This window comes from Tenrec ecaudatus, chromosome 11 (genome assembly GCF_050624435.1).
Source record: "Tenrec ecaudatus isolate mTenEca1 chromosome 11, mTenEca1.hap1, whole genome shotgun sequence".
Lineage (NCBI taxonomy): Eukaryota > Metazoa > Chordata > Mammalia > Afrosoricida > Tenrecidae > Tenrec > Tenrec ecaudatus.
In genome coordinates this window covers 86545746-86678844 of record NC_134540.1, presented here as the reverse complement: position 1 = coordinate 86678844, position 133099 = coordinate 86545746, and the positions used below count along the sequence as shown (strand labels likewise).

At 46.3% G+C, this 133099-nt stretch overlaps 2 protein-coding genes across 2 annotated transcripts; one reads left to right on the top strand and one right to left on the bottom strand.

Moving 5' to 3' along the window:
- Window positions 1–16843: 16843 nt before the first annotated feature.
- On the top strand, window positions 16844–35580 carry LAMP1 (lysosomal associated membrane protein 1). The gene is made up of 9 exons (XM_075563399.1): window positions 16844–17150; window positions 24347–24468; window positions 27094–27313; window positions 27444–27602; window positions 30165–30355; window positions 31494–31619; window positions 32705–32771; window positions 32853–33023; window positions 34566–35580. Exons 1-9 carry the CDS (start codon window positions 17096–17098, stop codon window positions 34703–34705), a joined length of 1251 nt encoding a protein of 416 aa, XP_075419514.1. The 5' UTR covers window positions 16844–17095; the 3' UTR covers window positions 34706–35580.
- A 3929-nt stretch (window positions 35581–39509) lies between these two features.
- Window positions 39510–125750, bottom strand: GRTP1 (growth hormone regulated TBC protein 1). The gene is made up of 8 exons (XM_075563400.1): window positions 125633–125750; window positions 124911–125062; window positions 92207–92365; window positions 86136–86260; window positions 83024–83120; window positions 58799–58971; window positions 58510–58695; window positions 39510–39599 (listed from the first exon to the last, which is right to left on the bottom strand). Exons 1-8 carry the CDS (start codon window positions 125704–125706, stop codon window positions 39510–39512), a joined length of 1056 nt encoding a protein of 351 aa, XP_075419515.1. The 5' UTR covers window positions 125707–125750.
- Between the last annotated feature and the right edge of the window lie 7349 nt (window positions 125751–133099).

The window sequence follows — 133099 nt, the reverse complement described above, 5'->3', positions numbered from 1 at the left end:
CTGCTGTCGTAAGCAGGGTCGCCATGATTTTACAGCGCCTACCAACAACAACAATTTCAGAAGTTTCTGGGGTTTTTTTAATTAGGTAATTTTGCGTGGTGCCACCAAGATAAAGGAAAAGATTAGATCTTTTTGTTAAAAAAGTTGGAATGATAGCTGTATTATCATGTAGTGTTCATAAATGAATATCAATTTGATGCTATTTCCTAATTTAAGTTCCCATTTTAAAGATCTTAACTTTTGTGACAGTCTTCTCAATGGTAATTTGAATGAGGTTTTGCTACATCTGTCTATTGCCGATAAATTCTATATTGTGTTGCTCACCCAGAAATAGGTTGTCATCCATGCCTGCCGCCAGCCCTGCTCCCATCCCTTTGAGTGATAAACAGGAGTTGCAAATGGAGAAGGGGTTTCGTGTGGATTTCAGCTCCTGTTCTGTGTCTTCCATTATTACTACCCCATCCTAATCAATGACAGTACATTTCCTAAATAAGAATAGGCCCTGGGAAGGGAGACTCCGGATAGGGCAAGATATGACAAAACAACGATGTATAAATTACCAAGGGCATATGAGGGAGGGGGGAATGGGGAGGGGGGGGGGGAAAGAGGACCTGATGCAAGGGGCTTAAGTGGAGAGCAAATGCCTTGAGAATGATTGGGGCAGGGAATGTATGGATGTGCTTTATACAATTGATGTATGTATATGTATGGATTGTGGTAAGAGTTGTATGAGTCCCTAATAAAATGTAAAAGAAGAAAAGAGAAAAAAATGATTAGGGCAAAGACTGTACAGATGTGCTTTATACAATTGATGTATGTATATGTATGAACTGTGAAAAGAATTGTATGAGCCCCAATAAATTGTTAAAAAAAAGAATAGGCCCTAAAGTTAGCAAATTTCTAGGCTTCTCAGACAACAGCAATCAATTGGGTGTGTAATTGGAAATAGGAGCACTATTGAAAAGTATAATTTCTTACATAGCAAGTAATTTGGTCTTAATTTCTTTCTTTTTTTTTTTCTTTCTTGAAATTGCTTCCCAAGAAGGTAAGTTTTGGTTCTGTTTTGTGAAAGGGTTCCTTTTTCATAGCCTGTGATTTTTTTGTTGAAGCTAGTATGGTTTTGGTGCTTCAAGGAAACTTGTGAAACACGTCTATTTTAAGACTCTGGGAGGAAGGGCAAAAAGAGAAGCCGATACCAAGGACTCAATAGAAAGCAAATGTCTAGAAAAGAGTGATGGCCACATATGTACGAATATGCTTGATAGAATTGATGTATGAATTATTATGAGTTGTAAGAACCCCAATAAAATGATCTTTTAAAAAGATAGGATGCTAAGTTAAAAACATCTAAATGAAAATACTTAACAGTGCACTTGAGACTGTAAGACAGTCATGCACCACTCTTGGGAAGCAATTTACAACAAGTAGTAAACTGTTCATGCCCTTTGACCCAGACTCTTCTCTAAGGAGTCTATCATGTGAAAAACACCAGAGACGGACACAAGACATACAAAGAAAAGATGTTTTAATTTTTTAAAAATTTCCCAGAAAACCCTACTGTTTTGTTAGGTTTCTGGAGTGGGTAACACATCGGCTCTTTGCTTCGCACGCTGCAAGAATTCACGCCGAGGCACGTTGTATGATCCAAGTGGGTTTTTATGAAGGACAGGATAAGTTTCAGGTTTTACAGTCTCAAAAGGGTACACGCTATTTCTGTGAAGCATGCCGAGCTTCGTGGAAGTCGTGTTAGGTTCAAAACCGGGCACCAACAACCACGTAGAAAAGAGCACCCACGCATACAGAACTTGGTGGGGTGGGGGTGGGGCATCCCAGGCGGCCTGGAGCCCAAGAACCCTAGAGACTGAGAGCATGTGGGCTGAGAAGGCCCGGAGCAGGCACATGTGCACCTGCACAGAGTAGGGGGACCCTCACCCTCTACCTACCTCTGACCAGGAGCAAGTAAGAGAGAGCGATGCCTTCCCACAGCCAGGAGATTTCAAACCTCTGGCTGGGAAGGTGTCGTTGATGGTATTGGTTGACCCCATTGGCTGACTTAGGCCCACCTGTGTGATGTACCTAAGGTAGGTGTGTCTAAGACATTGGTTTTACCTGAGTCTAGGGTGCTTGTGTCTGCGCATGCTCAGTTTGGGGTCTGCATAGGTGTTCTTGGTTGCCTGATGTCTTTCCAACCTCCTCTATGGGGACCTTTGCAGGCATGGGAGGGACAACCCCCTGTCCCTAAGCTAGCTACCTAACAGTTCCTTTATTCAGTGGAAGGTCCCCTTTCACACTGTGTGGAATCAGACACCAAAAAATGTCTCGAGAGATTTCTACAGGTAAACCAGTGAAGAGAATTCTGCACCTCACACATCATTTTTAACATCACCTGTCTGAGAAGAAGGAAGGGACTGGGGCAGAACCACAGACAAGGGGCTCAAGCCCCTAGACACTGCAAAACACTCAGATATTTGGGAGAGAAAAAAAAAGAAAGGAAGTCTTCTGGGAAAGAGAGGAACAGATAGGCTCTGAGCTAGCTCAGGTGGCAGGGGACAGGAGGACGCCATGAGGTGGCAGTTGAGCCCCATGCAGCTGCCATACTTGCCTTAAGCAGGGATGCCAGGCTGGACTTGGACCTGAGATCTTGGAGAACAACCCCATTTACAAGACCGTCCATTAAAAGTGGCAGAGGTAGAACCCCAAACTTACCCAAAAAATCTCTGGGGCTGTGTCATTGGCACCCTAAAGAGTGAAGAACCAAAAGGACCCCACCATCACTAGAGCCTGAGCCTAAAACCATTGGTAGCACTGTTTTAAATAGCAATCATCATCATCATAATTGTCACTACCCTAATTATAATTAATAAAACAATGTCAAGATTCTATAGCAGAGGACTAATTTTTTTTAATTTGGAGATTTTCTTTTTCCATTTATGATGGATTCTGCTTGGAATTTTACCATTTTATGTTTTTTTGACATGCATTTATTAATATCACTTCTCAGCCATAGCTATATCACTAATAGACCAAAGAGATATTTGTAAGTGGGGAAGAGAATTAGAAATGAAAAGTCAAGGTCACTAGGTAGTATATGATGTTAGTATGATTCAAATCCAGTTCTACCTGACACCAAAGCCCACGCTCTGTATAACCTCTATAAAGTTAATTGACCAGAGTTCTACTCATTAAAGCTCACTAATGACTTCCCTCTCTCACAGGAAAATAGCAAGCAAGCCGGCCGCCATAGCACAAGAACCCTGCAGTGACCCAGTTCCAAGGTCTTACCTTTTAACCACCATACACAGGAGCACCCCTTCCAGTAAGGACCTAGCATATAAAGGACAACTTTAGTGAAACAGAAATATATGCAAACGAAGTTAAGTACCTATCAGTGGATGAATCGCTAAATTGTGGTATATAATGCAATTGAATTTGTCATAACTATAAATAATGAGAAGTTTGCAAACTAGCTTGCAACACTAATGAATTTGGAGAAGATGCTGAGCAATATAATCCAACCACAAAACATTGTATGAGACAGCCTTTATGAATATGGACTAGAATTTATGCATTTGAATTTAGGGTGATATCCAAGAGTACAAAATAGTCTATGGACTTCCAGAAGAAAGAATAAATCTACCTTGGAAGAATAGCAGGAGTGAGCAAGCTGGGGACCGTTTGGCTACCCGACCAGAGCTATGCCTAGAGCAAAGGAACTTGTGTATACATATCTGTATGTCATATATGAGGAGCTCTGGTAATGCAGTGGTTATGCACTGGGATGCTAACATCAAGGTCCACAGTTTCAAATCACCAGCCACCCCTAGGGAAAAGATGAGGCTTTCTACTCCTATAAAGTGTTCGTGTTTTAGAAACTCACAGGAGCCGTTCTACCCTGTCCTACAGGGCTTTTATGAGTCAGCATAGACTCAACAGCAGTGAGAGTTGGATAGAGATGCCATCATGTGGGGGGATCCCCCACCCCGTCCACCCCACAAAGAAGGAAAAACGCTCCTCCAGGAGTAGTACACATTTTCTCTCCTAGGCGCTGAGCATCCAGCAACTCATGCTGAGTTAGTGCACCCAGTGGGGTCACCTGGAAAGGTTCTCTCTGGTCACAGTGAATTTTATTGTGAAAGCAGTTTTGCTCGAACCTTGTTTTTTGTGATGGCAAATTTGTGTGTGTGTGTGATTGTTGGTTTAAGAGAACAGCACACAGCTGTGAAATTTTGTTTCCTGCTCAGGAAAAACAGTTGTGATTTGAACACAGCTGTTCCCCACAAGACAGCACTATGGGGAAAACTCAAGTATATGAGTGGTTTTCTCATTTCCAAATACATGAAATGTCTACTGATGAGAAACTTCATGGTGGACGTCTGTCAACTTCCTGAACAGGCGAAAATGTGACAAAATTTGTGTCCTTTTGCTCAAAGACCAAGAACGGACCATTGAGGAGATGGGGAACTTATCTGGACTACCTATCTTGGAGCTCAGTTCAGTGAATTTTAATAGAAGATTTGGGAATGAGAAGAGTCACTGCAAAATTTGTGCCTTGGGTTCTGACTGACCAGGAAAAAGAGCATCCTGTGGAAACATGCCGTACTTTGAAAGAACAGCTCCAAAGTGACCAATACTTCTTTTCCAAGGTCATTACTGGTGAGGAGACATGGTACTATTCTTACAACCCAAAAGCAAACATCAGTCAAGTCAGTGCAAGACTCCATTGTCATCTCGCCCAAAAAAAGCTTGTCAAGTGAAAAGTCAAAGGTCAAGAGGAAGCTCATTTGTTGTTTGGATGTGAGGGGGATAGTGCATTTGGAGTTCGTTCCACCAGGTCAGACTATTATTCAAGCTTTGTTTTGAGAGGTTCTGAAAAGATTGCATAGCAGTGTGTGACAAAAGGCCTGATTTGTGGCAGACGGGGGACTGGTTCTGCCACCACGACAATGTACCTGCTCACAAAGTCATCTCAGTGCGCCAGTTTTGGGCAAAAAACAGCATGCCTCTCTTGCCCACCCACTTGACTCACCTGACCTTGTTCTGTGGGACTTCTTTTTGTTTCCGTGAATGAAGAGGGCATGGAAGGACAAAGATTTGACAAAGTAGAAAAGGTGAAGGGGAAAAAAACGAAGGAGGTGCTGTCCACCATCCAAGCAGTTGAGTTTGAAAAATGTTTCCAAGAACAGAATCGCAGATTTGACAACTGTATTAACTGTAATGGAGAGTACTTTGAAGGTGATAAGGTTGCTTTGTAAAAAAATGTAAATGCATAGCTTTGAAAACAAATTCTGTTTTGGGGGGTCCGCCTTGCATAATCTAAAAGGGAGGGAGCCTTGGTGGCAGAACTGGTTACTCACGGAGTGGCTAACAGCAAGGCCCACGCGGCAGATCTAACCCCCACCTCTCTGAGGGCGAAAGAGGGGGCTTTCTGCTCCAGGCAAGATTTCCAGCTTCAGAAACCCGAGGGAAACGTTCTGCCGTGCTCTGTGCCCTGTGTGGTCACAATGAGTCTGACTTTACTTGATGGTAGTGGGTATTGATAGTCGAGGGAAAAAACAGGAGGGGAAGTTAATGGTACTACCATTAAGGAAATGTGATAGTCAGATGATATAGAACTATGGCATATATTATATAACTTTTATATCACATACACATTCCAGTGTAGATTACACAGTTTTTATATAACTATAAACATTTCATTTTAAAGGAATTTACTATGGCATGAAAAATACTTGTAAGTCAAAAACAAAATCATTAAGTTATAGAATAACAATACTTAAAACTATACATGGAAAAGAAACTTGAAAATTCATTAAAATGCCTAAGGATTTTGAAGCATGGTAGTAGGGCAGGAGGAAGGTCAAGGGAGATGGAGGAAAGAGCTAGGAGTCAAAGGGCATTCATGGAGGTCTAGACAAAGACATGTACATGCAAATATATATAGGAGGATGGGGAAATAGATCTATGTGTCTATATTTATAGGTCAAGTACTAAGGTGGCGGAAGGACCTTGGGCCTCTACTCAAACACTCCCTCAATGCATGAATACCTTCTTTTATTAAATTGGAACTCTATGATGCTCACTCTCCCAACACAACGGCTGGAGCCAAAGTGGGTGAACAAGTAAATGTGGTGAAGAAAGCTGATGGTGCCCGGCTATCAAAAGAGATAGTGACTGGGGTCTTAAAGGCTTGAAGAGAAACAAGCGGCCATCTAGCTCAGAAGCAACAAAGTCCACATGGAAGAACACACCAGCCTGTGTGATCGAGTGGTCCCAAAGGGATCAGTTACCAGGCATCAAAGAACAAAAAATCATATCATTGACTGCACACCTCCATGATAGGATCGCTGAAGACAAATGGGTGCATAAGCAAATGTGGTGAAGAAAGCTGATGGTGCCCGGCTATCAAAAGAGATAGTGTCTGGGGTCTTAAAGGCTTGAAGGTGAACAAGCGGCCATCTAGCTCAGAAGCAAATAAGCCCACATGGAAGAAGTACACCGGCCAGTGCGATCACGAGGTGCCCAAGGGACCAGGTATAAGGCATCATGCAAAAAAAAAAGATATAAGTGTGTGTATGTATGTGTATATATGTGTATATATATCATATTAAATGAAGGGGGAAGTGCAGAGTGGAGACCCAAGGCCCAAGTGTCGGCCAATGGAGATCCCCTCATAGAGGGGTTTAGGAGAGGAGATGGGTTAATTAGGGTGTGAGGTAGTATCGATGAAGAACACAGCTTTCCCCCAGATCCTGGATTCTTCCTCCCCCCAACTACCATGATCCGAATTCTACCTTGCAGGGCTGGATAGGACAGAGGCTGTACACTGGTACATATGAGGGTTGGAGGTACAGGGAATCCAGGGTGGATGATACCTTCAGGACCAAGGGTGTGAGGGATGATGCTGGGAGAGTGGAGGGTGAGTGGGTTGGAAAGGGGGAACTGATTACAAGGATCCACATGTGACCTCTTCCCTGGGAGAGGGACAGCAGAGAAGGGGGGAAGGGAGACTCCGGATAGGGCAAGATATGACAAAATAACGATGTATAAATTACCAAGGGCATATGAGGGTGGGGGGAATGGGGAGGGAGGTGGGGAAAAAAAGAGGACCTGATGCAAGGGGCTTAAGTGGAGAGCAAATGCTTTGAGAATGATTGGGGCAGGGAATGTATGGATGTGCTTTATACAATTGATGTATGTATATGTATGGATTGTGGTAAGAGTTGTTTGAGTCCCTAATAAAATGTAAAAGAAGAAAAGAGAAAAAAATGATTAGGGCAAAGACTGTACAGATGTGCTTTATACAATTGATGTATGTATATGTATGAACTGTGAAAAGAATTGTATCAGCCCCAGTAAATTGTTAAAATAAAAAAAAATTTTTTAAAAATGCCTAAGGAGTTGTTGGTAAGTAGTGAAATTTTCCTTTTCCCAATTTTCTACATTTTTCAAGGTACAAAGATATAGTGTATAAACATAATTTTCACACTGAAACTCAACGAACTATTTTAAAAAAATAGTTTGTTAGGCTTTAACAAATTACAGTGGTCTTTGATAGAAAGATTTAACACCAGAAAAGTGTCGATCCTCCCTCAGGTAAGCCAGGAGGCACTGTACAAATTGAGGTCTCTAAATACTGTTGAGGGAGCCCTGGTGGTCTAGTGGTTACGCATTGGGCTGCTAACTGAAAGTTAGCAATATCAAACCACCAGCTACTCCATGGGAGAAAGATGAGGCTTTCTACTCCCCTAAAGAGTTAGTCTGGGAAACCCTTAGGGGCAGTTCTACCCTGTCTTATAGGGTTGCTGTGAGTGGCAATGAGTTTTTACTGGTTTGTTTTCGGTGGTGGCAGTGGTTAAGCACTGGGCTGCTAACCAGAAGTCAGGTGTTCAGAACCCATCCAGAGGCTCTGTAGGAGAGTTGTGGTCATGGGTTTCCTTAAAGAAACCCTACGTGGCAGCTTGATTCTATCCATACGGTTGCTATGAATCACATTCGACTCAACGGTAACAGACTCACTGAAAGGAACCAAGCAAACTCCAGGTCTGGGGCAAAAGATGTTCAAGAAGAGCGAGTTTGGGAGTGGACAAAGAGGAGCTCGGTACGGCTTTTGACAGAAAGTCAGGCAGCTTTAAGTGCTGAGGGATGAGAATGCCCAAAGGGGGTAGGAGCCAGCTTGAAAGAATTGCCACAGAGTGAAAACTATCAATCTTGTTATCACATAACAATCCACGGTACTTTTTAAGAAATCCTCATGTTTCTGAAAGTAAAAGAATCAAGAATTGAACCTGCTTATTCCACATCCACTGTGTTTTAGAGTAACAAAGGATCGATGATAGAGCATTTTTCTTTATAAAGCTGTGTCAGATCATACATGCGATAGGAGTGTAGGAGAATGTGCCTCTGTGTCAGTCCATTCAGATGTATGCGGACCACATGTGCCACAGAAGCAAACGCCGCAATGTCTTGCATCATCTTGACAGTCGTTGCTGTGTTTGAACTCATTGTCGTACCCACTGTGTGGGATCCATCTCACGGGGGCTTCTTTTCTTTTTAAAAAAGAATTTTATTGGGGGCTCTCATACAACTCATCACAATCCACACATACACCCATTGTGTCAGGCACATTTGTTGCCATTATCATTCTCAAAACATTTGCTTTTTACTTGAGCCCTTGGTATCAGCTCATTTCCCTGCTCCTTTCCTGCCCCCACCATGAGCCCTTGATAATTTATAAATTATTATTGTCATGTCTTATACTGTCTGATGTGTCCCTTCACCCAATTTTTTTGTTGTCCATCCCCCAGGGAGAGGGTTATATGTAGAGCATTGTGATCAATTCCCCCTTTCTACCCCACCTTCCCCTTCCTCTCCTGTTATCCCTGCTCTCATTATTGGTCCTGAGGGGTTTACCTGTCCTGGAGTCCCTGTGTTTCTAGTTCTTATCTGTACCAGTGTACATGCTCTGGCCTAGCCAGATTTGTAAAGTAGAATTGGGATCATGATAGTGGGGGGATGAAGCATTTAAGAACTAGAGGAAAGTTGTATGTTTCATTGTTGCTATACTACATCTTGACTGGTTCATCTCCTCCGTGTGACCCTTCCATAAGGAGATGTCCAGTTGCCTACAGATGGGCTTTGGGTCCCCACGCTTTACTCCCCGTCATTCACAATTATAGGATCTTGTTCTTTGATGCCTGATACCTGATCCCATCGACACCTCGTGATCACACAGGTTGGTGTACTTCTTCCATGTAGGCTTTGTTGCTTCTGAGCTAGATGGCCACTTGTTTATCTTCAAGTTTTTAAGACCCCAGATGGTATACCTTTTGTTAGCCAGGCACCATCATCTTCTTTCACCACATTTGCTTATGCACCCGCTTTGTCTTCAGCGATAGTGTCAGGAAGGTGAGCATCATGGAATGCCACTTTAATAGAACAAAGTGTTCTTGCATTGAGGGTGTACTTGAGTGGAGGTCATCTGCTGCCTTAATACTAAACCTATAAATATATACAATAGATCTATTTCCCATCATCATATATATTTACATATATATATATATATGCCTGTTTTTAGACCTCTATAAATGCCCTTTGCCTCCTAGTTCTTTCCTCTATTTCCTTTACTTTCCTCTTGTACCACTATCATGCTCAGCCTTTATTTGAGTTTCAGTAATTCTTCTCAGTTACATTGGCCTTGATCAAGCCCTACCAGGCCTCCCACACCCTCCTCGCCACGGATTGTCCCTGGGTTTGTTAACACCCACTTCCTTTCCCCTGCCTTCCCCTCTTCCATGTCCTCCCAGGAACCATGGGGTCCCATTGTTTTCTCCTCCAGCTTGTTTATCCTGTCTATCTTATCTAGATAGACCTGCAGAGATAATAATATGCACAAACAACATGACAGAGCAAAACCAAGCAACAAAAGAAAACAAAACAACAACAAACCAATGACAAACAAAAAGAAAAGCCTGTAAATAGTTCAAGGTCTGTTTTTGACCTTTAGGAGTGTTTTCTGGTGGAGTCTGATGGGGTGCCACGCCCTGGCCCCACAGTCTATTTTTGGTATTCCCTGGGTATTTCCTTGCTCCTTTCCCCTTGCTGTTCTGTGGCACACCCTTAGTGTTTTGCCTCGGTGTGGTGAAATTCCTGCACTGTGTCTCCAGTGTTGTCCGCTGTAGGGCTATGGATCAGTAAGGGATATGTGTCTCATAGTGAAGGCAGCCATATAGTTCTCTCTGTGCATTGGCTGCTCTGAGCAGGGATATTATCTTCAAGGTTTGGTGGGTCAGAATGTGATCCACTCTCTCTTCTTCTCCCTTCATTTGCTTTACAAACCAGTTTATTTTCTCCTGGTGGCTCAGGTCCTCTCTTGCATATCTCTGCTTCTGTGTTCAATTTCTTTGATATCTCAAAAGACATTGGCGGAAGGGCATCCAACACTAAGCCTGTCTTATGAACATAATAAAGCTAACCCATTTCCAAATGGTAAAACCACAGGCAAGAAGGTTAAGATGAACAACACCTCTTTTGAGGGGACACCATTCAACCTGTAACAGCCTCAGAGTCTCTGCTTGAGTTGATGAAAACATTTTCAAAAGAGATAGTGTGATGGTTGTAACACATAGTTATTAATGTCACTGAGCTATACACTTAAAAATGGTTAATGCGGCAAATTTTATTGTGCTGCAATAAAAATATTTTTAGATAACCTGGGAAATGTGACCATAGATTGCATTTATTGAGGAGTTACTGGGCTTCTGTAGACATTTGAACATTCCTTCACAAAAGGGTCACAAGGAAGGAACAAGTCAGCCAGAGTGCAGCATAGCACCAGCAGAACACATAACATTCATCTAGTTCTTTAATGCTTCCTCCCCAACTATCATGAGCCCAGTTCTACTTTACATATTTGGCTAGACTGGAGCACATACACTGGTACAATAAGAGCTCTTGACACTTGGAATCCAAGACAGATAAACTCCTCAGGAACAATCATGGAAGTAGTGATACCATGAGGGTAAGGGAAATGTGGGGAAAGACGGGGGAGAAATGGGGAACCGATTGCAATGATCAATGTATGACACACACACACACACACACACCAGGGGGACAAACAACAGAAATGTGGGGGAAGGAAGACAGCAGATGGTGTAAGGTTTGAAAATAATAATTTGTAATTTATCAGGGGTTTATGAGGGTGGGAGGGGAAAAAGGGGAGTTGATACTAAAGGCTGGAGTAGAAAGAAAATGTTTTGAAAATGATGATGGCAACATATGTGCAAATGTGTTTGATACAATTGATATATGGATTGTTATAAGATCTATAAGAGCCCCAAATAAAACTATTTATTAAAAAAAGAATTACTGGGGCAGGAGGAGAGAGTGGAACACAGCCTGGCCCACCAGGCCGTGGGGATGATGTTCCTGAGTAGAGCAGCCAGTCCACAGAGAGAACAACATGGCTGGCCCCACTTTGAGAAATGATGCCAATCAGTGACTAAGGGTGATACAGGGGACAGCACTGGAGACACAGTGTGGGAATTGCACCTGACCTGATCCCACCACACCGAGGCAAATCACTGGGGGAGTGCAGCGCAACAGCAAGGGAATGGAGTGGCAAGGTCCCCAGGGAATGCTGAAAGTGGACTTTGGGGCCAGGGCGTGGTGCCCCAACAGACTAGACTGAAAAACGCTCCTAAGGGCCAGCAAACGATCCCTGAACTAACTACAAGCTTTTCTTTTGTGAAGTGTTTTGTTCTTTGTCAGTGGTTTGTTTTTGTTGTTTTGTTGTCTGGTTGTATACTGTTGCTTTGTTTTCCTCTGTCTTGTTTTCGTGCATGTTAGTGTCTCCACAGGTCTGTCTGAATAGGACAGGCTGGATGAACTATCTGGAGGAAAAACAACTGGATCGACAGTTCCGGGGGGGCTTGGGGTGGGGGGGTAGGGGGTTAAGGAAGTGGTGTTAACAAACCCAGGGACAAGGGAACAACATGGGACCCAAAATGGTAGAGAAGGGGGAGTGGCAGGCCTGGTGGGAAATGATCAAGGGTAAGGTTGCTTAGAGAAGAGGTATACTCTAGCCCAGGTGGCGACGAAGCATGGTAGTAGGGCAGGAGGAAAGTCAAGGGAGATGGAGGAAAGAGCTAGGAGTCAAAGGGCATTTATGGAGGTCTAGACAAAGACATGTACATGCAAATATATAGGAGGATGGGGAAATAGATCTATGTGTCTATATATATAGGTTAAGTATTAAGGTGGCGGAAGGACCTTGGGCCTCTACTCAAACACTCCCTCAATGCATGAATACTTTCTTTTATTAAATTGGAACTCTATGATGCTCACTCTCCCAACACAACTGCTGGAGCCAAAGTGGGTGAACAAGCAAATGTGGTGAAGAAAGCTGATGGTGCCCGGCTATCAAAAGAGATAGTGACTGGGGTCTTAAAGGCTTGAAGGTGAACAAGCGGCCATCTAGCTCAGAAGCAAAAAAGCCCACATGGAAGAAGCACACCGGCCAGTGCGATCACGAGGTGCCAAAGGGACCAGGTATAAGGCATCATGCAAAAAAAAAAAAGATATATATAAGAGTTGTATGAGTCCCTAATAAAATGTAAAAAAAGAAAAGAGGAGAAAAAAAAATGATTAGGGAAAAGAATGTACAGATGTGCTTTATACAATTGATGTCTGTATATGTATGGACTGTGATAAGAGTTGTATGAGCCCCTAATAAATTGTTTTTAAAAAACCAACCCAAATAACAACAACAACAAAAAAAGAATTACTGGGCTATGTGCTTATAATAGATAAGATAATGTTATTTGTTAGGTACAAAACACCAACCAAACAAACAAACAAAAAAAACTATTTACAGGCTGCAGCATAAGAATCTGGAGTTTGCAACACAACAAAACTAAACAAAAAAACAGTGTGGAGGAAGGAACAGATGTAAAATGATTGGCCCTGATGCCGATAATGTATAGAGCTGAGTAACGAAGCAAAGATATTATTCATTTGATTAGAGTAGTATTTGAAAATTTCAATAATATTAAAGGCATTTTTGAAAACATTAAAGTGTTATTAATTACTGATTTTTCTTACCAACTCTCAAGAAAAATGCCAATTTAGAGCAAAAGGGAAAAGGACACCCTGCTCATTCCTCTGTCGATCATGGTCTACCTACCACCAATCCTCACGGCCCCTCACTCAGGTATTGTACCCATGTAAGTTACCCAGCTCTCCCTCCACGTCAGATGCCCCAAGGAAATACACATGCCTTGAGTTTGGTTTTTGGCTTAGGATCTGAAAAGGCTTTCGCAGTTAAACCATTAACTAGTAACTTATCATTATTACCAAATCGGTGTCCTAAATTCCATTTCTCAACTCTACTAAGCAACTCTGAAGCAGATAAGGCTATCTGCTCCTTTTGCAGTATGAAAAACCTCTCTTGCCTACTACACTAATGGTTTGATTAAAAAAAAAAGTCGGAGTTGGGGTATAAATACAAAGCAATCATCGCTCACAAAGCACGGGGTCATCGGTGGTGTTCCTTTCCTCCTGAACCAGAACGAGAGATTGCTTCGCTCATAACCAGGGAGTTCGAATAAGAGTGCGAACAATAACACCCCACTACTAAAGCACAGCTGCGGCGAGAAACAGCTCGGCAGTTCGTCAGAGAGTGGACGTCAGTCCCAACCTAGGCATGTGCCCCTGAAAGGTGGACTCAGAACGCCCAAGAGAACGCGCCGCAGCTGCACACCGCTGTTCATTGCCACTCTTTTCAATGGCCCAAATGTGGAAACAGCCTATGTCTGTTACAGATGAAAGCATAAACCAAGTGTGTACACACGTGAGGGAATACTTTGTGGGCACTAAGAGAACGGAAGCCCTTGCTGAGAGATGCCACACCAGGAATGAGCCGTGAAAACAGGCTTAGCGAAATAAGTCCGTCAAAAAAAGACAAAGGTCGCCTGATCTCATTTGTCATAAAATATGCAACTATATAGAGACTGCTGCGTAGTTGGGCTGTGATCCACAAGGTTGAAGCAAAGACGGGTCACGTCGGGCACTGGCAGGGGCAGCTCTGCCCTGTCCTCTAGCGTGGCAGTGAGTGCGTGCCTGGATCCTTAGTGGTAACTGGGCGGGGAAGGGCAGGGAAAGGGCCGAGTCCCGCAGGCAGGGGTGCTGCAGTTCTGTTAAGGATATTGCAGTCATTGGGGAAAGGGTAATGAAATGGGCTTCGGAACTTGAATGCAATCACTACCCCTCAATTGTACACGTAAACATCGCTTTTTAAAGAACAGCTTCCTAATTAAAGACAACGACAAACAACGAACTGAAAATATTCATGAAAGATGGCAATATTCTGAATGCAGATAGTTAATAATCCTTACAAATCACTAAGGGAAATATGATAATCCCAGGACAAAGACTATGAACTGTAGTTGACGAAAAACAATGCAATATTTTACTTTCAAGGAAATCTTCAGGCAAGGCACAGAAATTAATGTACAAGATATTCATCACAGCTCTGTACATAATAGCAAAAAATGAACTTTTGTTCAGATAAAGGGGAGTTCTTATAGAAATTAAGATAAATTTGAATGTGTAAAAGACAAAACAGCTAACCCCCCTCCATTAATATTCTCTACTTCAGCATGTAGTATCACAGAAGTTTTGCTGTCTCATATATATACATATTTATGTATATATATTGTTCTCTTGCTGACAGAAACTATAATTAGTCTCTAACAAGGTTGCAACATCTACAAAAAAGACAAAAATCGAAGTGTAGCACACATTAGGTAAGGGCTCTTAGTTGTGCATGTTAGAAACTGGCTAGCAAAAAAATAAGTTACTGAAAGAACTTTGTACAGTTTACATAATTTCCCAAAAAGGAGGCAGAATAACTTTAGAAAAACAGGAAGTACAGGGAAGAAGTCGGACAGCTATAAAACCACTTCGAGACCAAATTGGTGAAGACCTGGCCAATGCCCGCACATAAAGACGACAAAAAGCCACAAAAACCAAGGCGCCCTGGTGGGAGAGTGGGTTAAACATTGGTGCTAACCACAAGGTTGATGGTTCAAACCTATCAGCCCCTGCCCTCCAAGAGCTTCCATACCGATTTACAGCTTCAGGAACCCTATGGAGTGCTACTCTGTCCTCAAGAGCCTTCGCAAATCAGAATGAACTGGGAAATCGGAATGAACTGGGAGAGTGGCTTACAAAGCATAGTGACAGGTAATAAAAAAACACTGAACTGAAGGGACTCAAGCACCATTTCATGGAGAGGTGGGGAGCAGGATAGGTTAATTGTACCAGAGGAACCCAAAGGTTTGGCAAGAGCTCGGTGCTCTAAAAGTAAAAATGGGAGGAGAATCCCCCCTCCCGTCAGACTGGCCAACGAAGGAATGTGACCTTTATTCTGCAGACAATAAAAAACATGAAGTAAGCAAGATTCTAGAAGCAGTGACTTTGATTTCTTTTAAGGTGGAATATATGGATTGGACTACAAGCGTTTCTAGAGGTGGTTTTTCTTGAACACCCATTTTTTATTTACACACATACGCTCATGTTGATATACTTTTCTCCTCTCTGATATGTTCTTTAGGAAAAAGTCACAGCCAGGAATCATGCACCTCTGAATGTGCTTCACTCAAGATTCTGTCCTTTGTAATTTTTTTTTTTTTTAACGCTTGCTTAGTTTGGAAACACAAGAACGCAGTACTCGTGACAGAAACCTCTTCCCCGGCTTCTTGAATGCTGATGGGGTCTTCTCCCTCGTCCGCATTGCTGTTATTTTTGTCTTTATACTAATACGACCTTATCCTTACCATCTTAAAGAAATGTAATATTTAATAAACTTGTTCAAATATCTTCGGGCCATCTTACCCCCACCTCTATTCTCGACCATTAGAGGACAAAATGAGTTCTAAAACGAAACATTTCCAGTATGTCAAGAATTACTTCATTTCAGAGAACAAAAAAATGTTTTAGTATCTGGTGCTTCGCGGGAATCCTCCACACACCAGGAGTGCCCACGAGATCCCTGGATAGCGGTACCACCTTCTGATTTCAAATCCAAGCTTTTCCTTCGCAAGAGCATCGGCGGGTTGAGAAACAGCTGTCTTTCGGTGTTGTAACTCAGGAACGAAACTGCCTTCCTCTTTAGCACGGGAAGCGAATCATTTCCCTCCCCAACCATTTACTCCGGAGAATAAAGCACCGTCACTCACGCTTCCACCTCCAACCCCCCTCCGTGCCGACGCTAATTCCGTATTTACATCAGGAACAAAATAATTCGCCGCCACTCTTATAACCGGATGGGCTTTCGTTGCGTCGATGAAAACGAAAGGGGCTAAAAAAGCGAAGTGCCCCGGGTTTTGCTCGGGGTTTCCAGCTTCTCACCCCCTGCGCCGCTCCTTTCTCCGTTTCCGGCCTTCCTCTTTTCCTTCCTTCCCTTCCCCTTTACTTTCCATTTCCACTTCCCTTTTCCGTGTCACACTTGGTCAGGAAAAAGCCAGGGCGCGAGCGAAACCCAGGCGCTCGCAGAGCACCGAGAACCCCTCAGCGGCCAGCGAGGCCGGCCCTCGGCGTCCCCCTCGGACGCCGCCGGCCTGCCGGCCGCCTCACGCGCCGACGCTCGGCTCCCAACGCACAAGGCCACGCGAGAACCGGTCCCCGGCACCGTGACGCAACGGCCCGCAGAGCTCCCGCCGGGCCGGCGTTCCCCCTCCCCCCGCCCGCGCGCGGTCTCGCGAGAGGGCCGCCTGCCTGGCCCCGCCCCCGGCCCCCCGGGGGCTCACGTGACTGCGTGGGGGCTGGCGGCGCTGCGGGGGTCACATGATAGGCCGAGCCGTCGGCCGGGGGCTCCTTCCTGGCCTGCGAGAGCCGCGCGACGGGAGCATCTCCAGTGCGCCGGGACGCCGCCGTCTCCGCCCCGCCCCGACCCCGGGCCGCCGGGCGCTTAGGTTCAGCCCCTGCCTCCCGACTAAAGACAGGTTGCAGGGGTCCGGCCGCCAACCGCCAACCGCCTCGAGACCCTCGCGCGCCGCGCGGCTCCCTCCTGCACCGGCCTTCCCGGCCCCTCGCGCCCATGGCAGCCCCCGGCGGAGCTCCGAGGTGGCAGCTGCTCTTGCTGCTGCTGCTCGGTAAGGCGGGGGCGGCGGGGCAGCCACTGCGGAGCGCCGCCGGCCCGCTCTCAGGGGTCGCGGCCTACGGGAGGAGGGGCAAGTCCAGAGGCGGCAGGGCCCCCGGGGCCCCCGGAGTGGTTCTCGGGGCTGCACTTGTTCGTTGCCCTCGGTGAAGTTCGACCCACGGCCGCGTTGGGCTCTCCCGGGACGGCGATCCTGTGGGGCGGCGGCTGGGCTCGCAGTGGAGGGGAGTGGGGTTTGGAGGCTGAATCTCCCCGACAGGTGGTTTGGGAGGTAGAAGCCCAGGCACCCCGAATTGGAGGAAGAAGGGGTGTCCACGACTTCATTGCATGAGATCGTAGTTTTAGGGTGGAGCGTTCCGCGCCTAGTCACCGATTCTTTTCTCCTTCTTCTGGGGTTTTAAGTTCGAAGCGAAACTAATAAGTGGTTGGTCTGTGGTTTGGTAGTTTCAGAATAGCTGTAGTTGTTGGTTTAATTTACTGGCAAGTTTTGCTGAGGAGCCCGGGGTGAGGCCGTGCAACCCAAGATGGCAGGAACTTTGTGTGATGTCTCAATCTGCCTGGATGGGTGACCTGAATCCAGCTCCTTCACAACGGGGCTTTCACTCAGAAGGAAACACCCAGGGTGGTGCAGCGATTCTCAGCTTCTGAGAGGGAAATGTACTTCCCCCCTTTCAGGACTATGTAGATGGGACTGCATTTAAATTGATTATCATATTTTAAAATCGTCTTGGGAGGAAGACTCTCTAAAGAGTTACCGGCTCGGAAACTCACAGAAATGCTGCCCTACGTTCCCAAGAGTCGCTGTGAGTTGGAATTGACTGGAGAACTGTGAGTTTGGCTTGGCAAAATCGTCTTTAAAAAATTGCGTGCCGTTCCCAGGCAAACACATGGAGAGGTAAAACGAGGCTTGGGAAACACAAAGACCGTGTTTATTTTAGTTAAATAGAGTTAAAGAGCATTGTTCTCGCTGCCCAGTGGTTGTGTGCTGCCTCTGGTAAGCCAGAATAAGGAGACTCCATTAGCACGTTGAGCATCTATAGCAAGTGTAGGACATTAGTAGGTGCTCAGCCAATATTTTATTGAGGAATTTTGCCCTCTTTTTCTGCACTAAAATAGAGGAATGTATGCTGCCTTAAACCAGTTAACTGTCGACTCATGGTTTCAGTCGTTTCGTGTGCCCTAGGCGAATCTCTCCTTAATAATAAGATTTTCTCAAGTGCCAGCATCTGAAAGATGATACTGAAGAAAGCAGGATAGGGCTTCATGTGTTAAATATGCAGAGGTATCAGAGTCACATAGGCAAGGTAAACCCACTTATTGTGCCTGCTTACTATTTAGTGAACAACTTAACATGGGTCTGTAGTGAAACCCATGTGGAATTTTTCACTGCAGTATAGTAAATAAGCATGGGGAGCCCATGCCTACCGTGCTTCCTGGGTACTCGGCCCAGAGCAGGAAATCTAAATTTGAAGAGGTGATCACTCTCTAAGATGCTTTGGGTTTGGGAGACAGAAATGCCTGCCATACCTTGAAGCTGGATTTTTGATGTGAAAAAAATTGTGAAATGGCTCACTACAGACTAACAAGCATAAGTAAGCATACTTACCCTATTGGGTAACCCAACAATGCCTACTTGGGATCATGTGATCCCCTTGTGCTTCTGCTTCTGAGGTACACTGGCTGAACCCAGCAGAAATTGATGGAGTGTACATTCCGCAATTCAAGCCCTATGGTCAGTTGACCCCATTATTCAAAGGCAGTCCTTTTAGAATTCAGCTGCAAATGTAAGTTGGACTTACTCTCTTTGGCTGTTTATTATAGAGGGAATGCTGTCATTGGATTATCTGGGGTACAAATTCCCACGCATGATTACAATGTACTATCTAGTACAGGACCATGTTCTGTACACTGACCTAAAAGTTGGCCACTATCACTGACCTCAAAGTGTGTATAGATATAGAGTTGCCTTTTCTTTTGAAGAAGTACTTCCCTAATCCATTCTAAAGATTGTCTTGGTTCCTATGGGTTACCTGAGAGGTGAGCTGGGCAAATGATTCATTCAAACTATAAGTCAGATATGTTCATTTCTCTGAGGGTGAATTTTGTTTATAATACATTCCATCATAAGGGAAGGAAACACTGTTTCTATGCCCTCCCCACCCACCCCCTTTTTTCCCTCCCTTTTTTTGGCTTTGGCTTTAACCAAGAAGATGCCATTAGAAAAAATACGACTTGTCATTTAAACAAAGCAATTTATATTCTGGATTTTTAAACAATATGTAAATATTTTAGCCAAACTTTTTGCTTTTTTTTTTTTTTTTTTTACTTTTTGCTTTTTAATTGAATATTTTTCTCTTGTGAAATGTGTGTGGCCAATATAGGAATGAACATAATTGGCAGGAGGGGAAAATTGTTCTTCACTTTAAGAAAAAAATTACTAACAAGCATAAATGTTATGGAAATCTTTGGTATTGCCTGGCTTACATCTTGAATATTTCACTTTTAATGTTGAGATGTATTTAATTGCCATGCCATTTCCTACTGGGTGAGACAGGAGTAAATTGGTGCTGACCCATAAGCAAAGTTTCTTTGTACCTTTTTTAGTTTTTCTCTGGTTGCGTGAATAGCTGTTCATAAACTTAGCTTTTAACTCCAGTTGCAGTATATCTGTTAAAGGTTACATTAAAAAAAAAAGGTTACATTCAAGTAAAAACTTAACATTTAAAAAGGTCTTTCAAAAATTTGGATTTAGGTCTATTTAAAGTAACAGTAGTTTGCTGTATAAGTTTTCCCTAAAATGCATCTTAAAAAAAAATTAAAACTTAAAAAAATACTCTTTTCTCCTACACTAATAATTAGGAATTAAAGATTCTTTTGCTTTAGCTACTTTGTTGACTGCACAGACAAACTTGATGTTAACCAGGTCATCTCCATCCCCTTTTTTTTTTTCTGATTGAAACATTTATTTTAAGTAGTATTTTCTAAATTACTAACTTTATTTGAAAGTCATAGATAAGGTTATTCAGTTATTACTTATGTGTTTTGATTTAAACTTTTAAACTATTTTTTTTAACAATTTATTAGGGGCTCATACAACTCTTATTCCATCCCCTTTCAAAAGGAAGACTGTCACTTGGGAAGTTTGAAAGGTTTTATGTTAAATGATGCTGCCCTTGATTGAAGACCAAATTCTTCATTAGATTTTGAGCTAAAAATGTTTTTGACGCCTATAATTATGTATATAGTTAAATCATATATATATGATTTATAATACATGCTTTTACTCTAGCATTAATTCAATTGGCTTGTGATTTTTTTAAATATGTGTGTATTCCATTCTTCAATTTACAGCCTAACTTGTACATTGTTCCAGGACTCAGTAGTAAATAATAAAGAAATGTTCAATTTTGGTTACATCTCTTAACCAAACATATATAACTCTTTGGGAATATACATACTTTGGACACCCCCCCTCCCCGCCTATTCCCCCTTTAAATCATAGGTGATTGTTTTTCTTCCTTAGTTAAGAAGGAAAATATGGATTAAAAAATAAACTAAACAAACTAGGGTGTGATTTCCTATAAAAGTTATTATTTCTATAAAGAATATTATTGGCTAGTTCATTCAAGTGGCAAACTCCTTTCAAAAGCAAATGTCTCATCATTCAAAGCTTATTCATCCATCCATCCATCCATTCACATACTGGAGAGGCAGTAGTTCAGAGACTTTATTCTGGAGCTAATAACCCTAAGGGCTTTGAATCCCAAGAGCATGTGCCGCTGAGTCAGAAGGCATAGTTCCCAGTTTTGGCTCTGCCATCACTTATCAAGCTGTGCAGTCTGAGCAAGTTACACAACTTTCCTGTTTCTTAGTTCCCACATCTGTGAAAAGAATTCAAAGTCGTGTGAACCCTTTAGGGTGGTTATTTTAATCCAATGAATTGCCAAGTGCTTAGAGCAGCACCTGGTAGGCACACAGTAAGCACATTACTCTCAAAAACTTAATTAACTGCCATCGCCTCGGTTGCAACTCAATAGGACAGGGTAGAAATGCCCTTAGGGTTTCCAAGACTTTCTGAAAACTCTTCATGGGAATAGAAAGCCTTGTCTTTTCCTGGGAGAGCTGCTGGTAGTTTCAAACCGTTGACCTTGCAGTTAACAACCCACTATCCTCCAGGACTCCTCAGCACATTTGTAGTGCTTGTTAAATAAGAGACTTACTCATGTATTGAAGGTTAAATGAGCCTGATAGATACTATGTATCTGTACAGAAATTAAAGCTTTAGTAATACTCCAAACCAAACGCACTGCCATCCAGTCTGCTTTCCCAGACTGTAGCTGTTTACGGGAGTAGAAAGCCCAGGCGTTCTCCCTCAGAACTGCTGGTGGTTTCGAACTGCTGACTGGGAAGATTACAGCCCAAGGTGTAACCACTATAATGAAGAAATGTCCATTTTTGGTTAAATCTCTTAACCAAACATATAACAAGCATATATAACTCGGGGAATATACATACATACACCAGAGCTACCAATATTGTAATACTTTAGTCATACTAGCTATTATTAAAATGTCATCTTCTACTAAATGCCTTCCACTCACTGGCTCATCTAAAACACTGAGCTACTCTCAGGTGGCTACACCCTTATCTCCATTCGACAGGCCCCTGTGCTGAAGGTTTGAAGATGACTGCGTGCTGTAGGTCAAGTGGTGGGAGACGCTGGTCTGGACCTAGGTCTTCAGCTGAGAAGCACAGTTCTTCCTACAGCTGCACTTGTTTTAAATTGCTAAGGAGGAATGTTTTGACAGAATAAGCAAAAGCTTCTTTATTTGACCTTCACTTCCAAGTGAAAAAGTACAAGACCATAGCAGTCTTATACAGGCCAGGGAGTTGATGTACTCTGGTGGGGATAGCCAGAAGGTCAGAAGGTGCTTGCTTGTGTTGAGGTTGTAATACCTAGGAATTCAATTAAATCGCCCTAGACATTTTAACTACGTTGAGAAGAAAACTTTTTTTACTGATTACCACTTTCATGAAATAAGTAAAATAAAGATAACACATATCAATATCATTAACATAAATACTGTAGACATTTTTCTCATTGACCCAAACTGGTTTTTAGTGATAAATTTCTTAATTTAATAATTCAAAACTCCTGAGCCTTGGGTGGGGGAGAGAGGAGGAAAAAAGAGGAGGTGATAGCAAGGGCTCAAATAGAAAGAAAATGTTTTGGGAATGTTGATGGCAACATATGTGCAAATGTGCTTAATACAATTGAATGATGGATTGTTATAAGATTTGTAAGAGGGCCCCCCCCCAATAAAATGGTTAATAAAAAAACAAACAAAACTACTGGGCCTTGCAGGATAAACATGGGCCCACCTAGTGCTGCTAATACTTATCTTTTTTTTTAAATCGTTTTAATATGGGCTCATATAACTTTTATCACAAGCTAATGCTTATCTTAAATGTGCTTTGGCGATACTCTTTGCTTTCCTTTTCCACTTCAGCCTATGTACAAAGTGACCAAAATTGTGATTGAAAAGTTAATGTGTATTTCTAATGTACTGCTTTGGGATCATTAAAAAATTTTTATGATTTAGAAAATTATTCCAGTAATTCAGTGTCATCTCATTTTCTTTTTTTAAAAAATAATTTTGAGGGTTCATACAACTATTACAATCCATCCATCATTCTCAAAACATTTGCTCTCCACTTACCTCATTTTCATTTATTGCCCTCAATGTATGCTTAAGTCATGTTCACACTTACAATGCAAACTAGAACCAATCACAACGTGCACATGTCCCTGAGAAGGGCCAGCACTAACTTGCAGCCATCAAGACAAGTCATGGCACATGCTTTCTGCACCAGTTAGGCTGTGCAATGTGGCTGGAACTGTGGTTTTATAACAAGTGAAAAAAAATAGATGCTGGGAATCCAGGACAGATGACTCCTTCAGGACCAGTGGTGAGAGTGGCAATGGCTGGAGGGTGGAGGGAATGTAGGGTGGAAAGGGGGAACCGATTACAAAAATCTACATATAGCTTACTCCGTGGGGGATGGACAGCAGAGAAGAGGGCGTGGGGAGACGTTGGACAGTGTAATATGACAAAATAATAATTTACAAATTATGAAGGGTTCATGAGGGAGAGGGAACTGGGGAAGGAGGGGGGAAATGAGCTGATACTAAGGGCTCAACTAGAAGGCAAATGTTTTGAGAATGATGAGGGCAACAAATGTACAAATGTTCTTGGCACAATGGATGGATTGTGATAAGAATTGTACGCGCCCCCAATATGATTTTTTTTAAAGGAAAAAATAGATGTCAATAAAATAAGCAACTTAGACAATTAACTTCCCTACTATAGTGGTGAGATTACATCTCAACCACAGGGCTTTGGGGATCGGAAGAAGCCAGAGATGGCCCTCAAAGAATTTACTCCAAGATAAAGTACTTGGAGAAGTGATCACTATGAAGTTTACCAGCTCCTGCGACTTGGTCTTTCTCTCCTGTCCCTTCATCTTCTGGCTGTGGCCGCTGAGCCTAGAGAGGTTGAGTGTGCCTAAGGTCACACAGATGTACTTCAGGTCAAAAATAAGCAATCAGTAATTTTGAGGACCTTTTGACGTTGAGAAAAAAGCCCAGGTGTTGAGACTATTACCTTTTTCACCACGTTACTATTCCAATAATAGTAAAAACATCAAACTTTTATGTAAAATCTTTTAAAGACTACAGTGAAAGATATCACAAGCTCTTCTGAAGACCCAGGGCTTTCTGTAGAAGATAAGATACTCATTTCAATTGTGATGGGTAGGGTTAAGTTATTTTTTAAAGGGTTCCCCCCCCCCCCACCACCACCACTAGGTTTTGGAGTAGAATCCTGTGAGGACCACAAAGGATAGATGCCTACCATTGACCCAGAAATCTGATAGGAGCTTTCCAGACCAGCCTTTGGAAGGAAAACATTCAATAGCCCCCCAGCAGTTTAGCAAGCTGATCGGGTGGATAGGTGACGTTTTCGGAATCTTGCCCTGGATCGGGTAGAAGACAAATAAACGGGCCTGTGTCTAGCGTGGTGGGATCTTCCAGTAAACTTGATGACTGCTGCACGCTATGGAAGGCAGCCAGGCCCAGTGCCTTGTCACAAAGGTGTTTATTGGATGCTCTGTCTTTCTCGGAAATGCCAGGCCTCGTGCATGCTGCATCAGCATCCGTGTTTGTGGTGAGGAATGGCAACGGGACGGCTTGTATCATGGCCAACTTCTCAGCTTCCTTCTTAGTGAGCTATGAAACTAAGACTGGCTCCAAGGTAAGAAACCCAGCGTCTTTGCTTTGAGAACAAGAGAGAATGTGGTGTGAGTGCGATTCTATTATTTAAAGATTAAGCCTTTGATAAGAAATCTCTTAACATGGTTCTTTTTATGAATGCATATCTCTTTCTAGACTCATCAATAACATGCAGTATTCCATGTAATGTAGCTGCAGTCATAATGAACAAACCAACTATGTTCTATTTTTTTTCACTATTCTATCACGGACATTTTTATAGATATCTTTGTGATTGTTTTTTATAATCACCATGTGATCTATAATTAACCATATCTGTGAGATCTGATAGTTCACCATCAGTTAACCTAATCTCCTTTTGTTGGTCAAATTTTAAAATAATTGTTTTCAATGCTCGGTGAACTCTGAATGTAAGGGACGTATGTGTGAGAGAATTGCGTGAAAGTTCACAGAGCAAATTAATGTTTATTCAGCAATTCACACATTTTGTTTCATGGCATTGATTGTGATCTCTACAGTGTGATATCGCTTATCCCACTTCCTCCCAGTTTTCATCCTTTGCTTTTGCCTGGTATGCATATCTCTCATATGCTTAAGGTATACAGCCGTGGGGGTGAGTTCATTTCCAGACTTGTGGCTGACGAAGGGCCATAGTCTCTTCCACTGGTTTTTATCTGACCAGTAAGTCTGGTCTTTTTTATGACTTGGGACTTTCAGCTCACACTTTTCTCCCACTCTATGCCAGACCATCTAATGCAATCCCTTAGCAGGTGGTAATGGTAATAGGAGACCAACTAGTTCTGGTCTCAGGGTTGTGAAGGATGTTTGTGTGGTCTATTCGTCCATTGGACTATTTCCTTATGAGGCTGATGTTCATCACCCTTTTCCTCTGGACACAGAGAGACCATAGTTGCACATTCAAGGACCCACCACTCACAAACTTTTGACTCCTCATTTGCTACTCACCAGTGAGATACAGAACATTGTCTTTATGGACTATGTTAAGACAGTTGACCTTGGTGCCAGTGCCCCAGATCCAGGGCCTCATTCCCTTAAGGTATTTATTTGGTTATGTCTAAGAAGTTTCCCTAACATTACTCCCTGTATGCTACACCACATTCATGGATATAGTTGCAGCGTAGGTTAATATGCATGTAGAAATGTCCTTGGTCAAACCTATGTATATAGAGATATGCATATTCTCCCTCACATACCCATTCAGCTATTCTGTTTGTCTGTGCATCTATTAGTAGATCATTGTTTGTTGCAGGATTGGGTGTAAAACATTAGCAACCATTGTTGTCTGTACTCTTCCATTCCTTCCAAGGTCTTCTGCCTCCATCTTTTCTTTCTTTACAACCTCTTCCTTACAGTGTACTGTCTTCTTTTTCACCCAAGCTCACACCATCTACCCTTCGGCTCAGTGATTTGTCTTCCTTCTTCCTGCCTTTTTTTTTTCTTCCTGACTTTTTATAGGAGTGGGCTCATATAATATTTATCCTTTGGTGATTGACTTATTTCTGTCAGTAAAATAACTTCTAGGTTCATCCATGTTAACTCAGCGTTTTGCAGATTGGTTATTGCTATTTAGCATTCATAGGATTCCATTGTGTGTGCGTAATGCAGGTAACCTGTTCTTCCATTGATGGGCATTTAGGTTGTTTCTGTCTTCTTGCTATGGAATGTAGCGTTCTTGATCTGTTGAAAAAGTTACTGACCGGTTGCTGTCAATCTCACTCCAACCCCTGGCGATCCCCTGGGTATCCCAGTAGAATTGAACTTCATGGGGCTTTCCCTGGCTGATTTTGGAGGAGGAGGCTGTCTCCCAAGGTGCTTCTGGATGGACTTGAGCGGCTGGGCTAGCCAGCTGAGTGCACTAACCCTTTGCACCAGGAAGGACTGCTGGATGAAGAAGTCCACTCTAGGAATGTATAGAAGCAGCCACTTGAGGCAGGGACACATACTATGCTCCTTTGTTCTTGGCCTAGTTGCTTTGCTTAAACTTTGTGGAGATAACTTCAGTAAGGGTTTTTGCATCTTCTAGATTTCTATTAAATGGCATATATTTGTTTGCATTTTTTCCCATGGGCATTTAATATATTCTAGTTAATGCATACACTTTCAAATATATTGTGCATCGCATTTTACTTCCTTTGTTGAAGTGATCATTTTTCGGTACTTGCCATATTCCGTACTCACCTGCTCGTTCTCTGACAGCAGGTGTGGAGGCCAGGCTTGCTGGACTGATAAGACCATCCTGCAAAACACTGGATCTTGTGCTAGCCACTCAGGCCTTACTAATGCTATGTGTAGAGTGTGCACTCTATTAAGATAGAAGAAAACTGGATGGATTCTGTTTTCATGAAATTTTTTCAAATTTGAGACACTTGGCTAAGCAGTTCTTAAATTTCTGCTTCACTCATTTGATGTTTGGATCACAAGTGTGATCATACTTACATTGTTAAATGCTTTACTGTTTCACAAAAACATGTTTTTGTCAACCCACACAATTCTCTTTCTTTTTCAGGACTGCATTAGTATGTGGCTCATAACCTTTTAAAAAATTCAAATATGCAGTGATCTAAATTAGCAAGAAAACTTTCGAGGTTCTGTAGGAATTGAGTGATTGTAATTATGTTTGCTCCAGGTTGCGCACTTTGACCTGCCATCAGGTGCAGAAGTACTCAGTAGCAGCAGCTCCTGTGGTAAAGAGAATGCTTCTGAGCCCAGTCTAATGATTGCTTTTGGAAGAGGATATACATTGGCACTCAATTTCACACGGGATAAAGCCCATTACAGCGTCCAGAGGCTCAGTTTTACTTACAACTTGTCAGACACACATACTTTCTCCGATGCAAGCATTGAGGGTAAGAACCAAATTAACTAAGTTGATAGTTCTAAGGTGCTGGAAAATCAAGTTGAGGAGACTTGTCTAAAATTACTCTTCACTAAGCACTGCAAGTAGTTCATAATTCTGTTGTTGCTCTTAATATATAGGTGCCCGGACTGTGGACTTCTCTACTGACATCAGAGCAGACATAGATACAAAATACAGATGCATGAGCCGTAACCCGATGCACAAGAATAATGTGACGGTCACATTCCACGATGCCACCATCCAGGCATACCTTTCACACGGCAACTTCAGCAAGGAGGGTAAGACCCGGCCCCCGGGAGCCATTTGTCTGACTGCAGCAAATAAAAACACTCTGTGTCCCAATAGCTGTGTGCAGATACGTCCATACAGCCAGGGACTATGTCAGTGGCTTAAATCTTTGAAGAACAGTCCAGCGGCTCGTCTTTTCTTCCTCGTTTTGAGAGGGTGACCTCTGTAGCAGAGGGGGTGCATCTCGATTGCAAAGGGTGAAAGGGCTAAGCAGTGGAAACCACCTCTGCAGCTTGCCTTGCTACAGAGCACTGAGGTCACGGTCACAGGATCTCTTTCACGTCCAGATAGTGAGCTTTACACAAAGACACAATTCTCATCTCAGTCTCAGCTCAGACTGGCTTAGGGATAGGTGGTGAGGAAGCACCAGTTAGTGACCCAGTACAGGATGTGTCTTCTAAGTCAGTTGGTGAGGCAGTTAGTTCCTTATTTGTCCTAGGTTCAGGTTCATGTAGTGGCTGAGAACAGGGATTCTGCGATCAGGGGTCCCAGCAACTTACCAGCTCTGTGATCTTGGAGAAGTTAACTCACCCTTACCAAACAGTTTGCTACCCTTGTGATATAAGAATAATAACCCATTTTAGAAGGTGAGTAATTAGTACAGAGGCCACCTCTGACGCCTAGCTGTGCGAGGGAGGAGGAGAATCCCACTCCACACAAACCCAAGGCTGATGCTGTAAGGCAGAGGGCAGGCAGGCTCCACCCTCCCTCTTTCTTTTCCTGTCTCCCCAGCAGCCATTTCTCCCTCTACTTCTCTGCTCCTTTGGATACTTCATTGCAATGGCCACATGGGACTCACAGACAAAACCATAATTATGGAGGCTTATTAGGGAGGGTAACAGGTTACCGCATGTCAGGACGAGGATCAGTAAAAAGTAAGGATGTCATCATTGGTCTCTAGCATCACCTCTCACTCAGCCAGCAAGCCAGCTTGAGCTTCCTTCCAGGACAAGGCTGGTAAGGTTCTCCCCGCTTGGTATAAGGTTATACTGAAATAAAAGTTCATTCTTAGTGTTGAATGGAAAAGAAAAGTGTGGTCAGTATTTACACAGAGCAAGTAGCCTGAGGGGGTTTCCTTGCACCCAGGACCCATTGGACGCACCCAGGACCGGTTGGACTTGCTTCCCATTGCCCAGCTTAGGGGACTGGGTGAAAGGGCAGACTAAATGTGAACAAGGTGTCGAGAGCATAGCTTTATCTTACTTCATTTTTATTAATCATTTTATGAGGGGAGGCTCTTACAGATCTGCGATAATCCATCATTCAGTTATATTAAGTGCACTTGTACATACATTGCCATCAATATTTTCAGAACATTTTCTTTCTACCTGAGCCCTTGGCATCTCCCCTCTCCCCCCCCCTGTGAATTCTTGATCAATTATATATTGTTATTTTGTGTCTTATATTGTCCGTTGTCTCCTTTCACCCACATTTTTGTAATGTGTCCCCCTGGGGGGCTGGGCTATATCTCGAACCTTGTGATGGGTTCCCCCCTTTCCCCCTGCCCCCACTCCTACTTCTACCATCCCCCTACCCTTATGATACTGCTACTCCACTAATGTTTCTGAGCATTTTATCTATCCTGAATTCCATGTGTCCAGAGCTCTTACCTGCACCAATGTGTGTCCTCCGATCTAGTGGGGTTTGTAAGGTAGAACTGGGTCATGGTTGTTGAGGGGTGGGGGAGCATTCAGGAACCAGAGGAACAAGGTGTGTTTCGTGGGTACTACACTGCAACCTGGAAGAACCTAGTGTTGAGGTTGCTGGTGCCATGTGTCTTGCTTTTTGGACTCTTCGTGGTCATTTGCTATAGTAGGCCTGCCTGTCTGCCGCTGTAGAAGATACTGCACCCTTTTATTTATAGCAGGATGCTTTGTACTTATGTGCTTGTATAGTTAATATGTTTCTTTTCCTAGACTCAGGCCCATGGGCTCAGGGCCTTTTGTCACTGTTTTCTTTTCCTCACGGATCCTTTCTAGCACAGAACATGACACACAGTCAGAGCTGATAATAGCAGGTGCCATTTTCCCATCATTTTAAGTGATTGGCTAAATAACGTGGCCCTCCTGAGCGGGCTCAAGGCTTCCTTCTTGACCTCTGACATGCAAGGTTGGCCATGCAGAAGCAGCAGGCCCGGATGTGGACGCAGGTGATGCTCTGGGCCAGAGGCAGCATCCCCAATTGGAGTGGTCGGCTCACGGAGAGCAGTACATGAACCAGGCTTGGAAACTTCTCTCTGCAGCTCTTGTCAGTTCTGTGGGACGGTCACATCTTGATGCCCTGGGGTGTCTATTTATTGTAGGTAAAAGTGTTCTTTCTGTCCTCATCATTGAGGAAACTCTTGGTGACGCTTTGTCTTTGAGAGAATTGAGCAAATAGGCCATTTCCTGTAGGCCTTCTTTAGAGCCTGCCAGCATCTGCATTGAATTCAGAGTGATGTCAGTATTCAGGTCGGAGCTTGGCTCTTGCTATAAGTATTGATCGCTATAAGAAAGCTAGGTTTCAAAGTTCCTTCCTGTGAACCCAGGGATTCACTTCCAATGTTCCTCCAGAGACTCGCTGCAAGGAAGATGAACCTTCCCCAACAATAGCGCCAAGTCCAAAGCCCACCACCCCTTCGCCTTCTCCAGCGCCAGAAAACCCATCCGTGTTTAAGTACAACGTGAGTGGCAGCAATGGAACTTGTCTGCTCGCCAGCATGGCCTTACAGCTGAACATCACCTATGAGAAAAAGGATAACACGGTAGGTAGAGACTCCGTCTGGGCGCAGCATCTTGTCTTTGTGTGCATCACGGAGTAGCCTGTTAGTGCAAATCAGAATCGTGGAAGCAGTAAGACTGCAGAGATTACTGTCATACTAGGATGGATATTGCTGATCCTGGGGTCGGGCTGTCTGGCTGAGGGGAGTTGGGTGGAGACCAAATTGGATCGATTTTCCTGTTGCTGCTAATAGAGGCTTAGAAGTGGGAGAATATTATTTGTGCCCATTATAAAGATAGGTTGAAGTTCTCATGAGTTGGCGTTTATAAGGAACAATGCTATAGTTAGTACAAAGCCTTTATCATCAATGTGGTTATGAAGAACGTCTTACGTAGCTGCTGGGCTAGCATCTGTCTACACGATTGGGTCATCAGCCGGTTGGTAAGAATGATGTAATGCCAATACTTTCTCATCTGATAAAATATTGCAACAGGTTATTAGCAGTGGCTAAAAGTGCTCATGGTAACTGAAAAAAGAAGATATTTTAAAAATCACTTGATGGATGGGTGCCCAACTTTGTTGTTGTGCGCACCTTTGTGGAACTGCATTGTTTAGAAAAAGAACCAGGGTTTTGATTTTGTAACTAACTTGATTGGAACCCAGCCCTCACCTCTGTTTTGATGGATCCTCTAAGGCGGGCTTCCTCCGGAACACTGGGCTCTGAGTAGTTGGCCCACCAGTCCAGCGTAGTTATCATTTGGCACTTCTCTGAAAAACTGGACTGACACCATGGTCTGGAATGTTAAAGTGGATTAAACTCACAAGTGTGTAAGTATCGTCTGTAGACTTTCATTTGGAATCATCCTTCCTCCTTGATTGGCTTGTTTGCCATGTTTGTTTGTTTGTTTTAACTGGGCTTTTAAATGTGTGCCTCTGAAGGGCTGAGAAGGAGACGGGCACCTGGGCTGCTCACACAGTTGCACATCTTCCTGGAAGCAGTGGGGAGGAGAGGTTTTGGAACCAGAAACACTCGGCAGCAGTGTAAACATGCAGTGCTTTCCTCTGGTCCAGTTACAGTTCACAGGGTCACGAAGTTACTAGAGTGTAGGGTGTTTTTATTACTTTCTGTTGTGTGGAGGCATCGAAACAGGATGGTTAACCTGTTTGAGTTTTGCATTCAGACAGTGACAAAAGTGTTCAACATCAACCCAAACAAGACGAGCGTCAGTGGGAGCTGCTCCCCGCAGGTGGTGACACTGGAGCTCCAAGGAGGAGATGTCCGTCAGCTGGTCTTCAGTTTTGGAATGGTGAGGGGCTTTGCGCTTTTGCACTCAGAGGATTTGGGTATCAGACCTGCCTGGATGCCTTAACGTGGAATTCACTTTCTACTCTTCCCCCCTCCCTTCCCGCTGCGTGCTTGATAAAGCAAGAGACGCTGATGGCGTATTGGGTTACACTTTGAGCTGCAAGGTCAGCAGTTTGAAACCAGCTGCTCTGTGGGAGAGCGATGAGGCTTCCCACTCCCATAAAAATGACCGTCTCGGAAACCACGGGGGCAGGTCTGCTCTGACCTGTCTGGTCGTGGTGAGTCGGCATGGACTCAGTGGCAGTGAGCGGGTGCTTTGTGATGCAGCACCCAGCAAGCATTACTATGTTTTTCCTTCAGAAAGTCGAGGCTGCATGTGGGGTAGGGGTGCTGGCTGAGTCTGCGTACAGCGTGCCTGAAGAAAAAGAAGTCTTCCCTTTTTTCCCCCTCTGTCCTTATTTGAAGATTTTTTTGGTCCCCGGCTCCCCACTTTCCCTTTGTTAGCTAGCCCGTGCTGTTAATGCCCTTAGGGAGCCGTCAGTGCGTCCTCGGCACCCCGCGCTGCAGCTGCTGTCCACATTGACCTGGCGGCGGTCTGCATGGGCTGCCGAGGGAAAGGGCTGTGCTTGCAGACAGTGCACCACACAGGGCAGCTCTCAAGCTGCTTGATGACAGCAGGAGCCTCCTGCGACTTAACATTGTCACTCCCTCCCCAGACAGTGCCCTTACTTAGCCGTGTGTTTCCATGCTAAATGCCACCTGTTCTCTTTACCTGCCTAGGAAGAATCTGTAATGTTAGCTGACGACATGTGAGGAACATACATGTCACTCTGTGTAAATACTTAGAATGTGCTGGTCATGCAGTGAGTAGCAGTTGTTTTCTTGTACTTTTAACTTCTCTAGTAATGGTTTTCTGTGCCATTCAGAGACACTAGGACTTTGCTCCTTTGGCATACTTGTGAGCAGATTAAAAAAAAATTTTTTTGTGGGGGGAAGGTCATATTTACCATCAAATAGTTTTTCAGTCTGAGCAAAACCCAAAAAATCTGGCCCCCTGGATTCAGGATTATCTCCTTTCTCTTTAAGAATGCAAGTTCCAGCCGTTTCTTCTTACAAGGAATCCAGTTAAATACCACCCTTCCTGATGCCAAAGGTAAGACTCGCGCAGTTCAAGTGAATGCCCCACCCGTCCAAGATTTCCCAGAATAACCAGACCGCTCTGATGCGTTTGCAGAGCCCACTTTTAAAGCTGCCAACAACTCACTGAGAGCACTTCAAGCCGCCGTTGGGAATTCCTACAAGTGTAATGCTGAGGAAAACATTCACGTCACAAAGGCATTTTCAGTCAACGTTTTCAAAGTGTGGGTCCAGGCTTTCAAGGTTACAGGCGATGAGTTTGGATCTGGTAGGTAGCACTGAGTGTGGTGGTCAGAATTGAACTGTTGAAAACTTGTCCACAGCCCAGACATTTGGTGGTTCTATGTTGGATATTTAATAGCTTCTATACTTCTAGGAGACAGACGGGAGCAGGCGGGTGGGCGTGGAGAACACCCCTTTTCTCTACAAAGGACTGCTTGCCTTTTCCTAATCAGAACATTTCTGGAGAAAATTCCTGTTCCTGTGTTTCCTGTTTTAGAAAGATCCAACATTGCATAACAAAGATAGGACACATGACACTATTTAAGAGTACCGCTATTTTAAGAAATAGTTGCGGCTCTTCCCTTTGTGAAAGTTGAATATAAAAATGTACCAGGGTGAGTCAAAAAGTATTGCTACTGGGGGTTCCATTTATCCATGTTGTGGTTTATTCCAAGCAGAATATGTTTGGATAAGTCTCTGATTGTGGAGACCTGCTCCCTCGGTAATTCCCTTGCCTTCATGACTTTTTTCAGGGTGCCTTCCAAAAAAGTTTTTTGTGCAACAAGAAAAAATGATTTCCAGAGTCAGAGCTCATACTAAGTCTGCAACGAAAATCAAATAAGCATCTTTCCAAATCTTTGATTGTTTCCACCGAGTGTGCAGCAATGTTGCCCTCACATAAATAAAAAAAAACAGCTTCTTTTACAGGGATCCAGTGTTTTCAGGAAGGTCGAGAAGACTTCGAAGATGACCTTAAGACAGAGGGGTCAGCTTAGCTGGTTAAGGCAACTCTGAAGGAGCAGGGGGGTATCCAAGGGATAATCTAGATAAAGTTTCTGAAAGATGATCACGGGGCCTAATTATGAAGACATTCAAAATTGAAAACTGTCTTCGTGAGAAAGAGGCCAGAAAAGCCTCCCGCATGCAATTTCCCTGTCATGATACTGCCACCTGCTCGCTCTTCCAGGGGGCAAGGGCTGCGCTGGGGTAGATGTCATTGGGGACTGCCCCTCATCCCCCCACTCTGTCAGACAGCTCTAGGCCTCCTGAGCTTTACGCGCTGGGGCTTCTGTGTGAGGCCGCTTTCTGTGGTTATAGACCAGTCCTGTCTGAGTCTGTGTCTGTCTGACGTGCTGACAGGCCTGGTGAGTGGGGGGCACAACTGACTGGCTGCACTGACCACCGAGTGGCAGGTGTTAGGTTCTGACTGTGGGCCCAGGTTGCAGTCAAGTTGATGGGGAGTAGTACTTCCCATAGGGTCTCCTGGGCAGGAATCGTGACAGATCCCATGGCCAGGTCTGTCCTTCCAGGAGTGGCTGGTGGGTTCCAGCTGCAGCCCTTGGGCTCCTTCCTGGGACCCTCACTTCCTCCATCTCACAGCCAGGCAGAAAGCCCCAGCCACCCTCTTCGGGGAGACTGTTCATTAGAACCTGGACTCTGCTACCTCGGCTTCATGTTCTTTCCTGGGGTGGGGGATGGGCAGAGGGCTGGGGAGGGACGGAGGCACAGGCCCTAGGGTTGGTCCGATCTGTTTGGTGAACACAAACGTGACCCTCCTTCCTGCGATGCCTCTTGTTTGTCTTTTCAGTGGAGGAGTGTCAGCTGGATGAGAACAACATGCTGATCCCCATCGCCGTTGGAGGCGCCCTGGCAGGACTTGTCCTCATCGTGCTCATCGCTTACCTCATTGGCAGGAAGAGGAGCCATGCTGGCTATCAGACAATTTAGCGCTGCCCTTGTGCTCCGCCACCGTAGACCAGCGGCACTTGCCAGAGGTCGATATTCATTGTCCCCGAGCTTAAATTGGTATTGAGAGGGAGGCCTATTTTCTTGCAAACTGTTTTCCAAGTCTGCTTTATCAAATGTGAAGTTCATCTTGCAACATTTACTATGCACAAAAAAGTAACTATTGAAATGACGGTGTTAATTTCGCTAACTTGGTTAAATATTTTGCTAACTGGTTAAATATTAATATTTACCAAAGTAGAACTCTAAGGTTAAGGGTAAGAGTGCTTTTCTATGCCGGCACTGACTCCACTCTCATGGACTCCCTGAGATTCTGGTGTTTGGTTTCTTGGTTCTTTCATTTGTGTTCAGATTTAAGCCGTACAAAGGGAAAATCTGGGGGCTCCACGCTTAGAACTCATGACGGTTAGCTAGCTGTTGGACTGACACGGGCAAGAAATTCAAAATCGTAGAGAAAGAGACTCACATATTCCAAAAGCTGAAAATAAGAAAAAGCTTAAATTAAGCTTTTGATGGCCAGGCCTGGCCCGTTTGGGACCGAACAGTTCTGCGTTCAGGCCTCACAGCATTAATTGGGGGTCTCCTTGGATGTTTTTGATGCTCCGCCACTTAAGAGCTGGCACTTTTTTAAATTAAAGGGGGGGAGGGGGTGTTGTTTTTATTTGCTTTTTTTGTAAAGTGATTTTGGTCTTCTGTTGGAGGTTCAGGGTGATCCTATTTCTGCACTTGTGTACAATATAGATTTCACTCTACTGATTGCTCTGCTTTTGGCTTGGTTGGGGTTGTACACTTAAAGGGTCGGTTCACATGTAACGCATTGCCTGTAACAATGCTAATAAAAATCCTTTTTCTTTCTTTGTCTTGGATCCGATCCTTTTGTCAGCGGAAAATGAGCGTTCAATGCAAAACAGTATTAAGTATATTCTTTAGTTTTGTTTTTCCCACAAACTTTTTGAAGCCCCTCATAATAAGTATATGGTAGGGAAGGGGTAGGGCTGGTGTGGGCAGAGGGATGCCTGGGTGTAGAAGGGTGGACGTGGACATTCTTTTCGGCGGTAGTGGGAGGAGAACATTAGCTGTCTCTCAGCATCAGTCTGAAATTGGCATTCGGGCCCAGTCGTTTTCCGTGGCCCGCACTCCTCCATACCCTGAGTAGTGTACAGGAAACGGTGGAGAGGGCCGGCCAGAGCATGGGTTTCTGTATTAGACATTACAAGCTAATCTCGGAGACCATCCAGATCTGCTTTATTGTTCTCCGGGGCCAGTGATGGAGTGGATAGATGTGTCTGTAGGGTCTTATTCTGTATGACCTCCTCCACTGGTCTTTATGAGAAGCTTAATGGGCCTTGCTGTGCTTCATGAATTGAGCCTATTAGTCACCCGATTGGACAGATGGGCATGCTGCCCCGCAGGCTTTTCTAAGCTGCCTCATCTTGCTGCTAAGCTGCTGCTGGTGGGTTCAAACGGCCGACCTTACAGTTGTGCTTTCAGCTGAGTGCTTAACCAGCGTTTCACCAGAACTCCTTTTTAAAAATTTTTATTTTTTAAAATAAAGCTCAGGAAGCTTGTATTTCAAATCTAAAGAAAGCCAACAAATGCTTGAAAGTATGTGGTTTGGGAGACTCACAGTGGCCCTCTAACCACAGGTTCCATTTGCATTTGAAAGCCCCAGCCTCCTGAAAGACCAGGCATTCTTCCCTGCCTGGTAAGGTTCCTGTGATCCCGAATCGACTGATGACTGAGGTTTTTTTAAAAAATGCTGTCTTTTCCCTGGCTGTCTGCAGACCCAGCTCAATCAGGTCCCTTAGGCAGGCAGAGCTGTCCTGTACTTTGTGGGCAGGAGCAGAGAGGAACATGCCTAAGTGCTAGCAGAAGCCTGAGAAAGTCTGCCAAGTAGCCGCTGGAATTTGATCTTTCCCTGACTGACCTTATCAGATACATACATGCAAGGACCAGATCCCAGAAGCTGCTGACCACGGTGGATGCTAGTCAAGCTTCAAGGATTCCCCAGTGGATTTTCACTCAAAAACATCATGTGTGCTTTTGATGGTGCCCGAGAGAGCCCTGTGGTTTATATATTGCTGGGCCCAGCCTTAATGAGCAGTTCTTGACCCCAGTCATTACGATGAGCTCTGGGCCTCATCCAGAATGGAGGTCAGAGTTTGAGGAGGGTAGTGAAGACTACCAAGGGTTTAAACTGAGTGAGCCGCCGCCTTACACCAAGCCAGACTGCCCTGGAGCCAGTTCTTGCTCGCAGTACTGCTCTAGGGCAGGCTAAAGCTGCCTCTGGGTTTCCGAGACCCTTGCTCTCTGTGGGAATGCCACGCCACATCTTTCTCCTGTGGAGCACCTGCTAGTTTCAAACTGCTGATCTCGAGGTTAGCGGGCCAGTGTGCAACCCCTACGCTACCAGGTCTCCCTGCCTCCAGTCACCCCCAAAAGCAGACACTTGTTTCCCTGGCAGAGGAAAGGCGGTGACGGGAGGCAGGGAATGTGCTCGTACACACGGGGATTGCTGCTCCTGGTGCCGTACCTGAGAGACTCAGCCAACTGTCCCTATTTCCAGGAGCCACACTCTTGGGAATTCCTTCCAGGGAGTTTATGGGAACGTCATCCAACTACAGCCAGTGTGGGAGAGACTAACCTCTGGCTCATGGCCGCAGAGCTACCATTGCTAGTCCTGCCCCAGGTAGAGCGCATCTCACGGGCTCTGGGAACCATACCTGCAGGTAGGAGTGTGTGTTCTCAGTGGCAGAAGGTCAAGGTTTTCAAGCCCACCAAGAAGACAGGTTTTGCACCAACAAACACCACTGCACAATTAGCTGGGATGCTAAATGAGCCGCCATAAAAGTTTTGGACTAGTCGGGAGCAGGTAATGCCAGCACAACTCCCAAGTCCTTTCTGTTTAGCTGGAGGAGGGGGAGGCTGGCTTCCATCTCTCAGCCTCAGTGATCCCCGAGTTCCATTTACGCCCCCAAACTCTGTGACTGACCCCATCCCTATAGGGAATTGTGATGTTCCACAGTCCGTCGCTTCCCTTCCTAGCAGTACATCTTTTAACAGTGAATTGTGAGCCAGCATGTTTCGGTCCTGGCTCCGACTTTTGATGGATAAGCTTGTGGCATCTGCTCACTCCTTATCCCCCTGGAGGACAGGGGTCTGTCTGTCTCCCGCAAAGATGCCAAGGGGTTAAGGAGTTTACAGTGCTCTGACTGGAGAGACAGGTCGGAGATGACAGAATCCGCGTCCGGGACCTGGAACCTCAGAGGGCTCTTGTAATCCCTACGCTGCTGTGCAGTTAAACCGCTTCCTTTCAGATAAACACGTTTCAAGTTAGGATGGCTTTAGTATTGACCTTTCCCCTTCCCCGCCATTTCTCTTCTCTCAGAGAAGAGGTAAGAGCTCTCTGAAGGCAGGTCTAAATTTAAAAGCCAGTCAAAGGAGGAAGGGGGTGCAGGTAAAAACCCACAGGGAATGCTGACACAGTGATAGCACAGACAATGAAACATGAGGAACTCTTCCCAGAAGACTTCGGCAGGCAACCTTGTGATTGGAAAGATGATTCGGAAAAACCAAGGCGTGTTCTACAAACTGAGCGTGCCTGCCTGTCCCACACAGGGCTCAGCCTGCCCACACCAAACCCCTTCCCACCGAGTTGGTTCCTACGCCTGACGACTCCATAGTGCAGAGTAGAGCTGCCCCTCGGCCTCCAAGGCTGCAGGGTTCAAAGCACTGGGCTTGTGGCTGGCAGCCCAGAGCGTAACCACGGTGACCCTGGGACTCCGACCCCTACCCAGGTAACAGGGTTCTCCAGCCAGTGTCGCTGGTGGTGGGTGAAGGGAACCCCAGCACTATTTCAGTCTGGGAGACAGGCGAAGGGGAGATTCTACCCACGCCGACTGCCCAGCCAGGGAGCAAGTCCTGGCTGGTTGTATCCTGGAACTTGAAAGCTGGTTCCTGCATCCCTTTCCGGAAAGCACAGTCAACTTTGACTCATAACGACCCTTTGGGTTCCTGCGACTGAATTTTTCACAGGAGTAGACAGCCTTATTTTTCTCCTGAGGAGCAGCTGTGGATTCAAACTGCTGAGCTCTGTGTAGCTCATGACACCATCCAGGTTCCTTCCCAAGTCGCCCATATTTCAGGCTCCCTTATTTTTAGCTTTTGTCCCTGGCACACACCCACGGGAATCCTTCCTTCTCAAAAAGGGCGGTCTCTGGAAACTAGGATGAAGGGACAGGACTGTGACTTCCACGGGCCTCTGTACGAACGCTTCGCATTCCCTGTGATGTCTAGCTCCCTTTACGGGAGACAATCTTTTAAAAAATACCTTTCTGAAGCTTAAGTGACCAACCATGTGGACAACTCTAGTAAGAGGCAAATGCTCTGCCACAGAAAAAGGGACAATTCTCCTAAATTACCATTAACAACACGGGCGACGGCGGTTCGCTCTTTTTAAATTTTGAATCTGACGGTCACAAACTCACCAAGTGGTGACGGATGTGATTGAATAAAAAAATGCACCCGTCTCGTGTGTTATATATTATTATTATTGTCTGAGGTAAAAATACTTATTTCTTTAGAAATTAGGACTCCATAGTATATACCCTAGAATGACATGATTCGAGATGGCTCTTGGGGTGGGGAGATCAGGGCTAAAGTGCACAGACAGTAGTGACAACGCTCAAGAGTTAAGCAGGTACAACTGGCCGAGTGTGCCGCTCGGGGCGGGCGGCAGCTTCCTTGTCGGTGCAGAGTGGGGGAATGTGCAGGGGACACCGCCGACTCATCCTTGCGTGAGCAGCTTTGTGCGGCAGCTCTCTCGAAGCTTGGTGACAGTTGTCATGGACAGGCTTCCGGGTTCTGAAAATATTTTCTGGAACAGAGAAATGGAATGTGTTTAGAACCAAACCTAAGTCTTTTGTTGTTAAATGCCCCAGTTGCCCCTCGTAGAGGCTGAACTTGGGGAGGCAGGCGGGGGCACAAGCCTCATGGGAGGTGCAGCCCCTACTGGGTGGCCGTCACGCAGCTCCGAGAGCTGGGCAGCTAGCCACCACCTTGGCACCAACACACAGCTCTATCCAAGGGGCTTAGAGCCACAAGTGGGTCCACTCAATCCACGTAAAATTCATCGACTTGGAGTTAAAAAAAACAACCCCAAACAAAGATAATCATAAAAACCCAATTAATTCTTACAAGGACGCCTAATAAACAGAACTGCCAATTTCCCCCAAGGAGCCAATTCATGGGAAGCCAGGACAGCAAACAGAGAAATCTGCCATTAACGGAAGCTTAATTTTAACCGCTGGTTTCCTGGAAGGAAGTCAGGTGGCACAGGGAGGTGAGTGCGTGGCCGCTTGCCTGAAGATTAGCAGTTTGAACCCACTAGCCGCTCTGTGGGAGACAGGTGGCACCTGCTTCAGTAAGGATTTCACGGCCATGGAAGCCCGCAGGGGTGGTTCTCCTTTGTCCTCGCGACTTACTATGAGTTGGAATCTACTTGACAGTAGGTTTGGCTTTTCGGTGCTTTCAAGAACCATGTTAGCCAACCGGAGCCATGCCGAGTGCTAGCTTGAACACTGTTGTACCTACGCCCCTGATGGCCGTGGGGCAAGCACTGCAAAATGAATCAAGACCAAGCCAGACTCACTACCACTGACTCTGTTGCAGTGCACAGCGACCCTGTAGGCTGGGGTAGAACTGCCCCTATGGGTTTCCGAGGCTACATCTCTGCACGAGGAGAGCTTTGTCTTTCTCCCGTTGAGCAGCTGGTGGTTTCCAACCGCTGACCTGGGGGTTAGCAGGCAATATGCAACCTGGACGTCCATCAGAGTTCCTGCATATTGCTGGAGCTTTGCTCATCAGCACAGGCTTCTCTTAGGTCTTTGTGGGAAGACAAACATCTAGATCCCCAGCACCTCTATGTATCACAGCACAAGGGAAAGAAAGGAAGTCATTCAGACTCTCCTAAAAACCAACCAACCAGTATTAACCCCCCTCCCCCCATACACACACATAAAGGTGAGCAATGTTTTACCAGGGAGTATCAGGTGGTTAGGTTGTTGTGAAGTGCCATTGAGTCAGTTCCTACTCATGGTAACCCGACGCACAACAGAAGGGAGGGCTGCCCGGTCCTGCACTGTCCTCACAACTGTCCCTACGTCTGGGCCCATTGCTGCAGCCACTGTATCAAACCATCTCGTTGAGGGCCTTCTCCAGGGACTAGTCTCTCCTGACAACATGTCCAATGTATGTGAGACAAAATCGCACCCGCCTTGCCTCTCAGGAGCATTTTGGCTGGACTACTTCCAAGATAGATTTGGGTTCCCTTGGCAGTCTATGGCACTTTGGATCCTCTTTGCCAGCACTGTGATACAAATGCATCCATTCTTCTTTGATCTTTTGTATTCAATATCCAACTTTCACACGCACACGAGACAATGGAAGATACCATAGCTTGACTGTGTAAGTTACAGTCATGGGACCTTGAGAGGAATGTCCACTGGTGGGTGTCCAAGGGAAAGGGACCCTGAACCACCATATATTTAGTACCTCGGTGCCCCATCACAGTGATATGACAGGGTTTGTTCTGTTGCACTGGGACCCATACTTGGAAGAACTGATCCAGGAAGGTTCCCCCTGGCACCAATCCCCGTGCTTAGGGTCGACAGAGCCCAATGGAAGGGCAGATTGAACCATGTAGGGCCGTAGCTCATGGATTGCGTTCCCTGGGTGGACTGTCCCTGCAGAGACTCTTCATACCAACACTGTCTGGAACTCTGTCATTGGAAAAAGTGAGGGTGTGATCAGCACAACTGCTTTATACAGACGCCATGGGGGCGACTGACGATGTCTTACTCTTGTTTCTATGGGTTTTTATTTTCCTACCTTTTGTTTGTTTGGGGGTTGGTTTGTTTGCTGGTTGGTTTATTGCTGTTGTTATAGTTGGTCTTATGGGGTTTTGATCTTGTCCAATTTTGGTTGCCAAAGTAAACCTGAGTCAGGGATATCCCATGAACATGCAGATGGATTCTGGGTTCCCATTTAAGTAGCTCCAATCCAAGTACAGTTAGTTCTGATAACACAGTCCTGCTCACCCTTCATGAAATGGTCACTGAAGATAAGGGTGCTATAGCACAGTGTGGTGAAGAAAGCAGATGGTGCCAGGGTATCAATCAGAATAGTGTCTAGGGTCTTAAAGGGTTGTATTCAAACAAGCAGCCATCTAAGCGAAGAATCAACTAAGTCCACAGGGAAGAAATGCACCAGCCTATGTGAGTCAAAGATGACAATTACAAAATCCAAATATGACAAAGGAAAAAGTATCAGAGCTGAAATTGTGAACACCCAATGTGTAGAAGGCTGTGGAGGACAGGGGGACCCCAAAACCCATCTGCAGAGTGTCTACTCAGATTAAGTCTCTGGCAGCTCCCTTCTTGACACAGGTAAAAGTCTGGGACAGCCTTACTATCAAACAGCATTGTCATCTTGATAATGCTGGATCAAGCTTGATACCAGGTCAGCTGATCTCCCTCTAGAGCCAACCTGAATGTGTTCTAGGTGCAGGGATCTCTTGCCTGTTCCATGACAAAAATCTCTTCTCTGGCCTTTTAAATCATGATGGTGGTCTTGTTTTGCTTACTCATTATTATTATTTTTATATTATTATAATTTTATCCTTAACACTTTGTTTTTCAAATTGTTTCTGTTGGGTTTCCTATTTGTAAAGTACAGAAGTAGATGCACAGAGATAATAACTGATGCAAGGGCTTGGAGGGGAGATGGGGGTGAGGCGTGGGAGACAGAAGGAGGGGATTTGGGGAGCAAACAATGAATGCAGGAGGGGGGATGGAACACTAGAACTGATTGTGATTACGTAACTCATTTGAAAAGCCATTTTTACCATTGAAGTGGTTACGTGAATACTATACCAAGAAAGCCACGGGAAAATAAAGAAACCAAAGACCAATGGTTACCATAGGTGAAGGGGAACGGGAAGTCACATAGGGGGTCATTGTGTTTGTGTCAATGGTGGTGGAATGATTTGGAAAAAGTTATCAACAGTGGCTGCACAGCATGAAGAGTCTGATCAGTGACACTGAATTATACAAGTAGAAGTTGTGGAACTGGAGAAGGGTCTGTTGTGTATCTTTTTGCTACAATTAGAAACAAAAGTAATTACAAGGAAGAAAATGTTTAGAATTGACTATGTTGACAATTGTACAACTCTTCTTGATATGACTGAATGATTGAATTGTATGACATGTGGATAAAGTGCAAATAAAACTATTAAAAAAGAAATACCATGGCTTGGGTCAAGTATGCCTTAGTCCTCAAGATAAGCTGCTTGCTTTTAAAGAGGTATTGGGCAGCAGATTTACCCACTGCCACACCATTTGCTCTCTTGCCCATGACATCCATGAGGATTGACTAGATCCAAGCAAGACAACTTCAATCTTTTCTCCATTTATCATGAGATGCCTTATTGGTCCAGTTGTGAGGTTTTTTGTTTTCTTACACCGAGTTGTGCTCCATACTGAAGACTGCAATCCTTGATCTTCATCAGCATGTTCCCTCGAATTCAGTCAGGAAGGTTGTATAATCTGCATCTCGCAGGTTATTAATAAGTCTTCCTCCAATCCAATGTTGCTCTTCCTCATATAATCCGGCTTCTCTGATTATCTGCTCAGCATAGAGACTGAACAAGTATAGTGAGAGGATACAATCCTGATCCACACCTTTTCTGCTTTCAAACCACACGGCATTCCCTTGCTCTTTTTGCACAACTGCCTCTTGGTCCGTGTACGAGTTCCACAGGAGCCCAACGCAATGTTCTGGAATTCCCATTCTTTCCAGTTTGTTACGGTCCACACAGTTGAATGCCTCGGCACAGTCAATAAAACACAAGTAATCATCTTTCTGGTAGTCTAGCCTTTCAGTCAAGGCTAATCCGAGGACAACAATGATATCCTGTGTTCCACACCCTCCTCTGAACCCAGCCGGAAGCTCCGGAAGCTCTCTGTCACTGTACTGCTACAAGTCTTGTTGAATTATCTTCAGCAAACATTTACTTGCATTGGATATCAATGATATTATTCTGTAATTAGACCCTCCTCTTGGGTCACTCTTTCTTGGAATGGGCACGAACATGAATCTCTTTCAGTCAGTTAGCTATGTAGTTGGCTTCCAAGTTTCCTGGCACAGCCGCCCAAGTGCATCCAGTGCTTCGGGAGCTTGCGGAAACATTTCCATTGCGAATCCGACAATTCCTGGAGCCTTGCTTTTGGCGAATGCTCTCAGGGCTGCTTGCACTTCTTCCTTCAGCACCATTGGGTCTTGCTCAGAAATGTCTTCCTCTAGGAATGGTGGAATGTCTTTTTGGTACAGTGACTGGGTTCTTTCCATCTTCACGTGATGCTTCCCGTATCGTTCAGTATTTTGTCCGTGGAACCTTTCAAGGTCGCGACGTGAGGCTTTAAGGTTTCTTGAGTTCCTTCAGTTTCAGATATGCCGAGCGTGCGCCTCCTTTTTTAAAGGTTTTCTTAACTCTAGGTCTTTGCGCATTTCATAATAGTTCACTGTCTTCTCGAACTGCCCTTGACATTTTCTGTTCAGCTCTTTGTCCCCCATCGTTTCTTCCATTTGCCTTAGCTCCTCTAGGATTAAGAGCAAGTCTCAGTCTCTCCCGACACCCACTTTGAGCTTGCCTTCATTTCCTGTGCTTTTAATGACCTTTTGCTGCCTTCATATGTGATGTCCTTGACGTCTCAACAGGTCGTCACTGCCCGGTCTCCACGTAGATTGCGCCTCCACTGAAGAGTGATCGGAATCACTAACCAAGGGTGCAGATAATCTTGCCCTTAGGTGGAATGCCTTGGAAAGTAGATTATCAGATTCCCTCCACCCTTCTTCAGCCAGCCCAGGGAGAGGCAGTCTCTCTTAGGGGCTTGACTGGGTGTGTCCTCGATGGAAGTCACTGTACTGGGGACACCACAAGTAGGCTGTGTGCTCATGAGTCATGCCCAGAATGCCTTCTTTGGAAAGACCTGGAGTAATATGGTAAGCTCTTCTATGTAAGTAACCTTCATGTTGCAATCATGGTCCTGACCCTGCTTCTGTAGTCCAACCTGTGGCTGTGATGTCTTGATCTGCCACCAGCTGTGAATTTGTGACAGTTCCCTTTGTTCCATGCCCTATTTATCTGGTGTCCGGCTTTGTTCCTGGAAGCCATTTTGGCCTGGTGCTATCGGCCTCCTTTATGAGGATGATGCGCCCGGGCCTTGTTTTTTTAGACTAACAAATGCTCTTCTTAAATGATATTTGAGACTGGCGTCTTTTGATCAGCCTAACAATAGGTAGGGGCTTCAAAAAGCTTGTGGGAAAAAATGGAATTAAAATATAACAGAAACCCCCCACTATCGTGACCCCAGTCTTGCCTTTCACTGCAGTGTAGACTGGAGCATATGCACAGGTACAGATACCAGCTCAGGACACATGGGAGTAGTGATACCAGGAGGATAGGGGGAAGGTGGGGAGATGAGGGGAGTAAGAGGGAACCTGACCGATTGATCGCAATGATCAACACATACCACCTTCCCACCCCCCGATGAACAAAAGAAACTGTGGGGGAAGGGAGACAGATTGGTGTAAGATATGAAAATAATTTCTAATTTATCAAGGGGTGATGAGGATGGGATGGAAGGGAGGGGAAAAAGAGGAATTGATACCAAGGGCTCAAAAGAAAATAAATGTTTAGAAAATAATGATGGTCAGAGAGGGAAAAAGGGGGAACTGATCGCAGTAACCATACACCCCTCTACAGGGGGTAAAACAACAGAAAACATGGGGGAAGGGAGACAGTGGTTGGTATGAGAGATGAAAATAATAATGTACAATTTATCAGGTTATGAGGGTAGGGGGGAGAAGGGAGAGGAAAAGAGCTGCTACCGAGGGCTCAGTAGAAAGTAAATGTCTAGAAGAGAATGAGGGCAACATATGTACAAATATGCCTGATTCCACTGATGTATGGATTGTGATAAGAGTTGTATGAGCCCCCTATAAAATTATCTTTAAAATTTTTTAAAAAGAATGATGGTAACATATGTACAGATATGCTTGATACAATAGATGTATGGATTGTTATAAAAGTTTTAAGAGCTCCCAATAAAATAATCTTTTAATGAAAAAAAATATATAACGGAATTTTCCTACACCTTTTGAAGCCCACTTGTGTAAGTCCAGTGTGTTCATCTTTCACTTGGCACTCCATGAAAATGACACTGAGCCTCCTTGCTCTGGCTGATGGAAACTGGTCTGCGATGTGCTCAAGGTCATTTGCACCCCCACTTTCTTCTCTTTTTGCATCAGCAGAGCAAGATGGCAGAGTCTACCTTGACCCATCAGAAATGCAGCTCAAACTCACACTCAAGTTGGTGTTGACTCACAGCAACTCTATAGGGCGCTAGAACTGCCCCTATGGGTTTCTGAGATGGTAACTTTACAGGAGGAGAAAGTCTTCTCTCTCTCCCAAGGAGCTACTGGTGGTTTTGAACTGCTGACCTTGTGATTAGTAGCCCAAGGCAATATGTCACCAGGGTTCCTTTGCCATGGCTCATGGAGGTTTTCAGGATCTTTTCCTTGACTCAGGGAGGTTTTCAAAGATGAAAGGATTAGTTTTAACTCAGTGAGTGGTCTTTCAGAGCTGGTGATGGAAACGGAGACGGTTCACAGAATCGGCTAAGTGGCACCCAGGCATGTGCCATCAATGCAGAGATACACGTAGGGATACATCTCTACACCAATGAACACAGGAAGAGAAGCTGAAGAGACCAGGCATTTCCTCCTCTGAAAGCCTTTCCCTAGCGCCAGCACCTGAGATTCAGATTTCTTGCCTCCTAAACGGTGAGAAATCATGTTGTTTGTTAAAGTCACTCACTTGCAGTGGTTCTGTTATAGTCGCACTGGATAACTGATACACGGTTATATTTAACTTCAGGCAAAGAACTAGCTTTGGGAAAATTAAAATCCATTACTGAAATGTCTTGATTTCAGAAATTTCTGATGAGCTCCACTTTTACATGGCTAAGTATTTAACTGTGTGAATTAAAAAGAAAAATGTTAACTGTGTGAATCTTAACAAACTATGGCTAACCATTGTGAAGAATTAGAATTCCAGACACATAGCTTGTTTTCATGCAGAACCTGTACATAGACCAAGGGGCAGTTATTCATGGAACAAGTGGCTAAGGCAAGGCTTAAATAAGGACAGGTGTATGGGTGTCAGAGTTTCATTCTCTCGCTATACGTGTTCAATCCATAAGCTAAATACACAGCCAGAAGTTGGGCCATTTGCGTGAAGAACCTGGCACTGGAGGCGGAGAAGATTCATTAGCAACTTGGGACAGGCACATGGTACAACGGTTCTTTCGGAAAGTCAAGACCAAAGTCAAGACCTTTGGTGTGGACTACAGCTCAACATAGAGAACATGAGAATGTGATAGGTAAGTCCATAGAGACAGTAACTGGATTAATGGTTCCTTGTGGGTAGGGCCGGGGAGGCTGGGGGAAATGAGGAGCTATTAATGACGAGCCCAAGAATGAAGAGAATGCTCTACAGCTGGTTGTGGTGATGCTTGTACCGCCCTTCTTGAGGTGACTGGACTGCTGAATTTATGGTATGAGAATTATGTGCCAATAACACTCTTGGGGAAAATATAAAGCAAAAATCTTCACCAATGAGCTAATACAAAGCATGAAAATAAACAGAAAAGATTCAGGTTGTCAAGGATTTCATTTCACTTGGATCCACAATTCATGCCCATAGAAAGAGCAGTCAAGAAATCAAATGAGGCAGTGCAGTGGCTCGATTTGTTAGAAAAGACCTTGTTACTAATAAAATGATTATAAAAAAGAGAGAAAGAAAAAAGACCTTGTTAGTGTAGGGGAAGGGGTGGGGGTGGGAGGGTGATGGAAGAGGGAGAAAGGGAGAACTGATTACAAGGTTGGATATATAACACTCCCCACCCCCCATGGGGGGACAAATAATAGAAATGTGGGTGAAAGGAGACAATGGAAGGTGTGAGGTGAAATAATAATATGTAATTGTTCAAGGATTCATGAGGGTAGGGGAGGGAGGGAAAAAAGAGGAGCTGATACTAAGGGTTCAAGCAGAAAGAAAATGTTTTGGAAATGTTGATGGTAACACAGGTTCCAGTGTGCTTAATACAATTGAATGATGGATTGTCATAGATCTATAAGAGCCCCCCTCCCCAATGAAATGACTAATATTAATTTTTTTAAGTGTTCAAAAGCAAAAACGTCACTTTGACAACCTAAGGTGAGCCTGATTCAAGGCACGGTCTCGTCAGGCCAAGCCTGACGCTCAGGAAAGTACAGACGAGTGTTGGAGTTCCACAGACCAGGACTGGTCCCGACCTTCCTGACTTTGCTCACAGAACGTGCCGTGTGAGCACCTCTCACCGGCAAACAGAGGCCCTATCCTCCTGGTATCTGTTCCTCTCAAGGTGGGAGGACGGGGAACAGGTACTTTTGTGTCTGCTAACCTTTCTTGAATGGTGCTGTTTCAGAAATGTACATAAAAGCCAACAAACAACCCCAAAAGGAAAGCGCTGCACACCTTTTCACGCAGTGGGGACATGCGAATCCCCGAGTCAGGAATATTCTGCAGCGAGAGAGGATTAGAGGTAATTTCTAATGGAAAGAAAAGGCTGCTTCCACCTTGGGGATGGAAGACAGGTTTTAAGATGTCCCGTTTTGTCAATATGGATAATCTGAGAAACACGTGGGCCCATCTGTAGAGAAAGCTATACTTACACAAAGAGCATTAGGTTTGATCTCAGAGTTCAGCTCTCCAACATAAACAGAGGATTTCCGAAAAGAGACACCGGTGTCCTCGCATTAAACAACAGGAAATTATCCTGCGATGACACTTTTCACTTCCCCAGTGAGCACAAAATCACGCTTTGCCAATCCTGGGAGCGGGGGGGGGGGGGGGGGGCGGGCGGGGGATGGGACAGGTCATCTCATACACTTTGCAGGGGGAGTGAATACAACACCATGTTGTTAGATGCCACCGCGCCCGTTCGGACCCATAGCACCTGTGGTTGCTACATCATCTGTTGTCAGTTAGAGACTTAAGAGCGAAGGGGTGGAGTTTAGCCTGTTAATCGGGTCGCAGCTTGATGACCTCATTTGGAGGTGCTAAGGAGAGAAACAGCTTGCTGGAGACTGGACACATGACACGTGCTCACTCCCTGTGAGACATCGCTGTTGCCAAGCCACACGGAGAGGCTGATGGAGCCAGAGCCCTGGGAGCTGTAGGAGTCACATGTGGTGAATCCTGCCAGCGCTGAGATGCTCACAACGCCACTGGATCCACAAAACTTCCCCCCACTGGCCTGTGATCGTCTTGCATTCGGCATAGCTGTGTGAGTCTAAAGAGGGATTTACGGAGCAGTATTAGGCATATGGGCTAATATGGACTTATGGACTTGATCTGGACAGGGTTGGGATATCGTCTTAATATTCAGTTGCTCTTATATACAAAGTTCTTTCTTATACATATATGAGTGTCCGTGGATTTGTGTCTCTAGTCTACCTGGATTAACGCTGCAGCCCTAAGCACAGCAGCACAAAACACTGACCGGTCACGAGACACAATTGCCCCTGTGCTTGAGCCCATTGTTGTGGCCATGTCGAGGGCCTTCCCCCTTGTCGATGCCCTTTCCAGAGATTGGCCCCTCCTGATAACATGTCCAATGTATGTTAAGACCAAGTCTCCCCATTCTTGCCTGTAAGGAGCACTCTGACCTGACTACTTCCAGGATAGATCTGTTTGTCCTTTAGATATATCCGTTTGAATAAGGTCGTCCTTATTTAATATCCACATGTGAGGTGATTTAAAATAGCATGGCTTGAGTCAGGCCCCCTTTAGTCCTCAAAGTAACATCTTTACTTTTCAACATCCTTATTGACATAAAATTAAATAGATGGGCTTCCACAAATAAAATACAGGCCTCAGATTCTGAAGCAATCGACTCTAGAGTCTAGACCAGGGAAGTAAATTAGGTGCCATTTGGCTCAGTTTTTCTTGTTCTAATTTTGGTTCTTGCATTGTCTTTGAACCCTATCACAGCGCCGAAGCCAAGTGGGACTTCTCATTAACTGATGAAGGATAAGGAACTGGATTAAAAGTAGCGACCGGGACTTATTTCTAGGAGGTGAGGCTTTACGATGTAGTGCTCATGGACTCCATGAGGAGGCACCAAGAAAGTTGGCAGGAAGGGATGTAGATTGAGAGGGCTGGAAAGTCTGTAGTCAGCCTAACTCATGCCATGCCTGCCTTGTTCCCCAGCCAGCCTCTGTGGAAGTTGTACAAGTGTAAGCATTGCTCAACAGTCATGTGATGTGGGACTGATCACCTGCATGATCTGGTCTGGAGAGTCACTGTTGACTTGAGTAATGTGAAGGGAAAAAAATAAAAAGTCAACCCACTACCACTGAGTCAATTCCAATTCACAGTGACCCTATCAGGACAGGCCAGAACTGCCCCTGTGGGTTTCCAAGCCTGTAACTCTTTATGGGAGTAGAAGGCCTGGCCTTTTTTCCTGGTTTCAAACTGCTCACTTTAGAGTTAGCAGCCCATCGTGTAACCACTATGCCACCAGGGATCCACCAGTTCAAGCCCATGACTCCTCCAAAATGCGCGTTGCAGTGTGCAATGATGCAGTATCCAGGTGTTCCTGCTTGTGCTCCTCACTGGGGTCACCTTCTAATACATTTCTTTTTTTCTAACTCACAGTTAGCCAGTTGGCTTTACTGCTCCAGGGCACAGACCCTTATTGGAGTTCACAGTGAGCTCAGGTCAATAGACCAGACAGCTGGAGCTCCGGTGTGAGTGCAGGGTCAAGTTCACCAAAGCACAAAGCCCAGGCAACAGGGCGTGATATGAGAAGGAGCACATGCCGCATGTTTTATTAAACTGGGGAATGGCTATCATATCTGTCATGGCGAATAATTCAGCAATCATCTGTGCGGCAATTATTTTTAAGTGTGTGGTTATAAATAAGGCCAGGTAAAGCTGGAATTAATAACAATGAAGAAATTCCACCTCACCATGAAGGTAGGATGAATCCCTGAAGTTCTTGCTTTGAGAGAATCTTTAAACCGTAACCAAACTGTCCCTTATCGTCTTTTTAAAATAAAACAGTTGTTTGGCAGAAAGAAGTCATGAGAAGTGTCTGCCTTGGTCACTCTGCTCCTTTATGCGCCGTGTGTCTGGGACCAACCTGACGCTTAGACAGGAGGCTTAGGGGTAGTGGAGGCGAGTGCGAACGTTGGGTGCACAGGGCACGTGGCCAGTGTCACTGAGGCGCGCAGGTACAAACTGTTGAACTGGGGTGTGTTTTGCTGTGTGCCTTTTCAACAACTAAATGAATAAAATGATAGATATTTACATACAAGGAAATTTCACTTCCCAACCCAAACCCACTGTCATCGGGTCGATTCTGACTCACAGTGGCCCTGCAGAGAATGTAGCTTTCAAAATATTTGCCCGCTGGAATGGAAGTGTTGTACAAGACTAGTTGACCCTTGCGTCGTCTCAACGGATCCCTCCTTGTACTTTCCCTTTTGCTTTCCTGCTCGGCACGGCCTGGCTCCCAGGCCGGGGACCTGTTTGCGGTCTTTGTCTTGACAGGCGCCTTGCTGGCGTGAATGCCCAGCCGGACAGCGGTGCTGGATCTCACAGTACCCGCTCAATGGAGCTGGCGTGTCTCTCCCTGTATCCCTAGACCGCTCTGCCAATTTGCTGAGCTTTGTAGTGTCCTCGCACAACCTGTGGACCTCACCACACCTGTGGATGAGCAGGGACTGGACACTATTCCTGTCTCAGTTCCTTGGAGAGAGGGGAAGGCACAATCTTCCTCCAAACGTGGGAAGGTGCACTGAAATGCCCTTTCTGGTGTTTATTCCAGCCTGAAGTCACAAAGGGATCGAACTTCATTTTGGCTGCTGCTCCTTCAGCGTAGGCCCCCAAAGGGTAGACTGTCAATCTTACTGGGGACAGACAGGCTAGCCTCATCGTTCTTCCACGGAGCACGCTACCTTGTGGTGAGCAGCCCCAAGCCTGTCCCACCACATGGCTCACCGTCAGATGACACAAATGAGTGGTTGGTCACTCGCTCAGCTTCCTGAAGCGCTCTAGGGTTGTGTTCTGGGTGTCCAACTGCCGCTTTGCCTTGGACCGTTACACTTTGCTACATGCAATGTTTGATTCTCCAGGCAATTCTAAATATCCTTGCATAAAATTTCAAGAGGTCTAGGAACTGCAAATGTCCTGTTATGTCTTTAGTACAGAAATACAGCTCTGGCGGTGGGGCAGTTTGGGGGGGGCGGCGGGCATGGCCGCCAGATAGAATCACCTATTGAACTTGAACAGTCTCAGGCAGAATCTAACAGAAATATTGCTTTTCTCACCTATTACAATTTTATATATACTGAAAAAAATGCATATTTTACTTCATCCTTTCCTCTATTTGTGTGTGTGTGTGTGTGTCTGTGACCATGCAAATAAGATGCATGGAAACCTAATGAGAAGGTCCATCAGTTTTGTCATCGTGCAAGGCTTGAAGTGAGCCATCATAGATTTGGACAGGAGGAATTTACTACTACTAAGAAGAGATGGAAGCAGAGCATGTCCTTTGGATCCTGAGTTCCTGACCTGGGAACGTCCATAAACCCAAGAAATGTAGAGCAGCAGTAACACCAGAGATGGAGAGAGATGGTGAGAAACAGCAGCAGTGTGCCCGGGAAGCAGGCACCGGACGTCCCAGCCTATGGAGTACGAGAACTGAGCACCTCGGGCAGGGAGCTTGCTACTGGAGCCTCAGGACACTAAGCTCACACTAACGAGCTTCATAACAGTTGTTCCAGCAAGACAGAGATTGGGCTTCATGGAACACGAGGCCCAAGGGGCCAATGATCAGGACAACTGAGCACGGCTGAGAAGAAGCTGTCTTGATTGAAGAACTGCATCACAAGTCCTTCCTGAGCCTGAACTACAGTGAGCTACTTCCCTAATAAATCTTGTAATGGTATCGCTTGTGATTTCTGTGTGGCTTGTGATTTCTATTAAGAAGTATCCTATTTAATAGAGACGTAGGATAGCTGGTGTCAAAATAGACAAAAGACTAGAGAGGGAGGTCCATCTGTCTGTCTGACCTCTAGCTCATAGGAATCAGCGTAGGCCTTTTGATCTTGCCTCCCTCTCCCCCTCAAGAAGTCAGAGGTAGTCAGCCCCTCTGGCAGGCCATTTTTACAGAGCCCGACTAACATGCAGTATGTCCACACTCCTTTCCTGCTCCGAGCCACTGGAAATTTGATAAGCCAAGTCCCTTGGCCCCAGTCTACCTGTCCCCGTTTCTTTTTCAGTTCAGCTGCCTTCACTTCTTGACTTCTGTTCTAGTGAGGTCACGCTCCTGGCAGCCTGCTGCACTTAACAACCTAGCATTTCCTGAGCACTTACTGGTTAAGTGCGAGGCTGCTAACCAGACGGTCGGTGACTCGGACCCATCGCCGCTGCTGCTCCGGGGAGAAAGATGAGATTGTCTGCTCCTGTAAAGACGGACAGCCTTGGAAGTCCTAAGGAGCGGCTCGACTCGGTCCTATGGAGTCGCGAGGCGTCCGAATCGAACGATGGCACTGGGCTGCTATTAGCTGGGACTCTGCTGGACACTGACCCAAAGGATGCACTTCAGGGGAAGCGACTGAATGATCAACACATAGCCACCACCACTCCCTCACAGGAGAAAGAACAACAGAAATCGGGGGAAGGGAGACAGCAGTCAGTGTAAGAAATGAAAATAATAATGATTTATAATCTATCAAGGGGCCACAAGGGTGGGGGGGCAAAAAATAAAGAGGACCTGATACCAATCAAGGGCTCAAGAGAAAGTAAATGTCTAGAAAAGAACGATGGCAACATATGTACACACATGCCTGATACGGTTGATTGTGAGTGGTAAGAGCCCCAATAAAATGATCTTTTAATAAAAATAGTAATAATAAAGAATACCCTTCAAAGCTAAGCTCTCCCTCCTTCACTGAGCCATTGGGTCAATTCCAATTCATGTGGACCCTATGGGACAGGGCAGAACTGCCCCTATGGGTTTCTGAAACTGTAACTCTTCACAGAGTAGAGCCTCACCTTTTCTCCCACAGAGCAACTGGTGGTTTTGAACTGCTGACTTTGTAGTTAGCAGCCCAGTGCGTAGCCCCACACCACCAGGGCCCCTAAACCAAGCTGTGGGATGCACACTTGAGTGGCCCATTTAAAAAGTGGCAAACCAAGTGTAGAAGAGGTTATGAGACCTGACCCAAGTCGCCCAGCTAATACAGCCGGCCCGCAGATGCTGGCCGAATGCCACGTGTACGGAGTCAGGTTCCCATCGGGTCTGGCCAAAGCACACGCTGCCACAGCTGCTTGGCTCTCCTCTAGAAGTTGCAAGGATGGAGAACTTACCACCTTCCCGATGACTCTCCCAGGCTTTGGTGAGGAGTTCTCATTGAATTTTGCCGTCCCCCCCAACACACAATAAACCAGGACTTAACTGCCATCTCCCTATTTACAAGTTTTCTAGAAACCACTTTCTGTCAGCCATGGCGATCGCCTCCCAGAGGCCTTCAAAAAATGGATGGAAAAATGGAATTAACGCAGTATGGGAACTTTTCCATGACCTTTCTGAGGCCCCCTCTTATTTACTGTCAGGATTGGCTTAGAAAGCTCTTGCTGGAGCAAACGATCTCAGCGTGGACCCCTGATTTTCTGTCGACTTGAACCTGTGTGAAAATGTAGGGGTGGAAATCGATCAGGTCATAGCCTTGGGTGTGCGGCCTTTTTAATGAGAGATCGGTGAGGACTCTTTCTCTCTGGCCCTTGGCCTCCTTCCCCAGTGGTCTGTGTCTGCCTCTGGGGATGGCCATGTTCCTCTGACCTTGGATTCACGAGACAGGACTCAGCACCCCTGACCTGTGACCTCCCTGCTTCCCACTTGACCTTTCAGAGTCTGACGCTCTGAGAGTCTGAAGAGGGCTCCTGTGGACTTGAGAGATGCTATAAGATGACTTCTTGAGCTAATGATCTAAAAATCTTTCTTATCCATAGGCGAGTGTCACTGGTTTTGTTTCTCTAGACAACCCAGCAAAACACACCGTCCAGCCCTGCCTGCCTCTCAGTGGATACCATTCTCAGGTAACTGCAGAGGCCTCTCCCGGGAAGAAGATGACCTGCTTCTGCAGTGGCCGGGCGGGGGGGGGGGGGGGGGAGAATGGAAAGCAAGGAGCTGCCTCCCTGTAGTTGAGGTCACAGATGAAAACTCCCTTCTGTCAGCGGGTTTCCTGGGTGGCAGCCACGCACCTGCTGCAGCTGGCATTTCCGAGCAGAGAGCAGTGGTGGGCACTTGTCCGCATGCCCTCCCTGGCCAGCTTCCTTCATAAGGGAGGCAGGGTCATGTGCCAGGAAGCTGCCTCTGGCATCTCTAGCCTACTCTCTAATTGCTCTCCCTTCTCCCAGCTCAAAGCTGCCCTCCCAGTTAGGGGACTTCACTGCCTCCACAGGAGCTCCGGAGAAATGCCTTTGCCCTTCAGCAAGGTGGGCCAGGGGGACATGGGATATTGTGGTCATCATTTCTGCCACTTCCTTTGAGCCTGGAACTCTTTGAAAAGTTAAAATGGAAAAAAGAAAAATGAGCCAGACGGTCCAGATGATGGTCACCCAGGCTCTCTAGCACTCAATGAAACGTCCCCAACTGGTTTTGACTTCCTATTTACCTGGGGGGGGGGGGGAGCTCCCCCTCTCTCCATGACTCCTTTGAATGTCTGTCCACCCAGGTTCCAGAGCTTTCTCCAGTTTCCCTTCCAGAGACCTACTCATTACAGAATCCCTCAGCAACAATGGCTGAACACCACTCCACAGGGCGCCCCTCCTCCCCCCACAAAGCAGGACAAGTAACAAACCTGCTCAAACCCTCTTGGTGTGGAGTGGAGCCTGATTCACTAGCATGCGTTCAGAAGGGAACTGGGCTCGGCCAGCACCAACGCCCCTGGGAGCCCTGGCTGGGTTCAAACTGCCAAGGATACCATTGGTTGGGTTGGAAATAAACTGCGGAGTAGGGTCATGGGTTCAACTTTGGACTGGCAACTACAAGATCGGCTGTTCAAACCTACCCGCCAGCTGTTCCGCGGGAGAAAGACGCGGCCGTGTGCTCCTGCACAGGCTGCAGGGTCGCAGGGAGTCGGAATGCACTTGAAGGCGAGGGAGTGTGAGAGTTTTGGTGGGTTGAGAAGAAAGGGGCAGGGGCTAATTTAGATCAGGAACGAAGGCAATCCTCCCAGAGACCAGAGCTGGGAACAGCCGGTGTAGGAAGGGCTGGAGGAAGAATTCCAGAGCGAGGGACCCACGGAGGCAAAGACCCGGAGCCTCCAAGCACAGACCACGGCTGACTTAGTTTTAGAAACCAACACCAGTTGCCAGAGAGTCCGCCCTGCTTCACACGACCTGGTGAGGGTCACAGAACTGGGTTCCCTGAGAGCTTCAGTGGCTGATTTTTTGGGGGGGAGGGGGGCACCAGAGATTGCCAGCCCTTTCTTCCAAGGTACCTCTGCACTGATAAACACTGAAAAGGCAAAAGTGGATTCCGACTCATGGCAACCCCAGGTAGGGTCTTTGATGGGAGCAGAGAGATTCATCTTTGTCAAACGGCTGTCCTTGGGGTGAGCAGCCAAAGGTGTAACCCAGGGCTCCCCTGAGAAATGAGAGCATGGACAAATCCCACCCCTCCTCATTTCTGGGAATCTAAAGCCTCAGTCTCCTCCCTTGGGCCCTAAGCCTTTAATGAGTTCATGCTCTTAGCCCTCAGTGTACTCCACCCCCCCTCACCTGTAGGGGAACTGGGAAGTGGCTGAGGTATTCAGAGCACACAGAAGAGATAGCAGAGGAATGGCAATGAATCTGCCTCCAGGGCAGGTCACTCTGACTTCAGAATTCCAGCAGGGACTCCACAGGGCCACCCCTGAAAAAACAGGAGACTGGGGAGGCAGGTGAGTGTGCCTCCAGATGATCAGCTGGGCTGAGGAGAAAGGGGAGTGGTGCAGCCATGGGGCAGGACTGAGTGGGGGGGTGATGGTGGGGGGGGGATGGTGTGTGTGTGTGTGTGTGTGTTCATCTGTTGCAGTGGGAGGAGCCTGTTGCTTGGATGCTGAGAGCAAACACACATAGGCAAAACCTTCAATACCCACTGCCAACAAGATGATTCACAAAGCCAAGCGTGGCTGGTGGGTTGGACCTGCCTACCTGGTGGTTAGCAGCGCAACACGTGACCTTGCCACCAGGGCCACCCACTGACGAAGCAGCCAGCCACTACTGACTTCACACCAGCAGCCATCAAGTGCCTCCAGCTCATGGCAATCCCTGTGTGTCACACTAGAACTGTGGCCGTACATAGGACTGTTCCCCAAATCCCAACTCACTGCCGTCGAATCGATGCAGACTCAAAGAGATGCAGAGCAGGGTAGAACCACCCCTGTGGGTTTCGGAGACGGTAACTGTTTCCGGGAGTAGAAAGCCCTGTCTTCTGAGGAGCAGCTGCTGACCTTGCAGTTTCAAACTGCTGACCTTGCAGTTGGCAGGCTGACTCGTTGGTTTCAAACTGCTGACCTTGCAGTTGGCAGCCTGACTCGGAACCAATACCCCACAGGGTTGTCAGTGGCTAGCTTTTTAGAAGAAGATCACCAGGCCTTTCTTCCTCAGCGCCTCTGGGGGACTCACACCTCCGCTAGCAGCTAAGTGAGTTTTACCATTTGCATCAGCCACTCTGTGAAGGGGACTCTGTGAAATACTCCACGTGCTGAGCCAGTATGAATCAGCCGAGTGAGACATACCTTCCTCTAAGGCTGGTACAGCTTCGAGGCAGAGCAGATTCCACCTCAAGCTTTCCCGCTGTATGGGAGGCTCAAACCTTAAAGGCATTTGGTTTGCTGACGGCCACGGCCAGAGCTCTAACTGCCGGGTGAGCCTTGGCGTTAATCCAGATGCCATCTTGAGTACTGTCACCCTTTTGACCCTTGAAATGTCAAGGCGACCAGGTGACCAGGAAGAATTCTGGCCAAGCAGGAGAGGCAGCGACCCTGATCAGTCCTCCTGATCAATCTGGTGAAGTGGGGAGTGGGAGGGTGCCTCCTTCCTTATTCCCACCCGTCGGGTCAACGGAAGCCCTCTAGACTTGAATCAGTGATCTTTGGAAAAGTGATCGACAATCATGAACATATTTGAGGAGGCAAGGACACTTCTATTGGTTTTTAACTTTCATACATGCTGTTGGTTTTATCTGTAGCAGAGTGGGTTATCCATCCATTGGGCTGCTCACCTCAAGGTCAGCTGTTCAAAACCACCATCTGCTCCGTGGGAGAAAGACCACGCTTTCTACTCCCGTAAAGAGTGACCGGTCTCAGAATTCCACACGGTCGATCTACCCTGTCTGTCCTCGAGGGTCACTGGGAATTAGAATGGACGCGATGGCAGGGAGTTTGGCCTTGTAGTGTTCTTCAACCCCCCCTTCTGTGGGCACGTCCGCAGCTGTCCTGCCCGCCTTCTCTCCGCTGCACATGCCCAGTAAAATCCCTTCCCGCCGCCACTCTAGCTTGATGCTCATTTCCCCTGGCCCACCCCTCTCCTGGTGCTCAGGGGACCCGGGAAGTGGACGGACACTCACCTGCATAAACGTGTGACATTCTGTGACAAAATTCCCTTTGGTCATCTGCTTAAACTTATCACAAACGTCTGCAAAGCTGGTGGCTTCCAAAATAAAAGCCTGGTGTTGTTTAATTAGAGTTAAGGCCACCCGGAAGATAATTTTGGAGCCTTCGTTGAATATGCAATCCCAGATCCGAAGCACGGTCTGTGGGAACAGAGATGTCCAATAGAAAGGAAAAGAGCAAAACAAACAGCCCCTTAGCATTCGGACCTGCCGTGTCAGTCCCACGATGTCCACGCCCCCTCACCTCCACAGGCAGGATGTCGATGAACAAGCAAATGAACCAGCGGGACACCACCAAGGTCCACAGGACCCCGTGCCCCTCCAGCAGGTTGGCCACCGCGGGCATCTTCATCCTCACGAGCTCACCCAGCACCTCCTGGTCGGTCTTCAGGCCCAGCATTGCCGGGCTGTAGTAGTCTTTTATAGAGCAGGGGAGGAAGAAAACGCAAGAATGTAAAGCTTACACCCAAAGGAGAGAAAGAAGAAGGCGTCTGTTGAATACTTTTTGAATGGACTCTCCTAAGTCCCAAACACAGTGGCTGCATGAGCAGCACAGCCGGGTCTCCCGAGACATCCACCAGGGGGAGCTCCGGGGCTTTGCGTCTGGATACCTGGGCCCCAGCGGCAATCTGCAGGTAGCAGCTGCTTCTACTTGTCAAACGGTGGGGGTGGGGGTGGGGGTGGCTAGTCCCGTGTCACTGAGTAAACCCATGCTAATCTCAGTTGCTTGCTTTAGCAGCTGCAAAACGGACCATCCTGAAGCAACAAGTGGTAATATCGGTTACAGGTGAGCTGCAGGGAGGGGGCGGCAGGGGCAGAGTCCTCAGGGCTGGACAGAGAGGCCTGGGCGCGACGGCCTGCAGGAATAGTTCTGTCCATCTGCGGCTGGGCTCACTTGGCTAGAAATGCAGGCTGGGTTTCCATGGGGAGAAACTACCAGGGGGTCGTGGCGACCCGTGAGCCTCAGGCTTACAGAGAATGTGAGTGGTCAGGGTCAAAGGGACCTGGTCACTTGGGGACCACCTGACACTGGATTGAGCCTTTCCAAGTGGGGGTGGTGGTATCTCCACATTATGCATCATGAGGAGACTCGAATGTAGAGAGACGAGGAAACTTGCCAGGAAGAGGTACAGCAGGGCTCTGACTTTACCCCCACTTCCCTCGGACTCCCCCAGAGCAAACAGCACAAGCCTAGAGACAAGGCAGGGAGACCCAGCGTGTGGGCATACACTAGAGACCTCTTCAGTCTTGGTTGTTTGGTGCCATTTAGCTGGCTCTGCCAACAGACCAAAACATGCCTTGGCTTCCACCATTTCCACAGGTGTCAACTGTGTCAACTGATGTTTTGTTGTTGCTTAACAGTTTTATTGACGTGTAATTCACCTGCAGTTGGATGATGGAATCACCTTCAAAGGAATTGTGCAATTATCACCACACCCATTTTATTATACTCCATCTTAGCCAAAAGCTAGACCACACCCATTTATAACAGCTTCTGTTTTCCTGGGCTCACTGGTTTCTTCCTGATCTCCCTGTCATACCCTAAGAAGGTGGTGATCCAGTTACTGCCTATGCTGGATTTCAAATACAGAACCCACACCAAAAAAAACCCCAAACAAACCCAACAACAACAACGTAAAACAGAGAACCACCTAGACGGAAAAGAATGTGTCAATCCATCTTGACATCTTTGCTGGGATGAATCCTGTGGCTGGCAAGAGGGTGGAGTCTGGCTTCTGCGATGTGTCACAGTACATCCCTAACAGCTGGGGAGATTCTGCACCAGGGGTAAGCCGACCCCTTCAGGGCTTCTTGAGCTCATCTGATCTGATTCTTTTCACTGCTTGCAGAGGTTATGCGGAGGGCTGGTCTTTACAAGCAAGGCAGTTGGAAGCCACCAGCCACTCCATGAGAGAGCCCAGGCTTTCTGCTCCTGTGGAGGGCTCACAGTCTCAGAAACCCACAGGGCAGTTCCAGCCTGTCCTACAGGGTCACCCTGAGCCAGGATCGCCTCCGTGGCAGATGTACTTCTAGGCTTTTCTATTTGTCACTTTTGTTTCCTCAATTTGTGCTTGTTTGGTTTTGGTTATGCAGAGGCTGACATCATAGACAGGCACACAGCAGAAGCGAAAAGCTGCCCAGAGAGCCAATGGCTGTTTAACCATCTGGTATGTTTTCTGTATCTCTATCTAAGCACACATGCACGTATTGATTTACTTGTTTTACAGATAAGATTGATTTATGGACTGCTCTGACAGATTTCCACACCTACTTGAGAAATTCCCCTGACCACTTCTGTTACTACTTCAAACAGATCAGCTGCATGCTTTCCAATGGAGGCCAGACACTGTTCTGTAGGATGGACGTAGTTGGTTCCCATGGAAGCTCGTCCAGGCTGCTGCCCTGGCGCAAGAGTGGCATCTCTGTGGCCCTGGGTTATGCGTGGGGCTGTCAATCCCAAGGTAACAGTTCTAAAGCGCCAGCGACTCCTCGGGAGAAAGAAGGGGTTTTCTATTTCCGTAAAGAGTTGCAGTCTCGGACAGGGCAAGATATGACAAAATAATAATTTATAAATTACCAAGGGCTCATAAAGGGGGGGCGGGGAGGGAGGTGAAAAAAAAGAGGACCTGATGCAAAGGGCTTAAGTGGAGAGCAAATGCTTTGAAAATGATGAGGGCAATGAATGTACAGATGTGCTTTACACAATGGATGTATGTATGGATTGTGATAAGAGTTGTATGAGTCCCTAATAAAATGTTAAAAAAAAAAAAAAAAGAAACCCATAGGGACATGTCTACTCTGTCCTATAGGGTCATGATGAGTTGGAATGAACTTAAAAAAAAAAAAAAAAGAGTTGCAGTCTCAGCAACCCACAGGAGCAGTTCCTGGCTTGTCCTACAGGGTCGCTGTGAGTTGGTGTCAACTTGATGTCAGTGAGTTTGGGTTTGGGTTTGGTGCTCCCAGGTGCTGAGTGAAGTTCTACAGGTGAGGCTTCTAGGCAAAGGGCTGTCGTTTCTGTCATCCCTGGAAATCCTAATGTTTTCTCCAAGGCCAGGCACCTTCCGGTGCCCTGTGGCAGAGTGGGCTACACGTTGAGTTGGTAACTGCTAGGTCAGCAGTGGGAACCCCTGCCCCTCCCTGGGAGAAAGATGAGGCTTTCTACTCCCGGAAAGAGTTACAGTCTCTGGAGCCCACAGGGGCAGTTCTACCCCATCCTGTAAGGTCACGATGAGTCGGAAGGGACTGGATAGCAGTGAGTTCGGGTTTTAATTTGTTAACTACTTTGGTACCGAACGCCACAGTCTGCTGTCAAGATTCAGTCTCAGCTGTTTGAGATGGCGGAGGAACGAGCTACTCCTGTGTGACGAGGCCGGATCATAAATGACAGGAGTGTCACACTCTGAAGTTTCCAAGAATAAAATACACGATAGAGCATTCTGAGCCCAACTGAACAAATGTCAGGCAGTCAGAAACTGGCAGGGATTGACAGGGGCCCAGAGTCTTCCTCGCTTTGTTCTTAGTTTGCATGTAACCCTTGGATCGTCGAATGATGTGTGATGTGTTCTTTTTCCCCATTGAGCAAGAGTCCTGTCCAGTCAGGGAGAATGGAGCAAAGATCCTTTAATCTGTATGTGAGCCCCGTTCTCGGTGTGGCCCCAAGGTCTACATCAACGTGGTGACTACAAGGCCAACCCGAGTCCCGTGAGCATTAAGGTGATTTGCCGGGAATAAAGATAAGCACAGCGTGAGCTCATTCTTGGTTACAGAGCAGCGGTAGGAAAGCTTCTAGAACTAAGATGCTAAGCACGCACCGACGCTGCTCCAGACCCGAGCTTGGCCACGGATGGACGCGGAGGCAGAGTTCCCCACCCCTCTCTGCTCCCTGCAGAAGGCGTTCCGTCCTCCAGTGGGGACGTCAAGGAGAGAGCAACGCCTTAGGGGTCTGGAGGTGAGCCCGTGCGCAGACACCACTGTTTGCTCAGCAAGTGCGTCCTGGGACAGGGCACCCACGCCGCCCCCGCTGCCCCCGCCGCCCCCAGGTCGTTCTCCCCGGGACATGCATGCCCTCGCAGACACCCCAGTACACTCCTTACGAGGCTCCACACAGCACTTCCCGTGCCACCAGGACTAGGTAAGGGCCACACTTCTGGAATTCCCCTCATGATCGTTACTGACACCGCCCCCTGCCAAAAAATTGCTGTAAGCCTGCCCCACCTCCCAAATAAATAACCCCAAACTCACTGCTGCCATGGGGTCCATTCTGACTCACAGCGACCCCGGGGGGGGTGGTTCCCAGACTGTAACTTTTCGGAAGTAGAAAGCTTTGTTCTCCCAAGGAGCGGCTGGTGGTTTCAAAGTGCTGACCTGGTGGTTCGCAGCCGCGAGCATCACCACTACGCCCCGGCCCTCTTTGTGTTTGTTTTCCTACATATTCAGAGTGAACATGGAAGAGTTCTAGGATCACACAGGCTCTTTAAGGGCAAATGAAAGCCAACCAGGGGCTTGTGGAGCTGATGCCAGCAGCTCCTGGCAGGGCCCTGGTCATTGGAGGGGGGTGGGGGGGGAGGAAATCAGCTCAAACCACAGGTTTGGGATGGGTGGACTGGGTTCATTGCAAGGAGAATATAAAACTCAGAAGAAGGAAGAGACATGCTGCCCTCCCTTTTATTTCAGCATTCCCTTCGGATAGTATGAGAATGTAGGATGTTTCCTTAAGGGTCTGGAAGCCATCTGCCTCCTTGGAAAATGGGACCCTCAAGGAGGATCATGCTCCCAACTCCCAGCTTCCTGGGGGGCGATGAGCAAGGTTTCAGGTGAGGCCGGGTTCCAAATGGCAAGCCTACCTCTGGCCATAACGATATTGAGGAAATGCCAAGCTCACGCCATCGAGTCGATGCCGACCCTCAGAGACCCTGTAGGACAAGAGAGAGCTGTTCCGATGGGTTCTGGGACTCCCAGTCTTTACAGAAGTAGAAAGTCTCATCTTTCTCCAGAGCAATGGATGGTGGTTTCGAACTGCTGGCCTCGCCACTTAGCAGTCCCGTACTTAACCCACAATGCCACCAGAATGCCACGCCAGAGACCAGCCATTTCACCTTCAAAAGACAATGCATGAATTTGCACCCACTTAGCTAAAGGAAGTGCTAGTTTCTTGTCCTTGCAATTTCTTTAAGAGAATCTTGTGTAATGTTTATTCACTGATTGTTTTCTTTAAAAAATATAATTTTAATGGGGGCTCATACAGCTCTTATCACCATCCATCCATCCATCCATCCATTGTCAAGCACATTTGTTGCCATCATCATTTTCTAAACATTTGCTTTCTACTTGAGCCCTTGGTATCAGCTCCTCATTTCCCCCCCCTCCCACACCCTCCCTCTCTTACGAACCCTTGATAATTTACAAATTATTATTCTGTCATGTCTTACACTGACTGATGTCTCCCTTCACCCACTTTTCTGTTGTCCGCTGCCTGTGAGGGTGTTATATATAGATCATTGTGATTGGTTCCCCCTTTCTCTCCTTCCCCTCCTGGTATCTCTACTCTCATTATTGGTCCTCAGGGGTTTATCTGTCCTGGATTCTCTGTGTGTCCAGGTCTTATCTGTTCCCATGGACATGCTAATTCTTTTCTTTCATATCTACCTTTGTGGAGGGATTTGAATTTTTTTCAGACACTGTTTTAGGGTACATAAAAGATCCCAGTCTCAAATATAACTTTAGGAGAACATTAATTCAGTCTTAAAGGGGAAAAACCAAACTCAAACTCACTGCCATTGAGTCAATGCCGACTCATAGTGACCCCAGAGGACAGGGCAGAACTTCCCCTGGGAGTGTCCAAGACTAACTGTTTGTGGGAGTAGAAAGCCCCACCTTTCTTCTACAGAGAAGCTGATGGTTTCAAAATGCTGACCTTGCAGATTTCAGCCCACCTGGCAACCACTAAGCCACCGAAGCTCCATAAAAAGGGCAGAGACAATACAAAGACACAGACACCTCATCTGGATGAGGGCGTCCATTAGCATGAGGTTAAAATGGTGACCACAGGTTTGTGGAGATAAACCCAACCCAACCCAACTCTCTGTCCTGGAGTCCATGCAGACTGACAGCGAGCTTTCGAAAGGGCATGGGAGGGGGCCAAGGAGACTCACAAAAGCATGATTGGTGGCAGAGCTACGTCAGTTACAAGTGGGTCTACAGAAGCAGGAATAGGACCACGATTGGGACGTGCAAGCTGTGAGATAGAAGGGCTACTGACCAGATTGGTCCATGGGTCTCTGACAAGGCAGTCGGGGGAAGACTGAGAGTGTGACTCATGACTAGGCCGCCCCCTGTCCTGTCCCAAGTATAGGCGCCTCCATCAAGGGTAAGCGAGACTAGCCTACCCTGTGTCGGCTGGGGGTGTGGAGGGGGGAGTGAAGTAATGTACTTCCCAAGGCCCAGAGTACGAATTCAGGGAGGCCCAACCTAGCTGGGGACTCTGCAAATGGATTTGGGGCTGTCACTGTCATCCAGCGCCTTCTGCACAGTGGGGTGCTCAGAATCTAAGCTCTCATACTGGACGCACATACGAGCGAGCACACACAGGGCATTTCCCGACACTCGTGCTTTTAACTAGCATCCCAGATTAAACTATCTCATGATCATTAGCACTAACAACACGCCCACTAACACTATGAGCTGCTTCGGGCTCCATGCATTTTGCTTGGCTTCGTGGTATGAGCTGGAGTCTCTAGCAAACTAACTTGCTTCTGTTGTTTTCTTCAGGAAGTCAGAGATGAAAGCAACTTTTATTAAAATAATTTGAGTAAAAGAATCAAAGAGCCTCTCAGTAAAGCAAGTCAGAGTGGGTTAAAATTATTCCACATTTTAAAGTTTAAGTAGGATTTATTATCATTTCTTTAGTAGTAAAAACTGAACAAGTTGGCGATACCGGAAGGGTGGAGGGAGGGTTGGGTAGAAAGGGGGAACCGATTACAAGGATCTACATGTGACCTCCTTCCTGGAGGACGGACAACAGAAAAGTGGGTGAAGGGAGACATCAGACAGGGCAAGATATGACAAAACAATAATTTATAAATTATCAAGGGCTCATGAGGGAGGGGTAGTGGGGAGGGAGGGGAAAAATGAGGAGCTGATGCCAGGGGCTTAAGTGGAGAGCAAATGTTTTGAGAATGATGAGGGCAATGAATGTACAAATGTGCTTTACACAATTGATGTATGTATGGATTGTGATAAGAGTTGTATGAGCCCCTAATAAAATGATTTTTTTTAAAGGAAAAAAAAAAACCCTGAACAAGTAATTACTGTAGTTTGTAATTTTAAGCCAGGAGAGCTGGAAGGTTTGCTAAACAGTAACTAGACTGAAAGTTATGCTTTGGAGGCACAGGGAAAGAAGCAAGTTAAATGTTGCTGCTGTACCGTCACCACCCAAAGGATGCTGACTACGGACCCCAGAGCAGGCAGAAGACCTGCTTCTCCGGAACTTAGTAACAAGACTATGACTGTGCCTTTCCAGAGCCTGCCCACCCCCCAAACCCCCCATCCCTTTCCTAATGCATGAAAAACCCACTCCACCTCCTGTGTGGGGAGACAGTTTTTTATCAGACTAAACCTGCTCCATCTCCTTGAATCCCACATCCCATAAGACTCTCGTTCTTTGCCCCCACACCTGTCTTAGGAATTGGCATATTAGGGGCAGACAGCCTGAATCACTTGTTACTACTTCTTACGGGGCTAAGCCCCTATTCTGTGGCACATAAACATGGGGCCCACCAAAAAGGCAGGACAATTCACTTCTGTAACAATCCTCATAGGAGACGGGGAGGGGGCAGAAGTGACAAAGACCCTGTCCCAGGAGACTGCCAGAAGGACCCTCTCCCTGGAGCTGAAATGGCCTGGATCCAGGCGCCCTCCATCAACACACATCCTCACGGAGATGGCTTCCTTTGGTGCCACTGTGCAGTGAGGACGACATTACTCAGGATGGCTCTTCCGGCCATCGTCTCTGTAACCCTCACCAGATGGCCGAGTAGGAGCACGCACATAGGTATGGAGGACTCCACAGAGGGGACTGGTCAGGTTTGCCATTCCTCTGGGTGTAAGGTAGCCATCTCACCGGCCAGCAGGAGGCAGGAACCAGGCTTGTCCATGATCCTTGCATGGAGGAGTGGCAGCAGGATAGACCGAGAACCAGGAGTTCTGGTGGCCCATGGGAGAGGGACTGGCTTCCCAGGCCACGGGGGAGTAAAGCCCAGTGCCTTCAGGCAGGAGAGTGGGGTGCTCTGTGTGCATTCATCAGCACTAAGGAGCTTTGTTAGTGCCTGTCTGAGCAGGGTAGAGGTCAGGGGACTGTCTGGCTCAGAGGTGGGAAGGGTGGTGGTGGTGCTGGCCTGTCCGTCTGGCTGAGAAGAGGTGCAGCTGCAGACAAAAGAGCTGCATCCTTGAGGTTTTCTGATCCTGACTTGTGGTAACCCATTAGCTTCCTAATCATCTGCCAAAATTGTGCACATTGTCGGTGGGTTGTGTGTGGTCACGGAGATAGATTGATGAGCCCACCAGAGACGTAGAATGCCGTGGGAGAGGCGGTGGTGTCAGAGCTGGATGAAGGAGGATGGAAGGTGGAGGCGTGTCTGACCCCCACCTCACAGGGATCCTCCTCTGGCGGATGTGGAGTTGGCTTCTCCTCTTTTACACAGCTGCAGGAGCTCAGAGGTGGCCCCACCCTTTCCCAGGGGTTGCAAAGGGAAGAGCTTAAAGGCTGGTCCATTTCTAACATCTGATGGGTGCTGCCTTCTTGGGGCCCACTGGGGTCATGGATACTCAGCATCTAGATGCCCTGGCTGCCCCTGTGGAGATACAGATTCAGCAGCTCTGGGATGGACTTCCCCTGGATTTTCATAGAAAAGCCAGTGGATTCACATCAGTTATTGTAGTAGTATCCCTGGTGGCAGAGTGTGTTAAGCATTGGACCGCTAACCAAAAGGTCAGCAATTTGAAACCACCAGCCGCCTCGTGAGAGGAAGAGGAGGCTTTCTGCTCTCATAAAGGATAGGAACTGGAAACACAGGGAATCCAGGGAAGATGAACCCCTAAGGACCAGTGGTGAGAGTGGAGGGTGGAGGGAGGGTGGGGGAGAACCGATTACAAGGATCTACATATAACCTCCTCCCTGGGGGATGAACAACAGAAAAGTGGGTGAAGGGAGATGTTGGGCAGTGTAAGACAGGACAAAATAATAATCTATAAATTATCAAGGGTTCATGGTGGAGGGGAGCGGGGAGGGAGGGATAAACATGAGGAGCTGATACCAAGGACTCAAGTGGAAAGCAAGTGTTTTGAGAATGATGAAGGCAACAAATGTACAGATGTGCTTGACACAATGGATGTATATAGGGGTTGTATAAGATTTGTTTGAGCCCCCAATAAAATTATTTAAATTTAAAAAAAAGTTACAGACGTGGAAAACCACAGGTGCAGTTCTATCCTGTCCTAAAGGGTCATCATGAATGGGAATCCTCTTGATGGCAGTGAGCTTCTGAGTTTTATACGGACTAGCCAGGAGACCTGGGATCTGTGGACTTCAAGTAATTCGGCAGTGAAAGAGGAAGGCTCTCACATCATCCACGTCTCACATGGTGACCTGGAGGCTTCACTAAGTAATAAGCCCCACAAGCTGTGTGGCACTAATCCCAACTTATGACAAACCTGAGGTAGGTTATTGTGCCAGCCTGGCCGATAAACACATGTGGAATTAATTGAAGGGCGGAGAGATAAATGGCTCAGTGAGCCTTGCCTTTCTTGTCTCTCGTTCTTTGATCATGGGACCAGTGTGCGGCTGCCTTGCTTGTTCTGTGCCTCAATTTGCAAGCTACACTACCTGTGAGACACCTAACCTGTGGACTGTGTCGCTGTAATTTGATGCCCCTTTAAGACTTGCTTCACCAGAGAATTGGAATGTACATCTCTGGAGCTGGGGACTGACAGCTGGTGACCTGGCTGACAGTTAGTGACCTGCCTTGCTGTTTGCTGCCTGTGCCTGAATCTCTCTACAGAGGACTACCTGGTGACCCTCAAGACTTGAAGGACTGCCAGTGTCTCACAACTCTCTCAGTTGTACTGAGCCATTTGTACTGCTTTATAATTTAACTGTTCATTTCTTGTGTTATATATCTATCTGTATATAATTTAGCAGTTCATTTCTTATGTTATATATCTATCTAACTTTATATATATATATATATATATATATATATATATATAATTATCAGCAATCTGGTTTTATCTCTCTAGAGAACCCTGTCTAACACAAAACCAAGCATGTCAGAGTAGAACGGTGCCCCCTGGGGATGTCAGTGGCTCAGTTTTCACGAGTGGATTACCAGCCTGTTCTGCTGAGGTGCCTTTGAATGTCCTTGGACCTGCAACTTCTCTGTTAGCAGCTGGGTGGGTTAGACAAAAAACCCAAGCCAAACTCCCTACCATCAGGTCAATACTGACTCATAGTGACCTAACAGACTGGATCGAACAGCCCGTCAGTGTCTGAGATGGAAACTCTTCATGGGAGTAGAAAAGCGCTGTCTTTCTCCCCACGGAGTGGCTGGTGGTTTTGAACTGTTGACCTTAAGGATTGCAGCCCAATGTGTAACCACTTTGCCACCTGGGCTCCTATCCACAGTATAGCTTACTCATGATAATTGCTAGGAAATGATGGTGTTCCGGAGAAAGAGGAAGCATTTTCTTTCCAGGTTTATGGATGATGTAAAACACTTTGAAAAGCCCTCTATTGCCCATCTACCTCCATCAAAAAATAAACTATCCTCTTCCCTCAAAAAACTCCAACAACCCACATCTGGACAGCTTCGAATGGCTTCTCAAAATTTTGGGTGTCAATTATCTGCATGTCTGACCTCTAAATCCATCAGCCTTTCCTCCCCTTCCGATATCCCAACTCCACATACAAAGCACCAGAAACCAGAGAAGCCCTGGGGTTGTAAAATTTGAAATTTGGGCCCAGTTTATCCCCCCACCCCCTCAGAGCCAGAACACTCAGTTCATGTTCTCAGGCTCCAGAATCTCTGCTCCTACTCCCATGAGTGCGCCCCCAAAAGGAAACCCCCCTTGTAGGAATGGCAAGGAATCCTGAAGGGACTTCATGCTGGTGAGCCTTTCAGAAGAGCAGACCGGCAGGGAGCACTCTCAGCATGAGCCTTCACAATAGCCACATGTGATCGCAATGATCGACACACAACACACCCCCCTCCAGGGGGACGAACAACAGAAACATGGGTGAAGGGAGACAGCAGACGGTGTAAAATATGAAATTATAAAGAATTTTACACATTATCAAGGTTCATGAGGGTGGGGGAGGACAGGGAACAAAGAGGAGCTGATACCAAGGTCTCAAGCAGAAAGAAAATATTTTGGAAAGGATGATGGCAACATATGGACAAGTGTGCTTGATAAAACTGATGTATGGATTGTTGTAAGAGCTGTAAGAGCCCCAAATAAAATGATTTATTAAAGTAAAAAAAGATTTGTGCTCAAAAGTCATCAAAGTTACATCCTTGCTTTTCATCACTTGATATGGGTCTTCCTGCAGGAGGGGCTGTGTCCTATTTTCTGTTGAATACCCAGTGCTAAGGACAGGGCCTGGCCCTTATTAGGTACTTGGTAAGTAATAGATTGTATCAATGAAAACTTTCCCTAAGAACATCTCTTCTTTCCTTTTGAGCACAAATCATCTCCCTTTCAAGGGATCTTCAAAAAGTTCCTGGGAAATTTCCATTATCAACTGTTTCCTGAAGTTGACCAAAGGGTAGACATACTGGGAGACCCAATATTCATTTTTCTCAGACAGAATAGTTCATATCTGCTGCCCCACTTTCAAAATATCCCTGGATCATGGGATATTTTATATTGGAGAAAGAAGAACATATTTAACATGACAAACTCTGCTGCTATGATAATAACTGCATATCCTCGCTCTACCCAGGGGGCACTGGTAGTTCAGGGGACAAGTCTCAGCATCCCTGCAGGAAACCTGGGCTTGGACTCCTGGTCAATGCATCTCATCACGCCATACACACTCACCAGCCAGTGTGTGCTGCTATGAGCTAAACAGGTTTCAGACTAAGGCAGACTAGAGCGAAAGGCCTGGAGATCTAGTTCTAAACTGTGGCTCACAAAGGCCTGGGGCTGTCTATGAGTTTGGGGCTGACCTGAAACAAGCAGCTCTACCCTAGCAAGGAGAACCCACTGATTAGCACGGAATGCCCCTCGCAATCTCTGGGCCATTTCCTAGAAATGGACTGTCAGGATTCCTTGGAGGCGTGGTTGATTGCAGGTTTAGGGCAGGATCTGTGTAAGAGGCAGACAGCAAGGGAGTGATCAAAATCAGCGAAGGTTGCATTCAATCCATGCAAGCAGTTAGAGCAGGGCCGCGGTCGTAGCCGATCAGTGTCAGGGTTACCGTGTTGTCATCGGCATGTTTGTGGCTAGAGGCTGCAGCTTGGTTGTCAGGAAGACCACTGACTGGGTCTGGCAAGCACGAGAGCTGTATCTCAGTCCTCATGATGCTATTTAAGACCTAACATCCTAGAAATCATCTTACCTCTCTCGCCTCCAGTTGTTGAAATTGCCAATCTAATCCACTCTTAGATTTAAAGTTGTGTCTACTCGGGAGTCTCCCAGGGTTTCGGGAATTCAAGGAGCCTCCTGCAGACGTTCCTCTCTATGACCACTGACCAGTCCAAACCCAAGCAGGGAGAAGAGGGCCACAGACCTATGGGTCCTTCCAGGTCTCAAACTAAGAGTTACTTCATGGTCATGTTTGTCTGCTCTGAACCCATTCAAGAAGTCTCGTACTTACAATGAAACCATTCTCTTGACAAGCATCTATAAATATTCCTCACTTGCTGATTTCATCGTTGGTAAAAACAAGCAGGCAGCTCTTGGCAAAGCTAGACCTCTATGAGTGATGCCAAGATAAACCAACAATCTAACCTTGGATCAACTCAAGAAAGGTCAGCACTGTCCCCAAGGGACATCTAGATGTCAGAGGTGAAGAGACATTGAGAACAAATGATCCAATGTGCCGGCCTCTGTAGGAAAAGTCTAATTTCTTTCCATCTCTGGGATATAAAAACATGCACTTCCTTCCCTGTGGCTACCCCTGCAAGACCAGATCCTCTTAAAGAATAAGGCAAACTCTGCCCCCACGCCCACCCCACCTGCCCCCACTGTTTTCTAGGGAGATAATGTTAGGTGACTTCCCTCGGCATCCACTGGAGCTGTGATATACCCTTCCTTAGACCAAGCTACGAATCAAGGCAGTAAAGATATACCCTTCCTTAGACCAAGCATGGATCAAAGCAGCAAAGCTGGAAAACGATGATGGCAACATAGGTACAAAGGTGCTTGACACGATGTATGGATGTATGGATTGTGTTAAGAACCCTCAATAAAATCATTTAAAAAAAGATGGGAGGCTTTGTCTTTTTGTTCACGTTTAAAAAGTAATTTATCTTGAAACAATTTCAAACAGAGAGAAATGATAGGGTCTGCACAAGGCACTCCTATACTCCCCTCAGCCTTATTCCCAACTGTGCCCGGGTCATAACTTCTACTGCATCCCACACACACCTGTCCAATTGTCTCCAAGAACCCGGAAATACTGTGCCCATGAGAACATCCCGTGGAATCTATTAGGAGACAGGGTTCAAAAGCCAGAATGCTCAGTAAGGCATCAAGGAGTAGTGATGAGCATTAAACCAGGTCTGAGGTGGGGATGTGTAAGTGGAGCGTGCAACTACTTACACAGCACAGCGTGAGGAAGCTACCAAACACGACCCGGGTCATGCCAACCTGAAGAGGCTCCCACTGGGCACAGAGGGGACTGACCATCTGCATTTCAAAAACAATCATGTGGCACACTGGATTAGATTTTATGGCGCTTCTAGCCACAGTCTGTCATTCTCACCACAGGACTCTGTGGAAACATGCAAATCGGGTGGAGAGGAATGCAAAGAAGAGGCTGGTCAGCTTTCTCATCCTGCTGGGCACAAAATGAACCATGTCAGAACACCAAGACAGGAGCGTCACACGCAGAGCACATCATGTGGATCCCGAGACCCCTGCACAGGTAAGCGGCAGTGGCATCAAGAGGGAAACCACACAACTAACCGAGCTGTGGGCTTCCGGGCTCACGGGATGAATAAAGCTGAGTGCCCATTTGCAGAGTTTGCAGAGGAGTTTTGCAATAGTACCCGGGTAGGTCAGAGGCCATGGGCCACACGACTGAGGTGCAGAGGACCACGGATGGTCTGCCTTTGGGGATGGTTGAGAAATACGGAGACCTGTATCCTGCCCATTTCTTCTGATCCTGCCTTGTAACCTGTTCGCTTCTCCATCAAGCCCCATCATTGTGAATACTGCCTGTGAGTTCTGTGGAATAATCCATTTCAATGGATGATTGAGCCCCGCAGAGAAGTGGGGTGCAGTGCGAGGAAGAGGTGGTGTCAGAACAGGGTAAAGGAGGCTGGGGGAGGGGAGCATATTGGACCTCAGTCTCGCAGGAACGGGTCTGGGGTCGATGGATTTGCTCCTTGCTGTCCTTTGCGAAGTCAGAGGAGATCAGACACCATAACACACCATTTTTACAGGTAATGACGGCACTTGACTACAACCCTTCAAATATGCTTAAATCTCCACAAACAGGAGTTTAGCTAAATAATAAAAAAGATATGCCTTGAGCTTTGTGCTCATCTTTAAGAGCTCTGTGTGTGAAGTCAAATGCCAGCAGCAACTGGAAAGATCAGACGGGAACTTAGGGGGCAGTGAGATGATATTAACGTGGGAGGGCAATTCAGAAAAGGAGGGTAAGCATAGTTGTCTGACCTGAAGAAAGTAATTGGGTTACTAAATTACACAGTCACAGTTGACTTAGTGTATTTGATACATTCCCCAACAGTGAGATTGGTGTATTTTTTCTTCCATGAACATTTTTTGTCGTTGCAACTTTTTTTGTGAATTGGGTGAAGGTTAACAGAGTGGATAATTTTCCTTCTAACAATTCACAAACATTTTGTTTCATGTCACTGACTGCAATCCCCACAATAACATCTCTCTTCCTACTTTCTCCCTGAATTTCCTTGTTTCTATCCCTCCTTCTTTTCTAACACCTCTGCACTCTATCCTTAGGTGAATGTCACCCTTTTGACCTTAAATGGTTGATTATGGGGGCATGCGTACCTCCCTAATGTTAGTGTCTCACTTATAGATTTGCCTGTTAAGCTGAAAGTTGAGCCAGGAAGGTATGTACATCTCCAGACTTGAGGGATGACTAAGGGCCATGGTCTAAAGCCTTCAGCTCTAGGCAATGAACTAGGAGACAGATCAGAAGCATTAAAGACATTAGCAGGCCCATTAACTAGGATGTCTCATGACACCACGAACCTAAACCTCCAAACCAAGGAATCAAAGCCTATGAGGCATCTGCTTGTGCCTAAGAAGCCGCTCTCGCCCCCTCTCTTCTGTAAATACATCTAGCACACAGTATTGGCTGATTCAACTTTACACTGAGGGTCCAACGTATCACCAGCAATTACGATAGTCAACCAGTTTACAACAAAAATAGTGAAATAAGAAATAAGAGTAAGAAATAAATGGAACTCATTAATTTGGCAGATACAACAGTGGGGGGAGGAATCCAACCAACCAACCAATCAACCAACCAGAATCTTTCAAGCTTAATGATGATGATTTTATTATTTCTTTAATCAAGTGCAGTATGGGGGGAAGCAGAAGACAGCTCTACCATGAATATCGAAATGTCAGTAGGCAAACAATCATTGACTCACTACATCAATACTGCATATGTTATAATAAGATATGTATTATTCTGGCAAACCTGTGACTGACATTCTTAGTGAATATTGTTGCAAGTTTTCCTGAAAACCACTGCTTGTGTAAATAGCGTCCAGCCACAAAAGGATTTATTGTGTACTGTGTGAATAGTTCAGGTACAGACTGTGACATGTAGTTAGTATGCTTTGGCCCAATATCCCTCTTTCAACTGTGTTTTAAAAATTAGGATCAGGGGCTAATCAATGACAACCCTAGTGGAAGATCTATGCTCCAGGGAAATGATTAATTAGACTACCATAAATTAACAAGGCTATCTCTAAAGGGAGCCAAAGTCAGATTAAAAAAAAAAAAAGGCGTAGATCCAAGAATAGGTATTGAGCTCATACTGAGTCCTAGCTCCAATTTAAGAACAATTAGTTCTTACATCGTGGCCCTGCTTGATACTCGTCCTCAAGAAGGAAACCCAGAAGATGTGGGTGTTACAGCAAAGTGTGGTGAGGAAATTAGATGGTGCCCGGCTATCAGATAAAATAGTGTCTGGGGTCTTAAAGGCTTGTTTCCAAACAAGCAGTCATCTATCTGAGATGTCACCTAAGCCCACATCTTCCAACATCAGTGACAAAATGATTGTAAATCCTACAAACCAAAACCAAAGGAGAGAACAGTATCAGAGTCCAAACTGTGAGATTCTGGTTCGCAGAAGGCTATAGCCGACAGGGGCAGCCCAAGATACATTTGTGAGATCTACAAAGGAAATAAGCCTCCCGTGATTTCCCTCTATCCGTAATGGAGGGGTGGAATAAACCGGTTACAAACAGACTACATTGGAGAGATGACTACAGGAGATCACAATGATCAAACTGACTCCAGTAGTTAAAATCTTGTCAGCTGATCCCTCCCATACACATTGGGCCTGACATGGTTTCCAACATTTTATGTGAGTGTGTTTTCTTTATACTGGGGTTTAGCTCTGATGTATTTGTGTGTGCGCGTGCAATGGTTCATGGCGCCATCTGGTAGTTCTGATGTATTTTGTCACTGGGGATACCCCTCTTGAATTTTTGCTCCATGTTTTTCTGTTTTTCGGTGTATGAAACCACGATTGATGAATCTATAGGGACAGGAAGTAGAGTAAGGGTTCCTGGGAGGGACAGAGGGGGAGGGGTAAAGAGATAATACCAAGGAGTTCAGGAAGAAAGAGAATGTCTTGAAACTGATTGTGGTGGCAACTACACAATATTGTTTGATGTGACTAAACTATGGAATAATATGACATCTGTATTAGCTCCCAATAAAAAGGTTTTTTTTGGGGGGGGAAAAGTTGTGCTGGCATTACCATAATCAATTTTATTAGAACATTCTCTTCAGACTTAGAACCATTCTATTAGCAACCCATTACCTCCCAACCGCCCCTGCCATAACCCTAATGTAGTTAGACAGCCATTGAGTTACTGTCTCTCTAATTTTACCTGTCCTGGACTCCATATAAAGGGTATCATATAATCCAACAACAATGACAACAAAACAGAGAAAAACCTTAATTCAAGAGAAAGCAGAAGATAAAACTAGACTAAAAGAAGGGTCAAAAGGGAAAACATACTAACATGATACATTTTAACCTATGCTTGCAGTCACACCCTTTCCAACGCTCCCTGTCACAGGGAAGACTAGGCACATCCCTAGTCAGTCTGAGGAAATTCAATGGAAGCTTAACCCCGTGAGAACTTTTGAATTTCAGCTTTCACTGTCATCAAAAGCCTCATGCAAACAACTGCTCAGAATTTAAGTTCCAATACCGTTCCCTCCTCTGATCTTGGATTTTACTGTTCACAATCCTTAAATGGTGTGCTTCTTCCATGTGGACTTAGCTCACACCTCCCTTAGAAAGCTGCTTGTTTTAAGACAAGCCTTTAGGACCCCAGATGTTATTCTTTTTGACAGGCAGGCACCATCTGATTTCTTCACCACACTTTGCTATAGCACCCATATTTTCAATGATCACTTCATGAGAGCAAATACTGAGCAGGGCCACATTGTAAGAACTAATTTTTATTCGATTTGGGCTTATAATTAAGTGTGAATTCAAAGTTCATGCGTGTATATAAATTAAAGCTTACATATATTCCCAGTCACTTGAGAGGCAGCATTATCAGCTTGTTGAGAAATACTTTAAGTAACCTCCATAGGACATTTAGTAATTCTAGCAGTATCATTAATCTAGCCAATGGTATAGAATTACAATACTGCTGAGAAAGAAAGGGCACATGTATAGCATAGCTTTTTAGACTGAAGTAAGAAAACACATGGCAAAAATTTCAGTAATGCTCCAACGTCTGCAGGACTGAAACATGTCCCACAGAGCCAAGAAAGCATCAAAATGGCAAGTGTGTGGTAGGTACGCTACAGGGGCCCATTATTGGGCAACCTCAAAATCAAGATACTTGAAGCAAAGTCCATGACCCTGAGATAGCCATCAGCTGAGCTTATTTCTGTGATGAGCAATTAGTCACTTGTTTCCTTGTATGGAAAGGAAAATCAGGCCGAACCAGTTTTTCAGGATGTGAATAAATTAATGCATTATTGTGTTGATTCAGTTCTTGATGTAATAGCCCACGGTGGCCCTCCCCACCCCCCACATTGAAACGAACACCATGACCACAGTTGACGTCTTCACCTGGATCTTATTTTGTGCAAAGGAAGCACTTTCTACTCAAGGAAAGGGTAGTATCTGTGCTTGTCCTCCTCCATCCTTTTAGATGTGCCTTTCTTTGAAGGCGACTGACCATGACCATGACCATAAACATGACCCCAAACAAAAACATCAAACTTACTGCCATCAAGTCTTGGTTTGACTAATCAGAAGCAATAAAGTTGATAATTTTAAGCCAGGAGAACAGGAAGGTTTGCTAAACAGGAACTAGACTGAAAGTTCTTCTTTGGAGGCACAGGGAAAGATGGTGCTAGATGGTGCCGCTGTACCATCATCACCCAAAGGATGCCGACTACGGACCCCAGAGCAGACAGAAGACCTGATTCTCCGGAACTTAGTAACAAGACTATGACTGTGCCTTTCCAGACTCCCCCCACCCAAAATAGCCCCCTGTCCCATGCCTTTCCTAATGCATGAAAAATCCCCTCCACCCTCTGTGTGGGGAGATCATTCTTAGGACTGGATCCATTCTGTCCCCTTGAAGAGCATATTCAACAAAACTCTCGCTCTTTCCCCAGCATCTGTTTTATGAACTGGCATACTGGGTGCAGGCTGCCCAAAATACCCAAATTGTGTGAACACACTACTCCCAGCTAAAGGAGGAGCCCGGGTGGCATGTGGTTTAAGCGCTGGGCTGCTAACCACCAAGCTGGGAGTTCAAACTCACCAGTCAATCTGTGGGAGAAAGATGAGGTTGTCCACGTCCGGCAAGACTGAGAAATCTTACGGAGCAATTCCGTTCTGTCCAATAGGCCACTGAGTCAGAATCAAGGTGGAATCGACCTGCTGGCAGCGAGCTCGGGTTTTTGAACTGGGGCAAGTAAAGGTTTCGCTCTTTCCTTTGGAATGTCTCTTAACTGCCAGCTGCCTTTTCATTGTCATGTTAGTAGTTCAGCCCTCTCCGCTTGTTCCTATTAGGCGGTGTCCAGCCAGCTCCGACGCATAGCGACCCCCGTGTACAACAGAACGAACCCCTGCCTAGTCCAGGGCTGTCCTCCCCAGGGCTCTTCTGTGTGAGCCCTCTGCTGCAGCCACTGCGTCCATCCATCATGTCCAGGGCCTTCCTCTTTTTCACTGCCCTGCTACTCTACCAAGCACGAGGTCCTCCTCCAGGGACTGGTCTCTCCTGACAACACGACAAAGGTTTAATCTGAGATACTGAGAAGCATCTTCCCATGGCACTCCCTCATGCTCACAAACACCACACGGATGTCTATAAAATGCTCTCTCGGCTGGGAAACTCGGCTCAGAGGTCACTAACAGCTCTTCTCTTGCGTTCAAGAGCCCCCGGTGCAGCTTTGCTTCTCCCTCATGAAACATTCCATTCAGGCTGTGCTGGACATCCCCAGTTTTCTATTCCTGCTAGACCGAAGCATGGGTGCCTGCCTAACCCACTGCCACGAGCCCATTCTGATTCACGGTGACCCCAGAAGACAGCAGAACTGCCCCTTTGGGTTTCCAAGACTGCAAACCTTTACAGGTGCAGAAAGTTTCCTCTTTGTCCTACATGGGATGCTCACTTAAACAGGGGAAATACAAAAATTTCAGTGGCTGGCGGTTTTGAACAGCTGACCTCTGGTGAACAGTCCCAAGTGGAACCCACTACACCACCAGGGCTCTCTGGAGTTGGAGCAGTACTTCCGATTTCCCTCCATCAGGAGCCTACTTGCCTTTAATGACCCACACATGTGTCATCTCGTCAATGAAGATCCATACACGGGATTTAGTCATAAAGTGATGGGTCTAAAGCCCATTCATATTCCTTAGGCCTTGGTCTCTTTACCTGTAAAATAGGTTCAGTAATTGTGTTCATGTGGGACAGTTGCCAAGAAATCCTGGTTATTGTGGGCGGTGTGTTGAGTTACAAGGTCAGTAGTTCAAAGCCACCAGCTGCTCCATAGGAGAAGCATGAGACATTCTGCTCCTGTAAAGATTTACAGTCTTGGAAACTGAGAGGGGCAGTTCTACCCTGTCTCATGTGGTCACTGGGAATCAGAATTGACACAATGAGAGTGTGGTACAATTTCCCAAGGATTAAATGAGAAAGTACTTGAAGTTTAGGGTGTAACTAGAAACAGAATGTGGAAAAGCAGTAATGATAGCTACATGTCACCATACTTACTCCATCTGCATCAGTAGAAGATAATCTTACAAGCTGAGCAAGGACGCCAAACTATATCAAGAAGGACAGAAGGAAGGCTTATTAACAACTTTCCTCCACAACCTTGCTTACTGACAGCGAAGGAGACTGGAAACACTAACTGATGAATGATGACGAGCCAAGACTACAGCCTTCAATATGGATTACGACTCAACATAAAACAAAATTCCTTACATCTGGACTAATAAGCAACATCACGCTACCTATCACCATATATAAAAGACTGAAACTGTTAAGGATTTCACTTTACTCAGATCCACAATCAATGCCATGGAAGCAGCAGTCAAGAAATAAACTGGTGTATTGCTTGGTCCAATTGGCTGCCCCATCTCTCTTTCAGTGTTAAAAAGCAGAGATGTCGTTCAGAAGCCAAAGGGGGACCCGAACCAAGCCACAGTAGCCTCACCTGTCTCATGTGCAGCAAGCTTCTTAGAAGCAAGGATGGCAAGGCTTAGTCTCTGGGCATGTTGTCAGCAGGGACCAATCCCTTGGAGAAGAAGAAGTCACGCTTGGTAAAGCAGAGGGCCAGTGGGAAAAGAGGTAGATGGATTGACACGGAGGGGGCCACAAGGAGCTCAAACATCACAGGTGTGAGGATGGCCAGGACTGGACAGTGTTTTCCTTCTGTTGTCTGGGGGATCGCTGTGCTTCAGAACTGGTGGATGGCACCTAACAAGCACAAAGTAGCTACGGATGAGGCTTGGTGGCACAGCGCTTGGCTCTGCTGCTAACCCCAAGGCCAGGGGCTCTAAGCTCCCAGCAGCTCCCTGGGAAAATGCTGCGGCCGTCTGAATCTATAGAGGGACCGAATCAGAAAGGCTACCGGGCAGTTTTACTTTGTCTAAGGGACAGCTATGGATCAAGATCCACTCAATGGCAAAGAATGCTTTTCTTGTTTCCCTTCTTTGTTGTTGGTATATTTCGGCGGATAGCTACAGGCACACCCTTCTCATTTCTTTAACAAACACTCGCATTTCCCGGAGGTAGAAGACAGGTCTGTGGAGAAGGGCCCGGGAACTTTTACTGCAGTGGTAGTTGGGTCCAGAGCTACTCATCAGAGTTTTCTGACCCAGGGAAGAGAGGAAGAGGAGGCCTGGGAGGAAGGCACAAGAATAAAGCAGTGATCTAAGGCTCCTGAGAAGGCAGACCCCCATCACCAGCCACCGAGGGCTTCGCACACACGCTCGTGCAGGCCTCCCACTGCTATTTGCAAGTATTTTTGTCCTTACGGCTGAGCATGATGTGCACTTGAACTGACAGCACAAGGACAAACTGGCCTTTGTTTGCAAGTCCTCTTTCCCTGAGGGGAGGGGAGCACTGGTTAATTTTTTCCCCTAAAGTGGTCTTGGAAAGATTTTCTATTTTGTTGCCTTTTTTTGAGAACACAGAGCAAAACACACAGCATTCAACAGTTTCTATGTGCCCTTGAGAGCCACTGATGGCCGTCCTCGGGTTCTTGGTCACTCTCACCCTCCTATCCCAAGCCGACCCGACCCCTTTGATATAAACTGACTGCTCCACTAAGATCCAATCGAATCTTTCCAGGGGCTGTTGCCATTTTGACTCTATAAAAATCAAACTCACTGTCATTGAGTCAATTCTGACTGATAGGGACCCCATAGGGCAGCCCTGACTCTGTGGGTTTCCTAGACTATAATTGTTCATAGGGTAGCAGGCCTTGTCTTTCTCCTGAGGAGAGGTTGGTGGTTTCGAACTGCTGACCCTGTGGCTAGCAGTCCAACTCGTAATCATTACGCCACCAGGGCTCCCACTTGATCCTATGTTCTTGAAAGAGTACAGTGCAGACTTTTAAATGTTTTTAAGTTAAACTATTGTTGAGCGTTAAGAAAGCTGTAGGGGATAATGTTGGTTGAAGGTTTAAAGATGATCTTAGGACAATAGTTTCAGGTTTCATCCAACCCCCTTGGGTTCAGAATATTTGGGTTTCATGAGAATTTGAGATTTTGCCCTCCATATCCCTCCTTTTCATCAAAATTCATCTATTAAATCTTTGACATCCAACTATTGTCATGGCAGCCGGATGCTATGCGGTTCTTCGGCTCTCATGGCCGAGGAGGAAGTTGCTCATGGAGCCAGCCTTCTCCTCTTCCTGATTCTCCTTCTTCCTCTGCAGCTCAAGGCAAACAGAGACTCATTATTGATCCCTGGTAGTGTAGTGGGTTACACGTTGGGCTGCTTATTACAAGGTCAGCAGTTTGAAACCACCAGCAGCTATGTAGGAGAAAGACGAGGCTTTCTGCTCCATTAAAGACCTACTGCCTCAGAAACCCACAGGGGCAGTTCTACTCTACCCTATAGAGTGGGTCCCTATAGAGCCCTGGCGGCCATAGTGGTTATATGTTGAGCTTCTAATCATAAGGTCTAATGTGTAACTGTATGCCACCAGGGCTCCTAAGGAGTTTGAAACCACCAACTGCTCCGCAGGAGAAATATGAAGCTTTCAATTCCTGTACCATTGATCGGGGAAACCCACAGGGGTAGTTCTACCCTGTCCCATACGGCTCCTTTGAATCAGAATGGACTTAATGGCAGTGTCTAGTGGGTTGTGCCCTGGATGACTGCCTGCAAGTGTTTAAAGCCCTGGGCACTACACAACCACCCAGGAAGGAGAACAGAAGCACTAAGCTTGTTCTTAGGTCAGTTCAGTAGGATGCCCTATGAAACCATACCCTCTATCTCCAAACCAAGGAATCAAATCCCAAGAATTTTGGTTTGCACCAACGGTTGCTCTTCAGGTTGTTCAGCATTCCTATCACACACCTTTTCACAGCTATCCACAACGTACTGATCCCCATGGCTATGCAACCTCACCCTGGGTCAATGTGCTTTCCTATCACCATGAACTTCGTCAACCTTTTCATTCCTAGTAAACGTTCATAAAATACGATCTCTCTGCATTTGCCTGCTCCAATCTTTTTTATACCAGTGAGATCATACAGTATTTGTCCTCTGTGATGGACTTATTTTACTTGGTACAAGGTCTTCTAGCTTCCACCAGACTGTCGCTTCTACCAAGGCTTCATTTTCCCCACCGGCCGAGTGGTACGGATGTATGTCGGTCTGCTGTACGTGTGGACTGCCTTTTGTTCACCCAGGCTTCTCTTCAGGAGCATTTAGGTTGTTTCCACCTTTGGGCTCCTAAGAGGATTTGGCATCATATTCCACAGTCTCCATCCTGCTTTGCTACCAGTTGGTGGTAATTTATTCATCAGCACAACACCGATTAAATAGCTATCCACCAAAAGAACAACGTTCTCCTAAAACAGTAGTAAAACCCAGCTGATAACGGCTATGTCTCCTCAGCAACATTCACACATGTACTAACAAACAGAGAGGTGAAGCCCAGAGAATCTCGCACCGATTTTGTCATCTGGCGTGAACCAGCTCTTTCCTCGAAGTGTCAGGTGCCCCTACCAGTCTCGATAGGAAAGAGCACAGGCCGAGTGACAGGTGAGCCCAGCAGATGGTCTCAGCCACATTCAATCGCGAATGAGAAAGATGGCAACTCCCGTGGGTCCTGAAATGCCCAACTGCGCAGGCTGGGGCTACCCTATCTCAGTATTTTCCCTCTCTTTCACTGAAGCACAAAACAATTTTAAACCTCGACTCCCCCATATGTTTCCACTTGATCTTGACTCGGCAGTCAGGAATCACGTCAGTCACGTCAGACCCAGAACAGGTAAGGCATGCAGCAGGGGTCTCCAACATACCAGGTAATATCCTTCCAATAAGAGCGTCTAGTAGCCAAAAGGACTCCTCTTCATTCTTCGTTATGAGAAGCAGATAGCCTGCTATAAAGTTCATTCCCTGAAATTAGAAAAGGGGGAAATGGAAAGTCACGTTTTTTAAACCGCCGCAGGATCTGGGTGTTAGCCAACAACGATGGAGCCCACAACCGTGGAGTGGGTCGTGACTCATAGCAACCTTGTGCAGCAGAGGAGAGCAGCCCCATCAATGGTCCCCCACATCGACCGCCTCATCTTTCTCCCAGGGAGTGGCTGGTGGGGTCGAACTGCCGCCCTTGCAATTAGCACTGCTTAACCCACTGCACCACCAGGACCCCTTGGCTGGTACTCAGTTCCCGCTTCCTTTACTCAATTCCTAAAACCTGCATGTTCTAGGAGGACTTTTGTTTTCAAAGTAGAACTTTTTCGAGATGCTAAGGACCTGCCATTTAGCAAGGTCCTCAACCCTGCCTGCAAATGAAGAAAAGGGAATCCTATAAACGGCACTCCAGTGCACACCGCTTCAGGAGACCCAAATCCATGCCTTTCCCACCAACCATTAGTAACCTTGCTCCTAACAAACCCAAATAAGCCCCCCAGCTTTTATTAACCAACGAGATGAAATAACACGATAGCAATGTAGGAGACTGGGCTGCAGAAAAGAAATATCCCTACACACTGCTGGTAATACTATCAGTGATTCCAATCTGGCATTCAATGGTAATGTTTATCAAGTGCTAAAGTGCGCACACACACACACACGGGCTTCCCATAGCCTTTAACTCTGCAATTCACTTGGAAAACAGACTCTAAGACTGTGACTCAGGACACAATCTGTACAGAGGCGATCATGTTATCGCTACTGGTGAAGACAAACAACAACAAAACAAATAAGGTCTCCAATCCTGACAACAGACGTCAACAAGCCCAGGACGCTGCCTGACGCTGGGAGAAGACAGAGGCAGCACTGTCACCAAGGATGCCGGTGAACCGGGGAACTGCTAGCTGTCAGCATCCTGTGGATAACAACCAGGGGCATGATGATTCTCTATGGATACCCGTGCACACACACATACACACACACACACATATGACACACACACATAACACAGACATGCATATCCACGTGGACAAAAGCCAGCAGAGCCTAAGGGAGCGGGCAGGGATTGTGCTAATGTGTTAAAAAGATGTGGGCTTCAAAATAAAAAACTAGATAAATAGGAAATGAAAGTGTCAGATAAGGAGACACTTGAGCCCAGCACCGCGGAAGGTGAAGTCACCTGAACATGGTGTCCAGGCCACTCTGCCTCCCCAATCCCATTCGTCATCACCCTGACTCATAACTGCCGGACTCACAAGGCCCCTCCCCTTTTTTTTAAATGGCTTTCAAAATTTCCCAGTGAGGCGAGAGGTGAACAGCTCTTTGATGACATCTTCCTCATCACCGAATAACAAATGAACAGTCATAAAATGTGAAGACAGAAATCCCGTCTGAAAAGAGCAGGCCCATTCTAGCTTCCTCTGTCTACAGACACCACCTGCGTGGAACACAATCAAGTCAAACGCTGACCTCACGAATTGTTTAGGCTTGGTGATGAGCCGTCTTGATCCCGTGCCCTTCCTGCTGGTCCTCTGTCCCATCATGATTTGCAGTGCTCCTGGACTGCGCCTTCCTTCCTTGGATCACTGGAACCCACGTCCTTGCTCGAACCAACGAGCCATGACAAGTACTCTTGGAGCAGGCTCTCAAGTGGCGCAAGCATGCCAAATTTTAGACAAAGTTTATTCAATTTTTTTTCTTTAGTGGACCAAGCACTTTTGGGTCCTAGGCTTTTATAAGAAGTCTCTGGCACCATCACCAACAGATGAACGCTAGGTTGAAGCCACCCACCCCAATGGCGGACTTTCACTGACTGTCCCTTATGCAACCGTTACCCAGACTAGGCGCCTCTCAAGAGCGTGGGAAGCATGTGGTTTCCAAAGCAGAAGAGGGTGCTTCCCACAGCCTGGTACTCGCATCGTCTGTGGCTTTCATTCTGGATAGAAAGAGTGCGCCCCTAAAAACATTCAATGAGGCAAGTCCTTTCTGCAACCCAAAGCCCTGACCAGAATCCCTCAAGCCTGTGTTGGTCAAACAGCAGCCTCCCGGCTCACAGGCGACACCCCACCCCCTTCTGCTCACCAGGAGCAGCCTCAAGCAGGAAAGTCCCAGCAATCAAACACACACACACACACACACACACACACACACACACACACACACACACCAAAAAGAATGTCAGTAGGACCCCTGACATCCCTAGTTAGGGGCTCTTTGGTTGTGTCCATTAGAAAAGTATCCCATTGAAAGCTCTCCAACTGAGACCATTTCCCAAACTAGCAAGACACGATTTCCTCCAACCTCACATACCACTTTATACCACCCATCAAAACAAGATGGAATCACAACGGACAGTGATGTGGCATGCTGCGCCCCTTCTTTTTAAGGAAGATCCCACTGCCGGAACGTAACTTCAAAGGACACACCCACCCCACCACACACTCCTCAAGTGGCATGAGATAATTCAGGTTCTGAGGACCCCTGTATTCAAATAAACACCTGACTCACTGAATTTACTTCCCATTGCCCAGCTTCCAACCCTCCTTCCATCTAACTACCTACCACCTTACACCCAAACTGCCAACAGCATCCCTACAGGACAGGGTAGACCTGCCCCTGTGGGTTTCTGAGACTGTAACCTTTTACAGGAGTAGAAAGCCTCATCATTCTCCTGCAGAGCAGCGGTTGGTTTTGAACTGATGACCTTCAGGTGAGCAACCTAATAAGTAACCCAGTATGCCACCAGGGCTCCGTGGACACCAAAAAGCTGTCATTAAATAGCTATTACACAGCTTTTGTCACTGGAAAGTACTTAAAGCTGCAGTGTTTTCTTGTTGTTGTTTCAAAGACATTAAGACTCGGGCAGTTTGTAAATGGGCCGGTAAAGAATACTTCACTCATGCTGAGACACACCATGACTACTGTAAATGCGTGGGGGTCAGTTCTCCTCACCTGTCTACCGGTGGAGTTCAGGTAAGAGGGCTCTCCTATGCTTACCTGGCAATATCCCACACCTTGGTTGTGATGTCCATATGCCAACAGCACGTTGTACAGGGTCTTCTGTAAACAGGGATCGGCGGTTTTTCGGAATTTTACATTGTCAGGAAAGGTCCTGTTCATATCTATAGGAAAAGAAGGATTCAAAAGACAGAAAGCATGGGTTTATCTAATACAGCTATCCCTTAGGGAGACCCCAGACCGCACGTGACAATGCTGGGATTCCCATCTGGGATTTAAGGAATAGTTTTCAATCCTAAATTAGTTGCTGACCTGGCGGGGCGGGGGGGGGGGGGGGGGGGGGAATGATTGAGCCTTTTTCCCAGAAAAATCTGATTTAAATGGTAAATTGAAATATAAAATTTTTCTAACAGTTTTATTGGCATACAATTGCCATACAAATGAACGGTTCAGAGATTTAAAGAGAGCTGTACAGTCATCATCACAATCCGTTTGAGAACATTGCCTTCTTTCTTATACTCATTACTAGCTCCCCTTTCTCCCTAACCTTCCCTGCCATAACCTTGAGAAACCATTAGTAAAGTTACTAATAAGTACAATAAAATAAACCAGAAAACAACCTCATTCAAAAAGAATGGGGCAAAGTAACCAAGTCCCCAAGGAGTCCTAAAAATAGATTCTGGCTCGGGGGGGGGGGGGGCAGGGCTGGGCACCTCATCAGACACGACTGGCAAACACTCCCAAGGGTCAGCAGACAGACCTGGACTATCTTTTTGTTTGGGGGGTTGTTGTTCTGTTTTGTTTTTTGTTCTCCTTTCGTCCTATGTCTATCTACATAAGATAGGCAGAGGAAAAATATGAGAAAATAAGGGAACCAGAGGTTCTGGGGGGACATGGGAGAGGAGGGGTGGGGAGGGGGAGCAGAGAGCCAACAAACTCAGGAACAACGAGAGCTAAAATTGATGGTGAGGAGAATGTATAATGCCTGGTGGGGTTTGATCAAGTGCAATGTATCTTAGAGGAATTACTGAGAGATGAATGGAGGGTGATCATGATAGTGGGATTGGAGGAAGGTGGAAGGAAATAGAGGAAAGAAATAGGAGGCAAAAGCTATTTATAGAGGTACAGCCATAGACATGTATATATGTAAATATATTAATTTATAACAAAAGAGATAAAGGCCAATGTGCATATATTTATATGTTAAGTATTAAGATAGCAGATGGAAGAGGACCTGATGCAGAGGGCTTAAGTGGAGAGCAAATGCTTTGAGAGTGATTAGGGCAAAGAATGTACGGATGTGCTTTATACAATTGATGTATGTATATGTGTGGATTGTGATAAGAGTTGTATGAGCCCCTAATAAAATGTAAAAAAAGAAAAGAAAAAAAAAGATAGCAGATGGATTTTGGGCCTCTACTCAAGGCCTCCCTTAACACAGAAGACTTTGTTCTAATACCCTGGTATTCTTTGATACTCTTCTTCCCAAAACGATCACGGAAGACAAAATGGGTGTGTAAGGAAATGTGGTAAAGAGAACAGATGGTGCCCAGCTATCAAAAGACAAATCATCTAGGGCCTTAAAGGAGTGAAGTTAAACAAGCAGCCATCTAACAGGGAGGCAAATAAGCCCACGTGGAAGAAGCACATCAGCCTGTGTGATAATGAGATACCGATGGGATCAATCAGGGATCAAAAAAGCTAAAACAAACAATTATATGAAAGTGAATGAGGAGGGGGCGCTGGGGTAGAGACTTAATGCTCCTCTGTAGACAACTGGACATCCCCCCACAGAAGGGTTGTAAGGAAGGGACAATTCAACCAAGGTGCAGTCAGTATAGCACCAATGAAACACACATCATTCCTCTAGTTCCTGAATGCTTCCTTCCCCCCCATTATCATGATCCAGTTCTACCTTACAACTCTGGCTAGACTGTAGAACACACATTGGTACAGATGAGAGCTCTCGACACATGGAATTCAGGACAGATAAACCCCTCAGGAACAGTATTGGAGTACCGATATCATGAAGGTAGGGGATGGTCAGGGAGGGGGAAGAGGGAGGAGAAAGGGGGGACCCATTACTGGTTTGGATATACAGACCTCCCCCCAAGGGGACAAATAACAGAAATGTGGGAGAAGGTCTCCCTGGAGACAACAGACAGTATAAGATACGAAATAATAATAACAATATATATTTGATCAAGGATTCACGAGCGTGGGGGCACAGAGGGGAGAAGAGGCGCTGATACCAAGGGCTCAAGTACAAAATGCTTTGGAAACAATGATGGCAACATACGTACAAATACGCTCGATACAACTGATGTATGGAATGTTATAAGAGCTGTCAGAGCCCCCAATAAAATGATCTTTTAAAAAAAAGAATGGAGGAAAATAATAAAAACTAGAACAAATTTAAAATGGGCCAAAAGGGAGAACAAATGATAAGGTGTTCAATTTTAGCTGATTCCAGCTACCTAAGTCCACTTTTGAGTGGGAATCTTTAAAAAGCATCCTCCTAGTTGATGTGTCGGTAAGGTTAAGTATCACTAATTGAAATCAAATCCCTAAGCCTTCCTGGAATCTCTCCGAAGCAGTGGAATATGCCCTTGGCGTGTGTGTGTTTGTGTGTGTGTGTGTGTGTGCGTGCGCGCAGTTGCTTTGTGCGCTCCGGGGAAGGGGCCAGCTGAGCTGTCACAGGGACTCTGCTGGGGTCAGAGGAAATCAGAAGGACACTTGTTGGACTTCCAAAGTGCCCTGCTCCCAGCCCAAGCCTGAGAATAGACGCTTAATCCCAAGAGTCCTTTTCCTGCAAATCAGTGATGGCAGATGAGTTTCACAGAGCTGTGGGGTCCTGGGGCTGCCTGAGGCCCTCCTGCCCAGAGACCCCTCCACCGCTCTGTCCCACACCTCTTTCTGGACCTACACCTTTCCTCACCGACGTTCCTGCTTTCCCTTCGACCTGGAAGCACTCTGAGGTACGAAGGACTCTCAACTCTAGGATGACGAAAACTATTCGAAAAAGATTTTACACCAAACGTTGGCAACTTCTCACAATGGCAAATGCCCAGAAAAGGAAGCGCTACCAGAGAATCTGCAGACCAAACCGAGTGCTGAGGCCCAACTGAGTTCCGCTCGGCTGACATCGGTGTCTGCAGGAGGGACTTGCTGCTCCATTCCTGTCCTGCTTGTTCCACTATCTGATTTCCTCAGTCCTCACCAAGCCTGCCAACAGCATCTCGGATCACGTGCTGTTTGCTCGGGCCGAGCCACTCGACACCAGGAGGACAAGCCAGGTGCTTCCATAGTCCCCCGAGGCACAGCGAGGCCCTCAACTGACCTGACTTCATGAATTTTTAAGGTTGATTCATATGTGGTAGTCTGGTAGGCAGGTAGAAGAACACAGCAGACAGACACACTATCAAATAATTATTTTTCCCATCCCCCACCTGATTCTTGTGATCCTACTTAGATTAGATGATTGGTGCTTGCTACTGTTTACCATGTAAGACAGTATGGCGCGGGATGATTTTACTACAAATAGATCTACCAATACCTAGCTATTACTTTAAGAACTAAGGTGCGTCTGACCCGAGCCACTGTCTTTTCAATGGCTTCTGATGCATGTGAAAGTTGGATGTTGGATAGGCAAGCCAGAAGACGAAGAGATGTTTTTGAATTAGGGTGCTGGTGAAGAATATTCGAAGTACTGTGGACTGCCAAATGAACAAACAAATCCATCTTGGAAGAAGTACAGCCAGAATGCTCTGCAGAGGCGAGGATGGGGAGACTGTCTCACGTGCTTTGTCTTTGTTGTCATGAGAGACCAGTCTCTGGAGAAGGGCAGGATGCATGGTAAAACAGAGAGACAGCAAAAAAGACCAAAAAAAAAAAAAGGAGGAGGGCCTTTGACCCGATGGTCACAGAGGCTGCAACCATGAGCTCAGACATCACAATTGTGAGGATGGCGCAGGACCAGGCGGCGACTTGCTCTGTTCTCCCTAGAGGGTTGGAAGTGACAGGATGGCTCCTAACGATAAGATTGATCGCTCTAGCTGTGTATTTAGACATCTGTCTCAGGAGGCTTCCAAAAGTTCATGGAAAACATAATGAAAAGACAATGGGAATTTCTCCATGACCTTTCGGAGGCCCCCTTGTATACATCAAGAGAGTACAAGTACACGCATACACACCATGCACTTGCCCTGCCATGCTGGCAGGTAAAACCATTCCTATGTCTTCTACTCTGTGCCTAAGAAAACTTCGCTACTAGTTTAGCACCAAACCCTGTGTCATCGCTCCTGTCTACCGCCAGCTTGCGTACCCCACCCCTATCTTTATTTATTGAACAAAGTATACCTGAACAGAAATGCTGAACGCCTCAGTGCACATGATGTCCCAGTGTATTTTGTACAAAAGAGAACATCTCCCCTGGAATTCCAGACATTTCAAAATATCGAGTCAAAACTAAAAACCTAGCCCCCTGCCGTCCAGTTGACGCCGACTCAGAGTGACCCTATCGGATGGAGGAGAACAGCAAATCTTCATGGGAGCAGGCAGCCTCATCTTTCTCCTACAGAACAACTGGTAGGTTTGAACCACTGACCTTGAGGTGAGCAGTCCAAGCATAATCCACTGCACCACCGGGACACTTTAAAAAACACCACCCCCTGAATAGGTTGTAGGGAAATGAGAATAATTTTACCACTAAAGTTGGAACGACCAGCTGTGTTCATTACTATGTAAATATTTTTAATAGGAAAGGTTTGTTTTTCACATGTTTGGGTGTCTTTCTCTGGGCGCCTTTTCCTCCTTTTAGAGGCAGAGCAGTTTTCGGTCTCTATTTATGTAGCTCAAAATGGACACTGTGAGAAAGAAGCAAGCCCTGTATGCCCATAATATGATTTATCCACAAGTGCTGGGAACTAAACACAGTTTTAAAAAGCATTTTTCAAGCTAACGTCAATATTCTTGGAGTCACTGGGGGCACAAAGAATTAACACTCTCAGTTGCTAACCAAAAGATCGTGGCTTCCACTTCCCCTGGGCACCAAGAAGAAAGGCTTGGTGATCCATTTCTGAAAAACCAGCCACCGAAAAGCCCTGCAGAGCTCAGTGCTTACCCTGCCAAACGGGGTTACCAGGAATCGGAGTCCGCTCTGTGGCAGCTCGCTATCCACCCTCTGTTTTGTTTGCATGCCCAGCCACCTTAAATCTAAGCCCTCTTCTTCCAAAGCAGGGGAAACAGTTCTGGCTGTGCTGAGCGATGAACAGCCAGGCTGTGACCCAGAGCCACTTCTGCCCTGCGACCTTTGTCGGTAGTTTCCTTTACAGTGATTGGGCTCCCATAGGGCGGAGCCCCAGCTCTCTGAGTCTGTGTTTCAGAATTTCAATGACTGTTAGCTTCAACCCGGTAGGGGTATGAGACCCCAAGCAGGACAGAGCCAAGCCTACAGCCAGGGCTGAAGGATGGTCACATCCCATTCTAAGGACAGCCCCTCCCTCCGTGGCTCAAGTCAATCTAACCTTTCAGTACCTTAGAGTAACATGTTTAATGAAATATTTTTACATTTCAACTTGTCGTTCTCAAAAACTGCTACAATCAAAAAGTCATTTACATTTCCTAAAAATCTAATTATTTAATTTAGGTTAGATTAAAAAAAAGAGTTAATACTCTTGAACTTTGAAGAGCCACCCACCCTCTGACTACGTGATGGCTGAGAATACTGGAGGGTAAAGGAGTTAGATCAGCAGCCCCAGAAAATGACTATACTGTGATACTCAAAAAGTTGATTTCAGACAACTGTATGTTTAAATCTGCATGGGCTAACATGAGGTACATTTGCTTTATTATTTAGCTAGATGCTTAAACATTTGCAGGATGAATTGCACATAGTACTCCCTCCTCAGGAAGACTCAAGTTCTTCATTTCCTCTGAGAAACCATAAACCCAAATTTAAAACCAGTTGATGCATTTCTAATGACATAAGCCTCCTCAGCACCATCTCGGCATGCGAGTACAGGTGCAAGCCCAGTCTCTTCCCTGGGCTGCTATTACCTGACCCACGTCCTTTCATGCGCACTGCATGGCCCAGGGGACAAGAGGGATACCTGTCCGGATGGCCTCCTCCAGGCTGTCGTTCCGCTCTCCCTGGAGAAGTCGGTGGTAGTAGCCAGGATTCTGTTCCATCTGTGCCTGGGCTCCGCTCACCCCCATCCAGACGCGTGCCCGGTGCTCAAAGGGGACCCCTTTCCGGATGTAGCGCTTCACTGAAACAGAGAGAAAGCGGGCACTTTAGAAGGACCACTGAGGATTCAGTGAGGTCAAAAATCCTGGGGAAAGGCTCTTCCGTCAAAATGGCAACAATGGTGATGCCTTGAGCTGTCATCATTTCTCTCCCCAAATAAAAGCGATGGCCGTTCCAAGCCTTCATACACCATCTCCATCAACCCTGTAGTAAGAGACGACTGCCCCCTCCTAACATGAGCTGTAAACTACACAGACAAGAGTCACTAGATTGCCAGAGGTTACTCCTTGATCCACCCTTTGCTGCCCCCGCTCCCCAAACAACACTTGCTCAATGCTGAGGACATAAAGGGGAGCAGACTCAGGGTGCAGGATCAAACCACTAGTTATTACACATGGACGAGGGGACATCGAAACATTTGTGGAAGAATGACATTAAAAGATAATCGTATAGGAGCAATACCTTAAAGGAAGTGAGGACCAAGTCAAAGGATAAAATTAAAGAGGACCCTGAAGTCCCCTATACATTAAGTAAAAAAACCCACCCTCATTGTCATCAAGGTGATGCTGACTCATAGTGACCCTATAGGAGAGTAGAATTGCCCCTATGGGTTTCCCAGACTGTAAATCTTTATGGGAGTAGAAAACCCCCATCTTTCTCCTGGGGGTGGTAGGTGGTTTCAAACTGCTGACCTTGTGGGTTGCAGGCCAACACGTAAGTGCTATGACACCAGAGTTCCCAAAGTAAGTCATAGTTGAGCTTTTTTTTTTTTAAAGATGGACACACTTTGTTTTATATTCTTAAAAAAATGGGTATATAGCCCCAAAGTAGATTTGCTATCTTAAAGAATACAGAGGGAGGCTGACAGGCAAGGAGTTTCAGCTAAAGGAGGTGAATTACTGGTCTGGAAATGAGGAAGGGGATGACACAGAGTGCAGAAAACAGCTAACGTCACTGGTCATGGTGTGTAGAGAATGGAGGGGAATGGAATTTACTTTTTCCAAAAACAAAACAAAATACTACTAATAATTTAAAAGCACACCACTGAAAAGAAAACAGATACAGTAGCAAAGAGGAGATAACCAGGAAAGTGGGCGGCTGAGCCAGAGAGCACGAGGCCGAGTGAAGGTAGACAGACAGTTAGAGGGCACAGCTCATCTGTGGGAAGCTTCAAGCACACAGTGTGGCTACAGGACCATGGACAGGGGAGGGGAAAAGCAAGAATAGGGGCAGATAAAGGCACTGGCAGATGGCAGACTTTGTGTGCCAGGTTCAGGAGCAGGGGTCACCTGGAGGTGACAGGAAAGCCATACGGGGAGGGACCCTGGTCAGGGGTTCACTTGGAAGCTCCCTGGTGCTAAGCAGAGGATGGACTGAGAGGGCCAAGACAAGTGAGATGGTCAACCTGGAAGATTTAGAGTTCAGCAGTAAACACGTCAAGTGTGATCTGACTGGCTGGCAGCTTCAGGGCTTTAGTTACAGACGTACATTTGGCAGTCCTCAGAGTAATCATAGTGATTGAACCAATAAACACCTAAAATTAAGCATAGGTAGCATGCAGTCTGGTAAGGATTCATTGTGCCCTCCCTCTTCCCAAACACACAGGCAGACCCCGCAGATAAGGCAGGCTCAGCTCTGACCACTAAAGTGAGTCACATGAATGTTTTGGAGTCTCAGTGCACACAAAAGTTATGTTTACACTGTACTATCGTCTATACGGTATGAACGGACATGATAAAAAGGTATGAAATATTGTGAGAATGACCAAAACATGACTCAGAGACACGAAGTGACCACATGCTGTTGGGAATATGACACCAATAGACATGCTCGCTGACATGAAAGTGCAATCAAGGGAAGAGCAATACAGTGAGATGTGCCTCCAATTGTAAAAAAAACACTCACTGCCATCAAGGTCTATGTCAACTCATAGAGACAGACGCTACAAGACTGGGTAAAACTATCCCTGTGAGTTTTTGTTTTTTTTTTAATTAGGGGCTCATACAACTCTTATCACAATCCATACATATACATACATCAATTGTATAAAGCACATCCGCACATTCTTTGCCCTCATCATTTTCAAAGCATTTGCTCTCCACTTAAGCCCTTTGCATCAGGTCCTCTTTTTTTTCCCCTCCCTCCCCGCTCCCCCCTCCCTCATAGCCCTTGATAATTTATAGATTGTTATTTTGTCATATCTTGCCCTATCTAGAGTCTCCCTTCCCCCCCTTCTCTGCTGTCCATCTCCCAGGGAGGAGGTCACATGTGGATCCTTGTAATCAGTTCCCCCTTTCCAACCCACTCACCTTCCACTCTCCCAGCATCGCCCCTCACACCCCTGGTCCTGAAGGTATCGCCCACCCTGGATTCCCTGTGCCTCCAGCTCCCATATGCACCAGTGTACAACTTCTGCCCTATCCAGTCCTGAAAGGTAGAATCATGGTAGGATCATGGTAGTTGGGGGGAGGAAGCATCCAGGATCTGGGGGAAAGCTGTGTTCTTCATCGGTTCTACATCACACCCTGACTGACCCATCTCCCCTCTATGAGGGGATCTCCAGTGGCCGACAAATGGACCTTGGGTCTCCACTCTGCACTTCCCCTTTCATTCACTATGGTGTGTGTGTGTGTGTGTGTGTATATATATATATATATATATATATATATATATATATATATATATATATATATTCTTTTTTTTTTTTGCATGATGCTTTATACCTGGTCCCTTTGGCACCTCGTGATCGCACAGGCTGGTGTGCTTCTTCCATGTGGGCGTTATTGCTTCTGAGCTAGATGGCCGCTTGCTCACCTTCAAGCCTTTAAGACCCCAGACACTATCTCTTTCGATAGCAGGGCACTCCTGTGAGTTTCTGAGACTGTAACTATCGTAGTAAAGAGTAAAGAATCCATATTTCTCAGCATCCAGGATCTGGGGGAAAGCTGTGTTCTTCATCGGTTCTACATCACACCCTGACTGACCCATCTCCCCTCTATGAGGGGATCTCCAGTGGCCGACAAATGGACCTTGGGTCTCCACTCTGCACTTCCCCTTTCATTCACTATGGTGTGTGTGTATATATATATATATATATATATATATATATATATATATTCTTTTTTTTTTTGCATGATGCTTTATACCTGGTCCCTTTGGCACCTCGTGATCGCACAGGCTGGTGTGCTTCTTCCATGTGGGCTTTATTGCTTCTGAGCTAGATGGCCGCTTGCTCACCTTCAAGCCTTTAAGACCCCAGACACTATCTCTTTCGATAGCAGGGCACTCCTGTGAGTTTCTGAGACTGTAACTATCATAGTAAAGAGTAAAGAATCCATATTTCTCCCACAGAGCCACTAGTGGTTCTGAAACACTGACCTTGCTCTTAGCAGCCTAATGGATAAAACCACTATATCATCAGGGATCCTAGTTATGCCTACAACATACATGTTGAAACCTTAGGATGAGGCCTTTTGGGGGAGAAAGATGAGGCCTTTCTACTCCTGTAAAAAGTTAGTTTCGGAGAGTTCTGGGAAGATGGCGACTGAGTAACGCATACCAGAGGGACTCCACAGAAATCAGAGCAGGAGAGTTACTAAGAGGGAAATTTCACACTTCTGGGTGTAGGAGGAGCATCATAAAGATAAGTAGGCACAGATCTACAAGGTTTTGAGAGGCTGGGGGTTTTTGGTTTACCACAGTGGAGGTCGGCCAAAGTTTGACATTAGCCCCACACTGTCTCAACTGGAGCCGGATCATTTGGAGGCCGCGCAGGGTTTTATCTCAACACAGCCACAGCTTGCCACCACCTCAGGGCAGGGATTAAACCCCTCTAGCCCCATGGTCAGGGATTGGGGCTCAGCTATATTGTTACTTTTGTTTCCCTCTCTTTACTCTATTTCCTCCCACCCCACTCCACCCCACCCAGTCTCAGCAGGCTTAGTGTTTTCTTTCTTTAACTCTTCCCTTTTCTCTCACATGCCACTGCCCACTCCCAGACCACTCCCCTAAACCTGGGGCATCTATGCCTGCCCTCCATCCAGCTGGGAAAGCCCCACCCTCTGCAAAGTAACCTGAGGCTGGGGAAAGCATGCCCACCTTCCACCAGGAGTAATCCTGCCCAACTTCTTCTGGGGTAATTCCTGCTCACCTCCTTCCCAGGGAAATTTTGCCTGCCCACCCTCTGCAGTGCTTAACACGTGGTTGGTGAAATCCTGCCTGTGTGGCTGGGGAGCTCCTATCCATCCTTTGTGGTCCCACATGACCGAGGGAACTTCCTCCTGCCTGCCGTAGCGCCTCACATGGCCTAAGGAAGCTCAGCCAACACTCAGCAATGTTCCACACTGCTGCGGGAATCTCTGCCTAACCTCCACAGCGCTCTACCTGACCAGGGAAATTCCACCCATTATTCGTGGTGCTCTACACAAAAGTGGTGCTCTAATCCACTGGCCTTATGTGATACTCCCATTGCAGTGGGTACCCCCACACACCCTCCGCAGCTTCCTAAACTTCCGTGGGCGAACACCATCACAGCTTCTTGTGAGATCACCCAGTACAGCATCATCCTCGTGAATCCACTACAACCCAAAAAGTGTCCCTTGAGAGGACCATCCAACTTGCCCTACAAATGACAGACTACTGGTTAACTATGGAAAAAGTGAAACCACAGGAGGATAAAGTGGTAGGCCAATTCCATAGTGAAATTAGCTGCAGGGTTCGAAGAAGCATTCCTACGAGTCTCCCAGAGAATGCCAATGCTCTTCAGCTCCCTGGAAAATAGCATCTGGCTCTTCTAAAACAACGCAACACAAACAGCAATCAGTCCCAGTGACCTCAACGAAAAACAGGGAAAACAATAGGAAGTGTTGGAAAATGTCCTGAACCTAATGTCGTGCATAGAAGAAGCAGACATTGATCTTCTATGGAAAAAAATTTTCAGAATGCTGCTTGGTCATACAGGATATGAGGGGAAAATATAGAAAAAGGATGAAATGATAGAGGAGATAAAGACCAAACACCAAAAGGAAATACAAGCTCTTAGAGGTGAGATAGCAAAAACCAGGAGCAGACTCATGGACTTTACCAATTGACTGGAGGAGGCAGAGAACTACACCAGTGACCTAGGGGGCCAAGCACACTTAAACAAACATGAACAAAAAACCTAATAAGATCATCAGAGAAGTTGAAGAAAACCTAAGAGCTTTGTCTGATGCTATGAAGAGGAAGAACATCAGAATAATTGGATTACCAGAGAAAGACACAACAAAGAAGTCACCTGCAACAATAGTGAGAGAATTCTTGGAGGAAAACTTCCCCAGCTTAATGAATGAAAAACAGGCAACCATTCAGGAGGCGGAAAGAACACTAGCTAGATGGAATCCCCAAAAGAAGTCACCAAGGCACATAGGAAAAGGAGAAAATAATGAGAGCAGCTAGGTAAAAACAAGCAATTACATAAAATGGTTTCCAATTAAGAGTATGTGCAGACCAATCAGAAAAAAACTATTAAGAAGAGGAAAGAGTGGAGTAACGTATTCCAAAGATTGAAGGAAAACAATCCAGCCAAATTATCTATCAAGATGCATGGAGAAGTCAGAGTTTTCCCAGACAAGGAAAAACTCAAAAGAATACGTTAGAAGAAATCCAGCCCTAGAAAAGATCCTTGCCGACACAGTATGGCCAGAAGAACAGCACTCACCAAGCATAAATAAGAAACCAGCACATAGAACAACCCCAGCCAGAGGGCAACAAAAGAAAACAGACCCAAAGATGGCATTGATTTAAGGGTGGAAAGAAGTCAAGAATGAAATGAAACACACACACACACACACACACACACAACACACCGATGAGAAAGGGTGGTAAGAAAACCATCAACACAAAAGGCATGAGATGACATTACAGAGTCCACATATGGAGATAATAACCTTGAATATCAATGTACTGAATTCAGGTATTAAAAGACTGAGGCTAGCAGACTGGCTTAGAAAACACATCCCATCAAATTGCTGCCTACAGGAGACATCTCAAGACTACAGCCAAAAATGGGCTAAGAATCAAAGGCTGGATAAAAACATACCAAGCAAACAGCAATTCAAAAAAAAAAAAAAATCAGGGTTGCAATCCTAATCTTGGATAAAATTGACTTCAAAGTGAAAACCACAAAAAGAGATAAGGAGGGACACTATGTAATGCTCAAGGGAATGGTAGACAAAGAACCACTAAGCATTTTAAACCTATATTCCCCAAACAAGAGACCCACTGAATACGTCAACCAAACGCTTCAAAAAATGAAAAAAATCAGAGCCTCAACAATTATAGTAGTTGACTTCAGTACACCGCTTGCTGAGAAAGAAAAATCACAGGGAAAGAAACTCAACAAGGAGGCTACAGATCTAAACACTACAATTGGACAATTAGACCTGATAGATATTTATAGAGCTTTTGATCCAAATACAAAAAATTCACATTCTTTTCATGCCCACATGGCACATATTCGAAGATAACCACATGCTGAGGCATAAGGTGGATTTGCATAAATTTAAATACATTGATATCATACAGACCTCTCTGACCACTGTGCCTTAAGGCTGGAAACCAACAAAAGGAAGATGAAGAAAACAAGGACAAAAATAAGAACAAACTATTGGAGGATGAATAACTATTGCAAAAGGAGTGTATACTGGCCCAGATCAGAGATTAAATTAGGAAATTTTTAGATGGCAACGAGAATGAGAACACAACGTACCAAAGCTTATGGGACACATCAAAGGCAGTTATCAGAGGAAGTTTAATAGCAATACATGCACACCTGACAAAGGAAGCGAGACTTATGATTGATACTCTGGCACAATATATATAACAACTAGAGCAGAGACAATAGGACAATCCTACTAATATCAAAAGAAACAAAATAATAAAAATCAGGGCTGAGATTCAGGACAGGGAAAATAAGAAAACTATGGGGAAAATTAATGCTGCTAAAAGTTGGTTCTTTGAAAGGATAAACAGAATCGACAGACCGCTGGAGGGAATAAATTTCAATAGCAAGGATGAGGGGTGAAATGGGACACTACAACAGACCCTACTGAAATTAAAAGGATAATTACACAGTACTATCAAAAAGATAACTACACAGTTGTTGTCTTCCAATGAATTCAACAACTTGGAAGACATGGACAAATTCTTGGAAAACAATCCCTCTTTAGACTATCACCGATGGACATCAAGAATCTCAATAGATCCATAGCAATAGAAGAAATACATAAGGTTATCAAGGGATTGCCAACAACAACAAAAAACCCTGGGCCAGATGGCTTCACAGGAGAATTCCACCAAGCATTCAGGGAAGAACTGACACCAATCCTACACAAACTCTTCCCAAACATAGAAAAAGATGGCAAACTCCCAAACTCTTTCTATGAAGCTAACTGATACCAAAACTGAGCAGGGATCCTACAAGATATCGAGAACTACAGACCAATATCCTTAATGAACATTGATGCAAAAATCCTTAACAAAATACTGGCCAATAAAATACAAAAGCATATAAAAAATAATTCACCATGACCAAGTGGAATTCATTCCAAGGATGCAAGGATGGTTCAATATACAAAAGACCACTAGTATCATTCTCCACATTGACATGAAAAATTATAAGGACCACATGATAATATCGATAAATGCAGAAAGAGCATTCAACAACGTCTAACATCCATTGCTGTTTAAGACAAAAGTAAAATTCCTCAAGAAAATACAAGCTATATATGAAAAAACCAACACCAAAGTGGTAGTCAATGGAGAAAAGCCAACCATAATCCCACTGAAAAGGGGGACAAGACAAGGATGCCCCTTGTCCCCACTTTTATTTAACATTGTACTGGAAGTTTTAGCTAACAGCATAAGGCAAAGAAAAGACATAAAAGTTATTTGCTTGGGGAAGGAAGAGGTGAAACTGTCATTATTTGCAGATGATATGATTTTATATTGGAATATCCCAAAAGCTCCACAAGGGGAGTACTGAAAGTGATAGAGGAATATGGCAGAGTGCCAGGATACAAGATCAACAAATAGAAGTCTATCAGACTGCTATACACATCAGATAAGACCACAGAAGAGAAGATCAAAAAGGTGGTACCCTTCACAATAGCCAAGCACAAATTGAAATATCTAGGAATATACCTGACTAAAATAACAAAATATTTATATAAGGAAAATGACAGAACACTATTACAAGAAACCAAGAGTGACCTCAACAAATGGAAGAATATCCCATGCTCGTGGATTGGAAGACATAATAAAGAGTCAGTTCTACCCAAGGCACTGTATAAGTGTAATGCAATCCCGATACAATTACTATCATCTTTCTTCAAAGAATTGGAAAAACTGATTACCAACTTCATGTGGAAAGGAAAGAAGCCCAGAATTAGCAGGACAGAAGAAGGACAGAGTGGGAGTGCTTGCTTTACCAGACTTTAGCACATATTACATAGCCACAAAGGTCAAAACCCATGGTATTGGTATTACAGATACTCAGACCAATGGAAAAGAACTGAAAACCCAGAAATAAAACTATCAGCATGCAGACAACTGATCTTTGACAAGGGCCCCAAAAATATCAAATGGGAAGTGATGCCCCTGTCAACAACTGGTGCTGGAAAAATGGATATCAACCTGCAGAAAAATGAAGCAAGAGCTTTATCTCACTCCATGTACAAGAATAAACTCAAGGTGGATGACAGACTTCAAGGTAAAACCCCAAACTACGAGGGTCATCAATGAGGGAATTAAGACAAAACTGAGAACTTTGGCACAGGGAATACATAGGCTATCAGAAATAGGGAAGGGCACAAATACAGATTAGTCACAAATGAACAAGTGGAATATACTGAAGATAAAACACCAGTGTACATTGAAAGAATTCACCAAGAGAGTAATAAGAGAGCCCATGGACTGGGAAAACATCTTTAGCAATGACACATCAGACAAAGGCCTTATTACTAAAACCTACAATACTCTGCTAGCTTCCAAAAAGACAAAAACTAATTGCCCACTGAGGAGGTGGGCAAACGTCCTGAATAGAAATTTCACAAGGGCAGAAATCCGAATGGTCAATAACCATATGAGAAAATGTTCCCAATCATTAGCCATAAGAGAAATGCAAATAAAAACAACAATGAGATACTACCTAACACCCTGAAAGATAGCCCACTTCAAAAAATTAGAAAGCAACAAGTGTTGGAGGGGCTGTGGTGAGACAAGAACTCTCATCCACTGCTCATGGACCTGTAGGTATGTACAGCCACTATGGAAGTTGATTTGACCATTTCTCAAACAGAAGGAAATTGAGCTACTATACGACCCAACTATCCCCTTACTGGGCATATATACCCAGATGAGGCAAGAAACAGGCCATGGCCAGACATCAATGATCCAGTGTTCATTGTGGCACAGTTCACAATTGCAAAGAGTTGGGAAAAATCCAAATTTCCAACAGCGAATGAATTAAAAAACTGGTACATACATACTATGGAATACTACGCATCCCTAAAAATCAGTGATGAATGTGTGAAGCACATTGCTGCATGGGAGGAACTGGAGGAAATTATGCTAAGTGAAGTAAGCCAAACACAAAAGGACAAGTACAACATGAGTCCACTGAGGTAGGCTTAAAAAAATTCAAAAGAGGCATAGGGAAAAAGCTAATGTATATACACATTCCTGGGGTGAGGGTGAGGTAGTATGAGAGGAGCTAGACAAAATCCAGGGCTACATATAGTCGCCAACTAAAAAGAAGGGGGGCAAAAGCAAAAAAAACAAACAAAAAGGAAATAGATAGCAGGGGAACAGGGCAGTAACCCACCCAAGGGGAGGGTATCGTTTATATCTCCACATGGAAAGAGGGACCAGACTTCAACCCTGCGCTCCAAGATGTGAATGCACCCTACTGGCATGAAGCAGGGAACCAGCAGAGAGGTCTGAGGGTCTAGTCTCAATCCCAACTACATGGACAGCCACGGCTCTCCTCAGAATTTGCTTCAGAGGAGAACACTGAACCTAAAACTCAGGGAGATGGACATGTCTGATTAGAGCACATGGGAGCAAATGAAAGGTGAGGTAGAGAGTGGAGCATATCCTGGCCCACCAATCTTTGAGAATGATTATCCTAGCTCAGAGCAGCCAATGCACAGAGAGGATCATAAGCCAGGCTAAACTATGAGACATGACATCCTTCACTGGCCCATATCCCTACAGGGGACAACACTGGAGACACAGTGTGGGAATTGCACCCGATCTGACCCCACCACACCAAGGCAAAACATTAAGGGCGTGCAACAGAACAGCAAGGGGAACAGAGCAACGAAGTCCCAAGGGAATACCAAAAATAGACTCTGGGGTCAGCGCGTGGCACCCCATTAGACTCAACTGGAAAACACTCCTAAAGGTCAACAAACAGACCTTGAATTATTTATAGTCTTTCCTTTTTTTGGTCATTGTTTTTATTGTTTGTTTTCTTTTGTTGTTTTTTTTTTTTTTGCTCTGTCTTGTTTTTGTGCATATTATTACCTTTGCAGGTCTATCTAGATAAGATTGGCGGGATAAACATTCTGGAGGAGAAAACAATGGGACCAATGGTTTGGGGGTTCGGGAGACATGGAAGAGAGGGAGGTGGGGGAAAGGAAGTGGTATTAACAAACCCAGGGACAAGGAAACAACAAGTGATCCAAAATCAGTAGCAAGGAGGGTGTAATAGGCCTGGTAGGGTTTGATCAAGGGCAATGTAACCAAGAGCAATTACGGAACCCAAATGAAGGCTGAGCACGATAGTGGGCCAAGAGGAAAGTAAAAGGAAATAGAGGACAGAACTAAGAGGAAAAGGGCATTTATACCGTTCTAAATAAAGACATGTACATATGTAAATTTCTATAAATGATGATGGAGAAATAGGTCTATGTGCATATATTTATAGGGTTAGTATTAAGATAGCAGATGGACATTAGGCCTCCACTCAAATACTCCCTTAATTCAAGAACACTTTGTTCTATTAAACTGGCATTCCATGATGCTCACCTTCCTGACATGATCACCGAAGACAAAGCGGGTGCATAAGCAAATGTGGCGAAGAAAGCTGATGGTGCCTGGCTATCAAAAGATATAGCGTCTCTGGTCTTAAAGGCTTGAAGGTAAACAAGCTGCCATCTGGCTGAGAAGCAACAAAGCCCACATGGAAGCACACCAGCCTGTATGATCATGAGGTATCGAAGGGATCAGGTATCAGGCATCAAAGAACAAAAAAACCATATCATTGTGAATGAGGAGGAGTGTGAAGTGAGGACCGAATGTCCATCTGTAGGCAACTGGACATCCCCTTATGGAAGGATCTCGGGGAGGAGATGAGCCAGTCAGGGTGCAGTATAGCAAAGATGAAACATACAACTTTCCTCTAGTTCCTAAATGCTTCCTCCCTACCATCACTATCATGATCCCAATTCTGCCTTACAAATCTGGCTAGACCAGAGGATGTACACTGGTACAGATAAGAACTGGAAACACAGGGAATCAAGGACAGAGGAACCTCTCAGGATCAGTGGTGAGAGTGGTGATACTGGGAGGGTGAGGTAGAAAGGGGGAACCGATTAAAAGGATCTATATATAACCCCTTCCCTGGCAACGGACAACAGAAAAGTGGATGAAGGCAGACATCAGACAATGTAAGATATGACAAAATAATAATAATAATTTATATAGTATAAAGGGTTCATTAGGGAGGGGTGGTGGGAAGGGAAGGGAAAAATGAGCTCAAGTAGAAAGCAAGGGTTTTGAGAATGACGATGGCAACAAATATACAAATGTGCTTGACACAATGGATGGATGGTGCTAAGAGTTGTACGAACCCCAAATAAAATGTTTAAAAAAATTACAATTTCAGAAACCCACAAAGGCAGTTCCACCCTGTCCTGCAGAGGCACACTGAGTCAGAATTGATTTGATCCTCATGAGCTTTTGTTTGTTTGCTTGTTTCTTGGTATCTGTGAATGCAACCCTGTTTGGATATAGGACTTTTCTTTTCCAGTGCTAAAGAGGTCATCCAGGAGTAGGGTGGATCTAACTCCCTGTGAGTGGGGTCTATAGGGGCAGCTCAGGCCCAGTTGTCAGACATACAATGGGAGCCACCCTGTGACAAGTGACAGCGGCAAAGGACTCCCAGGGACATCCACAGTCACCAGACATCAATAGACCACAGACCCATTTAACACAGCGCGGCTCAGCTGTGCACTTTCCGCATCCCAGAAATGTGACTCAATAATGTCCTGCTCTGTGAAGCCACTTGCTCGGTTGTGGCAGCCTTAGGAAACGAAGACACTTCCCGAGATGAATCAGGAGCTGAAATCAGAATACTGTAAGGTTGCTTCAAAAAGTTTGTGGAAAAATTCTCCTACCTTTTCATTGATTTTTTTTCTCGGATTTTTTTGAAGTCCCTGGTACCTTTCCTTCACATTTGAAGGAAAACAAAAGAGGAGGAACCCCTGATGGAATTTGAGCTTTGATGGCTAGATCATTCTTAGCAGGAAGGCCCCAAGGGCTGAGAAACGGGGGTGGGGCTCAAGAAGAAAGCCTTGAAGGCTATAGCCGATAGAGCCCCGGAGGCAAGAACTGAAAACCAACCCAAACTAACCCTGCTGGCATCCAGTCAATGCTGGTTCATGCTGACCCTGCAGGACATGGGAGAACTGCCCCTTGGGGTTTCTGAGGTTTATATGAGTGGAAAGCCTCATCTTTCTCCTGCGAGTGGCTGGTGGTTTTGAACTGCTGACCTTGTGGTAAGCAGCGCAACTGGTAACCACTCCTCCAAGAAGTGAAAAAATGGGTGGAAATAAGAAAGAAGGGGAAGTAGAGAACATAGTTCTTTCTAAAAATCTGGAGGAGAAGAAATCGAAACCACACCAAATCTCTTGCCAGTGAGTTGACTCTTACTCGGCATGAGCCAATGCTTAACTCAATGAGTCAGCAGGGCTCTCGGATGACAGGGCAACTCCACTGAGGGAAGAGACTGAGATGTAGTTAATTACTTAATAATATGGCCCTTCGATTCTTTTGTGATGGACTGAGCATTCTAGCCTCTGTACCAGTGGTTATAATCTCACATTGGAGGGAGTTTTCTGTTCCAGGATTAAGATGAGATGTATTCGGAGTCTCCATATTAATGGAGGGTGTGACTCAAGTCACTAGCTTCTTTTTCCTTGGGGGTAATAGTCCACACCGAGTACCATCAGCACAAGCCCCAGCAGGGGACCACATTGGAGAGCTCTGCCTGAAGTGGTGGAGGCTGAGACCAGAGGCACCAACGGCTGTAGCACAGAGACCACGGGACTGCGCAGAGGAGCAGCACCAAGCCAGGACAGAGCAACAGGGGCGGGGGGGGGGGGCTTCCTGGCCCACAGAGGCAGAAGCCAAGGGGCTACAGGGCCGAGAGGCTGAGAACCAAAGAGAGCCCTGGTTGCTGGCTGAACAGAGGCGCTGTTATGGACCAATAACCGTATCCTCACTTTATTGATCCCGGCTTGTGGTAATCTGTTAATTTCCCTAATAAACCAACAAACAAAAAACCAATCTCACTGTCAACAAGTCAATGTGGGCCAGGTTGCGGCCCCAGCAGCGGAGGCACCTTGTGAAAGACACACAGGTGAGTGTGGGCAGTGCTGGATTGGATGGTACCTCTGCTGTGCAGTTCACACAGTAGGTCAAAGGGCCGGGACCCTGGATGCTGGCGATGCGAGCAGTTCAGATGGCAGGCAGCTTCCAGAGCCGGATTTCACAGACAAGGTCCAGAATGCACAGGGAACTGAAATACAGAGAAAAGGAGGAATCCAAAGACCGGAGGCTTGATGGGGATTGAGAGCAGGTGCGGTGGGAAAGGAGTGATTGGCAGGGCCGCAGCTGTGGTTGGACAGAGAAATGTCCGAGGGCTCTGAACTCCACATGGTGCCCAGTGAGTGAGGGTGGGCAGATGTGGGTCAGATAAAAGAGGTCCAGAAGGCAAGACTTGCCAGGATCCGTGTGGATGGGTCACAGTCAGGGACGCCGCTGCTATCCAAGACACCGTAGGACCTCGGGTGTCAAAGCAGTGAGTGTGGGCAGGGGAGGTGGGCGGAGAGCTGACAGAGGAGGTCACAAGCCTATGGAAAAGTGGGAGCCACAGGCAAACATTTCTGACAAGTGCACAACAGAAACATCCGATTCCTTTTGCTCTTTTCACCCTTCGCCTCCTCCCTTTCATTCGTTACGAGGTCTAGAGCCACTTCAAGCCAGCATCTCGGAGCCGAGGGGTCTTCTGGCTAGGAAAGGGTTTGCCGGAGGACCTGGTATAGTTTTCTTCTCTCGGGCTTGGGGCTGCCACCAGTCAGGTTGAAGGCTGTTAACAAGGACAGCGCACCTCTACCCTCAGTGCTCCCAGGTGTACCGTGCCCTGTCCATGGCCGCTTGCACCAGCCCCAACTCCAAGGCTGGCTATCTCAGGGCCCCCATGAGTGGACGCCCCAGAGGCATTCCACTTCTGTCCCTGGGACCTCCTGGTTTATTCCTCAGGTCTGACCAGACAGGCCAGCTTAACACGGAGCTGTGGACAGCGCACAGTGGGAGCACATCCTTCTCTTGGGAGCCTGCCTTATCTAATCCACCGGTCACCCATGTGCTCTGGGCATCCTTCACAGGTCATTAGGTCTTGCTTTGTATTGTGAATTAGGAGGTTCACAGAGCAGGTCCTCAGTTTGACACTCAGCAACCCGAACACACTGATTCCATGTGTCCATTGCAACCCCCTCAACGTACCACCATCTATCCCACCCCACCCCCACTTCCCGTTTCCAGGTCTCCTCCTTTCCGAACCCTCAATGCTGCCCTTTGATCCTAAGTGGTGCATTGTTTCTCGGTGTGCGGACCCCATTCACGCCACTGTCCCCTTACAGACTGTCACTTGGGGCAAGGAGCTGTAGTGGCGTAGTGGGTACAAAGCTGGGCGGCTAACTAAGCTGGCAAAGCCAGCGGTTGGAAACCAGCAGCCACTCTGAAGGAGAAAGACGGGGCTTTCTACTCCCGTGAATAGTTATGCTCGGGAGCTACGCCGCCGGTGAACTCCCTCTGTCCACAACTGAGGGGCAGGAGCAAAGGGGTTACTAAGCAGAGGGCACTGGAGAGATGCGCCCCGAGGAGCAAAGGCATAAATCTGACACTTTGTCAGTATTTTGGGTTTGTTTGGGTTTTTGTTTGCTCACAGTAGGGTGTATCTCGGAGGTGTTATACCACTGGAGGTCACCCTCTTGAGTTGTGTTACATGGTTTGCTGTGTTTCGAGATATGAAACCCAGGATTGATGAACCTAAAGGGACAGCAAGCAGAATCAAGGTGTCCGGGGGTGAGGGGTGCACAGTGGCTGGGGGGTGGGGAGGTGGTAAAGGGAGATGATGTCAAGGAGTCCAGGAAGAAAAAGAATGTTTGCAAATGGTAGTAGCAATTGCACAATTCTACTAGATGCGACTGAACTATGGGATGATATGACATATGTATTAACTTTAAAAATTAAAAAAATTAAAGTAATCAGAAAGTTAAAAAAAAAAAGAGTGACAGTCTCTGAAACCACAGGGCCAGTTCAACCCTGTCCTAGAGGGTTGCTATGAGTCGCATCGACTCAATGGCAGTGAGTTTGGGGTTACTGTTTGGGACCCTTCATAGTTGTAACTCTGTTGTTCGTTGCTGTCATGGGGACACAGCAGCCCCGTGGGCCAGGGCAGAGCTGATGGGGGGATTCCCAGGCTGCAGAGAGCCTGGTCTTTCTCTCATGGGGTGGGCCCGTGGGTCCTGACCTACCGACAGCCTCTCAGTCAGCAGCTAAGCACTTCACCGCGGCACCCCAGGGGCGCCTTTTGCAACTCTGAGTACCAATCACAAGCACAGGGTTTCACTGCCTTGAAAAGACTTTCAGAGTAGTTCAGAGGTTTTGTGTCTCCCACAGTCTGGGCTCTTATTTACCTACTCACCGATCTGAGTGGGAACGTGAAAGCAAATACGGTGCTTGGGGCTTTTCCATACATTCTATTTTAATGGTTTCCCAGAGCCTGACCTACTCCATCTTGGGATGGAGGTACCAACAGGTACCTCTCTCTGGAAAAAAACCCAAAACAACATGGTCTAAAAATGATATGTGCAGAGGGAGAAATTATTTCCAGTCTTAGTAATTACTTAGCACCTGTGGCTACACACACAAGAACCCATCAGGTGGAGGCATGTGCAAAAGTCCTGGGGCAGTGCTAGCAAATGCCTGTGCAAAACGCCAACGATGCATGCGACTCATCATCCCAAGCAGATCACCTCGTTTGAATGCGATGGTCACTCTCCGAAAAGAAGGTTAGAAATCTTGGAATAAGGGGGACGAAGGGAATTTCCGGAGTCCTGGTGGTGTGACAGTTAATGCTTTATTGGAAACCAACAGGTCAGCAGTCTGAACCTACTTATGGGGTCTCTGAGTGCATAGGGAGTGGGGATGGGACAAGTAACCTCCTCCCATTAATATTTACAGCCTAGGAAACCCTCCGAGGCAGCTCCACTTTGCCTTAGAGAGTCGCTGGGTCGGAAGGGACTTGATAGTACACAATAGTAGCCGAGGCACATTCAGAAAATATTTTCCCTTTATTAAAAAACCCTCCAATTCCAAGGGAGCTATAGTAGTTAGACTTTATGTCAACCTGAATTTGTCTGAAAGTCTAGGGGTGGAGTCCAACCTGTCAATCAGGTGGTCGTCTGGTGATGCCTCCTTAGGGGCGTGATCTTTTTTATAAAATAGAAATGAGGAACTTCTACTCTCTCTTCTCCTTCACCTTCATCCTCACTGGGACTATTTTCTGCCTCCAGGGACAGCCCCGTGTGGGCTGCTGACACTGGGTCGTGGGACCCGACCACGGAGGTGCTGGCACCCTGCTAGGTTCTCACTGACCTTGGATCCACAGGACTCTGCGCCCACCAGCCCATGACCTCCTGCTTCCCATTTTGGCATCATTGGCCTGCAGCTACCAGAGTCTGAAGAGGGCTCCAGTATGCATGGTGCCCATGGGCTTGAGTTGGACTGGGATGCCTTCCTGATATAAAATTACTTCTTGATACCAAACTCTTTCTTATACATATGTGAACATCACAGGTTTTGTTTCTCTAGACAAGTTAGCCTACCTTAGGAACTACTTCTCAACAAATAATGAGAAAACAGGATAAAAAAAACTATATTCCTTCTTATCGAATTCACTTCATTAAATGTCCACTCATTTTGGTATAATGATTACTGTTTTACATTGCTTGTGACTGGAATGATAATAATCTAAATAGTGTTTGAGGTATCTCAGAGTTTCAGTTATTCTCCGAAAACTGAGAATTATATTATTGTATTGAATTTTTAAAAAACATCTTATTTTGGGCTCATACAACTTTTTTCACAATCTGTAAATACATCATTTGTGTCCAGCACATTCATACATATGTTGCCTTCATCATTCTCAAAACACCTGCTTTCTACTTGAGCCCTTGGTATCAGCTCCTCATTTTTTGTATGTGAATATTTTTTTTTGTATGTGAATATTTTTATTGACAATAATTACATGCGAAAGTAACTAGAAACTGTGGCTGTGTGTGTGTGTGTGTGTGTGTGTGTGTGCATTAAAGACATTCCCTAATGACAATGGAAACATATAGGCAAAGAAGCCAGGAAATAAGAAGCGCCTCAATGACCTGATAGTGAGTAATTCCGCAGACAGAGGCAAGGTTTATAAAGTAACATTCACAGTTTGCCAATGGAAAGCCAGGGAGTGCTGCTTTATACCTTTAATGACCTTACTGTAACCTGCAAAGGGCTTCATTTTCAAAGCAAATATTCAAAGCTTTGCTTTTATATTGCAAATCCTGTTACAGGCTTCCACCAGCTAAGCAAAAGTTGAGTGTTCCTATGAGGCCTTTCATAGACTGAATGATGTAAAGCAAGGAAGCGATTACCATTCATTTGTATGAAAACTTTTCTGAGCCTTCCCAGATCCCCAAATTAGCATAACAAATCCCGTCACATAATACATAAAACCTAAAAGCACACTAGCGGATAGTAAAAACAGCTGGAATGATGAACACACAGCCTACGTACAGTAGAGGTACAGCACGGGCAGTGGCGCTCCCCAGGAAGGAGCTTGGTGGGCTGCACGCCTCTCTGGCTGCTCAGAGTGCCCTTGCTCTTTTTACAGTTCACTGCAAAACAAAGGGCAACCCTGGTTTCACTTTTAGCCTTTTTCCTCCTAAAAGAGATGACTTTTGCATTTCTGTCTGTCAGCAAAAACAGGTACTCATGTAGATCTTTCATAAAAGTAAAGTGGCAAAAAGTGGACTTTCAAGAAGCGGGGGATACTTGTCTTTAAAAAGTATCCATGTTTTTTAAAAAAAGTATCCATGTTTGAAGCATAAAGAAATACAATCGCCATCTCACTCAGAAACAACAAAGCCCACATGGAAGACACACACCAGCCTGTGCGATCACGAGGTGTTAAAAGGGATCAGGTATAAGGCATCATCAGAACAAAAAAATCCTACCATAGTGAATGAAGGGGGAAGTGCAGAGTGGAGACCCAAAGCCCATTTGTCAGTCACTGGAGATCCCCTTGCAGAGGGGTCTAGGGAAGGAGATGAGCCAGTCAAGGTACGATGTAGCAACAATGAAACATACAACTTTCCTCTAGTTCCTAAATGCTTCCTCCCCATCCACTATCATGATCAGAATTCTACCTTGCAAGTCTGGCTAGACCAGAGGATGTACACTGGTACAGTTATGAACTGGAAATACAGGGAATCCAGGGTGGATGATACCTTCAGGACCAGTGGTGTGAGTAATGATACATGGAGGGTCGAGGGAGGGTGGGTTGGAAAAGGGGAACCGATTTCAAGGATCTACATGTGACCTCCTCCCTGGGGGATGGACAACAGAGAAGTGGGTGAAGGGAGACATAGGACAGGGCAAGATATGACAAAATAATAATTTATAAATTATCAAGGGCTCATGAGGGAGGGGAGAGCGGGGAGGGAAGGGGAAAAATGAGAACCTGATGCCAGGGGCTTAAGTGGAGAGCAAATGTTTTGAGAATGATGAGGGCAATGAATGTACAAATGTGCTTTACACAATTGATGTATATATGGATTGTGATAAGAGTTGTATGAGCCCCTAATAAAATGTGTTTTGTTTTTTTTTAAAAGAAATACAATCACATGCAGTCAGTGATATTCTTCCAACTGCTGTAAAAAAAAGATCTGGTGCATTAAGTACACTGAATGGGAAGAGTTATGTCAGTGGTTCTCAACCTTCCTCATGCTGTGACCCTCATGTTGCGGTGACCCCCAACCGTAAAGTTATTTTTGTTGCTACTTCATAACTGTAATGTTGCTACTGTTATGAATCAATCCGATGACCCCTGTGAAAGGGTCGTTCGGGGTCACGACCCACAGGTTGAGAACCGCTGAGTTATGTGCTAACTTCATAGGCTAGTCAAGAAAAGCATTGAGTAAAACTGTGTGAATTCAAACTACAAGGTGAGCTGACTTTTGTGATCATCTGTAATGTGAAGGCCTGAAGTCAATGGCATCAGAATGTATGTTCCGTGAGGACAGCTTTGTCCACCCTCGCACTGTTGTGCCTCTCGCTTCTAGAACAACACAGTTGAGAGTATGAGTGATGTTAGGGTCTGGCTCCACATCTGATGACGTCTCGGGAGGGAACACAGTCAGAAACACAGTGGAGTGCGCTGTTAACCGTTCACTGCTGCACAGCCTGGAGACAGTGGTCAGCTCCAGCACAGGCAAGAGCTGTTCTAACTTAGCACAAGGTAATAAAAAGGAAGGACACGGAAAAATCCACTGCATTTCTATCGCCTGCAATTCACAATCAGACATAAAGGACTGAATAGAATACATTACAATAGCACCAAGCAGTGGTGGGAGGAGAAATATTAAACCATAAATCTCACAAAAAAATATATGGACTCCATATGTGAATGATGCAAAAGGAAGTCAAGTAAGTCCAAAGTATATGGAGAGATATACAATGTTCATGGACTGGAAGACTTAATATTGTTAAGTTACCAATTCTTTCAAGATTGAGTGATAAATTCAGTGTAATTCCAATCAATGTTTCAGGGAAAGATTTGGTAGAAAATAACAAATTCTAAAATTTTCATGGGAAAGCAAGGGAACTAGAAGAGCCAAAATTAAGTTGGCTCTGAGTTTGAGGTTTACTATCAACCTATACTAATCAAGACAGATGAGGGTCACCACATCAATTAATGGAATAAAATAACCCCAAAGCAGACCTACATAGAAACAAACAACTGCTCTTTGAAAACAGTGTCAAATTCAGTGGGTTACAAAAAATCCAGACAAGATGTAGAGTAACTGTAATGTTTATCCCCATGTGGTAGAAAACGCAAAATGAAAAAAAAAAGAAATGCAAAATGATACAGCCACTTTGGAAAACACTTTGGCAGTTTCTAACAAGTTAAACAATAAAGTCTGTGAGGAAATGGAATTAAAATATAATGACGTTCCCTTGAACACTTACCATCTGACTTAACACTCCTCTTCCGAAATACTTATTCAAGAGAAGTGAAAACTTAAAAATTAGCACAAGAGCTCATATATGAACGCATATAGTGGTTTTAAGTAACCCAAATATTTTCAACTGATAAATATAAACATTTTTGGTATACTCATACAATAAAGTATTTCTCAGCAATAGAAACAACAGAACTATTGACACAAGCAAAATCATGAATGAATCTACAATGCACTATGTTAAGTGAAAGAAACCAGACCCCTGGGAAAGGGTCTAATGAACGGAGCAGGGATCAACGACAGTCTGGGGCTGAGGAATGGGGCTGAATGGGACTGACTAAAAAGGGAATTTAGGGGAGTGACAGAACTGTTCCTAAATTTGATTGTGATGCGGGGCATATGAATTCTGCATTTGCTGGAAAAAATTTCACTGTACATTTTAAAATGCATAAGACACGAAAGAGGAAATACAGTTTAAAATACCAGCGTTGGAGTCAACTATCCTACTGGAGACCTTGTGGTGTAGTGGTGAAGTGTTGGGCTACGATCCACATGGTCAGCAGTTCAAAACCACCAGAAGCTCCCTGGGAGGAAGACTGGGCTTTCTACTTGCATTAACAGTCTTGGAAGTCCACCGGGTATCACTGTGAGTCAGCACTGAATTGATGGCAATGAGTTGTTTTTGTTTGTTTTGTCCATCTACTCCTCAGACTGACTAATTCCAGACCTTAACTAGAATGCTGAAACTTTATAAGCTTCGGTTTCTTGTGATGCTGAACTGGATTCAGCAGTGTCCACACTAAACTAACTAGGAAGGAAGGCAGGCCTGGCGATCTGCTTCCAAAAATCAGCCGAGGAAAACCCTCCGGATCACGGGGCCTGCTCTGCAACTGATTGTGGGGCTGGAACGGCCCAGGCAGCATTCACTCCGCTGCTGACTCAGCAGAGACAAGGCGCACAGCAAAGTCTGGATGACGATCCAGAGGGACTCTTGGTTTCAGTCGTCACAGCAACACCAGGAAACTTCAGAGAACAGAGATTTCTGGCACTTTCTTTTTGATGCTTCTCCCCCCCCCCCCCCGAACTTATAAGATTTCCCTATGGAGGAATTTAAGCCTTGTAACTTGTCCTTACAGAATGGCACTTTTACAAGAGCACTGCTAAACCACAGATCAGTACTCACACGTGGAGAAGGATAAAATATAAAAGAAAATAGTTGGGAAGTTTGTTTTTTGTTTTTTAAGACGCTAGATTCCAGAGACTTAGCTTCCACTGTATGTGCCAGCAAAGGGAAGTGAATCTCTAGCTTTTCAAGAGTTATCGTCCAAAATGGGTTGCTGGAATTTAATTTTAATTTAGAAGGTGCTAATAATCTAAGTGATCATTCAATATAAGTGAAAATAAATAATCATGATAAATCAAGAAATTGATATTGTCAATGATTTCATTCGACTTGGATCCACAACCAATGCCCGTGGAAGCAGTAGTCAAAAAAAAAAAATCAAATGACCTGTTTCATTGGGCAAACCTGCCAAAAAAGGCCAACCAAACCCAACACCATCATTCCGCTCTGACTGTCGGTGACCCTGTAGGGCAGGGCAAGTCTAAAGCCACGGGAACAAGCGGCTCCATCTTTCTTCCTTGGAGCAGCCGGTCAGTCTGCACTGCTGCCTTTGCGGTTAGCAGCCTAGGGCTTAAACCACGGTGCCACAGAGGATCCTTTCTGCTGCATAAGGCTCTTGAAAGTTAAAAAGTAAAGGTGTCCCTTTGAGGACTAGCACGTGCTGGACCCAAGCCACCGCCTTTTCAATTGCCGCGATTCATGTGCACGCCGGACAGTGAAACACAAAGACAGAGCAACGGCAGACCCATTCCAACTGTTTTTTGAGTGACGACTCCAGAATACACCTCCTTCTCACAAACCCGGCATCTCCCATTTATGCCAGTGGGAAAGGCAGCTGATGGCCGGACTGTGGTGCGCATCAGAGACGTTTGTCTGGCAGTCACAAACTCTGGGTGAGAGTCACAGTGGCTGTGAAGGTTAAGGTGATGCGTCAAGTTGGCTGGGCCATCACTCTCCTGGTCGGGCAGTTATGTAATGGTGTAACTTGAAAGTGAGGTAGTCATCCTGCAATTTGTGATCTGAAAGGGTCACCCTTCACTTCCCCGGGACACTTTGACGTCTGCAGAAGGACCTGCTCTTTGGAACCTGTCCACGTGGATACGTGAGGAGCAAGAAGAATGAACAAACCAGGTTTAGGTGAAACGCCACTAGAATGCCCCTTAGAAGCAAGGATGCAGAGGCTTTGGCTTGAATAGGTTGAACGTTTACCAGGTTAGTCCAATCGTGAGAAAAGAACATAGTGTTTGGTAAAGTAGAGTGACGGTTACATAACCTCCTGCCAACTTGCGAAGGGGAGGAGTCTAGCCTTCAATCAGGCCATAGCCAATGAGGCCTCTGCATGGGCATGGCCTTCCCCTGAGGATTCTGGGAACTCCTGTCTTCCTCCATGGAGGCAGAACACACACACTCCCTGTGAGACATTCCTGTTGACAAGCCACAGGGAGCTACACTGATGAAGCCAGAGCCTGGGAGGTGGAAGAGCCACATGGAGACCCCTACCAGCACTGAGATGCTCCCACCACCACTGGATCCACAAGACTTTCCACTCACTGGCCTGTGATCTTTCTGCATTCGGCATCACTGCCTGTGTTGTGTGAGTCTGAAGAGGAATTTATAGACTGGTATTGGACATGTGTGCTAATATCAGACTTATGGACTTGATCTGGACTGGGCTGGGATGTTTTCTCAATATACAATTGCTCTTGTATATAAAGCTCTTTCTTATATACATATGAACGTCTCTGGATTTGTTTCTCTAGTCAACCCGGACTAACACATAGAGGGTCTGCTAAAATGAAAGGAGTCTTCAATAAATCGGGTTGACACACAGCTGCAGCAATGAACTCAAGCTATTCACACAGATGGAAGAGGCCCTGGCAACATTTTGTTCTGTTATACAAAGGTCGCACGAGTGATGAATGATTCAACGGGCAACAACAACATTCTAAGCTACTGTGTCACAGCTAAGCCACTTTGAAGGAAATCTAAACGATGAAAAATGGCTACAAATCTTTTTATCTTCCTTAAATCCCTTTACAAGGAGCCCTGGGGGTTAGTTACATGGTGGTTTGCCAACTGCAAGGTCAGCAGTTTGAAACCACCAGAAGCTGCTTGGGCAGAAAAGATGAGGTTTTTCTACTCCCACGAAATTTCAGTCTCAGAAACTCAAAAGGGGCAGTTCTACCCCATCTCAATAGAGAGTTTGGAGTTTGAAAGATTATAATAAATTTGTCTTGTGGTAGTTACGTAATCTGGTGTCAACTCGAGATTTAAGACTGAAGGGATGGAGTTCAGCCTGTCAATCAGGTCTCAGCTTGATGACCTCATTTGCAGGCCCTCAGGGGATACAAATAAGCTTGCTGGAGGCGGGACACACACACTGTCTCTGGGGGACATTCCTGTTGGCAAGCCACATGGAGCTAAGCTGATAAAGCCAGAGCCTGGAGCTGGAGGGGCCACATGGAGCCACATGGCAGCACTAAGTGCTTCCACCCCCACTGGAGCCACAGACTTTCCACCCACTGGCCTGTGAGCTTCCTGCATTCAGTGTCATTGCATGTGTTGTGTGAGTCTGAAGAGGAATTTATAGATTGGTATTGGACATATGGGCTAATCTCAGACTGATGGACTTGATCTGGACTGGGCTGGGATGTTTTCTCAATATCCAATTGCTCTTGTATATAAGGCTTTTTCTTATACACATAAGTGTCTCCCTAGGTTTGTTTCGCTAGTCAACCCTGACTGACACGGTCTTTTAAGCTAAAATTTTCCTAAATTGAGGCAGAAAGAAGCTGTCTATTGACAACTCCTAGTATTCATTTGGTATGGGGGGGGGGGGGGAAACACATTGCTTCACAAACAGCATAATCAAACCAAATAAGTTATCTTGGGGCATACTGAACGGAGACACTCAGACAGGAAGTGCGGATGAAGATCTTCCAAAAAAAAAAAAAAGGAAAAAGAAAACCTGAAGGACAGCAAAAGCAAGATTCAGTTTGAAGAACAGGCTACAAATGGAGATCTCAGCGACCCGGTTCTGAGCACGCAGCCTCCTGGCTGTTCACCTCCATACTGGGCTCATCATTCCTCCTCATGTGATCCCGTCCCTGGGGACGCTGCATACCCAACTATGCTGCAGCCAGCCACGCCTACCTAGCAGGGAAAGAGTAGGTCCACATTCCCGGAGTAACTCATCCACTCCCATCTTACGCCTGACACAGTCCCCTAGGCACTTTGCCAGTGGTAGTAGGCTCCTGGCGATCACACAGGAAACACTGAGGCACTATCAGGAGTGTCCAGATCACTGCACTCATCCAACCTCCACATTCTTTTCACCCGATTCATCGGTGCTTCCCATTTCTAGAAAATTGTGATATGCGGAAAGGCTATTGTCTAGTATATCCTAATGCTCAGGCTCCCACCAGGCCAACTGAAGACTCACCAGGAATAAAATATCTTTGTTCCTAAACATATGTGTGGTGGTTAGATTTTATGTCAACCTGCTGGTACCTATGTGGAAGGAGGGGCAGAACCCTACCTGTCAACCAAGTGGCAACCTGATGACACCTCCTTAGGGGTGTGGCCTTTTGCCTAAAAGCAAGAGACACTGCGGACTGCTCCTCTCTTGCCCTTCACCTGTGTCCTCGCTGGGACTCTGTCTGCCTCCAGTGGTGGCCCCATGTGGGCTACGGACCCTGAGAGCTGGCAGCGCCTGCATGTTTCCACGAACTTTGGATCCATGCTACCCTGCACCCACCGACCTCTGATCTGGCTGCTTCCCACTTCACATTTGAGTCATTGGCCTGGAGTTAGCGAGTCTGAAGAGGGCCCCTGCTAGCATCAGATTTAAGGACTTGAGTTGGGCTGGCCTGGGATGCTTTCTTGGTAAGAATTTACTTCTTGAGATAAAGCTCAGCCCTGTACATAGATGAGTGTTGCTGGTTTGTTTCCCACACAACCCGACCTAACACACTGTCCGCATCAATCATTCTCTTTACCGCATGTGTGCAGTTTCATTAATGTTGTGGAGTAAGTTGTGTCTCCAGGAAATACGTGTTGTCATCAGTCCTAAACCCCATAGCTGGGGCTATGATCTCAATTGGGCATGGGTTTTCTTTGCCATGTTAGGTGGCATTAACATTCTGTCTTACAGCAATACTTTTGGGTTCTAGAGGAAGCAGGGATGGGAGGGGGCAGATCAGTACCCCCGTCACATGAGGATCGCCAGGAGAAACAGACTCGAAGAGAAAGCCTTTCCCTCAGAGGCCAGCGAGAAAGAAAACCTTCCTCTAAGCCAGGAGCACTGAACTAGGACTTCCGCGCTCCTAAACTAGATGAACATAAATGTGTGCTAGAGACACCTCCTTGTGAGATTTCTGTTACAGCAGCATGAGATAATTAAGATATGAAATGATATGTAAATCAAGGCTTCTTATATTCCTCCCAGCCCCCACAAGCAACCCCTTTTTGTTCCAGAAATTCGTCAGACCAGCAAGCACTGGCAACCACACCTTGGATTCAGTAGGTGTTTGACTTTGAATTAAGCTTTGTTTGCTGCACCTTCCAAACCCTTGTGCTGTTGGCAAGTTTTTCATGGCCCCACATTGGTATGGGATCACACCCGGCTGTTTAGGACACGTGACTTAAATCAATGAAGCCCAACTCTTGGTCTCTCCCTATCTGGAGGAAAGAAGGAGGATGAAAAATTAAGAGACAAAAGGAGAAAAATCAAAAGACACATGGAAATAATTAGGCCAATGGGCTAATGGACCACACAATCATCCAGAGAGCAGAAGAGCGAGCTGGTGCCTGGCTACCACTCCCAATTGCTCTGAGAAGGATCATATTAGAGAGTCCTATCCAGGATAAAAATGTGGACCACACCTCAAAAATCAAAGACAAGACTAGGCTTGTTGATTAGAGACTGGTGGAACCCTCAAGACTTTGGTCCTTAATCGCTTTTTGGGTCTGGAACTAAACTCATCCACATGACTCAATTTTCAGCCAAAGGACAGGTTTGTAAAAGGACTAATAACAATATCGTGGTGCCTAAACCAACCAGGTAGGACCAACGAGGCAGTATTTACCTAAGGTCAAAGTTCAGAGGGTTTGGAAAGGAGGAGGGATGGAAGGAGGGAGGTAGTGGGATATGTGATGTTATACTGATGGAATTGCAATGGATGATGGACCAAAAACGTGTGTGAATTTTTCGAGGTAAAACTTGGTGATCTGCTCTGTAAACCTCCACACGATTCCCAATAAAGTGTTCTTTAAAAATCAAGGAACCATGAAAGCAAACAAGAAAGTCATTATTTCCATAAAAATGAAGTCCAGTGCTTTTTGAAAAGCAATAAAGGCAAGTGCTCAAAATAATCCAAAAGAAGAACAGCAACACCCGCCCCCCCCCACACACACAATTGTTGATGTAAGTGTGAGCAAAACAGCTGTAAAATGATGGGCCGAGAGAGCAACCGCCTGTAAGGATTCTGCAGTTAGATGGCTCTCTTTGGAAAACATTGGGGAATGGAGGGAAAGCATTAGGAGTGTGGTGTGAGCATGCATGAAGATACACTTGTAGAAGTCGGATGAACTAGCTTCTTTAACCAAATAAAGGGAAGACCATGCAACAGAACCAAGTGACAGAAGCCTAACTAGGAGAATGAAGGCGCCTTTGTGTTTGATAGAAGATGTTTCTTCATCTATGTATTGTATTGCTTTAACTGTCCTCTTGTTGCAGACTAAAGTTTGCACCAACTGTAACCACACAGAATAAGAAGGCTTCTTTTATATTAAAAGCAAATTGCACAAACACAGAGGAAGAACTCCTTGTGAGAATGCATCTACAAACCAAGAAACACCTGAAGCTGTCCGACGCTGGGGAAACCAGGATCATGTGGGAGTTCATGACCCTGCCAAGGTCCTGAATTCAGACACCCAGTGCCCCAGCTGGAGAGAATGCATCTCTGGACTTATTTGAAAAGCAAACAATGTGCTATCATTTGTGTTTATGTACATGCCAACCTTGTTCTGGAAGGAGATGCAAGAAGAGTCATCCTCAGTTGATGGGAGACTGGGGACTGCGGACTGGGGCAGACAAAAACCTTAAGTCTACCTTATAGCCCTCAATATTTTGTATATGTACATGTATGTGTAATTAAAAAATTCAAAGATTACCCGGCTTTTAAGAATAAACAAAAACATGTAACTACTATGGAAAACTGTTTAGTGGTTTCTCAGAAAATTGAACCAAGAACCAGCAGATGAAGCAGCAACCCAAGCCTATGTCTGTGCCCAGCAGAGCTGCGTACTAACGTTCCCTGGCTAGCAACCTGTCCACTCATGGCCATTGAAGCATGCTGCACAACAAAGGGTGGAAAGCACCTAAATGGCCCCCAGCAGACGGGTGGATAAACAAAAGGTGGTATATAGACACAATGGAATCCAGCCATAAAGAGAAACGACATCCTGACACACGCCACCACAGGGATGGACCTTGGACACCCCATGCAGAGTGACATCTGTCTGTCAAAGGACACCTATTGGATGGTCCTGTGGATATGCGATAGACAAGCATGCAGAAAGCAAAGGCTGTTGAGGGACATGGAGGCTATGCTATGGGTGAGAAGATGATGTGGAGAAGGTTTGTGAGTTGGGAAGGGTTGCACTGTTGGGAGACCACCATCACGGTCATGGAATTAATTATACATGTAGAAATTATTGAGATGGCATATTGGATTAGGTATATTTTCACCACAACAAAACTAACTCAAGAATGCAAATGGGAAAAATAAAGGTTGGCATTCAGCTGGAAAGGTGTTAAACATGCAGAGAGAGAACATGCAATATTAGCTTCAGGGGCCCGGATATAGAGCAAAAAAGACCAACCTGAGGTCACCTCCAATCCTATGATCTTATGAAATGTGATTATCGCCAGTGTGTCGCACAGCCAAAATGGCATCTTTGTGCTGGTTCGCTTCCCAGCTGTCAGTGCTCTTGGGAGGAGGGTTCTGTCCGAAGAGGCAAGGGCCATTTCAGAAGGTGAAGGGCACAAGACCGCCATTCTCCTTCCCCAGACTCACGCCACGAGCCAGCAAGTCTGGGGGTCACCTGCCTCTCTCCAGCCCTTTGACATTCAACCCCACAAACAGGTCTCACAAAACCCCTCACAACTGGACCAATAGGTAACACCATGAGGCACATAGAAAAGATTGAAGTTGTCAAGGATTTTGTCTTGCTTGGATCCACAATCAATGCTCATAGTCAAGAGATCAAATCGCACCTGGCATTGGGTACATCTGCCGCCCAAGACCTCTTCACTCCTGTCACTGGCGGTGTAGTGGTTACAGGTCGGGCCGCCACGACAAGACCTCTTTAAAGTGTTGAACAGCAAGGATGTTACTTTGTGCCCGACCCAAGCCAAGGTACTTTTAATCACCTTGTAAGCATGTGGAAAACTGAGTATCTAATAGGGAAGACTGAAGAACTGATGTGTTTGAATTATGGTGCGAGGGAAGAAACTGACAGGTACTGTGGACTGCTAAAAGAACCAACAAGTCTGCCATGCAAAAAATACAGCCAGAATGCTCCTTCGAGGCCAGGAAGGAAAGACTTTCCGTACACACTTTGGACATGTAGAGACTGGTGTCTGGAGACATACATGATGCTTGGTAAATTACTGGGGCCTCAAAAAGGAGGAAGATGGATTGACACAGTGGCTGTAGCAATGGGCTTGTGTGTGCCAGGGCCGGGTGGGATTTCATTCTGCTGAACACAGGATCACTGTGAGTAAGAACCCACTTGGCGGCACCTCACAACAACAACTACGAGACACCACTCTGGGTCCTAGTCATGAACCAAAATGGTCCTTTTAAAAGGAAAAACTTACCATGCAGCTCTCATTATGCAAAATCCACCGAGTTTGCGCTTCTCTGCTTAAACACGATTGATACTGAGCAAGCACACAGCCCTTGGGCTTCATCTCGACTCCCCCTCCCCCAGACCACACCCCATCTGAGGCCATCCAACTCTGTTCACTTTTGCTGGGACCACCGCTCCTGCCTCTTTGCCATTATTGCTAGATGCTGCCCAGTCACCTTGGCTCTTGGCCACCAAATGCACAATGAAAGGACAGGATGTTTGGTCCTGGGCCATCCATCGCCATGATCCATTGGCAGCCAGATTACTGTGATCCACCGGGCTTTTCAATGGCTGGTTTTCGGAAAGAGATTACCAAGCCTTCCTAAATCTTTCTTAATCTGGAAGCTTTGCTGAAGCCTGTTCAGTATCATAGCAACACACATGCCTCCACAGACCAGTGGGTGGTGGCTGGTGCATGGATTGCACTGGCCAAGAATTAAACCTGGTTTTCTTACCTGGAAGGTCAGAATTCAACCTCGGAACCACCTCTTAACCTCTGTGAATGTCCTCTCTCAGTTAAAACACTAGTCCCCCTGTTCTCCCCGCCTTCTGCTGCCACAGCCTTGCCACACTAGGAAAATGCGTGAATTCCCCACCTATGTATCTGGCACACCGTCTGGAATGCCGTAGGCAAGCATTTCATTCATTCACTTAGCAAATGTTTAAATTATTATCCCAGTCAAGCAATGTTCCAGATGCCGGAGATTCAGCAGTCAATGAAACAAAGACTATGGCAGGGAGAGAGGAATCTCCACTTCTAGTAGGAGAAACAAACAATGCACACGATAAGCAAGATTCGTAACGTGTGTGTTCGTCTGGGTACTTTAGAGAAACAAATCCACAGAAATTAATGTGTAAGAGAGAGTTTTATATAAAGGTTAAATGCACATCAAGAAAATATCCCAACCCAGTGCTGCCCAAGCTCACAAGTCCAACATTAACCCATTAACCCTTATGTCCCACACCAATCCACAAAGTCCTCCCCCATCTCACAAAACACACACTATGATGCTGACTGCAGGAGGAAAGCCTAATCAGTGAATGTGTAAGCATCTCAGTGCTGGCAGGGGTCTCCACACGGCAGCTCCAGCACCCAGGGCTGCATTGGGGTAGGTCCATGCAGCTTCTCCTTGGGGATGTCTCACAGGAAGTAAGCCTTGCCAGCTGAAGAAGGGAACTGGCTAAGGCAGCTGCACCTTGGTCTGACCATCACAAAGCAAGAGATCCAAGAACTTGAAAGGCGAGGCTGACAGAGCCATTTGTCTCTCCGCCCTTCAATTAACCCCACGTGTTTATCAGCCTGGTTGACCAATAAACTTTAACTATATCAACGTGTTACGCAGCAATGATGAGAAAACCAGGAAAGAGGGTCGGAGGTGTGCGGATGTAGGGTGGGAGGGAGGTGCAGTTTTCAACAGGTGTGCAGGAAAGGCCTCATGGAATTGACTGGGGGCAGAGCTCCAGTCGGGAAGCCAGCCTCTGCAGTGATCCTGATGTGGGAACAGACAGGGTTAGCTCCAGGAATAGCCCGGAAGCCAGGAGGTAAGGGAGCAGGAAATGAGGTCAGAGAGGCCTGGTATGGATCATGCAGGATCTTGTAGGTGGGGGAAGGACTCTGGCTCTTATTCCAAGGGAAACAGAAAGGGTCTTATAATATGACAGCATACACAGTCTTGCCAAAATAAATGAACTCTGGTGGAGCTGTGGGCTAAGATTTGTGGTGCTAACCAAAAGGTGGGTGGTTCAAAACCATCAGCCTCTCCATGGGAGAAAGATGAGACTGCAGGCTCCTGTAAAGATTTACAGTTTCTGAAACCCTAGATTGGATCTCTGTGAGTCCGTATCAACTCAATGGCTGTGGGCTTGGGTGACGGGGGTGGTAAGTTAAGGGTTGGGTGGAGAGCCATAAAGTCAACTGTTCCAATCCACCAAGCGGCTCTGCAGGAGAAAAATGAGGCTGTTTGCTTCCCTATGGATTTAGTCTCAGAAAACCTATGGAGCAGGTTCTATTTCTTAACAGACTCAAGGGCAATGGATTTGGTTATTTGGTGATTTTGCCCAATTCAATTTTGAGAAATAAAACAGCAAGTCAATTAGGAATCCCTCGAAACTCACGGTCATGGAGTCAATGCTGACTCATAGCAACCCTTTATGTCCGGGCAGACCTGCTCCTGGGGTTTCTGAGACTCTAACTGAAAGTGAATAGAAAGCCTCATCTTTTTCTCTTGGTGCGACTGGTGGTTTCAAACTGGACATCTTGAGGTTAACAGCCCTCCTTGTAACCCACTATGCCACCAGGAGTCTCCAGGTCACTCAAATGTATAGCTGAAGGGTTGGTAGTTGGAATTGACTCAGATGCCCCTCAGAAGACAAGGCTAGCGATGCACTTTGACAAGGCCACAGCCTAACTGCTTTACCCTGCACACACCCAGTTGTCCACCAACAGGTTTCTCCTCAATCCGGATACCGCCCTGTGTGCCTCCTATCTAGCAGCAAGGCCCACTCTAAGGTGAAAAAAAGAACAGACCGGTCCTTACAACCAGTGCAAGTTCAAAACTCTAACAGAGTTCAAAACTCTAAGACCGGAGTAGGGCATGCCCACGTTGCTTTTCTAGTTCTCCAAGAGAAACAAAAACGGATACAGACATTACTTATCCCCCTTAAGAAACCTAGCGCTTCATTAGCTTTGCACCACCCAGGGAGAGGGCTCTGGCAGATCTGATACTTTGTAACTTTAAGATCTACCCACAACCCTGAAAACACACAGCCCAAAGTTCAACCAACCCGTGCTCTCTCCAATTAAGGTATTTACTGAGCAGGGTTTTCTTCAGGAGCATTTATAGGCACTTGGCTTTTAGTCCGGCTGGTGTGTTTGTGGATTGAGTAAATGGATTAAACTTCCGACTTACCTTTCATACTCTTCTGGACACGACTACTTCCTGTTAAAAGTTTAGACCATTTTATGGCTCTTCTAGTGAGTATTACCAGATAGGTGGAAAAAAACTCCTCGTACGATGCATAATCAAAGTCTTCAGGCCTTTCAAATCCATATGGGTCAATCCTAAAATACCAGGGGAAACAAGACAAACTTGACCTAACTTTCCAGATACAAGGAGACTTGTTGAGTGAAAACCCGTCCCCTAAGCACTACTAAAACACGTAGTGGCGTTCAGACTCTGACCTTCCTTGGCCACGCTAGCTCACAATTACTTTCAGCCAAGCCTCCGCGTTTTTGTGAATGCAGGCTGCCGTGGGAGGGAAACGGACAAGTAGCCTGCGTGGGAAAAAGCAACAGCGCTTTGACTCCACGGCTGCCAACCTTTCACTGTAACCATTCTGCACTGCGGAGAGGCGCCGCTGGAAAGCCAGCCGGCGTCCAGTGCCATCGAGAACGCTGCCTGCCAGTCCCTAGTCTCGGCGAGGCCGAGCCGACCACCCCGGGATCCCCCCCGTCCCTCCCCGCGCGCTGCGGGAGGAACATGGCTTTGCCCACCACCGCGCGGTGGCTGCGATCCGCAGCGCCGGGGGGAACCGGGCTTGATGGTAGGCGCAGAGACGAGCACGCTCGCCGCCGAGGCTCGGCCACCGCACCCCAGCTGCGGGCTCCGCGCCGGGGCGCCCCGCCACGTACCTGGGGACCCGCTCCCGCGCCGCCTGCGAAGCCGCGTCTTCGCGGCGCCCCCGCTCTGCCGACTGGGGCTCCATGCCGCTGGGGCGCAGAGGTGGGGGCTGCGAGGAGGGGGCGCTCTCCGACGGGGGGGTGGGCCGGGGCGCAGCGCGAGGGCGGCGAGGCGAGTCCGTGGGTGGAGGCGGCGCTCTGGGCCGCGAGCCCCGCAGCCTGGCCTGATTCTCAGCCGCCGCGGCCGCTGCGCCCGAAGCCAGGCGGATCGGCGGAGGCCAGGGGGTGAGCGGATCCAAAGTTCATCTCCCCGGACTCCCGGAGCTCCGCGTCTCCTTCCGGGCCCGCGGCGGCCGCCAGGAGGCGGTGCGAGGCGGCCGGGGTGCGCCCGGGTCCGGGGCGCGGGCGGCGGGCACGGCCTTGCGCGCTCCACGCGGCCCCCTCGGCGCCTCCGCGCTCCGGGCCGGCGGAGGCGGCCGCTGCACCTGCTCCCGCGGCACCTGGAGAGGCCCACGCAGGCGGCGCGCCTCCCCCGAAGTTCCTCGGGGAGCTGGAGCGGCGCTCCGGGAGCCCAGGCAGCGGGGCTGGAGCTCTTGCCCGGCCCCCGCAGCGGCCCTGCGCCCCCGGCCCGGGCCGTCCGCCGCGCGCGGGGGAGGGGAGCAGGCCGCGGGAGCGGGGAGGGCGCGGTGGGGGCGGCGCGCGCGGGACCGGCGTGCGTAGGTGACCTGCTGGCCTGGGTCCCTGGGGGACGAGGAGCGGCAGGGCACGAGCCCCTGCCTGCGGGCTTTTAGGTCTGGGGCCTTGGCTAAGCGACTCCAGGAGGCCCAGGGCTGCAGGGGAGGGGTGGGGTTCAGCCCCGCTGGCCTCCCCCGGGGCCTTTCTAGCAGGGTGGGGTGGATCTGCAAAGGTTCCGAAGAACTAGAGCCAATGTTGGTGCTCACTCGATTCCTGGGCGAGCCCAGAGGCAGACGGAAAAGGCCACAGTTTTGCCATCTGGCTGCTGTATTTTCCCTTTTCCTCTTTGTACAGAACACTATTGAGCCTTAATTTTTGTTTCCTTCCCTGTAGCTCGCTCTCAGAGCTGACAACAAACAACATGTACATTCTACGAGGGTCCTCGTACTTCAGGACCTCTGGGAAGCACTTTCTGCTCTGCCTCCCTCCAAACGGCTTTTCGCCGAGTGTTCAAAACCAAAAAGAAGCGGAGGATTATATTTCCCCTCTGCTTCCCCACCCTTCAGCAAATGCTAACTTTGCCAGGGAGCTAGGCATCGGAAAATTACAAACTCTGCCAGAAAACCACATTATCCGTAAAATTAGCTAGCTGTGGTTCCTGAAAGGCCAGCAGATGGAGTTTCCTACGGGAGATGAACGGCAGGTCCACCACGCAATGAGTCTCTAGATGAGCTGGTTCAGATTGATGTGCTCAGCTCAGCCTCCCCAGCCCTGAACACTGGGGAGGGGAGGTGAGGCGAGGCAGAGCGGGGCGCCTGTTCTTTAGCTGCCGCCTTCTACGATACTTTTGTTTCCAAGTTTTGGAAGCGTGAGTCAGAACTCAGGGTACTCCCTGTAATTCAAGATTAATATAGTAACTACATAGCTTTATTTATGCCATCAGAACAACACAGTTTGTTTATAAACCATCAAAAAGGACCCCACTACAAGACCCTCTGGGGCGATTCCAACTCATAGTGATCCTATAAGGCAGGGTGTAATTGCCCGATGGGTTTCTGAGACTGTAAGTCTTTATGGGAATAGGAAGCCTCATCTTTCTCTCGGAGTGGCTGGTGGTTTTGAACTGCTTCCCTTCCTGTTAGCAGCCCAACATGTAACCATTAGGCCACCCACCAGGTGTCCTATATTAACCATGCATTCCTTCTATCCCAGGTCAGTCTTAATTTTGAGTATTTTCCTATGGACTTCATACACCATTGAATTATCCTAGACATTTCCATATTTTGGCCTGAAACTAAATTTTGCACATGACATTTTTTGGCAAAACTATATTTTGAGATTTGTTTGGAAATGTGTTGCAGTAACAGGTGGTAATTTTTTTTAACCAGACTTTCCATAGCCTTGGTGTCTCAGTCAGTATTGGAGTGATAACTGAAAAGTCCAGGGTCAAAGCCACTACCCCTTCCATGGGAGAAACCCCCCCCCCCAAACCAAACTCACTGTTATCAAGTCGGTTGTGACGGATAGTGACCCTGTAGGACAGAGTAGATTCGCTCCTGTGGGTTTCCCAGACCAACTTTTTATGGCAGCAGAAGACCTCATCTTTCTCCCGCAGAGCACATGGTTGCGTTGAACTGCTTCCCTTGTGGTTAGCAGCCCAATGTGGAATCCACTACACCACAGGGCTCCTTCATGGCACAAAGAGGAGGGGAGTTGCACCTGTTGCATATGAATGTTGGACGTTGAATAAAGAAGACCCATGAAAAATCGATGCACCTCAGTTGTGATGCTGGAGAAAGTGCCGTGGACTGCTAAAAGGACAAAACGATTTGTGTCGGAAGAAATATGGCCAGGGTGCTCCTGAGAGGCAAGAATGGGAAGACTTCATCTTACGTACTTTGGACATATTGTCAGGAGAGACCAATCACTGGGGAAGGACATCATGCTTGGTAAAGTGGAGAGACAGTGGAAAAGAGGAAGGCCCTCAACCAGATGGACGGGCAGCAAGCCTGTAACAATGGGCTCAGGCCAGGGATCAGCTGCAAAATGGCGTAGGAACATGCAGTGTTCAGTTCTGTTTGCTTAGGGTCACAATGGGCCAGGACTGATTCGAAGGCAACAACATTTGCACCCATGAAGATTCACAGTTTTTGTGGTTTGTAATGACTGCCCAACAGCTGTGAAGAGGGTTTCCTGTAGAAAAGTGCGTTGTCTCACAAGAATGTCATGTTAGCAAAGTAATTGCGATCAATTGAGATCAAAGCCCTGTTGAGATGAAAATGTCCTTCTGAGTCACCATGCATCATGGCTAGATGTGAGAGAAATCATCTTACCCACGTTCAACTTCAAATTTATTTGCGCCTTGGTGAACTTGCTTGAAATCCTAACCGTTCCCTAGGAATGTTCCATCGAAACGCAGAGCCTGAAAAATAAGTGGCAGAAAGTGGCAGAACACAACTTGTTCCGCTCCCCTCCAGGTGAGGGGCATCTGTTATGTGTGCCCTTGAAGGATCCTTGGTGACACAGCGTGTGAACCCACTCAGCAGTTTGGCAGTGTGGACCGCTTGTCCAGTGTGTGTGGAGCAAGGCCACAGGGTGTGTGTCTGCAGATTCTCTGGTGGAGGAAACCTTCTTTGCTGGGGCTCAGAAGACCTGGTCAAGCATGCAGCTCCCTTCAGCCACAGTTTGCTTTTGTAAGACAAAGTGTCCCCTTTTAAAATAATGATTCATTTAGTTATTTGGTGTCACTGAGGATTTTCCTTCAGAGTCTTGCAAAATAAAAAGAGATCCCAAACCCCCAAACCGTTACTTTTTGTTAAACTGTTGTTCTGGTGGTGGGATGGGTATATGTGCGCCTGTGTGGGGGGTGGGGTGGGGTGGGGGAGGGAACAGTGCAGATAGTGCCACAAAGTATAAAATTGCAAAAAGCGGTTTATGCAGATATTCTGACCTTTGACAAGATTTGTAACGATTGGTCTGTTTTCTGGAGCCTGGTGGTGCTACTAATGGTAAGACCTTTAATCCCACCAGCTGCTTTTGGGGACAATGATGAGGTTGTTTGCTCCCGTAAAGATCCAAAGGCTAGGAAACCCTTGACACAGTTTTATTTCGTCCTATAGGGTCATTACGTGGCAGAATCAACTCAATGGCAGTGAAGGTGTGTGTTTTTGGGTGACTGTTCTATGGTTCCAAGCCCTGTCTCACCTCTTGGGACATTTGATCCAGGAACTTACCCTCATTTTGCAGAGACGTGAAGCCACGGACAGAGTTGCCTGACCTTACCGGCCCTTCCTCTTGGTGCATTCCCTCATACTGTATCTCATACACAACTAACCAAAACCAATAGATAGGCATTTCCCTGAGACTGTATCTGATACCCACTTTTGTTTCCCCCTTTCATCCTTTGGCAGTCTGTCTGTCTTCAAACTCAGACAGGCTTTTTTCTTTTTTTAAAAATCATGTTCTTGGGGCCTCATACAACTCTTATCACAATCCACACATACATCAATTGTGTAAAGCACTTTTGTACATTCATTGCCCTCATCATTCTCAAAACATTTGCTCTCCACTTAAGCCCCTGGCATCAGCTCCGCATTTTCTCCCTCCCTCCCTGCTCTCCTCTCCCTCATGAGCCCTTGATAATTTATAAAGTATTATTTTGTCATATCTTGCCCTGTCCGACGTCTCCCTTCACCCACTTTTCTGTTATCTGTCCACCAGGGAGGAGGTTATATGTAGATCCTTGTAATTGGTTCCTCCTCTCTACCCCACCCTCCCTCCACCCTCCTGGTATCACCACTCTCACCACTGGTCCTGAAGGGATCATCCACCCTGTGTTTCCAATTCTTATCTGTACTAGTATATATCCTCTGGTTGAGCCAGATTTGTAAGGTAGAATTGGGATCATGATAGTGGGGGTGGAGTGGGGGTGGTGTAGGAAGTATTTAGGAACTAGAGGAAAATTGTATGTTTCATCGTTGCTACATTGCCCCCTGACTGGCTCATCTTCTCCCTGAGACCCTTCTGTAGGGGATGTCCAATCGCCCGCAGATGGGTTTGGGTCTCTATTCCACACTCCCCCTCATTCACAATGATATGATTTTTTTTTGTTCTGATGATGCCTTATACCTGATCCCTTTGACACCTCATGATCGCACAGGCTGGTGTGCTTCTTCCATGTGGGCTTTGTTGCTTCTGAGCTAGATGGCCACTTGTTTACCTTCAAGCCTTTAAGATCCCAGACGGTATATCTTTTTATGGCCGGCACCATCAGCTTTCTTTGCCTAGCTGGGCACCATAAGCTTTCTTCACCACATTTGCTTATGTACCCATTTGTCTTCAGCGATCGTATCAGGGAGGTGAGCTCTCAATCATAGGATTTTTTTGATAACTGATAACTGATCCCTTTTGTTAACCGGGCATCATCAGCATTCTTCACCACATTTGCTTAAGCACCCACTTTGTCTTCAGTGATTGTGTCAGGAAGGTGAGCATCATGGAATGCCAGTTTAATAGAACAAAGTGTTCTTGAATTGAGGGAGTACTTTAGTGGAAGCCCAATGTCCTTCTGCTACCTTAATACTAAACCTATAAATATATGTACATAGATATATTTTCCAATCCTCATAAATAAATATATTTACATATGTACCTGCTTTTTTTAGACCTCTATATATGCCCTTTGCCTCCTAGCTCTTTCCTCTATTTCCTTTGACTTTCCTCTTGTCCCACTATCATGTTGAGCCTTCATTTGGGTTTCAGTAATTCCTCTTGTTTACATTACCCTTGATCATGCCCTACCAGGCCTCCTACACCCGCCTCACCACCAATTTGGATCACTTGTTGTTCCCTTCTCCTTGGGTTTGTTAACACCACTTACACCACTTCCTTTCCCCCACCTCCCCCTCTCCCATGTCATCCTGGAACTGTCGGTCCTGTTGTTTTCTCCTCCAGATTGTTCATCCAGCCTACCTTAGTTAGACAGACCTGCAGAGATAATAACATGCACAAAAACAAGACAGAGCAAAACCAAGCAACAAAAGAAAAGAAAACAACAACAAAAAGCCAATGACAAAAAATACAAACAAACCCTACAACACAACAAGAAAGTAAAGCTTGTAGTTAGTTCAAGGACTGTTTGTTGGCCTTTAGGAGTGTTTTCCAGTCGAGTCTGATGGGGCGCCAAGCCCTGGCCCCAAAGTCTATTTTTGGTATTTTCGGGAGGCTTCGGTGCTCTGCTCCCCTTACTGTTCTGTTGCACGCCCTTAGTGTTTTGCCTCAGTGTGGTGGGATCAGATGGGGCGCAATTCCCACACTATATCTCCAGTGTTGTGCCCTGTAGGGCTATGGGTCAGTGAGGGATGTCGTGTCTCATAGTGGGGCTGGCCATGTGGTCTTCTCTGTGGATTGACTTCTCTGAGTGGGAATCTCCTCGTCGTCAAGGTATGGTGGGCCAGAATGTGCTCCACTCTCTCTTCCTCCCCCTCATTTACTTTTGTGTGCTCTGATCAGAAATGTCCCTCTCCCTGAGTTTCAGCTTCAGTGCTGTCCTCTGAAATATATTCTTCTTGGGGAGGGTCAGGTATCCACATAGTTGTTTTAGGTAGCTTAGCCTAGGGAATTGGGAAGTCCATTTACGCATGCCCAGGAGAGCCAGCAAAAGACAAAAGCTGGATTTTCCCACAGGTGGGCTTGGATGGGCGTTACACCTGGAGCAGCCCACCTGGGCCGGGTGACTGCAATTCAGCCAATGGGATCGACCTGGGGTCGTTCACCACACCTCCCCCGGGAACCCTTAAAAGGCAGGGACCTGAAGGGAAAGGGTCTCTTGAGCTCTTGGTCTTGTCTTGCTTGGGCGGTCTGGTGGTCTTCGTGGGAGGAGAGAGATCCTCGCGTGACCTGGAGCAGTCTCTGCCAGGCCGCAAGGTCAAAGGAATCCTATGGGTGCCGCGTAAAACCTGATGCTTCTTTGAACTTTCATTAAATTCACTTGGATCACGAGCCCGGCTTCGGCGTGAAATCTTTCTCGCGTGGAGCCAAGGACCGAGGCTGAGATTTAGGCCGGAGAGAGAGACCTAACAGTTGGGATTGGGGCCAGCCCCTCAGACCTCTCCACGGGTTCCCTTCTCCATCAGGCAGGCTTTTATCAATCTAGGCAAGTGACTCCCTCTTCCACTCCTCCACAGGAGCCCTGGTGGCATAGAGGCTCTGGGTTGGGCTGGGCACCACAAGGACACTAGTTCGAAACCACTGGCTACACCACGGGAGAAAGGCAGGGCTCTCTACTCTCCATTTTGGAGAGTAGAGTTGCAGTTTCAGAAACAGGGGCACTTCTACCCTGACCTACAGAGTGGCTAGAGTCGGCACAGGCTCCATGGAAGTGATCTTGTACTAGCCCTCTAATTCTGGTCTTTCTATTGGAGCCCCCAACCTCATTTCCTACTCCCTGCCCTTCCTTTCTCATGGCAGACTCAGCATTTCCTCCCACCACGCCACCCCGGAACTTTCAGTTCTCTCTGAACACAGGTCGCCCGTTTCCACTCTCCAGCTCTGACTTTGTCATCCTATTGGATCCTTCTCACTTTCTTACCTTCAAGGTCTTTCGTTCCCATCATCCTGGCCCCTTCTGTTTTCCAAGTTTCACTTCTCTCTCTCCCTCCCTCCCTCCCTCCCTTTTCCTCACAACTACCCTTGGTCTTGTCATTTCACTGCCCTGCCAGGAAGCATCAGTCACTGGGATTAGTACATTTAAACCGCCATGTGATAAGACTTGTGTCAGGGTGCTTTCTGGGGCTAGATGAAACA

Coding starts and splice junctions, on each gene's coding strand:
- LAMP1 (XM_075563399.1), top strand. CDS start 17,096: ATGGCAGCCCCCGGCGGAGCTCCGAGGTGGCAGCTGCTCTTGCTGCTG. Junction 27,603..30,164: donor CGGCAACTTCAGCAAGGAGG/GTAAGACCCGGC, acceptor ATGTTCCTCCAG/AGACTCGCTGCAAGGAAGAT. Junction 32,772..32,852: donor CACCCTTCCTGATGCCAAAG/GTAAGACTCGCG, acceptor ATGCGTTTGCAG/AGCCCACTTTTAAAGCTGCC.
- GRTP1 (XM_075563400.1), bottom strand. CDS start 125,706: ATGGAGCCCCAGTCGGCAGAGCGGGGGCGCCGCGAAGACGCGGCTTCG. Junction 58,972..83,023: donor TATTGGAAGGATATTACCTG/GTATGTTGGAGA, acceptor GCTCTATAAAAG/ACTACTACAGCCCGGCAATG. Junction 39,600..58,509: donor AATGTCACACGTTTATGCAG/GTGAGTGTCCGT, acceptor TCTCTGTTCCAG/AAAATATTTTCAGAACCCGG.